Here is a 101,233-nt window from a genome sequence, read left to right on the forward strand (position 1 = left end):
AATGCCAACTGTTATCTTTTTTTAAAGCTCACAGCAAATGCATGAACACTGGGGAGGCCACATGCACATCATCAAAGCAGAAGACATAGATTTGCAAAAACAAAAACAAAAAAAGAACCCTTGCATGTGGTAATTTATACTGTATGCACAGATATAAAAGTAGAATGAATTTTATTTAAATACAATAACTACATCCCATAAGTGGGAAAGAATTTTAGCAGATGACATAAGAAGATATTGTCCAGGTACTAACTGTAGGTGGGCAACTTCAAGGTCTCTGATCTGGCTCTCTCAACCCTTCTGTTTATTTTAAACTCAGACCTGGATTGGGCAGCCAGGTGGACATAAGACTACCATCTTTAATCAAGGACACATTTACGATAAAATGAATTATAAAGCTAAACTGACTTCCTGTGAGTTTCCCCACCATCACTACCACTACCACACCAAGATGAGTTCCAAAGTTTAATTATTGCATTTCTTGCTTTGTTCTTTGTTTGTCCCACCCACACTTCACCCCACAACAGGAATGTTCACAGCAAGGTCTTTAGAATAGTGAGCATTGCCTGATAGATTTGGCTCATCATAACTTACACCTAGACAGGCCCCTGGAGGACTGGAAAAAGAAAGGAATGTGCCAGAAAGCCTGATGAATTGCACTAGAAAGGAAGCAAAAGTACTGTACTTTGCTGTTCAAGTCACATGTAGGTCTGACATAGAACAGCTGGCCATATGACAAGTTGGAAAGAAAGAGTAGATGTGGCAATGACAGATCGTAGGGAGTGAGAAGGTGGGACCTTTTTGTTGCATCAGAATACTTAAACTGGAGAGAGAAAGTGTTCAGTTAACACTGCAAATCTTGGCTCTTTACTACAGGAAATAGAAAGCACCACACTTCATCACAACTTCTCACTGGGAACAGAGCCAACCTGTTAACTATGCAGGGTTTTATTACATGGTGCAACAGTTGTGAAGTGTGGAGAGTAGGTGGAGAAAATGCTTAATATGCTAAAGCAGACCCATACCAAGTTGACATGCCAAGTCAAATGGTGTTCATGTTAGTTGCAACTTATGGTCAGCTGGGGGCTGGAACTGCAAAAACAAGGATATTGCCAAGTTTCTAGCAAGTCTCTGTGTTCTGGTTTGTGGTGTAGGTATGTGCTTTCAAGATGCCTGTCAATGTATGGGGACCTCATGAATTCCATAGGTTTTTCTTAGGCAAGGAATACCCAAAGCTGGTTTTACCAATTCCTTCCTCTGAAATATAGTCCTCAGCACCTAGTATTCATTGGCAATCTCCAGGTATTAGCCAGGGCTGACCCTGCTTAGCTTCTAAAATCAAACAGGATCTAGTACCTTTAGTATATATAGGTTTTTAAGGGATCCTAACTTTTACATGGCCTAAAAGAAATAAAATAAAGGATAAAGGAATTGTCATCTAAAATATCAGGATTAAGAGAAAAAACATTGATCCATCAGTGTTGGAAATATTAGTAAAATCGGTAGTAGTTCTAGTCTCATATGGCAGGTTATATATATATGCTAAAGTTTAAAAATCCAGAGGAATCAATGTTTATAGTTTCCTCACCTTCATCACCCCTAGAAATATAATTACACTTTCACAGAGGTTTTCATAGAAAATGTTAGTGAGTCAGAAGAAGATGGCAAAATACCATCAAGCATAGCACCTGTAGTGCAGTGGGCCTTGGTATCCACTGGGGTTTGTTTCCCCATAGATAACAAAATCTATGGATGCTCAAGTCCCATTAAATACAATGGCATGGTAAAATGGTATCTCTTATATACTGTAAAATGGCAAAATCAAGGTTTGCTTTGGGAATTTTTTTTAAGAGTATTTTCAACCATGGTTGAATTCGTGGTATGGAGGGCTGACCATATCAAGAAAATAGCTACATCCTAAAGCTCTGCTCAGATACAGCCAGCCCTTTAAGTCTGCTAAGCAACTATTTAGGAAATGCTCCAACACAGAGCTGTGTATGAAGAACTGCTTCCCATCAACACCCATTGATTTCCACAGACACCAGATATCCTTTGATGGGTTTCTCCCAACAGTCCTAGCCATCATATAAAATGGTGAGAGATGTTGGGAAATGCGGTGTGACAGTATCTGAAGAGCCACACTTTATACACTTGTTTTATAAATATCATCATGACCATACATGCATCTAAGAGCCTCAGGGGGAATAAACAGCTACTGGTCTATACCACACAAATTTAACCATATCAGCTCCAATTGGCTCAATATCTGGAGTCAAAATAAAAATGTTTATCTTACATATGTTGAATATTTTCACGCCAATACCTTGATCAGTTGAAGGGAAAGATGTTGCTTACATGCTGACAATTTGTTTAAAATAGGTGAGATTTTAAAATACTACATTAAAGAAAAAAAACTAACGTTCATTTCACTGACACAAATTGCTTCTGCTTTACAGCCTACTCTGCATGAAACATGTTATCATCCAGGAGGCTGAACTGCCCATCATGAGCATAAATGGCGAGAGTCCTCAGTACAGATTAGACCCCAATTCCCATTATCCCTTACTACTAGCTAGTGTTGCTGCGAACTCCAGTGCAACAACATCCCACAGCCCTGATACAGATTGAGCAAATGTGGAAAAATAGGTTACACATCATATTCAGTTCAAACTGGATAAAAAACAGCACCTGGCCACAAGCCAGGTAGCAATGTGACCTGGTTTCAGTGAAATGTGCTTATTGGCCATAATCAGAGCAACCATATGTTAAAAGAGAACAGCTTGAAAAAATGACATGCAAGGTGAGTGAAATGCTGAAAGGCTGATAGAAATAATCTTTAACCAACTATGTATCTCTAACATTAGGTGCTCAAGCTTTTTATGCAGGATGTGGGGAAAAACTTAACTTGTGTGGAGATCACTACTCCTTGGTAGCTCATCTGAAGGAAACTACTGGAAGAAATACTGCAAGATGTGGGGGCAGGGATGTAAGAGATACACACAGAATATTCAGAAAAAGCTGAATACCTCTTTTCTGTTTTTACCAGCATTTTCTATTTTACTGCACAAGATACAAATGATCAGGGGCTGGTTATTTAAAGAATAACTAAACCCATTCTGTCAACATCATAAAAAATATCTTACACCTGAACAATAAATCAGTATGCAAAGAGATCTTGTAGTACCTTAATGACTGTGTGAAAGGAGCTGCAGCATAAGCTTTGTATACTTGGTCTACTTCCTCAAATGCAACAACTTATTTCGCATGGATAGTTTCAAAGATGTTATAAGATCTTTGACATATTCAAGACTAACACAGCTATGTCTCTGAATTCTGAACAACAGATAACAGTAAATATTCGGGGGGGTTTTCTGCATTGCCCTATGTAATGATCATAGGCTACTGATACTGAGCTGTCTTTAGTAATAATAATATTCATAGAGAAACATGATTCCAGAGTTTGCAGAATTCACACAGTGCATTTAAATGTTTCAGACATCACAAGACTCTAGTTTAACTTTTATTAAGATGAAATTCTACATTAAAAATTTTCCAGAACACAAAAACAAACACAAATTCTGAAAGTCATTTAACAATGTATTTCTCAGTCATAAATTACAACTGCTATTACATCTGATAATCCTCTTCCCTTCGCTACAAATGGAACAATATAGCTTTCATCTGTACATAAGACCATTTTGTTGAATTACAAGAATATGTAGTGCAATTTGCACAAAAGTAGAAGCCTTGGACCCATTTTTATTTTTTCAAAATAAATATCAAGTGACTAGGATTTAGAATCAATCAGAAGATAATGTAGATTTATGGAAGTTCATGCAAGCACCAGAAGTTTAGTAGTTACAGCTCTTCCTTGTAATATCCAAGTTTTGCCAATGACATCTCCTTCCTCAGCTGCATTACTTCCCAAAACATTTGATCCACTGCACAAAAGAAAAACATACAAAAATAACATGATTTTTTTAAAAAAAACTCTCAACGACATATATGTATTTAAAAATATCCTTTCCCTTTCACAAGGTACAAAAATTACTAATTTCCACATAGAGGTGATATCATCTAGACATTCGAGAAAGTACCGTTGGCTATTTGTAATTTAAACATGTCAGAGAATATCTATTGTGCATCCAGAACAGAAACATTCTTTACTTTGAATGTTTAGATATTTAAAATGGTGTGTTTGAAAATAATGCACCCATTGGCAGCAGTCAAAAGGAATTTGTTCTGATGCAAATGGCTAATGCATTTTGCATTAGGAAAACATTAACTATTGGCCTCTTACATTTCCTTTGCATGCCAGTTAGCTTTTTGGTGATGGTGGTTGTTTTGGCCAACATAACACCGCATTCTAAAGACTAATTTTTACTACTAATTTATTGCTTGGTGGCAGAGGGGAAAAAATTAACTGATGATTCAACTCCATTAGATGATCTACAGCAGGAGTGGGCAACTGCAATGGGACTAGAGGTCAAATCATTGTTCCCGCAGTGGGAGCCACCATCCAATTTTTCGGCCACAGATTGACTGGAAATTGTAACATTAATTCTGACTGTGACTTCCCAATTTGCTCAACCAATTTTGGGACTCAGTGGCTGCGGGGAAATGGTAACAGTTACTATTTTGTCTTGGGGCAGTGCAGCGTTTGTCTTCTGGAGGCCAATTTTTCACCTGGAAAAATGATGTGGAGCTCTGGGAGGTCAGGAGGGACATGGTAGGCATAAAAAGGGATTTGGACCCACTATGTCCCCATCTTGTTTATAGTAAAAATAATTGTTTTTATGTGCTACTGTCCTGCTTTAAAAGTGATCCCTCCCAATTTCACACCATGGCTATAAAACACAATTTATTGAATTTTTCATTCAACTTTACAGAAGAAACTAAAATAATGTAATAACTGTGCATTCACCTCTGAAGGATTTATTACTTTAAAATCAACAAAATGTATTTATTTTTAGTGACTAAAGGTTAAAAACTACAAGTCTGTCCTCTGCATCATTTAGCTTTGTCTAGGACAACATGCTTGCATACTCTAAAGTTAGATTTCACTTCATATTAAAGTTTTAACAGTCCTTCAGAAGAAGGGTTTTTACACTGAAAAATAAGATTAGACAGTTTCTGAAATCGAAATGTAACAATGAAAGAACCTAGAAGGCCATGAAGCCTAAGCACAGGCAGCAACAAAGCTAAGTTCACACTACCAGAATGGCACAAAAAGAGAGTAGCTACATTACATATCATTCATTAATGTTCTTATAATTTAAAATTGAACTGAAATATGTTGCCCAGTGCAGTCTCTAGAATTTTTTTTAAATGTCAGAGAAAAGTGTGTTGAAGGGCTGGGGTTATATCTCAAGTCACCTTTGTAGATATAGAAAAGTATTATACAGTTGGGGGAAAGGGATAGTTTTAACAATTAAAGCCAGCATTCAACTTCCTTGTATAAAAGTTGAGTGCTGGCTTTAATTATTAAAACTATCTCTTTTCTCCAACTGTATGATACTTTTCCACATCCACAAAGGTGACTTGAGATATAATCCCAGCCTTTCAACTCTTTATATACATTAACTTCCATCAGCCAAAGTTGTCTTGATATAGTGATCAGGGACAATGAGATCTATAGCACATCCTCTGGAGAGGCATGAGTTCCCTTGCACTGCTGGAAAACACTACTGCCCCAAAATGTTTGTTTATATAAATGAAGAATCTGTTATGAAAGTGTTATCAATAAGCAGGCAGCCATTTCTAGTCAGGAATGTCTCATCTATCAACAGAACCTGAACTTTCTTGCATTAATGTCAATACATTCAATATTTATTTGTACTAGACACAAGTCTTCACTTACCATCTTGCTGCTTCACAAGCCCCTGCTGAATATACCGAATGTATGTGAAAAAGTTACATACAGATGTGATCTGCACAAAAAGAGAGAAGCGTAAGAATTACAATTGAACATATTTGATTCAATGCACTACTCACTTCCATGAAACATGAGATGTACAAAAGCACTGGGAAGCCTAATACTTACCCTGTATCTACAGAAGGGAGAAATATAGTAATAGTTGCTCGAGTCTCCCAACTTGATTCTATGCTTGCATGTTTTACTTTGTCCACTGAGAGCACATTTCCTGAATTAACAGAACAGTTTGAAAAAGTATTTCAGAATTTAATGTACAGGAAAACTGAAGTACAGTTACTTACAACTGGACCAAAAAAAAAAAAATGTTCTCATTTCACACAAAAGGGGATGCCCACCACTATGGCCAATGTTAAAAGGGATAATACAATTTCATGGAAGGGATTTAGGCTACCTTTCATTACTAGAGAGTGTGATGGCCATATATTGGTCCACTGCATCATATTTCTTCCATATTCATTGGCCTCAGATGGACTGAGTATAACATATCGACAACAGAGGTAAGAATACCCAATAGTGCTTTTAATTGAAAGTGAATGATTAGAAATATGTTTTGCCTTTCAAATTTTAAATACCTAATTAGTTTTCACATGTACAGACTGTAATAATTCTTTTCTGGCCTTATTAAAAAAAACTAATGTCATAATTACACGCATGTTTATAAAAGTACAGTTTATATTAAGAAATTCAATTTATATATTATGTTAAGAAAATATATTAAGAAATTACAATTATCTTTCACTGCACTACAATATTGATATAATTATCAGCTCAGATCAAACTGGAACTATTTTTAAGTAAGTTATTTCTCACATTTATATGCCATTCTTCCTTAAAGGAATTAAGGACAGTTTACAAGTCTATGCCTTGGGCAACACAAATGTGTCACACATCATCCATGTCCAACTGCTATCAAATCAGCTGCCATTGGATCCACCATGCCTGGATTAAGAAATTACCCCTGTGTCTTTGCTACAAAACAAACAAGGCTTTGCTAGAGGGAAAGGATTCCTACTGAACATCTTGTGAGGCACCTATGGGGTTTCTAGCTTGGAGCAAGCCTTTACACCTATTACTTGATAGACAGTTAGGAATTAATCCACTATTTTCAAATGTAGTTATATGTCAGTTGAATGACAGAACGCCTCCAGTGTAAACATACTTTGGTCCTCCACATTCAACTGCAGAAGCTTTCACAAATCGAACAGGTTGTAGGCCAACAGGTTCAATGCTTAAGGTATTGTTTTCCACAGCTTCCAGGACAGCAGATGCCAACTGAAAACAAAAGAAAGAGTAGCTGCTTCAATTCTAACCACAGTTAAGGCTTTCCACAACTATTTGTTTGTTTGTTTGTTTTATATGCTGCCTTTCTGCCAAATTGGACACAAGGCAGCTCAAAAAATGCTTAAAAACAATAAAATGTACAATTTTAAAGTACAATTAAAATAACACATTCATATAATAAGTCAAAAATGTAAAATTCCTGAAAATACTGGGTTAAAAATATAAAATCATAAAACTATAAGATTACCAAATATACCTAGAAATGTGTGCATACACACACACACACACACACACAAACCTATGCACCCACATAAACTCAGGTCTACCTCCTCTGGAGGGTAAAAACAGACTTACTAGACAGGATCTGAGATAAGACAACTGGTGTCATGTGGTGCTGAAGAATATATCCTTGTAAGATTCAAATTCCGCCATAAACTCAAAAGAGTTTTCTGTCATTATCCTAGTTTCTCTCTCCCTTCCCCTGTTCATTTCACTGGCATATTAAGTCTTGATTTATTTTATAGCATAGTTTTAAAAGAATGTCTGACATGAGCTATTGAGCAGTTAATAAAGTGGAAAACGAGACACACATAATGAAAGAAGACATGCTAATTCAAAAGGATCTCAAAGAGAATGCCTTTCGTCTACTCAAAATCCTTAGTATACACATATTACCAGGGGCACACAGATACACACTTGAAGAAACTGAGTTACAAGATTACAGTGTCCAGACAATAATCAAGTCCAGACTCAAAATCTGTCATTTTTATGAGAAGCTCATAAAAATGGAAGCTAGACTGAAAATGGGCAGATGAAGAAAGGCAGGTGAGCAGATATTTGCTTAAAAAACCAATCAGGAATGAGCTACAAATGAGTCAGGTAACAGCTGAATCCACAGTAACAATACACTTGGAAGGCACATTCTTTTTAAAAGAGACTTACACAGTCTATGAATTAATTATAAGCAGCAGGAAAGAGAGGACTTTCTGGTATATGAAGAGGGGTTGGCAACATCCTAGATACAATGCAATGACAAGGCAGACACCACCACCCCGTGTTCATCAAATTACCACTTTATTCTAGGATTTACGTGTCTGACCTAATTTACTGATTTGTGCCTGTACACAAAGCATATGAGCAGCTGATTACAGGAACAGGGTGGTTCTTGCTATCCCATGGCTACGTCTTATGATTCTCCGATAACGCAAGAACTGAGGCAACATGGAAGAAGATAGGATCATATGAGACCAGTCACAGTGGATCAGGTGAGAAAGATATTAGAACAATTCTTCTGTGTGACTCTACCCTTCCCCAAACACTCCTGGCCATCGCATCTACTTGAGATGACAGCTGTAGTGATGAGGCCAGCAGTACTTCCAAACTGCAAACTTTGTCCTTTAGGGGAAGTGTGACCCCATCCAGGATAGTTTGGAACCTCACCTCAGGACATGAGGTAGTCATGGTGAGCTGGCCCTCCCTGGTGCAATGATAATCAATTTATATAACAATATGCAATTTCAAAACGTTACCTCACTTTTGGAGAAGGTTAAACATGGAAAGATATCTTCCTGATAGATTTTATCTAGGAAAGGGCATTTCCGGTCCATAGTGGGATCGTCCTTCCAGGATCTGAATTCATTATATAGGGCTAAGTCAGCCTAACAGTTAAACAAAACAAAACAATTGAATAGGCTATGCAGGAGTTGAATATATTATAATCACTATTCATGGCATCTTGGATGGAGCATTTTCATAATTTTTAATTGACAATACAGCCAGAGTTCACAAGTGCTTCACCCTTTGCTGATTTACATATACTTAAAAAATCCTTCCAAGAGTTATTTAACTCTGCTACATTGTGCCTTAGCTTCAAGGCACCATGCTGTAGAGACTATATTGTTCTATTGTACAATCACAGGCTAAGATATTAATTGTTTGCCAACTTCCGCCCTTTTGTCTCCTAATCACAGCACAGACTGTGCAACCAATTTCCAAAAATAAAGTGGAGGTATTTTTACTTTAATTATTTTCTTTGTGCATGCAGAGGGAAACAATTGGGAACTCACACCAGGATTTAATTTCTCAAAGTTTCTAATGACAGGAAACATTTTGGTTCACATGTTTCATGCCAAGCGGGAAAGGAGGGAGGAAGGCAGCAACTAAACCAGTGTCAGCTCCCAAAGATATACAGTAATACATTATAAATTTACTTCATACTTTTCTTAAACATCACAAATATCTTTCCTTCTAGTGCTTACATGGCCAAATCTGCAACACATGCACACTGTACAAACACACACAAGTACGTTGTTCTCCCCTACTCCCCTACATCAAGGATGGGGAAAGGATGACTCACATTCAGCCCCCAGGGCCGTTTTTGTGGCCCACATAGGTTAAAAAAATGTTCCAAAATGTCCTTTTTTCTTTTTCTTTACAATCAAATCCCCCCTCCCTTTCTATCTCTCCTTCAGAACTAAGTTTGTCCACCTTAATTTGACAATACTTTTCTTCAATTTAATTACATTAATTCATTGTTATTCTACATTTTTCTATGAGTATTTATATTCTTTTAATTTGACTGCAGGTTTCATTTCTTTCTTTTTCTGTTGCATACATGTAGCATCCATATATTCCTAAAATCCTATCTATATATATTTGCAATGTCTATTCTCCACTCTTCATTATCTTTTAACCTTGTCTTTAAATTCCTTTTTCCCATTCGTTCTCCTTTATCTTTTCATTAACCTGTAAGACCTATAATTGCTAATTCACCCTCATTTTCTCTCCATTATCTTATCACATCTTTCCATTCCCTTTTATAGTTATTTAAGAATTAATATGTCAGCTTATCTATTTCATCGTGTCATATATTTTTAATAGACATTCTTTAGTTGTAGGTGTGTTTTTTGCTTTCCATTTCTGGACAAAAGTTGTTCTTCTTGTCCATATCATGTATAGTATTAATTTTGCATTCCCTCCAGCTTGTTTTTTTAAATCATATTTAATAAATATATATGTACACAACTGATTATTGTAAATAGATAACATAACATCCTTTTCTCTTTTTTTGTCACCAAAAAGTATTTTTTTAAAAATCCTTAATTCTATACTGCACTAGAAGGGAATACATGGGTGAGCATTTGTCCCATGTTTTCGAGCACCCAGGCCATTTTAATCCCAGAGGAGGCCTTTCTAAAGAAGAACAAGAGGTAGTAGTAGTGTGAAAAGGAAGCGATTTCCAAATAACTCCCTGCTGTTAAAACAAAACAAAAAAGATCCTCTCCTCACCCTAACATTGCCCAGAGAGTCTGAAACAAAGCAAAAATGCCCCACACACCACTGAGAGATTATTTGGGAGCATTTTGCATTGGGGAGGGGAAAGTTGGCCTATGTCCCAGGCCTTGTGGACTTCATGCAACCCACAGCTTGCATTTTGCCAATCCCTGTACTAAAGTAAAGAAAGGAAAGTTATTTCTACAAATCTGACCTTAGGATTATTCAACTGGATAACGCAAACAAAGGTGTAAAAACCACTAGAATGAGCAGAAAAGTCTATGATGAGACACTTTTAGACAAAATTTGTATGTATTTGAAGAAAAGTTTATTTGGCCACTTCTTCAACTGAGAGAATAGCTATTTGAAGGAGAAACACACCCACATACACTACATGTTACTGTCTTATAACAGCTTCTCAGTAAGAAAGTTTTAATGAGTTCTTTACAGTTTTAATGCACACCTATAATGCCTAGAGTTTTTATTCAACCCCTTAAATACCTCTTTGCAGTCTTTTACAATTGGTTGCATCACTGCAAGATCCTGGTTGTTGACACCCATTGCACTGCTTGTACTCTTATTCCTTGTGTGACCTTTTTTGAATGGTGTTTTCCCACCAGACTGAAGCTCTTTTGTTGGCGAGGTTGGTGAAGTGGATAGTACCAATGTTTTCAGAGCTGCTACTTCAGCTTGAAGAACATCAATCTAAATAAACATATTAAAAAATAAATAAACCAGACTCGCAGCCTACACAGAATGTATAGGGAAGAATGTAGACATTTTTACTGCAATTCCTTTTTTAGGAAGAACATTTCTTATTATATTGCCACTGAAATTATAGTGGATGGTGTGAGGAATCAATAGAGTGATAAACTTCAGAATTCACAGCAAACATGACTCAAAGCATCAAAGACATGCAACCCAAGAGACCCATGATTTCTCTACACTTGTAGCAAGTGAGAGGCAAGGGTACTGATTTAGATCTCCATATCCTCATTAACAATATTTTGAGTGTGTTCACATATGACCCAACAGGAAAAAAATATAGGCATTTGGAGTTTCTTACATAAAATCTCAGTGAACAAATAGCTCCAAGGACTGGGGAACCATCACATAATCTTTATTAAAAGCTATAATGTATGGCATTATGTAGATAAGCCAATGACAGGGAACTACACCCTTTTCTGTCATTCCTGCCATTGGCTGCCTTCAAACAATTCCACTTCTGTATTCAATAAGAGCTGGTGCAAAACTCATTTGCACTCTCAAAAGTTTCCTCTGCTGCTTCCTTAAAAATTTTTGCAGTGTAAGATGAGGGAAATAATGCACCTAGTCATCACTGTTTTGGTTACAAAAAGCAACCCTCCTTTCAGAATTATAAAGTAAATTCCACTGAGCATTGTGGGGAAAGTGTCAAGTTGTCTACAATTTTCTGAGGGAACACCACTATAACCAACTCACTATCACTGCAGAGATTCCAAGCTACAGCAATCAAAGCTTTTATAAAAGACTGAATCAATGATAAAACAGACAAATTTGTGGTACACCTTAACCTTAGATCACCTGTAAGAACATACAGTAACATCCCACAATACAATAAATCTGAAGACAGCTCTGCTAGATCAGATTCAAAGCCTATCAATCCAGTATTCTGTTCCCAGAGTAGTCAACAAGATGTCTATGGAAATCCCACAAGCAAGAAATACTTCACTCATATTTCTTGGAAACTGCTATTGAGAAGCATATTGCTTCCTACTCTGGAAGTGATATATAATAGCCATAGATAGTCTTATCTTCCGATGGGGTGGTTCCACCACCAACTTTCTTTAAGTGAAGCTCACCAAAAGAGCTGGTGAAATTCTCAGAGGTGAAATTGCAAAACAACATTCCGGTTTTCTAACCATTAACCAGATATTATGAAGAGCCTCAGTTACAGACCAGTGATCCAATGAAAGTTTACAAAGAACAAGGTCATCACCTCTTCTCATCATTCCTTTCCTAGATGCAAGCATGCTTCCCTAATCTATTCAGTAACCCCTGTCCCATGCGAAAAACCAGTAAGTTAATATCTAGAACAAAACCAGCATTCCATATTCTTTAGAAGCTTCCCAGTTGTCACCTACAACCATCCAAACTGTCCCCTTTCCTCAGCAAAGAAATGTCACTTGTAAATAATAAAATTTGCAAATGTCAAAGCCACAAATGTGAAGGGACAACTGTATTCTGTAGTATTCTAGTATTATGGACTACAAAAGGCGTGTACTCTCCCCAGTTTATCATTAAAGTTCAAAAACTAATTCTAGTGTTAGGGGACAAGGAACATTTTAGCTAACACTGAAAGTCTGATTCAGAATAGATTAAGGAAGCCAACAGAACAGATCCAATGAACTGGACAGTGTGAATGTAGCCTTTGCCAAAAGCACATCTGCCAGAATCTATGCATATCACTGAACAAACATGCACATATGCTACAAAAATGGCAATCTTTAATTCACAACAAAATTCTTAAGAGCCAGGTACAGTGGTATTCAACATGATTTTGTTTCTGAAAATGAAAATTGAGGAAATGATGAAATGTGTTTTAACAAATGACTCTTTCCCTTCAGAACACTTTCCTAACTGTTTTTCAAAACTTCCTGAGGAGTTTGCACTTAAGGAGGGTTGTTTCCCAATAAATGCAAAGAGGGGGAGAGGAAGAGAGCATCAGTTAGCATGTTGCAAAATGTACCCAAAACATACACATGATTAACAGATAGCCAGAACTCACTTTTCCTTGTGCTTCTTTCAGTTGTTTTTCTGCTGCTGCTTGCTTTATGTTAGCTTCTCTTACCATTTTATGTGCTTCCTGTAAGAACAAATGCTCATGTGGTATAAATGCTTCACACAGGCTACACCCTGTTTAAAGATATTAACATGCAAAAATATTTGCCCACCTTTACAAACAATATACGGGCAAAAAAAATTTTTGCAGCGGTTTTATCAAAATTCAGTGGCAGCTAGTGGTTCCCATATGAGTAAGGTTTTGAATCCACTCTGGGTTTTACACTTAAATTTAAAGGTGCTATCCAAGGTACTGGTCCTGTTTGGGGTTGTAGTTCAGCACCATGGACAAGCCCTGAAAAATGTGAACTGAAACCCAGAGCACATTTACCACCCCACAGACATGGAAGTCATCTCTAGCAAACTTACAAATTACTTCTACACTGCTTTTTAAAGTCTTTGGTACCCTGCCAGGAGAGTTGTCCATGCCTTTAAGATAAACAAAGCACTGAATGGAATGATAGTCATGTTTCTGAGGTACAAGCAATCACATTGTAGTGTGGTTGCCACATGAAAGGACACAATGAAACTGCCACTCCAAAAGGGAAGTCAGCCTAAGGAGCAAAACTTGGGCAATTCCACCAGTATCTTCACAAACCTTTGCAGTCTGTGCATGCACGCATACATTCTCATGTGGGTGAATCACCCCAACATACTCAGGCAGTAATTTCCTTTTTATTATTAAAATTTTTCAAGAATAAGTTGCTTCCCAAACTTTTCCATTTTGAAGTCAACACTTGAGTACTTCATGAAACAGCCACCCCAGCCCAGAAGTATGTTACAACAAAGTCTTCAAACCAACCTCAAACAAACTAGCTGTAAGTTCTTCCAGTTCCTGTCCAAGTTGGTCACGCACTTTAGAAAGCCTTTCACATTCTTCATCTTTGAGTTTCAGCTCCTATGGAAAATTTAGCATTCATGTTGACACTCAAAATTTAAATCTAGTGGAAAAGCGAGCAAACTGGACACAATGGGCAGCTATGCATATGTGCCTGCCTTGTCAGATGCTAAGTGGACAACAGAAGAGATCAGACAATTTCTTTTTTAAATGAAAATGAGCAAGGAGAGCAAAGGATCTGGTAACCCTGCACTGCTCTTCTTCTCTTAAAGTTGTTTTCTCCCCACCTAGCTCTAGAAACAGGGAGAGTTAGAAGAGAAACTGTCTCAGTGCCTTAGATACAGCAAGGTAGGATAGGGGAGGTTATAGCCCCCATCAGCCATGTGCTCCATTTCACAGAAAGGGGGGGGGGGAGCTCATCAGATTTTTTATGTCAGGGATATAGACCACATGGCCTTCCAGATGTTGTACACAGCTACTCCTATCAGCCCTCACAAGCAGAGACAACACTGAAGGATTATGAGAAATACAGTCCACCATCTGGTGAGCCACCACTCCCCATTCCTGCTTTATGTGAATGGTGCAGACACATGAATAAATATATACATGGCTACCCCATCCGATTATGTTTAGTATACTAAATACAGCTCACCAGAGTCTTTAATTTGACTGATGCATTGTCATTAGCTCCAGCTTGGCCAAATGCACCTCTACCCTTTGACTGCCCCCACCCATATTCCAGATGGGAAGCACTGACTAGCAATGGGTGACTCATTGCAATGATCCAATAATTATAGGAATATTTACTACACAGATTAAATGCCACAACAACACCCATTTATGCTACTGCCATACCTCAGACATGCATGGTGCCCTGAAGTGGAAAGACAACAGAAAACAAAGAAAATCCTAGATACAATGGCAGATAAGAACATAGGAAGTTGACCAATCCAGTCCATTGATCTATTTAAGTCCCTAGCATCAACACTGATGGCAAGTGGCTCTCCAGGAATTGCAGTCATTTCCCTTGCCCACAATATTTAAATTGTGTTGAAGAAAAAGAAAAGGTTTAGGGCCAAAATCTGTAGAATGAGAAAAGAATAATAGTAATAATAATAATAATAATAAAATTTATTTATATACCGCCCAATCACTGGGAATCCAAGTGGTTAAGAGAAGGCAAGATGTTGATTGGGCTACAATCACAGGGTGCTGTATTTTCAACAGGATGCTGTATTGCTCATAGGCTAATGTACAGTTGTAAAAATTGTTATTGTTGAGTTGGTTGCACTGATTTAAATACAAGTGTAGTAGCTGTGATCCCTGTGAGTGGGCAGATAAGTTCTTCACAACATCATGGCTGAACATTGACATCCAGCAGCATAAGAAAGGTTATGTTCAGCAGACCCTGCTAAATGGCTTACACTTTAGTCTAGTAGTTTAGATAGACAGAAGTGGCCAGGAACAAACTGGAAGAGTAAACCATCCTGTCAACAATTTGCTTATACTGCTCTCATATCTGTTAGGACAAACCACACCTGCACAATTGAGTTTCCTTTGTTTGGTTTTGCCTTTTATAACTCTGGAATCCAGCTTCCAATTGTCTCAGCCAAAGGAAACCACAGGAATCTGCAATGTCAGCCTAAGATGGTAGACATTATTTAGGAACCTGATTTTACCACTTGCTGAGTGGAGATGCTGGAATCCATCAATTAAAAGAATATGAGGCTTTCCTCTGCTGTAGACAATCTGCTGCATCAATTTACCACCAATAAAGTTTAGCTTATAGCAGTGACATGTATCAATTTTCAATATCAAAAAAATTATTGGGCTGACCTGAAATTCCAATCTTGAAATATACTTCAGAATAATAAATTATCAATAATTGTCTGCCTGTTTAAGTAATACTATTGTCTCATATAGAAACTGTAAGAATGACATGTTGATAGCCCAATCTAAAAATTACTTCTTCATTTTATATTCCATCTTTCTCTTCTGTGGTGCAAGAACAGACTACAAATTAAGAGCCAGAAGCTAGTTGGCTATACGCAGTATGTGAATGCATACATAGAGTATGTGAAAGTGTTAACCAAAATTCCATTAACCAGTGCTAAAGATCTGTGTCAACAAAGGCATGACAAATACACAGCACTAGAGGGCAGCCAACATGTAGAAGAAAAGTAAAACAAGGACCTCAGGTTCACAGAACAGAAAGGTGACGTTTCTATAAGGTGAAAAAGATACATCCAGAGCAAGGAAAGCAACAACACAAAAACAACACTGCTTAGAATTTCTATAACATCTCAGAAGGATTACAAAGACCTCTACAGATATTGCAATTCAGCAAAACTGCAATATAGAAAAGATTTAATTTTGAAATCAATCAGAACTGAGAAGCCAGTGCCAAGACCACTACTTCTGCATAGCCTCATTTACAGGAACAGGGTAACTCTGGGGTAAGCAGCTTCAAGCTACTAATGAGAATAATCTTGATTTAACAGCAACACTGTTGTGGCAAAAAGAAAAAAAAATAGAAGGGTTGTTTCTTCTCTTTCACGTATGTCTGTAAGATCTCAATGTCTGTAGACTGTGTGCAACATTTTTATAGGCTGATTATATGTGATCTAAAAGGGAGAGAAAAATCCAAGAAATGCTATGCAAGACTCACATTGATATTCAGGTGCTTTTCTAAACAAAAATCAGTTAATTTAACTGGATGCTATAGACACAAGACTACAGTATAGGAGAAACTTTACATCAAAGTACAAAGCACTATTTTTGCATCTCTGAAAAGAAAGAGATGGCCATATACTGAATAGGTATTTAAAATCACCACCACCAAGAAACAAGGAGAGGGGAACTTAACAGCAACTTCTTTAAAAACTGTTATAAAAAGTCAACTTTGCCAAATGCCCATTTGTAATATAACAGCAAAAGAGATTATGTTCACAATGACGTGGATACTCTGTGTTAGACGTATGCACTATGAAGAGAAATAAATAAATAAATCTTGTATAAATCAGGTGAACTGGCAAATATTCACAGTTGATATTACTTCAGCTGTATATCAGAAGGCAGAATAGAATAATAAAGTCCCATTTTAAGCACATTAATAACTATATTCATAACCTATTGTCCCATCCATTATGTTCACCAATGTTTTTCCTCTGAAGTTTCAAGTTGATTTTCATAGTCACCAAGACCTGGCCACTCTCATTCATTCCATTAGTGACTTCTAGATTCAAGTATTAGACTAATGATGTTGTATGCCTTCAAGCCATTTTCAAGTTATGGCAACACTAAGGTGAACCTATCACAAGTTTTCCTTTGCAAGATTTGTTCAGAGGGGGTTTGCCTTTATCTTTCACTTAGGCACAGAAAGTGTAAATTGCCCAAGGTCACCCAATGGGTTTCCATGGCTGAGCAGAGATTCAGTCCCTTGTTTCCAGAGTTGTAGTCCAGTGATCAAACCTACACCATGCTGGCTGTTATGTATTAGACCAGATTAGTTGAATAGACTTCCAGATTAGACTATTACAACTTCCTTAGAAGGTTATTAAGAAACATCAGTTAGTTCAAAAATCTGCCTCTTGATTTTATGGGAACAAGAGAGCAAATGATTTAAGCCAAAAGTATCTCAGAAAATATTTCCCGTATGCTTTAATCATGTGCTTTAAAATTTGGATAAAGCCATACTGAGGTGCATGATACATTATGCTTGGAGCCAAACCTTTTTTCATAGTTGTCCCTATGTTACAAATTTCCCTTTCTTCCTTTTGAAGGAAGAGAAACACATTCACATGCAGCAGCTTTAAAGAGCTTTTTAAACAGCTTCCAAAGGCTAAGACTTGAAGATCTATCTCCTTCTAATTTTAATCTTTCCTACTGAATGGAAGGTCTAGTTCTGCTGATTTTATTTTTTGTAGATGTTTTTGTTGGTCTGCAGCAGGCAAAGACCTTTTTGTTTACACAGGCCTTTGGCTGTACACTAGCCACTGCAGAGGGTCTTTCAATGCTGTACTTTCTCTTCACTATTATGTTTTAATTAATTTTAAAATTGTTATAAATTAATGTTTTTGACTCTTTATTATTAAAATTGTACTTTACAGTATTTTAACTCTATTTTTCTTTATCCTAAACTATAAAATGTGCTGAGTCTCTCAATGGGAAACAAGAGGATATAAATTTTAAAAATAATTTTTAAAAATATAATTTTTTTTAAAAGCATAGTACCAAAATTGTTAAGGAACCGAATAAAGAAGTCCAGAAGTTTGCTTAGGTGTAATAATATTTTGTTATTCTTTAAAATAAAAGATATGCAGGGAGGGGAGAATACTGAATTCTTTCCACAGTGCCAAGCTCTGAATTTACACAGAACATAAGATATGTAATACTTATTAAGCTTACCCTTTGAGCTTTAGCAAGCTCCTCCTTCAATCTCTCATAGCCCTTCTCTCTCACCTCCAATACAGATGGGCTTCGCAAGCGCGACAGACTATCTGTGCTCAGCCCCAAAATATCGTCACTTCCTTCAGAAGAGTCTCTTACTGTTGCGCCTTGCAAAAATTCTCTTTCCGCACTGCTGCACTCCTTTCTAGAACTATCATGTTTGCATGCCCCACTCTGGGGTCCTGAGGTAGAACAAGGTACAGTTTCTGTAACATTGATGCTGAAAGAGAAGAGCATATATCATATACTGAGCAAAAAAATTCCAAAAGCTATAGACAATTATATACAAAGTTTTAGAAGGCCAAGATACACAAAGATGTCATGACAGTGTTTTATTTAATCATTGAATAAAATATCCTAACAACCAACCTGATACCTGGTGTTTCGGCACAATTGAAATGCCTGGGAGATGAATATACTGGTTGTGTAGGAAGATCAGCAACATCCAGGGCAGTTGGCTGAACAGGCGTGGAACACACAGCTGAGGGGTGAAGGCGGTAGATGACTGTAGGTGAGGTACTTTGTTCAGAAGCGTTAGATTCATATACTCCTAGGAGATCTGGAGTAGTTGGTGATGCTAGATTCACTTCATGAAAACCTTCCAGGGTGTCATTGGCCATAATAGAAGATTCATTATCTGAAGTTCTAGCATGAGAAGAAAAGAAAAAATGCAGGTAGCACAGATGTATACATTCAATGGGACAGGCTTATATTAGAATACTAAGATCACAGATTGTATTCAACAATAATTTCTACTTATATTTATAGGAGAATAATACCAAATATTTAGATAAGCACATGATACAACACTGTCACTCTACAGGTCTATACAACTTCAGTTCAAGGTTGTCTTCTAGTGGTGGAAACTGTCCACATGTCTGGAACAGGACTGATTTAAGCTGTCAATGAGGGAGGAATTTAAATCATGCCCCCATCCCCAGATATTTCATATATTTCCTAAGCAAAGATGCACAGTAATTGGTTAGGACAACCACTGAATTTTTCATTTGTGGAAGATTTTAGAAATAAATATAAGAAACACAGCTGTCTTGCCTTCTTTTCAAATTAATTGCTTCCTACTTCACTTTTATTCTTCTCCTACACTATTGCTGAATCTGCACTGCAGAAATAATGCAGTTTGACACTGGTTCAGGGATTTCTGGGATTTATAGTTTTCTAAGCTATTTAGCTTTATCTGTCAGTATCACAACAAACTACAGGATTCCACAGGCTAGAGCCATGACAGTTAAAGTGATGTCAAACTGCATTATACATGCAGTGCAGATTCAGCCATATCGAATTATTCCCATCTAAAAATACAAAACGTTTTACAACCCAGACTCTGCTCAATACAGCCCATGCCACTTTTCTGTTTAGACCAGTCTTCTTCAGCCTAGTGCCCGCCAGATGTTTTAGACTACAACGAGCTGAGTCTCCCTTATCCCGAATTCCAAACTCCAAAATATTCCAATATCCAAAACTGCCACATGAGTGGCTAAGATAGTGACATCTTTGCTTTCTGATGGTTCCGTGTACACAAACTTTGTTTCATGCTATTGTTTAAAATATTGTGTATAAAATTATTTTCATGCTGTGTGCTTAAAGTGCATATGGAATATAAATTAATTTAATGTTTAGACTCTGGTCCCATCTCCAAGATCTCATTATGTGTATGCAAATAGTGTGAACTCCAAAACATCTCTGGTCCCAAGCATTTTGGATAAGGGTGACTAAACTTGTACTTCCAGTCCAACCCTAGAAGCAGTTGGGGAAACACCATTGGTGGGAGCCACTGCTCCCATGAGAGAATTATGCTTTCTGCTTTACTTCCCCCATGACTGATGAGTGCGAGAAAGTAGGCAGGGCACACTGGGGATCTGCAGGCCATACAAAGAATAGTCATGGATTGTGGGCTATCCAGGTGCACCCTAAATACATGCAAAATACAATCATCCCTTCCAATTCATGAAAGATCCGTTCTGGACCCCCACAAATTGGAAAACTGCAAATATTGGAACCCCGTTGATTTAATGGCCACGTGCTCCTGTGCATGGCACCACACATGTGCCATTTTGTCCCCCCTGGCTTCCCACCCACAGACATTCAAAACCACGAAGAGGAAGTCAGCAAATCCAGAGGGACGACTATACATTTTTCCCAGTCATGGAGGAGGTATCAGAGTTTTCCTGTTTCATACAAGTATCTTCGTAACGGGTCATTCATGTTCATAGTTGAGTATAAAGTAAACTGGAACAAGCACCAACAGACAGATGTAGTCATTAAAAGATTCTGCATTTCTATTTGATTTGTCTAATAGAGAAATAGTATAAAACAGAGTAAGTTAAGTAAGAGTTTGAGTAAGAAATATTTCCCTCACGAAGTAGTAACATAGTGTGCCGTTCATGCACCACAAGCCTTTTTTATATCTTCATCATCAGTTACAACAGATTAATACAGCTACCCTCCTGAAAATGTGATACTAGCTGAGACTGCTAGAATTTGCAGTCCTACAATGTCTGGTGGGCTGCATGATTTCCATCCTGATTTCACCCAATGAGATAAGTAAAAAATACATTTGAGGCACTTCATTTTCCCCCCAGCAGAATATACTGTGACTTATTTATGCCATCTGTTATCCCCACTCATATTACACGCTGAGTGTAGCGCAGCGCAGAGTAAATTACTACTGTAACTACTGTGTTCAAGCTTTGACTGTCAAAAGGAATAAACCTCAAAATCACTGACTCACAGAGAGTAATTTTCTACGTCGGGTGGCTTCCAAATGCTCTTACGAGTACCCATCAGTGCCATGAGACACAATAATGAGTCTGTGCAGTTAAAAAGGACCTCCTGGTAGTCCTGCTAGTTTTCTATAAGTAACATTTGCACACACACACACTCTCCCTTTTGAAAAGTACACCCAAGCCTGATTCAGTGTTTACTTTGTAATGAACAAATATCCATAAGTCATTTTAAAGTCATACTTGTCCAGTTGTTCTTCACAGTGCAAATTCCACTTCTGTACTATACAACAGGTATTCCTTAGCTATGAAAGCCTCTGATAAAGAACCTCCCTCTTACTAGGGGCCCATTCCCACTATGGTTTAAACCAGATTGTGTCAAATCAGGATCCAGTTTAAACCACCAATTCGGAAAGGGGGCCATGGTTTTCCACTATGTAACTCGCGTCAAAAAGACGCCAGGTTTGTCCACTCCTTTTTGGGCTGAATCGATTTATTTGAGAATAAATCAATTCAGCGTAGTAGGAACCCAGAGTGGATTCGAATCTGCCCTGGCAGCACGTCTCCACCCCAGCCAAGCCTCCCTCCATCCTTTCTCCCTCCCTCCCTCCCTCCATTGGCCTGCCTGCCTGGCTGCTGGTGCCTTTGCGAGGCCCAGCAGTGGAGGCAGCTGTAAGGGCTCGGTGCTGATCTTCTCCTCCGGTCATCCTCCTCCTCCTCCTCTTCCGTCTTATCCCGGTCGGATCGCTGCCCAGCCTCCTTCCCCTTCTCCGCCCTGGCAGGCCTACCTTAGAAGGAGGCTGGGACGGAAGGGGAGAGGCAGGCCAGGAGGGTGGAGGACACCTTCTATGCCACCCATCATGGCGTGTATGCCTCCGCCCTCCAAGCCCTGACAGCCGCTGACACCACTGGGCCCCCGTGAAGGAGGAGAGAGGCAGGCCAGGAGGACAGAAGTATGAACGCTGTGGCAGGTGGTGGAGAAGGCATCCTCTGTCATCGCGGCCTGCCTCTCTTCTTCCACTCCAGCCTCCTTCTAAGGTAGGCCTACTGGGGCGGAGAAGGGGAAGGAGGCCAGGCAGTGGAGAAGGATCTGTCTGGGATCAGATGGAGGAGGACCAGAGGAGAGGGCCAGCACCAAGCCCTGACAGCCACTGCCGGCAGACCCTGCAAAGCCACCAGCAGGCAGGCAAGTGGGCAGGCAGGCAGGCAGGCTGGTGGAGGGAAGGAGGAAAAGAGAAAGGAGGAGAGAAAGAAGGAAAGAAGGAGGGGAGGGAGGGAGGGGATATGGCTGGAAGGAAGGAGTGAGCCATGGCCAAAGAGGCCAGACTGTCAGGGAGGCATGCCGATTCCTGAACCGAATCCTGAAACAGGCACAATCATAGTGGGAACTACTGTGTTTGCTGAACCTGTTTCAGGAATCAGTTCAGGAATCTGATCTAAAGGTAAGTGGGAAGGCCCCCAAAGTCCTTTTACAAGATTCCAGCCTCAACTTTTCTTGTCTTCTATAACTAGCTCCAAGTATTTTTTTGCAACATTAGAAGGATGATAAAGGAGGGCTGGAGAAAGACAGATGTTCAGTGTTGAATTGCAGCAGTGTATCTGCCATAAGCAATGCAATAAAGCTTGACCTAGAGTTTTTCTACTCTAGGTGACTTTAAGTGTTGGTTTACATACAACAGGCAAGGTGAATATCTGCCTTCAGAATCACTTGCTGATAGAATGTGCAAAGAAGAAAACAGAAAGAAAAGAGGAAAACAGATTACTGTATATACTCAAGTATAAGTCTAGACATTTTAGTCAAAAAGTTGACCCAAAAAACCTGGGTCAACTTATCCATGGGTCAATGTAAGTACTGTACTTTAACATATATATAATATACTGTATATATGGAGCCATCCCCTTTCTCTGAATAGAATGGTAAAAGGTGAGAGCTTAGTCCATCCTGGGAGCACCAAAAAGAAACATGGATCCCCTCTACTCTTTCATCCATCCAGCCCAAGAACAGTTATGCCTGCCAGAATTTTCTAAGTTCTTTGGCATCATTTTCCTTTGCATCATCCTTTACATCCTTTGTTACATGCCCCTAAATTTTACCCTCAACTTATCCACAGGGCATATCAAAATCTATAATTTTGACCCCAAAACCTGCCCTCAACTAATGCATGAGGTCAACTTGTAGTCGAGTATATATGGTAACTTGCCTCACCAGCTGCCTTGACATGTTGATAAAACATGGACCTACGGCTTTGACCGCCAAAATGGAAATCAGAAGTGGAAGCTGGTAAAAGAACAAAAAACCATCCCAAGATGCATTTTTAGAATAAACTTTCAAGTGGTCTCTAGAAGAGTGAACATGTTTTTATTTATCTGACCTGGTTGTTTCATCCCTCCATGGGGATATTGTCCGAAAATAAAGTTTGCAGAAACATGCTGAACCACTGTTCCTTTCTGCTTCTCTGCCCCAGCATGGCCACATGCAGCTCAGGAGTTCCAACTTTATCCAGATCTGAAAAACTGTGGTTAATTTTAACTATCACATGAAAATGAGTACAATGGTACCTCTACATTCGCTAGAATTGGGGTTGAAGGACCCCCATGAATGTGGAAAAACCACAAATAAAAAAACACTATTATTTTTACCTAAGAAAATAGCAAATAGCAAGTACATCTCTGTACCACTTATCAGTGCACTTAAGCACTCCCTAAACAGATTACAATGTTTAAGTTAACTGCCCCAACAAGATGGGTATTCATTTTAGTGACCTTGGAAGGATTCCAGGCTGAGTCAACCCTGGAACCCCTGGCTGGGATTGAACTCACAACCTTGTGGCTTATGAGTGAGTGAGTGGCTGCAGTACCAGCATTTAACCACTATGCCACCAGGGCTCTAGGCATTTCTAGGTCCTCCAGTGCAACTCTATGGTCAACGTCTGCCAGATATTGATCATAGAATCATGCTGGAGCACTTACAAATGCCTAAAGAAGTGTTTTCTTTAGGCATTTCTAGATTTTCCAGCACAAGTCTAAGGTCAAAATCTGGCAAAGTTGCACTGGAGGACCTAGAAATTTCTAGAGAGAAAATATTAACGAAAACCACAAATAATCAAATCCACAAAAGTCAAAGCCGCAAATGTGGAGGGGCAACTGCATAAACCTCCTGTGTAAAGACACCCTACAAGGAAGTTCAATATTTAAACAGGCATTAAAAAGTGACAGTTTCCCCACAAGATTGCTTTGAACTGCTAAAGGCTAAAGTAAACTTAAAGAAAGGAGCCCCAAATACAAAGAGTTTAGGACTCATTTCTGTATAATGTTAGGTAAGTCTGTATAATCTTATAATGCTGTTAACTAGCATTACAGATTTTATCTTGGTAGGCACTGTCAAGCACACTTTGATCTAAAGGTACCAAATAAAGCATGCAAGGAGCGAGCCAATCTACACTTTCAGAACACATTCATGATACAACCCTTTTCTTAAAACTTTGCCACCTGAGAATACAATAGTAAGGAAACACAGAGAAATACATACTTGAAAGTTTTCCCTATATAACAAATTCAATGTGCACAGGAGAGCAATCAAGTCATGCTAGATTAGAACTCTTCTCAAAACAGATTACAATATACAGTCCCACATCCACATTCTAACTAATGGCATTTAGGAAGGCTTATGTTTTCAAAATTAAATTTTAAAATCTAGTAAAGGATTACAATCACATCTCCCTGTTCTGCTTAATGTACATAGATTAGAATATTTATGTCAGTAACAACTAGAGCTTGGAAATAACACATTACAAGTAATAATGCTGCCTGTAACACATTACTATTTGGAGTAACGAAGACCTAAGTGTTTTTGGTCACATCGTTATTTGGAGAGTATAATTCCCAAGTGATCTTGGGGCCAATCTTTTGGAGTTGATGGTGCTTCTGCCTTCAGAACTGGTATCAGCATCTGGTATTAATGGGTAATTGTCATGGCTCAATGCTATTCACTCCAGGAATTTGTAGTATGTTGTGCCACTACAGCTCTATACCTAAATGTCTCACAAAATTACAGTTCCCAGAATTCCATAGCATTGAGCCAGGGCAGGTAAAGCAGTGTCCAACTGGATTTTTTCTGCAGTATCGATGCAAAATCTGGAGCACTAAACCAGAACTGTACAGAGTTAATTGCCATTCTGGCTCCCCAATAGGCTTCTGCAGCAGCATCACTCTGGACTTTTGTGGGAAATTAAATGGCAGTACCCATCATTGGTGGTTGGGCACTGCTACTGTATGCCACCTTTCTCAGGCTTTAACAACATTGAAGAGGACCCACCAAGAAGGCACTCTTTCCAAAATCCTTTCAGATTTGGGAGTTTGGGGGATCCTATGTCCAGGCAATGTTGGCCATCAACAGATTCATAACAGTTTCTCTCATGTCCACCCACCCACACATTAAAATACTTCAAAATTCCCTTTTTATTTTAGTAGCAGTGCTCGGTTAAGGGTTAACTCTGACATGGCTTGTTTACCAGAGGGATTAATTCCCTGGTAAATACACTGCAAGCTCACAGTATGTACTGACAAAAAACACAAGTGATTCCCCAGCAGACCTTTGTGATTTAGGGCTATTTTGGTATTCTAAAATTCATAGATATTGGGAAAACCATATGCCAACTATACAACAGTTACGGATATGAGAACATAACTCTCAGAGCAACCCTAAACACAATAATTCCTGAATAAAGGACATTTTACATATTCCAAGAGAGCAAAATAAGAGATCATATTATTATTATTTTTAAAACGTTGCTGGCAAAAGAATGTGGGTTAAATCTCTTTGGAAAGTCCCCTTTTATTTTAATGGGCATGATTGGTACTTCGGGAAGCTTGCCAGATTTCTCAGATTTTCATCATTACAGCTCTTTTCCAATTAGCCCAGATCCCTTCATTAACAGTAGCAGCTGGCATAAAAAGCTGCCTAAAGAACTCCCTTGTTCCTTGCACTATTTCTTTTTTAATGTTAGCCTATGTTCAGTTGCTAAGTTCAGGAACAACAAACGTTCAATGAATTACTACACACTTAAGAAATACTATAACGGAAAGAAGAGTTTCCATTCTTAAAATGCAAGCATGCTCTAAGCGTAAGCAAACCTACATTACAAGAAAATGCCTGTTTATCATCATCCCATGTCATGCCCATTAGATAATGAGATGCCCTCAAATCTTGCTTGTAATTCTTAAAGTGCATGCCTACCAAATGTAACTTTAGAGAATGGTATTAATACTTCTACATAACAGTCTTTTCACTACGACACAGAACTGCAAGCTGAAACAATATGTGTGATTTAGGTAAAAGAAGATTAAGAAACAGCTTAAGGAACAAGAGTTGGACTATTTCTGGGGGAAAACAAGTTTCAACTGCTAATTTTCTATGGAGTTGCTGCTTTAAAACAAGAACCCTACTGCTTTGCCAAAAAAGCTGAATAGAGATGTTATCTCACTTTTTCTTTAACATTTCAAATATAATTTTCACTACAATACTTCAACTGTATTTATTGCTCTCTAGTAGAACAGACACGTCACTTTTCCAAAAAAACAAAGCTCTATTTGTTTTATACTTTTGAGCAAATGATTTTCCAAGAATGTTCTGTTTCCAGGTAACCCTGTGCTTTCAAACCAAGCAGTTATTTCATAGATGAATAAAAGACCCTCCACTTTTGTACCAGCCATAAATAAAAAATGAAGAATTATTACATCCTTTTTGGAAGTGTCACAGATCATAGGAAAAAGCATACTTTTGTGAACCCAAGTTTCCAAGTGTAGTTGCAGCAACTCCAGGTAGTATGACATTTCAAGTAGCAAGCAATTGAGAATTAAGCCTAACTGATATCCTGCACAACTTCTACCAGTCAAAAGTGAGAATATTGAGCTAGACTGACCCCAGGCAGTTTTAGATATATAGCGCAGAGGACCAAATACATGATTTATGTCAAATTGTCGTGAACATCTACCAACCTATTGTGCACCTATTTGACTTAACTGATGATTGACTGTAGGTCTATAACTGATCAAATACTGGGCAGAATGAAGACTGCAGTCAGAAGAAGAATAGCATTCGGAAGGACAACTATGAAAGAACTGGACAAGATCCAAAAGTGTAAAGATGTAACTCTGAACATTAAAGTGGGGACTGTTCAGGCCACTGTATTCCCCATCACCATGTATGGATATAAGAGCTGAACAGTGAAGAAAGCCAATAGGGAAAAAATTCAATTCATCTGGGATGTGGGGCTGGAGAACCTTTAGCCTTCTCTGTCAGAGCTCTGGTGCCACAATAAACTACAATTCCCAGGACTCCTTATCACTGAGCCAGGACAATTCAAGTGGTCTCAAACTGGATTATTCCTGAAGTGTGTTTTGCAACTTAGTCCAATCAGAATACAGTGTTAAGGGACTTCCGGGTTGGGACGGTGGCAATGGCGGATCGCCTTTAGGAGACTCCCAAAGGCGAGATCTCCGCGCGGGGCTTCCCCCTAAATCCGACGTTCGAAAACTCAAAAATCCACAAGAAAAATAGGGGGACTCCCCATCCTTTGAAAAGGAGGGGTTACCTGGCTCACGGAGAGCTCTTGAAACCCCCCCAGACCGGCGGTGCGGAGACGGAGACGGAGGTACCCGTCTTGCCGCGGCGAGGGGAAGGAGAAGGAGACAGAGCCGAAAGGAACCGCGCGGATGGAAGCCGTGTAAAGCGACCGGCGAAAAACCACCACCAACTTTATAACAGACCGAGTAAGCTAACAAATAAATAAACAAACAAAAAATCCTTGCATCCAGGGGTAAACCAAACCAAAGCCTAACAGAATAAGCTACTAAAACAAAGTATACTGTATCTGGAGAACTAAGTACTCTAAGAATCAAGAGTGGTGAAGTGCAGAGAAGGAAACAAGTTGCAACAATATTAACTAAACGAAACTTAATAACAAGAACTCTTTCCTACACCTTATATAAGCAGTTAAAGTAAAGAGAGGAGAGCAAACATATTCTCTGGAAAGGGAAGAAACAGTATAATTGGTTTTCCCTCTCTAAAATACATATATATATATATACATATATACATATATATATATATTTACAAAAAATAACAAAGCCTAAAACTATTAGTTTCAAAAGAAGGACAGTGAGAGAGAGTGGGAAAAAAAAAAAAAAAAGGGAGGGGGAGAAGAGAAGCTCAACTCTGATTAAATAATACCAAATGAAGTCAAGAAAATGAAATAAAGAAATTCCTGCCTACTGTGTTTTAAAATCCAAGTGGGAAAGCTGACACTTATTGATAGTTATATTTAAACTGTAATACTTATTCGGGACAGATTTTTGGATTTACATGTGAATATAGGCCAGAAAACTTAACATAAAGCATTATAAGAATTCACAAGCTGGGCCATTGCTGTGGACATTTCAGTCTTAAAGATAAGAAAAAGCAACTAGCCAAAACAATACTGAACTCAAGGTCACCTAAAATAAATAAAAGTCTTGATTCAGAAACTGGGATCACAGCGACATCTAGTGGAAAAGAAGTACATTTAAAAATAGATTTTGTTAACTGGGCAAACTAGGACATCTGGTGGTAAGAAGGTGCTAATTCAATAAGGGAAAATATTACAAAAATAATATTAGAAAGACAAGAAAGAAGTATATGTGAATAAAACAATACTTCAAAGAGACAAAATAACAATAAAATAGTGTTTGTGTTGAAACTATTCCAGAGGAAAAAACAAGAATAAATAATATAATAAGATAAAGCAAAACGCAAAGAAGGGAAGATGGCAATGTCACTTAGAAAGTTTACCACCTCACAGACCAGTATTCAGAATAGAAGACCTTCATTGGAACTTAACACTAAACAAACTGAACAATCGACAATCCTGGAGGAAATTAAAAAATTGGGCCTGGAGATGCAAAACATGAGACAGGAAATGAGGGATATGAAGATTGATTTAAAACGAGAATTTAAGACAGAGATCAAGGGTCTAAAACAATCTATTGAAAAAGTGACAAAGGACTTAAAGACAACTGATACCAAGGTGGAGATATTGGAAGTTAGAACAAAGGAGTTGGAAGACAAAACACTACAACTGTCATTAGAACAAGAAAAAGAAAAAGACTTAAAAGCTATTGCTGATTTGAAAACTAGAGAACGCTGTCTTAAGATCAGAGGCCTAAGAGAATTACAAAACGAAAATCTTTATGAATACATAGTTCCAATTTTGGCTGATTTTGTGGGGATCCCATGTACGGACTTAATTAAAGACGTGGACAAGATATTCAGGATTAATTCAAGGACCGCGAGAGAAAGAAACTTACCAAGAGACATTTCAATTTATTTTATAAGGACAAGAACTAAAGAATTGATTTTGGAAAAAAGCTACGAAAAAAGACTTGTTGTAGATAAAGAGGAACTGATGATTTTGAAAGATATCCCCGCTAGAATATTGAGAAGGAGAGCGGACTACAAATTACTAACAGCATCTCTTAAGAGACATAACATCCCCTACAGATGGGAAATACCTGAAGGGGTATCATTCACTTACAAGAAAAAGAGGCTGAGAATTAATACAATGAGCAAAGCTAGAGAATTTTTAAGAGTTTTGAAAAAGAATCAAGCACCGGAAGAAACGGACATCCTGAGCCAACACTCAGAAGAAGAAGAAGAAAAAGACAATCTAAAAGATCAGAAGGACAATTCAGGAACACCTGAGGAGAGTGAAGAGGAAGGAGAAGTACCAAACGAGACTTAAGATAAGTATTATAGATAAACGGATTCCTGGAGGGATAAAATGAATTTTAAAATATTATCATGGAACATCAAGGGATTGAACCTTTCTAAAAAGCGTAAAAAATCCTTTCAATTCCTAAAAAAGAAAAATTGGGATATAATATGCCTCCAGGAATCTCATATCAGAAAATCTGAAACACATCTGTTGAAAAATAGGAGCTTGGGAAAAGAATACGTTTCGGCTAATGAATCAAAGAAAAAGGGGGTGGTAATGTACGTAAAATCAAATATACCATCTGTAGAAATTATAAACGACAATGAAGGCAATTATGTTGGAATAGAAGTGATAGTAGATAACCAAAAAATACTGATAATTGGAGTTTATGGCCCATTGAATAAAAAAAATGAATTTTACCAAAAACTCATGAACGAAATATTAGATTTAAACTATGAAGATATTATTATGATGGGGGATTGGAACGGAGTTATGAACCCAATTTTAGATAGAAAATCCAAAAAAATAATAAAAAATGTTCAAGGTAAACTCCCCAATAAATTTAATAAATTGATTGAAAATCTAGGTTTAATCGAGGCATGGAGATATAAATATGGTGATAAAAAAGAATTCACATTTTACTCACACAGACATAATTCATTCTCTAGACTGGATATGTTTTTTATAACTAAAAATTGGGTGAAAAACATTGAAAGTATTGAAACTTTGGCGAGAATTATGTCTGATCATAATCCAATAGTGATGGAAATCAAAACTAGAGGGAGAACCTTTTCATGGAGACTAGACGATAATCTATTAAAAAAATCCGATACGTTGGAACTAGCTAGAAAAACCCTAGAAAATTACTTTAGAGATAACTCTGGAAAAGGAACGGAAGAAGACATTGTTTGGGAAGCAGGTAAATCGGTCATGAGGGGTTTTTTTATACAGGAACATTCATGGAAAAGGAAGAAAAGGAACCAAAAAATTAATAAAATCAGTGCAGAAATTAAAAAGAAAGAGGAAGATCTCAAAGATAACCCAGATGACAGAGAAATAGAGAATGAAATTAAAATACTTCAGAATCAAATATCAATGTGTTTAATTGAGGAAGTGGAAAAAAAAATGAAATTCACGAAACAATATTATTTTGAAAATGCAAATAAATCGGGTAGATGGTTAGCATATAGATTAAAAAAAGAAAAGGAGAAAAATTATATAACAAAAATTAAACTAGGCGATGAAGAGGTGACCGATCAAGGAAAAATTATGGATACATTCCACAATTATTACAAAAAATTATACGATGAACAGAACATAGATATACAACGAATTAGTACATATCTAGACAATATATCTTTACCATTAATAACAGAACAACAAATTGAAAACTTGGAAAAACCTATAACTAAAGAGGAAATCTATCAAGTGATAAAAGATTTAAAAACAGGGAAAGCTCCAGGCCCCGATGGCTTTACAACATTATACTATAAAAAATTAGCAGATCAATTAATTACCCCCTTTCAGAAGATGTTAAATAATATCTCAGTTAATAAATTCCCAAACACCTGGAAAGAAGCCAATATTACTTTAATTCTAAAACCTGGAAAAGACCCACAAGAAATTAAAAATTACAGACCAATTTCTTTATTAAACACTGATTACAAAATTTTTACGGCCATTTTAGCAAATAGATTAAAGCAAGTTATTAAAGATTGGATTGGAGAGGAGCAAAATGGGTTCCTGCCCCAAAGATATTTGAAGAAAAATACAAGAACTATGGTAGATATTATCGAACTATTTAAAGACAAAAAAGACAGAGAATTGGCTATTATTTTAATTGACATGGAAAAAGCATTTGACAAAGTCAATTGGAATATAATTTTTGAAATTCTAAAAAAGGTAGGAATCCAGAATAAATTTTTGAATTGGATAAAGGCAATTTATAAAGAACAAGAAGCTTACTTGATCATAAATAGAGAAAAAACCAAAGTTGTAAAAATCAAACAAGGCACAAGACAGGGATGTCCCCTATCTCCTTTACTATTTATTATGGTTATGGAAATATTAATTAGAAAATTAGATCAGAATAAGGAAATCAAAGGTGTCAATAACAAAGGGATTGAGTTTAAATCATCGGCCTTTGCAGATGATCTAGCTATCTTCTTAGAAAATCCTGCAACAAGCATTAGGCCTCTAATAAACGAATTAAAAGAATTTGAAATGATATCTGGACTCAAAATAAATAAAAGTAAGACTAATATATTGACGAAGAATTTAAACAAGACTGTAGAAAAAGAGATGGTGGAAATTTCTGGTTATAATGTAACAAAAAAAGTTAGATATCTGGGAATAGAAATTACCACAAACAATATAGATCTATTTAAAAATAATTATTCAAAACTTTGGAAACAAATAAAAAAAGATATTGATAATTGGAAATCATTAAAACTTTCATTATTAGGAAGAATAGCATGCATAAAAATGAATATTCTACCAAAAATATTATTCCTATTCCAAACAATACCGATTATAATAAAAGAAAAATCAATCCAGAATTGGCAGAGGGATTTGACGAAATTTATTTGGTTAGGGAAAAAACCCAGAGTTAGAATGAAAACTCTTCAAGATGCCAGGGAAAGAGGAGGTTTGGCGGTCCCTGACTTAAAAGTCTATTACCAAGCTGCTTGTCTAACATGGGTGAAAAATTGGCTAGAATTAAAAGAACGAAAATTATTAAAATTGGAAGGAGACAATTTGAGTTTTGGTTGGCACGCCTATTTGTATTACAACAAAGCAGAAATTGATAGAGAATTTAACAACCACTGTATCAGAAAACCATTGTTATGGATCTGGAAAAAAGTCAGAAAGAAACTTGGCGAGAAAATCACAATGGATACTTCACCACAAGAAGCGTTTCTCTGGAGGGAAAAAGGGGTAGTAGAAAACTGGCTAAAATATAGGGATTTATTAACAAAAGAATCAAATAATTATAGATTTAAAACGGATGAAGAATTACATAATCAAAAGTATAAAGTACATTGGTATTTAAGACTACAATTAAAAGAAAAATTTAAAGCGGATACAAAAAACAATTCAATAATTATAGAAGACTCGGAATTTGAAAACATTTTAAAATCTAAAAATAAAGGGCTGTTATCAAGGATATATAAATTTTTATTGAAGATTGAATTAGAAAAGGAAATAATCAAAAGTAATATGATAATATGGGCACAAAATATAGGACATAATATTGATTTGGAACAATGGGAGTTTACCTGGAACAGAAGATTAAAATATACAAGAAGTCAAAACTTAAAAGAAAACTACTACAAGATGTTCTATAGATGGTATATAACACCGGAAAAACTGGCCAAAATATATGGATTGAATAGCAGCTGCTGGAAATGTCAAAAGGATAAAGGCACTTTTTTTCATAGTTGGTGGACCTGTTCCAAAATTAAAAAATATTGGCAGTTAATCCACAAAACAATCTGCAATATATTGAAAATAAACCTGAAATTTGTTCCTGAACTATACCTGTTAAACATTTTGGAAAAAACAGTAGAAAAAAAACATGGTAAAATAATCTTTTATTTGATTACTGCAGCAAGAATCATATTGACACGCAATTGGAAAGATCAAGATATACCAACTTTAGAAGAATGGATTGTTAAAATCTTTGAATTAGCGGAGATGGACAAACTAACAAGACTACTTAACGATGAAGATATAGAAAGATTCTATGAGGACTGGAAAGAAGTGATGATCTTTTTACAACAAGGAAGAAAAGAACTTTTTATAGAAGGATTTAAAGAATAACTTGAAATTGATATAGATTAAGATATAATAACAATGGTACAACTATTTGGAATTTAAAGATGTATATATTAATATTGGACAAGATAGCTAAGATAATAAAAACTGAACTTAGAGTACTTTAGACATAGACTTTGTAGATAAAGTAGCAAAATGATGAAATAGAACTATGAAGATTTAGGATTACAAAAGAAATTATTAATCACGATACTCAAATGCAGGGATTGGAAGGATTGTCTTAGATATGTGTAGTTTAATTATGTAATGTTTTAAATGTTAGGAATGAATGAAAGAGATGTGATAGAAGGGTGTCTTTTCTTTTTTTTTTTTTTTTTTTTTTTTTTTTTCTTTCTTTTCTTTTTTCTCTTTTTTCTAGGTTAATGGGTATTTTGTGTGGTGTTTTTGTTATATATGTTATGGGATGTCAAATGTAGTGTTAATTGTTTTAATGTTATAATCTTCAATAAAATTTCTTTAAAATAGAATACAGTGTTAAGAAGAACTACTGCTGGCAAATAAATATGACCACAGTGTGTTTTCAAAACAAGCCTGGCAACCAAAAGTGGGGAGGCAATGCGAAGCAGTGGTTCAAAGAGAATGCACATGACACTGGCTTTCTCAGGGAGCTAACAGCAATACTACATAATTCTTCCACTGTGCTAAGTTGGCAGGCAACTTGAAGGCACACTGTGACTTATGACGACCCCATGAATTTCATAAAGTTTTCTTAAGCAAGGAATGCCCAGAAGTGGTTTTGCCAGTTCCTGTCTCTGGCACCTGGTTTTCATCAGCAGTCTGCCATCCAAGTACTAACCAGGGCTGACACTGCCTTGCTTCCAAGATGAGACAGGATCTGGTGCCTTTAGGGTACTGAACTAGGCAAAATAAACTGGCATATGTGCGCCTCTAGCAACCTGCGCAGAGTGTCTCATAACTGCTGAATGGGAAGAACTCAAGTGGGAGGTAGGCAAAGACAACATGAGGGCTTCCTCCAGCTGGATCTCTCCCCTCTTCTCCCTTGTCCCCATCTAGTGCCAAATGCCTTCCGTGGAAGACTCAAGAGACAGGGAGGATAACACCAGGCACCTGCTCCTGTTTCCAAGGGAGTGTCCTCTTTCCTGACAGGGCAACCTACCACAAGCTGTGTCATGGGAAAGAGCCTAAAAACCTGGTATATCATATTATCATTTTACATCTATTTCCATTTTAGAAATCTCAGAGCAGTTTACAGTAAAAACAACTGATAAAGGTAAGAAAACAAGAAAACAACACATTAAATACAATTCATTCACAATCATGGATAAGTGTCCCAACAAGGTTTATTGTGATTTTATTTTGAAAATTTTGGTTAACTGTTGTTGTTGTTTTTAAATCTAAATATAGTTTAACTGAGGGAGTCAGCATGGCATAATAGTTTGAGTGTTGGACTCTGGGAGACCAGGGTTCAAATCCCTGCTCAGCCATGGGATGAGCGGATGACTACCCGGTGGATAACCATGGGCAAGCCACATTATTTCAGACTCAAACAAAGGTAATGTCTGACTCATTCTGAACAAATCTTGCCTCTCCATGATAAAAAAAATCTTACGCTTAGGATCCCCATAAACTGGGAATGACTTGAAGGCACACAACAACAACAACAACGACAACAAGGTTAACATAAGCTTCCTTGGAAGAATTCATATCCTAACCACTATATGTAAATATAATAAACATTATATGCATAATAAATATATTAATAAAGGATACATTGTTTTAAACTATTTTACACCTATTTGTAGGATCCCTAAGAATTTTCTTGCGTACAGAATCATAATAGTTTGTCTTTAGTGAAAAGGTTCCACCAAATGCTACCCCTTTGCACAAGATTAAGTATCAGCTGCAAGTCAGACACACATTAGTTATTTATTAAAAGAATAATGACTGGGATAAATTATTTATCCCTCTTTATTCTCAAGGTAATGTTAATCTAGCGTAACAGAAATCTACTGCTACTAACAGGAAAATAAAGATGCACACACAAAAAAAGGTTTGATGTGGTCACACACAGAATACATAAAACATAGAGATGATCCGTCAGAACTAAAAAGAAAAAAGGGGGAGGCAGATATTATGCATTAGTTTTTGCATACCCAATCTCTCTGCTTCATGTATAATAGATTACTCTTGTGAGGTAAATGCATGCATTATCAATCGTCCTTCTAAATTAGAGGTAATTTTCCAAGGACTATATAAAAATGCTTCCTCTTCCAGATATTTTTTTCATTATCCCAGAATGTATTTATATGAACAGCAAGAAAAACATGGCACAAAGAGTTAAGAATTAGCACCACTTCTACACAACTCTCTCGTCAGGATTTTAAAATAGTTTCGAAGAAACACATGCTTCGTTCATCCATACATTTTCCTTAATCCAAAAATAATCTCAAATTCAAATACTATTAATTTTAATCTATGGTTGTTCCCAATTACAAATTACTAACCCACTATCAGAAGTAAGTCTATTGCAGACAAGTTCTTTTGGACATTTTGGTGAACACATTAATTTTAAAAACATGCGGAGCTGGCAACAGCACAGGGAATGACAAAAAGGAAATTAAGGGGACAAGAGACATCATGCCTTATACCATGCAAAACTGTCTTATTTAGATCAGTACTTTCAAACACTGTTTCAAACTAACCATGAAAGCCAATACTCTGTAGCGCTTTGAGCACTGGACTACAACTCTGAAGACCAGAGTTCAAATCCCCTCACCCATGAAAACCCACTGGTGACCTTGATCCAAAACACACTGCAGAAATAATCCAGTTTGAGACCACTTTAAATGCCCTGGCTCAGTGCTAGGGAATCCTGGGAATTGTACTTTATTGTGGTATCAGAGCTCCCTAAGGCTAAATATCTCACAAAACTACAATCCCCATGATTCCCTAGCACTGAGCCAAGGCAGTTAAAGCAGTCTCAAACTGAACTATTTCTTTAGTGTGTTTTGGACCCTTCTGCAAGTTATACTCTTTCAGCCTCTGAGGAAGGCAAAGGAAAAGCCCTCTCTGAACAAATCTTGCCAAGAAAACCCCATGATAGGCTTTAAGGTCATCATAAGCCAGAAAAGACTTGAAGGCACACAACAACTTTCAAACAGTCCGTGTTTGAATTACAAACCCAAAGTGTTTACTTTTCAGAACAAAGCTCTCTCTTCTTACCCAAACTATAATGTTCACCTCACCTAATGAATTTTCCTTGTGAAATTTAAATTCATTTAACTTTTGTTTCCTCACAAACAACTGTCCCTACCGGTGTGCAAAAATAATCCTACTTCTCAGTGAGGAATCTGAATTCAAAACACCAATATGTGTGCTAAATAAATCAGTTCAGTTTATAGGTACAGTCAGGCTTTCGAATCTATGATCCAGGGTTTCAAGCATCCAGTTTGAAAATATTTTTAAAATACTATATATTAATTCCCAAAAGCAAACCTTAATTTTGCCATTTTGTATTGGTGGACACCATTTAACTATGCCATTGTATTTAATGAGACTTGCGCATCCACAGATTGTGGTATCCATGGTCCTGGAACCAAACCCGAGCGGATATCAAGGGCCCACTGTATTTATTTCTATGGTCCAAAACACACTGCAGAAATAATTCAGTTTGAGACCACTTTAACTGCCCTGGCATAATGCTAGGATATTCTGGGAACTGTAGTTTTGTGAGACATTTAGCTTTCTCTGTCAGAGAGCTCTGGTGTCAGAATAAACTACAATTCGCAGGATCCCCTAGCACTGAGCCAGGAAACTAAAGTGGTCACAAACTGAATTATTTCTGCAGTATATTTTGGACTTATGGTCTCTTTGGCTTTCAGCTGATGGCTGGAGAGCCAAGAGGCGACAAAGGAAAACTGGCAGGGGGAGGGGAGAACACAAAATAGCTAACTTGCAAAATGAGGAATGCAAGGAATGCAAGCTGTATGAATTTGGAGAATACAGTAGACTCTGGGAGGCCAGACATTATTAAGGGCGCCACAGGTTATAAGGATTTCTAGGCCTGTTTACAGGCATTAGAGGTCCTATGTGCATACTGGCTTCTTGGTAAACAAAACAAAGATTTCATAGAGATACTGTTACTAGTCTGTAGTACTGTATTTTAAAAAACCAAATACAGTGAGCTCTTGGGATCAGCTGGGGTTTGGTTCCAGGACCCTGTGGATACCAAAATCCATAGATGCTCAAGTCCCATTAAATACAATAGTATAATAAAATGATGTCCCTTATATAAAATGGCAAAATCAAAAAAAATATACATTTTTGGAATGTATATATCTTGAAGCCATGGATGCTTGAGTCCATGGATAAAAAAATCTTACTGAGATGACTGTAGTCCCATGTTGTTGTTGGGTTGGCTGACTATGCTGTTGCTGCTGACTGTAGTCTCATATTGTTGTTGTTGTTGTTGTTGGGTGCCTTCAAGTCATTTCGATTTATGGCGACCTTAATGGAGCTTTCTTTGCAAGTTTCCTCATAGAGGGTTTGCCACTGCCATTCTCTTAAGCAGAGAGAGTGTGACTTGCCCAAACTCAAAAATCCCAAATAGCCCCATGCAGCACACTAACCACTTCAGTACATCTAGGTGGAACTCTTGCTGTATAAGATGTAATGCCCTCAGACAACTGAGCCTCTGTTACTGGATTCCAGCAGCCGCAACAAAAGCAAAGCAGCTTGAAGTGTCAAAAAGCTTTAATAATAAAACAAAAAAGAACATTTTTTTAGTGACAACCCACTCCTTCAATAGCAGATCATAACTGCCTGTGGAATATAGGATTGCCTAGAAAGACAGATACACAAACATATCATACTAGCCAGCCATTAAAACTGGCTGCATCTGCACTGCAGAAATAATCCAGTTTGACCCCATTTTAATACACAAGGCTCAATGCTATGAAATTCTGGGATTCGTAGTCTCTTGTGACACCAGTGGACTGCAAAAATAATCTGGTTTGACACCACTTCAATGGTTAAGGCTCCACTTCAATGGTGTGGCACCAGAGCAGAGCATCATGGACCATAAGGAAGCCCCCCCAAGATTGTTTTGCAATTGTCAGAGAGAGCTCTGGTGCCACAGGAAATTATAAATCCCAGAATTCCACAGCACTGAACCCTGGCTGTTAAAGCAGTGTGAAACCATATTACTTCTCTAGTGTGGATACAGCCCCTGACGCCACTATATCCCTCTCTGCCACATTACACCTCATCGGTGTAAAGTGTATTTTTATTATTGCTACATTGAAATTATTGTGTTGTCTGTGTAAGGAAGGAGGGGATAGTGGGATGTTGTTATTTTAAGGCACGTTTTTAATTTTGAATTGTTTAATTGTATTTTAAGGGGTGGGTGGGAAATTGGGGTTGGGAATTGTATGTTTTAACGGTTGTGCTACACAGAGGTGTGATATAAATATATTTTATTATGATGATGATGATCATTATTATCATCATCCTGTTTTTGGGGTGCATCTTATCAACAAACCCAAACATCCAGAGCAGGAAAACTGGGTCACTTCCGAAGGTCAAGGTGACGCATAATCCAGATTGAAAGAGGTGTCACTCCTGATGTGGATCAGAAACATAAACAGGGGGGAAAGGGGCAGGAGGGGATTGGGAAGGAGCAGAGAGGGAAAGGTCTCCTTGGGAAGGCAGAGGAGGCTGTTTAGACTAGGCAGAGTGGGAATCTAGATTAAAAAGGGGTGCAGGGAAAGTGGGGGGCTCCTTAAAACATATATTTGGGGTGCTCTGGAGAGGGGCAGGTGCAAACAGGGATCCAAAGGGAGCCCCCAGGCAGCCAAGACTATGGAGTTGGGGGTCAGAAGTGGAGGGAGACCTGTAAGGGAAGAGGGAGGCTTACCTGCCCAGCCCAGAGAGAAGGTTCCCTATCTGGGGAAGAAGGGTGGCCACGACTGAGGCACTGCTGCTGCTGCTGCTGCCTTTGCTGGCGCTTCTCTTCCTCTAGTCTCTAGCTCCCAAATAGCAAGGCAGAGCGGCTGGGCCCGACTACGCATGCGCACCAGGCCCACAGCGGCCTCTGGCCCAGTAGAGCTACTCTCTCAAGTCTATTAGGCGCCGCCTCTCTCTGAGCTGCTGTGTGTCTCTCAACTGTGCAAATAAACCCGTTTCCACACCGCTTTAACTGCCATGGGCTCCATGCTGTGGCATTCTAGGGGCTGTAGTTTGTTTCTCTGGCAGAGAAGGCTTTAAACGGTCTCACAAGACGACAGTTATTACTCAGATTTCCATAACACTTGAGTCAAAGGTCCAAAGCACACTGCAGAAATTATCCAGTTTGAGACCGCTTTAACTACCCTGGCTCAGTGCTCAGTACTGGGAATTGTAGTTTATTGTGGTACTGGGGTTCTCTGACAGAGAAGGCTAAATTGTTTCACAAAACTACAGTTCCCAGAATTCCATAGCAGGGGTCAAATGGCAATTAAAGGTCCAAAACACAATGCAGAAATAATCCAGTTTGAGATTTTAACTGCCGTGGCTCAGTGCTAAGGAATCCTGGGAACTGTAGTTTATTGTGGCACCAGAGCTCTCTTTGACAGAGAAGGCTGAATTGTCTCACAAAACTACAGTTCCCAGACTTCCATAGCATGGAGTCTAATAGCAATTAAAGGTCCAAAACACACTGCAGAAATGATCCAGTTTGAGACTGCGTTAACTACCCAGGCTCAGTGCTCAGTGGAATTGTAGTGTATTGTGGTACTGGAGTTCTCTGACAGAGAAGGCTAAATTGCCTCACAAAACTACAGTTCCCAGAATTCCATAGCATGGAGTTATAACAGTTAAAACTAACAGTTTCAAACTAAGAGTGAAAACCAATATTGTGCAGTGGTTTGAGCACTGGACTACACCTCTGAAGACCAGGGTTCAAATCCCCGGTCACCCATGGAAACCCACTAGTGACCTTGGGAATTGTAGTTTGTTGGGGCACCTGAGCTCTCTGACAGAGAAGGGCTAAATGTCTCATAAAACTACAATTCCCAGAATTCTATTTCTTTGAGCCAGGGCACTTAGGTCCAAAACACGCTGCAGAAATAATTCAGTTTTAGATCTTTTTAACTGCTTTGGCTCGGTGCTAGGGAATCCTGGGGATTGTAGTTTATTGTGGCACTAGAGCTCTCTGACAGAGGTTAAATGTCTCCATAAAACTACAGTTCCCAGAATTCCCTAGCATTGAATCAGGGCAGTCAAAGTAGTGACAAGCAGAGTTGTTTCTGCAGTGTGGTATTGAGACAGATTATTTCAGTATATCTACCAAGATTACTGCACTACACTCTTATATTGTGCCACTATTCCACTTTTGCTGCTCTGGCTGCCTCCTGATGCATTCTGGGTCTTGTAGTTCAGTGAGGCCTCAGAGCTCTCTGGCTGAGAATTCTAAATGCCCCTCCCTCAACTGCAAATCCCAGAATACAACAGGAGGCAGCCAGAGTAGCAAAACTGTGACAGCAGCACTATAAGAGCGTAGTGTGGTAATCTCCTATGCCTACATTGTAAAAATAATGCAGTTTGACACTAGTTTAACTGCCCTGATTCCTTCCTACAGAATCCTGGGGTTTGTAGTTTTGTGTGAGGCACCAGCACTCTTTGGCAGAGAAGGCTAAGAGCCTTGTGAAGCTACATATTCCTGGATTCCATATTATGGAGCTACAGCACTTAAAGTGGTGTCAAAATGCATTATTTCTAAATAAAATAATAAATAAAACTTTTATTTCTATCCCGCTTTTTGTACAAACAATCAAAGAGGCTTACAATGTTAAAAGAATACACCATATATACAAAATATCCCCCCTTAAAAAGAATTAAACAGTTTAAGGTTAAAATTACAGTGGTAGCAGTTCTACCCTGCAGAAAAGATGCAGTTTCACACCACTTCTAACTGCTATGGCGCCATTCTGTAGAATCCTGGGGTTTGTAGTTTTGGGAGGCACCAGGATACTTTGGCAAGGAAGGCTAAAGACCTTGTGAAACTACAAATCCCAGGATTCCATAGGATGGAGCTACAAAGTCATGTCAAACTGCATTCTTTCTTGTTTAGAGAAATAATGCAGTTTGACAACACTTTAAACTGCCGTAGCTCCATCCTACAGAATCCTGGAGTTTGTCATTTTGGGGAGCACCTGTACTCCTTAGCAGAGAAGCCTAAAGTCCTTGTGAAATTACAAATCCCAGGATACCATAATATGGAGCTACAGCACAAAAAGTGTTGTCAAACTGCCTTACAGAGTAGAAATGATGCACTTTGACACCTCTTTAACTTCCATGGTTCCATCCTACAGAATCCTGGGATTTGTAGTTTTGTGGGGTACCAGCACATTTATGTAATTTTGCATGAAGTGTTTGCTCAAACTAAGGACTATAAATTGGTATCAAACTGGATTATTTCTGCAGTGTGGATGCAGCCCCAGTCCTGCTTGACTGGGGTAAATGTCCACCAGACCGTACAGGACAGATTATATGGGCGGAGGTGATCCTGGAGGTAGCCAGGACCCAAAACATGTAGAGCTTTAAAGGTAATAACCAACACTTTGTACCTGGGCCATAAGCTAATTGGCAGTTCTAGTGCTTTAGTAAAAGTATTTTGGCTAAAATAATTTGAGAGGAAGCTTTACGTTACCATTCTGGTTGAAAGGGAGAAATGGCTGTCTAAACTTAGGAGGGGGTAATTTATGCCCCTCCAGATGTTGGACTGCAGCACCCATGATCACACTGGCTATGCTAGCAGGACGGATGGGCATTAAACATAGAAATCTGGGAAGGTGTCTTACATTTGAATCAGATTAATAGTCCATCTAGCCCAGTGGTTCCCAAATTTGATCCTCCAGGTCTTTTGGATTTCAGATCCCATAAACTCTAGCCAGCTTGGCCAACAGTCAGGAGTTATGGGACCTGAAGTCCAAAACATCTGGCGGACCAAAGTTTAGGAATCACTGATCTAGCCCAATGGTATCAATTGTGACGGATAACAGCTCTCTGGGGCTTTAGTCAGGATTATTTTGTAGCCTTACTTGGGGCCTTTTCACACTACACAATTATTATTATTATTAATATCCCGCCTCTCTGTGCAACACAACCAGGGCAGCTTGTAGTGATACAATTCTGTTTTAATTACCATGCCTACATCCTATGGAATACTGGGATTGGCAGGTTAGGGATGTGTATTTACAATTCAAACTACATACCATGGGATTCTATAAAATACAGCCATGGCCATTAAAGTGGAATCATAGTGCTATAATTATGTAGTATGGAAGGGACACTGCAAACCCTGGTTAGTATTCCTCACCTAGGCTTGATCCTGCTCAGCTTCTAAAATCAGATGAGGTACCAGCTGGAATGGTGGTCCAGCAATATCTGGAGAACATCAAATCGCCAGCCACTGGCATAGAGTGTATAGATATACCCAGATCCTCAGATTGGCATATCATTTACAGTGGACCCTTGTTATACGCTGGGGTTTGGTTCCAAGATCCCCCATGGATAACAAAATCTGTGTATGCTCAAGTCCCATTAAATATAATGACATAGCAAAATGGTGTCCCTTATAAAAAATGGAAAAGCAAGGTTTGATATTTGAAATGTATACTTTTTTGGAACATTTTCAAACCATGAATGCTTGAATCCGTGTATAAAAAATCCATGTATAAGAAGGGCTGACTGTACTTATGTTTATTATCTTCCAAGATTTTGTGCTTGGCTGTTGAGGAATTTGCAGCAGTTGCTCAGATGCCCACATTTTTCCTAGTCTGCCAAGTGATCATTATGCTCCTGAAGAAAATGTCCACAGCTCCAATCCAGTTTACAACTAGGTGATACTATTATACTCACAGATACTTCATACCCATCTAAAACTAAACTATTAGTGTTTGCTGCTTCTGTTGTTTCCTGATTCTCTCTGCTTAATGTGATCCTTACTCTAAGTGCTGTTTTTTTTGGGTGGGGGGAATTTAAAGGGAGGTGTAGAGGAAAGCAGAACTCTGCAGGGAAATCTTGCAATATCAAGTGGATCCTTGTTTGCTCAAGGTTTGCTTCTAAAATCCCCCGTGGATAACAAAATCCGTGGATGCTCAAGTCGCATTAAATATAATGACATAGCAAAATGGTGTCCCTTATGAAAATGGAAAATCAAGGTTTGATATTTGAAATTTATACTTTTTTAACATTTTCAAACTTTGGATGCTTGAATCCATGTATAAAAAAATCCATGTATAAGAAGGGCCGACTGTACTAAAAAATACAGCTTGGATTTATTCCCAGACACACAGGTTTTTACTCCAGCAAACCTGTGCACAAATCACACACACACACACAGGTTTGGGGAGGGCTGTCCAAGTTCAAAAATTGTTAGTGGTGGATATTGTCAAAAGAGCCTCTTTTACCCTGTCTTTGGCTGGACTCATAGGCCTGTTACAGACAGCCAAAATAAAGCTGCTTCGAGTCACAGTGGAGGTATGGTGTTTCAATGATGCATGCATCCTAAGAGTCCAGAAGTTGCACCAAAGCCACGCTCCAGCCCTAAGGACTGGAGTGTGGCTTTGGTGTGGCTTCTGGACTCTTAGGACGTATGCATCATTGAAACACCATACCTCCACTGTGACTCGAAGCAGCTTTATTTTGGCTGTCTGTAACAGGCCATAGATTGAACCTGGATGCACACTTTTGCTGAGCTTGGAAAGGATTTTGACTACCAGAATCCCCATCCAATCCTCTTCCCTCCCTCTTCACATTTGTGAGTGATAATGAGTAGGGATGAGAAGTCTAAATATCTCCTTCCTATCTCAACTATGTGTTGATTTTTATAGTTTTTTGTGGGTTTTTCAGGCTTCATGGCCCGTGTTCTAGAAGAATTTATTCCTGATGTTTCACCTGCATCTGTGGCTGGCATCTTCAGAGAATGGTGGCATGGAGGTGTGTGGGGTATGTATATGTGTGTGTGTTAATTTATTTTTTAAAATGTGTTTTTAATGTGTCTTGATGCCCACATGCATATACAGATGCAGGATGAAAGCTGCTCATCTCCTCTGTGAGAAGTGTCCTTTGCTCTAGTTGCTGCTGTACCATTCCAAGCAGAGTCCTGTTGGCAAAGTTGCTCTGAATTTATTTATCTATTTATTTAGAATCTAAAACCAACTCTCTCATCCCCCAATAAAACCAAGCCTGTCAGATCTTAAAAGGCCTGTTTAAATGAAGTCATGATTCAAACTGAAGTCAAGCAAAGGTGAAGGGGGAGCCCAATTTATCCCCTTATTGTTGATTTCATGGCTGGGCTCAGCTGAGGGCAAGGCACTGGGTAAAGCACTCCCATGCCAGTAGTGAAAGAGATAGGCAGCTTTATTCCCCCAAGGTGTATGGAACTAATGGATATCTTCCAGATAGGCTGGACTACAACTCCCAGCATCCCACCCATTATATACTATATTGTCTAGATATGAGAGTTTCAATCCAATGTATCTCAAAGTTGCTCAAGAAAAGCTGCTGTACGGATTGATTATCTTTTCCAGAGAGAAAGTAGGAAAGGTTGTATTTTTTATGAGTATTAGTGATCCATTTTCTCTTGCCTGAATTGCACATGCTTTTGAAGTGCAGAAAAGGTCCCAATCAAATCAAGGTTGATAATTCCTTTCTCAGGCACTTACAAAACCAGAAAAGTTTTCAAAACTTTGAAAACAAAAAACAGGCAGATGGCAAAACCCAAACAGGAAAGTGCCAATGTGAATTATTTCCAGGATTCTGCCTTCAGACCAAAGGGGGTCCCTTTCTCTAGATAACAAGTGGAGTGATAATTATAGATTAGAAAAGAGCCTGATCAGCAGCTGCTGCTTGCGTTTGTTCCCTGTTGCAACCGACAGCACTAGAGAACTTGGCAAAAACAGGCTTCCAGAAGTGGAAAGATACGTTAGTCCCTGTGCTTGTCAGTCCAGTCCGGAGAGGCTCCAGCAAGCAATGAAAGCCTTGCTTAGTAGGTTGCTGAAGGGGAAGAGGCAAAGAAAGTGACCTGAGAGTGCTCTTTCACTTAGGGAACACAGAAAAAGGGCCCAACTCATCATTCCTGTGCCTTCAGTGGCCAAAACAGATCAATAGCAGGTTAGTGTTTTTGTAAAGATTATATATCCAGTCTCTCTACTTTGGAGTAAATTAGGATCTGGTTTCTTAAAACAATATTTATAATGTATACAGTCTGTTTTAATGCAGTATAAAGTTTAATAAAATTATAACAGCAAAGCTGTATTGTATAATATCTGTCATATTCAGGTCTGTCTATCCTTCAGCATTGAACAGCAAAGTTGTATTCATTTAACAGCCAAATTAAATACATATTTAACAGCAAAGTTGTACCGGTGAATATCATATTTGAGTTTGTCTGTGCTTGGGTTGCATTGGTGCCCTTCTATTACTTTTCATTTGCTTGTAATACTAAGGCGATCAGCAATAGGTTTAAGACTTCTCCACATGCCTCAGTACACACAGCAGTTTATGTATAATGGACTAACTTTTGCATTGAAAGATTGGTTGTAAAGGCATAAGGTAGACAGTTAACATTCATGACTAGGAATGCAAATTCTCTACTACTCACAAATCTCAATGGCACCATCAGAGTAGAGCCAACATGGTGTAGTAGTTTCAGCATTAAACCAGGATTCAGATTTCTGTTCACCCATGGAAATTCACTGCATGATCTTGGGTGAGTCACACTCTCTTGGCCTTACTCAAGAAGACCCCTGTTTCAGAGCAAGGAGATCCTGAAATGTAGTAGGGCTGTATTAACATGGAGTGAAGTGAGTGAAGCAAGAAGCATAGTTCCATAATTGGAAAGCTGGCATAATAACTCCATTACATTCAGAGTAAAAAATTATCAATGAGCATCACGTGTGAGTCTTAGCCAGCTTTGAGAAATATTGTGTGACTATTTCATCTGAGCTGGCTTTTGGTTTGTGTCTGTGTGGTCAGGGCTCAGAGGAAGAATGATGGGTTGTTTACATACATGTGGCATGATAAATGATCTTAATAATTATTTTAAAGTAGGCTTTTAGGACCCAGTTTCAAAATTAATTTTGCTTGAATTAGAATAAATATAAATAATTAAATTAGAATAAATAATAAATAGAATAAATAAGCAGTCCAGTTCCAAATGTCTTGCTATTTTTAATATGGCTAGGAGTCCAAAGTGTGATCCTGGCACTCATTATATGTGACTAAATGCTACAGATGTTAGTAGAACATATGCATAAAAAACAAAGCAAGCTTTGCGAAGCATGATTGTGTAGTGGCTTTTGTATATCATCCAGTGAAGAATGCCATTAAAACCAAGGCTAATGAATTTCCTAACACCTGATCTCAATCAGTTAAATGAGTTCTCTGGAAATCTTACAGCCACTTCACTAATAGAAATTTTGTCTTAGTTCGGGAATGCCTAACTTTACTCTTGAGGATTCTACTTAGCCACTGGAAGTCACTTTATGAAAACCCAGCATGAGTTCAGAAGGTGAATGGTTTTTAACTTTTTTCTAAGTGCATTGAAGCTGCATTGCTAATAGCTTGTTAGATTGCCTTCACTGGCAATTGAGTAAGGCAATAAGCATTCTGTCTATCAACAGAATTGCTACACAAGTGCAGGAGCTGCTATCTGTTGCAAAATTCATCATCAACTTCCAATTTCTATCTCCTCCAGCTCTGGAGGTCATCTTGGGAAAACATCAGTTATGCTTTCTGAAATCATACCAGTTGTTGAAGTTATAAATGCTGTAAATGCACTAAGACTGTTCACAGTGGAAATTGTAATCATTTATGTTTAAAGCAATATTCTGTGTAAAATGTGACTAATGTCCTGTTTTGTTTTGGCATCCCACTTTTCCAGAAGCAAGCAACAGAGATGACGGTTACATACTCCAGCAAAGTTGCAAATGCTACTTTCTTTGGGTTCCACAGACTACTTCTCAAATGGAAAGGAAGCATCTACAAACTGCTTTACAGAGAATTTTTTCTCTTTGCTAGCCTTTATACAGCGATAAGTGTATTGTATCGGTACATATTTTTCACTTTGTGAAAACACCCTTGTCTCTGTAGTGGTTTTGAGCAATTACTGATTTTGGGATCTGCAACAAAATATTGATGTTCAGAATACTGCCATTTCAGGATGCTAGCTAGCCCTGCCCTTTTATAGAGGACTCCATACAATTCTTCTCCCCATCCCAATTTTCTATTTGTTTCCCCTAAACAGGTGTTTCTATAGCTGCTGAGCAAGTTTCGCCATTAGTGAAGAACTGTTTTCCTATTTGTTTTACTTTTGTAAAATCTGGCATTGCCCAAAGTAGTTTATGCCTCCCACTTGTGTGTCAATGTGCTGTTTTGTCCACATAAGGATTTACACAGAGAATGAATTTGTAATGATATACATTCACATATGGCACAACTATAAGGACTTAAGAATAGCCCTACTGGACCAAACCAAAGCCGCACCTACTCCAGCATTCAGCTCATATAATAGCTAACCAGTTTCCTATAGAAGCCCATCAGCAAATGCAATACATCTCATGCTTCCCAAAAACTGATATACAAAGCCACCATACCTCTGATTCTGGGGTTGATTTATAGTAGCCATTGCAGCCATATTAGTCTGACAAGTAATCATTGGTGGCCCTAACCTGTATGAGTTTATCTTATCCACTTTTGAAGCCAATTAAATTGTCTGTTATCAGTATATCATCTAACAGTGAATTCCACAGTTTACATACTGTCTGAAGAAGTGCTGTCCCAAATCTCCCACCGTTTGGCTTCAATAGATGAATTCAGATCTATTATCAAAAAAGAAGGGGGAAAGTTAACCCCATCAACTTTCTCCATATCATGCACAGTTTCAAACATTTCTGTTGTGTCTCTCCTTACTTCCTCTCTAATGGCCACACTGCAGAATTAATGCAGTTAGACACCGCTTTTACTGTCATGGCGCCATCCTGTGAAATCCTGGGGTTTTTGTTTGTTGTGGCACAGAAGTTCTCTGACAGAGAAGGCCAAGTATTTCATAAACCTACACATCCCAGAGTTCCATAGCATTGAACCATGGCATTTGAAATGGTGCCAAACTGCATTAATTCTGTAGCATTAATTCAGATGCAGCCTAAGAAAGTCTTGTACACAAATTCTAGTGATGTTAATGGGAACTGTGCATCATTGCTGGTCCTTTGCATTTTGTTTCATTGAGGAAACAGATTGTTTTGCCATTACCACCCAGGCTACCTCCTCTACGTTGATGAGCCAGAAAATGAGAAGAATTAAGTACTGTGTCTCTGATACTTAACATTAAATGGTTTGTAAAAGGCACCTCTATATCCTTTATGGAAACTAATCGTCAAGAATTTCTGTTCCCACTGTTGCTACAAGAGGAATCTGAGATGGCTCTAAAAGGTTTATCTCACAAGAGTTAAAGTGTTTGCCTTTTTTGCAATTGGTCACACAATTCACTAGAGTTTGCTCTCAGTCTAATGTTTTAGTGTGTAAGCTGCCCCGGTTGTGCTACACAGAGAGGCAGGATACAAATAAAATTTATTATTATTATTATACATACACCATTTGCAGTTATCAAAACTTCCTGTATAATTAACCTGTAGAATCCATTGTCTATTTATTTTCCCACCTTTCTTCCAAGATGGAACCCTACTTCATGGCTACCTTGTCCCATAAATTATTTAACTGGATATCTCTTTTGGATAAAGTGTGTTACTAACTTTATATGGCTACTGTGTTATTATAGAAATAAAGGAGCTTATCAAATGAACTTTAAAACTGGCTCAAGCATCCTGGGCTGCAGCCGGGACACGGGATGGAGGCGGGGATTATCACATGCTAAATTGCCACCTAATTACTGCCTGCCATCAGCCCGGGTCCAAGCCAGGTCCCAGCCGCACTCCACCAGAACTTTTTTGAGCTGGAAAGCTTCTGACTTCTAAAAGGTGTGGGCAGGAGCACAGCTGGGACCCGGCTTGGACCCGGGCTGATGGCAGGCGGCAATTAGGCAGCGATTTAGCATGTGATAATCCCTGCCTCCATCCCACGTCCCAAACGCAACCCGAGATGCTTGAAACAGTTTTATCATCTGATAAGCCTCATAGTTGTAATGTATTAAGTGGTGGTGGTCTTTTGTCTGGCTAATGGATCATAACTGCACATTCAAGCTCAAACCACCTCAATATGTGTAGCATACAGTAGGTACAGAGATAATTCATATTGTTGCTGGGAAAACCTATTCTCCCACCCCTCACTGTTGTGGGTTTTCTAACCTCAGAAGGAATAGAGACCTAAATTCAAATGTTAGTCCCAACTTGAAATCAGTGGAAACTTAGTTTTGTTGTTGCTGTGTTCCTTCAAGTGATTTCTAACTTATGGTGACCCTAAGGCAAAGGGTTTTGTTTATTTGTTTGCTTGCTTTTGGCGAAAATGATTCAGAGGAGGTTTGCCATTGCCTTCCTCTAAGGTTGGAAGAGTGTGACTTCCCCAAGACAATCCAGTGGATTTCCATGGCTGAATGGGGATTTGAACCTTGATCTCCAGAATTGAAGTCCAACTCTCAAACCACTACACCACTCTGGGTCCTAGCCAACACTTATTTGTGTTCCATTGATGCAACAGATCTGCTCTAGTTGAGATTTAGGCCAGAAGTGTCTGACTTGTGTAGCAGATGGTGTCATTGTCCCTGCTAATCAAAAAGTCCCAGTGAATCCTGGCTACATCATTTAATATATTGAATAATGTCTTTCTAACTGCCAAGAAATGCCAGGTCCTGTCCTGGCAAAAAACCACCTCTGAATATTTCTTGCCGAAGAAAACCCTGTGAAATTCATGGGGTCATCATAAGTCAAGAGGCAACTTGAAGGCACATACACGCACAATGCATGTTGCTAAATGTTTAGAATGCCAGTCATAGGCTGCATGTGCACTGCAGAAATAATACAGTTTGACACAGCTTTAACTGCCATGGCTCAATGTTATGGAATTTTGAGATGTGTAGTGTGTTGTGACACCAGAGCTCCCTGGCATAGAAGGCTAAATGACTCACACAAAACAACAATTCTCAGAATTCCATAACTTTGAGCCATAGCAGATAAAGTGATGTCAAACCAGGTTATTTCTGCACTGTGGATGCAACCTTGTTGGGTTAGTGGTAGCTTTTGCCATAATTGCAAAACCATCTTGAGAACTTCCTTGTGGTCCAGAATGCTGAATACTTCTGCTTGCACACATCCTGTCTTCAATGCTTATCATAATTATTAAAATTAATTTTAATAATACTTTTATTATTCTTTCCTGCAGATTTTTCCTTACAGGAAGCCAAAAACGTTACTTTGAAAAACTGTCAATTTACTGTGACAAATATGCAGAGCAGATCCCAGTGACTTTTGTACTTGGTAAGCATGTATTCCATAATTATCTGATATGTAATCTGACTTTGCTGGGACCTCACAATCTCTTGGAAAGAGAAGTGGACAGAAAGATAGACTGAGGTCAGAGTCCATTCTAGTTGAAAACAAGGACAGTAGGTTCTGATGTCAGCGGAGCAGTGAATCCATTCCAATTTTAGTGTTAACTTTAAAATAACTATCCAAAATGCTGTGTTAAATGCCTCTTTTCATGTTCATATTGAAACCTGGAGTGAAATCAACACCCTGCTGGTATCTAAGCCACACGTCTTTGCAGGTTGAAGGATTCTGTAGCTGTTGTACAAAAAGCTATGATTGAAAGCTCTGTTAATAGAGCTCTTGGTCAAAGGTTAGAAAAGTAGCCACAGGGGCCTGGGGATTCTGGGTACTGTAGTTCAAAAAATGACCATTTCCTAGCTCTGATCTTTTGTTGTTGTTCTTGTTGTGTGCCGTCAGGTCCTTTCTGACTTATGACAGCCCTAAGGCAAACCTATCATGGGGGTTTCTTGGCAAATTTCTTCAGAGGGGATTTGCCATTTCCATCCTCAGATGAGAGAGTGTGACTTGCCCAAGGTCACCCAGTGGGTTTACATAGCCAAGCCAGGATCCAGAACTGTAGTCCAACACTCAAACCACTATGCCATGCTGGCTCTGCTCTTGGTGTGCTGTAATAATAGCAACAACATAGAGATCCCCACCCCACCGCCACTAAGAAATTAAAGTAGCAAAAGCAAAAACCTTGGGGAAACCTTGGTGTGGATTTTTGTCTGCAGGTGCATGGGCTCTGAGCAAAGTTCTCATACTTAAAAATCGATTCCAATGCTGAAAATATGCTTGAAGGATACCTTAATTTTGTATATCCATGTGCTCACTTCCCACCTGAATTAGGAAGTGAAGTGCACTCTCTCCTACCATGCTGGGTGTCACCTCATGCAAGGGGGCCTGATGGGGGTAAGGGTGGCAGTGGACAAAAGGGCAAGCTGGCCATCCAGACTTTGCCATGGCATATGCCCCCTGTCATCCAACCTTGGGATTTCTATCTAGGAGGAAGCCTGGAGCCAGAGCAGCTGTCAAGGGTGCATGTGCACCTGTCCTGCCCTGAAGAGGGAGGGGATCCAACCAGGTGTCACCCCTCTTCTGAGTGTTTACACACCCCACATCCCCACAATGACAGTACTGCCAGTGCACTCCATAAACCCTGCACACCCCCAGTGATGCCACTGGGAGGGGAAAAAAATTCCCAAAAAATAACCTTAAAAGCCAGGCAGCCACACCATCCATCCAACCACACTATCATAACTGTTTGTCACACACATTGTTGGGTGAAGACGTCAGTGCCCTGCTCATCAGTCCTTTGGTTGATGCAGCTGTGTGGCTTTTAAGGAGAATTTTAGGGGATCCAATTGGAAGATGGGTCATGGCTATGTCGTCTTAGCTACTTCACCCATACAGCATCTTGGCCTTTGTTTCAGATTCACTACTTCTGGATGTCTTAAAGTACCTGGATACTTGGATACCTTTAAAAACATCTCTGTGATATTGTTCTTATATTTTGTTCTGGATGGAATGGAAATACTGTGAGCCAATCATGCTGACACTGATTCTATGGCTGTAAAGGAAAAAAGCTCAGCATTCTCTAATGGCGCCATAAAAATAAGCACACAGCAATTTTCCATACTCTCAGGTTGGCATTGTAGTGCAGAACTTGGAACACAATACCCTTTTCTCCAATATACAGGCTCAGCGTAGGGGACAGACTGTGCATAGTGATGGCTGCCAACTTGGGTGGCTTTAAAGGTGGATTAGACAAAGGATAAAGCTCTCAGTGGCTACTCATCATAGTAGTTACATGTTACTTTCAGTGTCAGAAGCAGTTTACCAGTTGCTGTGGAATACAACTGGGGAGTGCAGTTGTATTCATATCCTGCTTGTAGCTTTCCCAGAGGTACCTAATTGGGCTGTGGGAATCAGAATGCTAGACTAGATAGACCTTGGGTCTGTTCTAGAAGGATTCTTCTTATATTCTTCTGATTGCCTACATCCTACTGTAATCCCCAGTCATTGAGGACTATAAAGTACTGTGTGCATGGCTAAACTGAATCTTTTCCCCAGAGCAAGGACTGGTTGCCATGAAATCGCACACCAGTCCCAAGACTGAATTTGAACAAATTTCTTGTTAGATCTGTTTGCACACCATGCATTCTGCTCATACATCAAATGTACATATGGATTTACACTTCACACTAATCCATTTTTCCACCTGAGGAACTTTTTTTTCTACTTGGAAACTCAATGAGAGGATAACAGCACCTTTTGCACTTTTGGTACAACACCAGTTTAATGATGCTGCTTTCCGTTTTTGCCTTCCCACGTTCTTCTGATTCTTGAACACTTCTTCTGTCTTGAGATTGGTAGCAGCTGGATAATATTTAACACATTTTAAGTATCCCTTCTCACAAGTGCAGTGTGTTTTTCTTAAAAAAACAACAACAGAAGACTGCACAGTTGTGTTAGCGCACTCCAAAGCTGTAACATCACAGTTGTGTAAGCCACTCCAAAGCAATAACTGCATAGGTGCGTCTTCTGAGAGGTGGTCCCAAGGTTCTGGATCTCCTTTCTAGGGATGCTGGAATGGCACCTTCATTGCTGTCTTTCCATCTGCAGTCCAAGACATTTCTTATTGTGTCAGGTTTCTAAAAGCTTTTTTTAAAAAAAGAAACAGACATGATCATTTTTAACTGTACTGGTTTTAAAACTGGTGTTTTTTTTTTTTTGAATTTTCAGTGTTATTGATAGTTTAACTCCATTTTAATGTACTGTATTATATTGTATTTATTTTCCTTTTAATGCCAGTTTTGGGGGAAAAGGAGGGGAAGAGGAGGTAGTGGCAATCACAGTTGTAGTGAGAGGATGAGGACAATTGAAGTGTTAACACTGGTTTGTCAATATTTACATAATTCCTCTTTAAACAATCCTGTTCAAGATTTGACTTCACTACAGAACTACAAGTACAGAGTGCTAGACAACATAGGCGTGTTTTTGTACATCTAAATGTTAGTAAATTTAAGTAAGCAGAATATTTGAAGATCTAAATATATGTAATATGTTTAGCCAGAAATGAGAATCAGGATTTTTCAAAATCTGCAGGGTTCTATGTTACTTTGGTGGTGAACCGTTGGTGGAACCAATTTGTCAATCTTCCATGGCCAGACAGAATTATGTTATTGATCTCCAGTACCATCCAGGGAAGAGATGAATATGGTCGCTTGCTCAGGAGAACACTAATGCGCTATGTGAATTTAACATCCGTCCTCATCTTTCGTTCGGTGAGCACAGCCGTCTATAAAAGATTTCCAACCATGGACCATGTGGTAGAAGGAGGTATTGTCTGTTTCTATTCTTCTCCATCTCGGCTCCAACCTAAGGGGCAATAATTCCACAATCTTCAGTGAATCCTTAATATATATCAATATGGCCATGAACGTTGTCAGAGAGAAAAGCAGCACTAAGTTCTTAATTCTCAGAGTTATCCCCCACAAAAGAAATATGTACTTAGGGCAGAGGATCACTGACTGCAGGATCACTATCATAGCATAAGTGTTACTGAATTTTCTAAGCAGATGCAAAGCCACCATTATAGTTTAACAGGAATCTTTGCAAAATCCCTTGCTGTACCCCACAGAGAATTTCCCCATATGTCCATCCTTGAAGCAAAGGCCCAGTACTGCATGAACCAGTTCTTCTCAGAGTCCTTAGAATCACATTTAGTGGAAAGGAGTTTCAAGAAACTAGCAGGGCTGAAGTCCCAGTTGAAATATCTTAGGTAGGAAAGCAGCAAGTGTTGGGTTGCATTTTAATTTGAAAAATGACTTGTAAACAAAGGGTTGTGTGCCTCCCCGCTGTCCTGCTGCAATCAAATTCACAACCTCATAGAATCTGGATTTTTTAAAAGAAAAAAATAGTGTTTAGCCCTTAGTTGTGACTAATTTGTTGCTTTCAGTGAAACTAGCATGTCTATGCATATGTAACTCCCACTATGTTCAATGAGAGTTACTCCCAGGTAGGTTCATATAGGATTGCACACTTATGTGCTACTGAGTTCTTCTTGAATGAGGTTGTTAATATGTGTGTTGAAGTGCTGGAATACTTTCAATCATGCATGTCCGGCCAGAAAAACTCTAATAAAAAGTTGACATCTTTTAAGAACAGCGGTCACAGAGAGAGCACCAGCCATCTATTGTTATGCAGTCACCTATCCTGGATGGTATGCATGTTATGTGATTTGTTATGGAATGAATGTGACTAGTGTTGTACTTGGCCTTTCTAGAAATTACATAAGATGGCATTGCAATAGGCAGCTCTTCCCAGCTTGTCTTGGCTGTGGCAGAAGGAAGCTGTAACTACAACATCATCTGGAAGAAATCCTGTTAAGAAAGGCATAAATTAAGGGCCCGAACAGACAGGACAAAATAAAAATGCTTTGCATCATTTTGGAGATATGCTGTTTAATGATGCATGCGCCCTAAGAGGCCGGAAGCCATGCCAAAGCCACACAGCTTTGGCGCAGTTTCTGGACTCTTAAGATGTGTGCATCATTTAAACAGCATACCTCCAAAGTGACCAAAGCAGCTTTATTTTGGCCTGTCTGTTTGGGCCTAAGAAAGCTGGAAAAATAAAACTGATAAGGAAAAGAAGCAATATTCACCATGTATATTTCAGTGGTTAAAAATAAATGTTTACAGTTTCACTGGTAAGTGCTCACTGTTTTACTTACCAGCTTTAATTCACAGAAGTTTACCAAAGTTTAACTATTTGGAGAGGTGTACAGTATACATTTAATATACGTGTATGCTGCACAGTACATAACTTATTTTCACAAATAAGTTGTTATCCTGAGAGTATTTAAAACTACTTTTTATCATTACTTATTACATTGTTTGTGCATTGTACATTGGTTTATTCACTATTTTATGCTTGGCATTTCATTATTGGCTTTTAAAAATACTAGAGTAGATACGAGAATGGCATAAAAGTTTGAAGGAAATCCTATCAAAATGCTTTTAAAAAGTAATTAGAAAAACTTACTTGTTGGATCTTCTTATAAAGAGGAACTGGAGCTCTCATTCCTTATGTTACTTTTGAAATATAACATCATTGCAAACAAAAGTAACTAATTACATGTAACTACTTTAATTGTAGTTCAGTTTCTTCCAAGCTCTGGTAGACCCAAAACAGAACAAGATGATCTGAGCACCTGCTTCAGATCATGTACTCTCGGAAGAAATTGGACATCAGAAGCCAGCTGTATTTCTTTATGAACAGGTTTTATGACATCAGAGGAAAGGAGAATATTTGATGATCTTAAGTCTCCACATCTTAAATACTGGGTCCCCTTTGTCTGGTTTGGAAATTTGGCAGCAAAAGCACGGCAAGACGGAAGGATCAGAGACAGTATAGACTTACAGTCACTGATGAATGTAAGTAAACAAAAGCAGCAGAAAATCAGGATGTGTTTCTTAAACCTGTCTGTTCAATATACACCATATTCGAGACTTTCTTTCTTTCTTTCATCTTATGATTTTCCCAAATTTTGTGCTGTGTTTTAGTATTCCTATAACTTCCAAAGCTTGTTGCTAAACCAAATAACATGCTGGACCAAATAACATCTTCCATATTTTCCCAGCCCCATTGCTTCAGATTTTGAATTCCTTGTTTTTATTTAAAGTTTCCTATTTCAAGGCTAGCCCCAAGCCTTAGAGATGATGGGCAAGTACCCTTTGGTGAACCCTATTCTACACATGCTATGGTTGACTGACATATGATGATCCCATGAATGCGAGACTTCCATGAGTCCTAGTAATCAACAGCTGCCTTGGATCCTGTATAAGAAGAAAGTCAGGATATAAATTAAATAAACAATTATCTCTGTTGTTCTGAGGCTGCTAATCAGCTATTGCAACAGTTGATTTGTGATGTGCCTTAGATCCTGTACAAGGATAAAGGAAAGATAAAAATTAATAAATTAACAAACAGCAGTCAGAAAATCCATCACATCCCTACCTGCCAAGCCCCACTGTACCCTATAATTGTAAAATATTGCCATTCTTTTCTGTGACATATTTTCTTTGTTTTTGCATTTCCTATTTAGGAGATGAATCGGTATCGATCTTGGTGTAGCCTGCTCTTTGGTTATGACTGGGTTGGAATTCCATTAGTGTACACACAGGTACTATACCATATCTAAAGTATGAGATGCATTTGGGGGAAGGGAATCGTGGGAGGTGAAATTTTAAAATTTTAATGCATAGACATTGAAAAGTTTGCACCTCCCTCTATTGTAGTGTTTTATAAATATTATAAATGTGATTTCTTCAACAAGATTATCTCCAGGTATATGGGTATGATGCTCCCTAAATAAATGCTCATGTTGCTGGGACTCTAAGAATTGTAGCTCAGCATATCTGGAAGGCAATAGGTTGACAAAGCATTGGGGAAGATTTGGACAATAACTCATCTGAGGTCAAATTGTAGCCATACACCTTTGGGGCAGGCTGCTATCTACCATAATACATTTGTATCAGTCATTATCAGATATGTTTGTATTGAAAAGGCCATCAATATTTAAGAAATTCCTTTGTACCTCTAGGAAACATAAAGAATATAATAGCCAAGATCCTACATGTGCTTACGTAATGTAAATCTATACTCGTAGTTACACAGTGGTTCCATTGTATCACTTTTCTGCTAAATACCAGAAGTGTCTATCTAATTGTTTATCTGCCTAAATGCCTGCTTGTTGTCCCTTTTCATAATGAGAAATGCACAGTGGCTGTTTGGGCAATCACAGTGAATAAAGTGAAGTCATTGAGGAATCATTATACATCATCCAAGAAAACACAATTGCATGACTGGAATCCTGTTGGTTAGTCCCAAACAGAGTAAAACTCTATTTTACTCCCTCCCCGACTTTGTCGACATCTGAGCATCTAGCATCACATCATGCAGAAATAAGGCAAAAATTAACCAGCAGAATAGGAAAACAATTGAGCAGTTCTTTAAAGGGACCGCTAGCGGGAAATTTGAATCACTAGATTTAGAGCCAGCAACTTCACACACACCAAACGCGAGCACAAGCGGAGAAAGATGGCGGTTTGCCACCAAGCTAGACCTGTGGGATGGCATGGGATGGGCATGTTTCACCCCTCTGCCCACCCTCTGCCCATTACCCCTCCCTCCTGGATCCCTATTAAAGCCCAGTGCTTTTGAAAAGACACAGAAAATGCCTCGGTATTGAAAGCAACAGGTTAAGGTGGATTTGTGCTGCCCCCCCCCACCCAGAATTTGGGTCAGGAAAAACCAGCAGAAGTGTGAACAGCCCCCTTTTAAACTGGTTTGCAAACCAGTTTATAACGTAGTGTGAACAAGGGCTAAGATGCCACAGCCATGTTATTGTAGAAAATGCAAACATACCAATTTGCAGACAGTCATTTTTACACAGGTCTTCAAAAGTACCATGATGCTGCTATAGCCCCAGCGTCTTGTCCTCTGCACACCATAGCCCTATCTCCCTACCCTATACCCTTTTTGGGATACCTTTCAGTCTTTTTTTTTTAAATCAATTGTGTAGTCACAGCAATTGGTTAAGAAAAGAAAAGCAGCCTGCTTGGCAAAAGTGAGGGAGAGGAGCATAATCACTCCCACTCACACCATGTAGCTGCTTGCATATCAGAACTGCAGCAGGAAGAACATACCACAGATGAATCAATAGTGGGAAAGCAGTGTGATTAGAAAGCATTGCTGATTTTGCCTATCAGTGAAAGGAGTGCTCCAGGAATGACTGGAGGATGAAATGGCTACAGAACATACATAATAAGGCATGGCTACAGACACTACTATCCTGATGTAATACTACTTTGGTGGCCTTGTGTAATAAAGGCCAAAGACCTCCAGAAAACCCCTAAATTCCTGTAGATGTCTGTTGCTATGCACCCAGCTATGAGAAGATAGTTGGATGCTTGGCTGCTGCTCCCCTCACTTTCCACCAACAAGGAAATGGCCAGGTTCTGGAGGTTGCAGCTGAGAAAAAGTGGGTTGCAGGGGATTGGACAGCAGGCTATTGTAGCTACTTCTTGTAGCTGCATCTCCAAATGCAACATTGTGACCCACATGTATATGACATCAACAGGATTCCAGTCACAGTCTTTTGGATACAGGTGTACTTGCTTGTTATATATTAATTATTATATTATTAGGATACCATTAATGTATAATAAGAGCAGTACTCAACCTTTGGCTTTCCATATATTTTGGACCTCATATCCCAGAATCCATGGGCATGCTAACTTGGATTTCTGCGGCTGACATCCTAAACATTTGGAAGGCCAAAAGTGGAGAGTGACTGAAACATAATATTAGAAGAGTACTACTATTGTATTAATAATACCTACATTATAGTATTGTTAAGATTACAAGATAAAATAACAGTATCAATACTATTCATCTTAATGGGATTTTAACTCATTTTAGGTTGTCACTCTTGCTGTCTATACTTTCTTCTTCACATGCCTGATCGGACGTCAGTTTCTGGACCCTGAGCAAGGCTATCAAGGTCATGATTTGGATCTTTACATTCCTATCTTCACATTGTTACAGTTTTTCTTCTATGCAGGATGGCTAAAGGTAAACTGCCTTGTGGTTTTAAATGGGTTTGGAATGCCCTTGAAATTTTATTCAGATTTGGTGACTGGGCTCTTCCCAAGTCAATGGAAGTAAAGGGGTCCTTTATTCAAAGTTATGTTACATTTGTTGTGAAGTTACACAAACAATTAGTCTACTCCAAATATCTCATTATGCACTTTTGAAAAAAGAGTTGGCAGTTAATCAGTAGCACTTCTGTATCAAATGTACAACTTGTTTTAGGAGATAAACCTTAGATGGTGCAAAGGAGCACTATACTACTTCTGCATTGACCATGTTTCTTACACCTTCACACTGATGAAAATGTGCATACCAAAAGATTTGGCATTTGCAATTACAGTGTTAGCAGTATTTTGGGGTCACACTGCTTGCAAGTTCTAGAGCCTCTGTACAATGTCCTTTCTGTTATCAGGAAAGTAAATGTGTTCAACAACTTATAGCCTAACTTTGCAAACAGCCATCTATCAACAAAGCCCTTTTCCCCAGTTCTATATATAGCTTATTACCATTACTGAAAATATTACTTTGCTGCTTATACTCCAACTGTCTTTGTGTGTATGTGTAAAGGAACCTGTAAGCTTTGAACTTCACATAACATTTCATCAGGTAGACTGGAAAAGGAATGTGTATGTTCTATTATGTGCCTTTCCAGCCTATGCTTGAACCACTTCACATGTTACAGTGCTCTTGTAGTCACTGAAAATATTAACAAAGATGATAACATTGGTAAAACGAGCATTTATTTTATTTATTTAAAATATTTCTAGGCCCCTGTTTCTAAAGTCATAAAAGCATAGGATTCAGCACCACCATAATCAAATAATAGATATAAAACATGGTGAAAAAAAGAAATAAAGCAAAGAACAGCTTATGAAAGTATAAATAATTTGTTTAATCAGGACTGAATTAAACACTTTCCCCCCTCATCCCACCTCACACTGGTCTGGGGAAGTACCAAGATAGTTTACTCCTGAGGCAAAGCAGAAATGGAAGGGTCCTCTCACCCATGTCATGATGCACCGTACCCAAAACCAGCCATGATATTTTGACACATAACAAGCACCTCCCCCCCTTCCAATCAATAAAAACACAAAGAGAAAAAGAGAAATTATTAATAGTATTCTGCCTTTTTAATAGCAAGTAAAATATGATACCTGAGGCACCTACATGTTCTGCATAATGTCACAGTGACACAGGCTGTTCTGTCTGCCTGACTGTTTCTCCCAGTGCACAGCAATGGCTGAAGAGCTGCCAAGTGCAGCTCTGTTTCCCCTTCCACAGATTGGCTGTGGGGATGCCCCTGGGCTTCTTTCAGCTGCTCTTGAGCACATAAGAAAGAAGGAGTAGCCTTCACCCACAACATAAGTGTACTCCTATCTCCTTTCATGCTCAGGAGGGCCAGAACAAGTCTGGGTGCACTTTCATTGCCAAGCAGTAGCCAGGTGGGAAATGGTGTTATGACCACCAGAATGAAGTACTTGGATATCTTTTCCCTCAAAGTCTGAAAAAATTCATATACAGGCATAATACACAGTCATAATGTGTATGTCACCAACCAGATGCTAGCCCAGTTGTGTAAAGATACTGTGCAACTAGAGGCCACCAGGAATGGGTGGCATTGATGAGGAGTTATTTTTTTATTCAATTTGTATTTCTTAAGAAAAGGACCACATTCCAGAATGTCAAGGGGTTTTGTGATGTTGCCATAACCATTTTGTTCATGCTCATGGCCAAACAAATCCATCTGACACCTAACAAATGTTAAAGGAAATTACTTAATACTACAAGCAAATCATGGCTTCCCCTCTGCTATCGCACAAATTACAAATGCAAGTTACACAATCCACTAAATGCTTTCTAATGAATATTGATTTACAACTGATGAATTTACAGAGTCCCATTAAACTCTGTAATCCACTATAAATACTGTATTAATACTCGTATATAAGTACCTTACTGATTCTTTACTTTCTGATGCATCTGAATTGTTAATTAAAAGGGGAAATAATTTAAGACTGCAGATATGTAGTCTCAGCCCTGGTTAGTACTTGGATGGGAAACTGCCAGGGAATACCCAGGTTCTGTAGGCTATATTTCAGAGGAAGGAACTGGCAAACCAACTCTGAGTGTTCCTTGCCTAAGAAAAACCTATAAAATTCATGGGGTCGCCAAAAGTTGACATCTGATTTGAAGGTGCATGCATGCACACACACACACAACCCCAAAATTGTATCATGTGATATAGGAAGAAGTAGTTATCCCCCGTAAGGTTCTTCATGATGCTCAAAGATGACATAGATGGAGGAGTCTATTGATATCAGTTCCAAAATATATCCAAATCAATTGTCAGAAGACTTTACAAGATTGAATGGTTGTGAATCAGGTGTGAACTAAATTACTAATGACCAATATGGGTAATTGTGGTGGTGGGGGGCATCAGTAGATGCTAGAACAGGAGAGACTTATAATCAGGAGAATCTATCCCAAGTGCCCATATAACTCAAAACAGTGATCCAGAGAACTGTCACAAATACATAGGAGTGACATATGGGAGAAGTCAGGACTTTCTGTTTGTATTGCAATGGTTGTCACTAGTTAAAGATAAGGTGCTGTCTAAAAGTTACACTTCTCCATTTCTATGAAAAAGCAAATTCCTCCATAGCGCACTAGCTAAACATTCAAACATTCTTCAAGGCAAGTCCATATACAGTGGGCCCTTGGTATCCACTGGTGTTTGGTTCCAGGACACCCCCCCACCCCCAATCAATACCAAAATCCGTGGATATTCAAGAGCCATTAAATACAGTGGAGAGTAAAATGATGTTTGGGGATTTTTGAAATTAATGTTTTTTGAATATTTTCAAGACATGGATGCTTGAATCTATGGATATGGAAGGCCAACTGTATAACTAATTGCTGTAGTCCACCCTTAAAATTATAAAGGTAGGCTATGCATCAGGCCTAAGAAAATACAAAATAACCTTTTCAAAGCCATCATGCAGCTATTAAATGTGTCCATGATGCTGACAAGGATTCTAGCACCCATCTGCCTGTGGCAGGGGTCCTACTCACTACAGTGATAGCATATGCATTGTAAGCTGCATGAAATATACAGTGTGGGATTATGATTAGAGCCAGAAGGCTGAGAAGAAAATCCTGTTGTTCCATATTGGCTGTTTATAACACAGAATATAAAATTGATATCTATCTATATCTCTATCTCTATCTCTATCTCTATCTCTATCTATCTATCTATCTATCTATATAATTTTTAATGCCACAGACCAAACCAAGTTCACCATTTGTTGTTGTTGTTGTTGTGTGTCTTCAAATCACTTTAGGCCTATGACAACTCTAAGGTGAAACCATAATAATAATAATAATAATAATAATTTTTATTTATATGTCCCACCTCTTCCAAGGATCGAAGCGGGATTACATAATTAAAATAATACAATGCAATTGAACTGTCAATAAAATACTAATATTGTAGTATTAGTATTTATACATCCCTATTAGTTCCTTAAAATCTCCAAACATCAATTCATATACCATCATACTTAGAGAGGGGGGGTCTTAATCATCATCTCTATACCAAATCCGATGGGAAAGCCCACAGAAGAGATCCGTCTTTAGTGCCTTCATGGCATTTTCTTGGTGAGATTTGTTCAGAGGGGGTTTGCCTTTCCTGATGCTGAGAGAGTGTGACTTGCCCAAGGACACATAGTGGGTTTCCATGGCTTAGTGGAAATTCAAACCCTTTTCTCCAGAGTTCAGTGCTCAAACCACTATACCATATTGACTCTCAAGTTCACCATTAGCACTTCCCAAATTCACTAAAAATTAAAATTAAAGAGGAGTTCTTCAGATCTCCCTGTTAAAAATCCCTCAGCAGCATGTGCCAGTGATACTTGCAACTACTGGGTAAAATGATCACAAAACAGACCTCATCATAATTAAATGAGAAGTATACAGTCACCAAAAGAGTTGGAATAAGTCAATTTCTTGGATTACATGTCTCAGAAACCTCCAGCCATGATGAATAGTGGCTATGATTTGCTAGATGTTTTGACAGTTGTAATCCCAAAAAGTAATTTACCCCAAATCCAGAAAACCTAAACTGAATGTTCTTCACACACACACACACACACCAGTGCAGTTAAAATATTCAGAGAGAGAGAGAGAGAGATTTTAGTCTGTTGTGGCATAAAAAGTAGTATCTTTGAGACTGACTGGACGCATTCCGTGCATCTGATGAAGTGACGTGTGTCCACAAAAGCATTTGCTGGAAATGTCTTCTTCCCAAAGGTGCTGCTGGATTCCTTTAGGTCTTTTCATACAGTTAAAATAGCTGTTATAGAGCTGTCATCTTGGTACAACTGCATGAAAAGGGAGGAAAGTTTGATTCCTTTCTCTTGCTGCATAGAGGAACTTAAATTATTAAAGTATATCTTTTCCTCCATAAGCAAAGTGGCTGTTGAAGCCGGTTCTTTCCTATTGTTGCTCAGCTGCCAGTCATATGGGTTATACATAGGACAATGGTCAACTCACATGAGACTCTTTTAATCCGAGTCTCTGTTGTCCTGGATTAGTTTATAATCCATTTAGATGTCGCATCCAGGAGTCCCCAAAATAGCACTTAATTGTCCTGTGTTGCATTACTTTCCAGACCACATGAGATCACATGCCATGTGCTCCTGGCAAGATCAGCCTTTCTTCCTGCCAGTGCAATGTTTCCTCTATAGTCACTCTTGTAGATATTCTTCATTCATTGACGGTTTTTCCCTGCTCTGTGCTCGCTTACTCAGAAATATCTGTCTCACTGTCTGGTGCAACAAATTTTGGTGTCCTATTTTTGTGGTGTCAAGACTTACATAATAGTCCATGAAATCACAAATTCATCTTTAAACCAGTTTCTTGCTGGGTTTGACTAGTCCAGATCTGTTTTTAAACTCTGTTACCAATGAGGTAGCCTTGAGCAGTTACTGCTTCTCAAGTTAAAATTAGATGTGAAGGGGAATATGTATTATGTATAATTAACCTGTTTTCTTCCCGCAGTGGGATTTCCACCAAAATATATATCTCAGCCATCAGATTTGCAAATTAAACCATGTTTACCTTCTAATGATCATCCATAAAACAAAGCACACAAAATGCAAGATACATAGGTGAGAAAAATCATAGGCTACAGCAAACAGATGTCTTTCACTACTTGCAGAGCACCACTAGAGGGGAAAAAAAACTTCACAATAAAAAATCTCACAATAAACATAGCATCTAGTTTGAGTCTAAGCCTAATATCACTGTGTAGGTGCTTCCAAAGAAAAGCTTCTATTGCTACAAATCAGAAGTTATTCCATCTTTGCCTCTTTGATTTTTTTTTTCTTGTAAGATGGAAGGAGCAGTGGAAGAACAGAGAAAATTACAGTCAGAAGATGGCATTCCCTGTAAATTCAGTGAATGAGACAGGGCAATTGCACAATAACAGCTTCATATAGAAGCACTCTTGTATTATGGATATAGAAGACATTTTTCATTTTTTAACTACATGCACAGGGTGTTGATTGCATGAGGAGGGGTAGTTTAACCCTCCTTCATCCAGCTGTGATTCTGAATACTGCTGTCCCTATGCTGTACAAGCTTGGCAAACACTTGGAAGTAATTAGTTAAAAGTAACATAACAAAGGTATATCTCATAAGTAATGCAACAAGTGGGAACAAACTTATCCTTAATACCTGGAGTGACAAATAATGTTTTCTGGTCATTCTTTAAACATTACTTTTCAAGGGCGTTCTTAGGATATTTTTCATTTATTTTTTTCTTCAAGTTTTATACCAATTTCTTATATAATTATTTCATTCTACTACTGTTGTTGTTTCAAAAAAGTAACGATTGGCACAATAAGTTGCCAAGCAAACCCTATCCTGCAAAGGGAATGGCAACAAAAATGGTATGTGTTCTTTTTAATGAACTACATTATTTGGTTTAAAATATATTTCCAAGCACTTTCCTTAGATTATTACACGGTTAACTGATGGGAACTTTCCTCACTATTGCAGTGTGTGTGTGTGTGTGTGTGTGTGTGTGTGTGTGTGTGTGTGGTGCGGTGATTTTCAGGATATCAGTTGGAAAAAGAAGGATTAAACTTCCCCAACTTCAGAACTGATGGGTTCCCAATGCTTATTGGGAAGCGTGAAGAGTACACATCATCATTTAGCAAAAGCCTTATCTTTTCCAGACACCATTAGCATTAGTACAAATCTGCAGTTTCAATATCTTTCTATATCATTCCATTAGGCGGTATCAAGATCTTTGTATTATCTGCTCACTAGGCAGTATCAAGATCTTTATCTCCCTGGTAGCAAGCAGTAATAACTATTTATTTACAGTACAATGCCCAATTCTAACTGCAGGTTGCTGAGCAGCTTATCAACCCATTTGGGGAAGATGATGATGACTTTGAAACAAATTGGTGCATTGATAGGAATCTGCAGGTAAGGCTAATAAATAAGCTTCCAATTATTACTTTCTTTTGTAATGCAGTTTTGCAATACAGGGATGTTCCATTCCCTTTCCACTTCTCAGAGATTAACAGAAAAAATTTATAGATGCCACCAGAGTATCCAACACCCTGCTGAAAGCCATCTGGCAGGATCAATATTCACCATTCTGCCAACCTCTTTTCCTCCCTTTCCAAGCAAAGACCAACTCCAGGGCTAGTCTACACTTTGACCCAAGTTGGGCCATGACCAAGGACTGAGAAGGGCTCAGAGTTTGCAGAATCAGAGCTTCCTCTTCTCTGTCTTCATCACACACCCACATCTTCCCCTTTAGCTCAATACTGATGCCAGTTTCTCTGGGATCTAAACCTTCTCTGAGAAGATCCTTTTCATTATATGTACAGTAACAAGGATTCTTGTATTAATATATATTAATATATGTAGCGTGTCATGAAGCCATTGTCTTTAATACCTCTGCTAATGGATTGGAATTTGTGAGACTTTCCTCTTTCCAGCGAGGCTGGGCACCATATGAAGCAGATCCATCTCTGAAGAAGCCAGCCACAGATTCTGGCGAAACATCAGGAAGAAACTCTTCTAGAACATGGCCACATAGCCCGAAAAACCCACAAAACACCATGACAAATAGCTGGGAAGCTATCTGTTCAAAGTATTAGAACTAGTGTCCATTATTAGAAACTGGACAATGGACATGTTACCCTGGCAATATCCAAGTGTCAAGATAAAGGTATTATTGCTAGATCTGCCAAGTCAGGAGCGTTTCAGCACCTGAGATTTTAGGGCCAGACCATGAGCCCTTGGTAATTCCATTCACTATTATACACAAGCAACAGTCACAGTTGCTCAGACTATGCCATTCAAATAAAAAAAACTAAAAAGTTTAACAAATGAGGAAATATTACTCTAACTGGAGTAATATTCAAGCTCTGCTTTGAATGGCAAAAAACAAACTTTAACAACGAGCAGCAAGCTTACACTTAAATCATCATCAAGGATACAGCACAGTGTTTTTTATGTATATACAGTTGCTCAATTGTTGATCATTGAGACTCAATATTGTCAATACAAATGTATATGTTTTGTGAATGAGACACGTCCCTGTTGCAGTTATTCCAATCAATTATATATAGTATTTGTTGTTTCCCTCTTTCTTTGATGAAAAAACAAACTTTGCCTAGCTGTATTTTTGCTAGTTGCAATCTGCAATTCTAGGTGTGTGATCAGTGAGCTTGGAGAAGTTACTTTTTTGACTACCACTCCCAGTATCCATCGGCTGTGAGATTCTGTGGTAGTCCAAAATGTGGCAGTGTATTATCTGCCCCCTTGGGTGGAACATCTTCTAGAGTGGTAGTATCAGGTGCTCAGCCCCCCCCCCCCCTTTATCCTAGCCTACATTGGCAAAGGCAGTGGGTGTTTCATCACAGAGCTTGCCTTATCTGACTGTAGACTGGTCCTGTTCTAAAGATCCTAAAAGTATATCTTGGGTATACCCCTTGAACAGCAGGTACAAACTACTTCTGAAATTCCCAGAAGATGTTTAAAATAAGATGCAAGCAATTGCAGCAAATTATATATTCATAAAATATGCCAGTTTAATTGTGCAGTTCTTTGGATTATGGTTTAAGAGTATTATGCTTCAGACAGCATTATAAGTGTTTTAATTCATGATCATTATCCTAGGTCTCACTTCTGGCTGTTGATGAAATGCACATGAATTTACCACGAATGAAAAAAGATATTTACTGGGATGATTCATCAGCTCGCCCACCATATACATTAGCAGCAGCAGATTCCTGCATTCCGTCTTTCCTTGGATCAACCATTGAAATGGGGTATGTAGCTCTACAGTACCTTATCATAGTTTTCTATTGTCAAAACGGTTCCTCAGTGGTTGCCCATTAACAGTTACTACTTGAACTAGGATTAAAGTTTTAAGTGTCACTGATTCTGGAGAGGATATAGCAAGTGACAATGAAGCGATCAGACTGCTTGATCAGACACAATGTCTCTCTGATCTAGCATGCTGTTTCCCATAGTGTCCAGTTAGATGTCCCATATAAGAAGCTACCATACAAAATTATAAGCAGTACATTAGGTTCAAAACACACTGCAGAAATAATCCAGTTTGAGATAGCTTTAACTGCCCTCGCTCAATGCTAGGAAATTCTGGCAACTGTAGTTTGTGAGACATTTTGCCTTCTCTGTCACAGAGTTCTGGTGCCAAAATAAACAGCAGTTCCCAGGATTCCCTTGCATTGAGTCTGGGCAGTTAAAGCTATCTCAAACTGGATTATTTCTGTAGTGTGTTTTAGTTCAACAGCATCCCTTTCCTCATGTTTCCTGGCAATTAGTATTAAGGGTATGGATGTAAATCTTTGCATACTTCATTCTCCCACATAAAAATGAATAATTTCAAATGTTTTCTTCTTGCTGGGCAGTTTTTGCTCATATTTTCACATTTGGGACATTTTTTGCCAAAAAAAAAATATTTGGACCAAAAAGGGGGTCAATATTTTATTTACACTGATTTTTGCCCCTTATTTTACCCCCAAATGGGTAAGTGTTGTGGTAAATCACATTTTCAGGCAGTTTTTCCACCTAAAAATTTTTTTCCCCACCTGGCTGGAGATGACATGAAGTCAGAGAGTTGGTGAATTTTGTTTTCATTCAGAATGTGATACAGAGCCAGCCAAACAATTTAAGGAGGAAGTTATATGGAAAAAGACAAGTACTTAGAAAGAGTATTTGGACAGAGAGGAGAGGGGAAGAAGTAGAGAGGGCTACGGTACTATTGTTAACATTCCTGAGATTAATAAAAAAGGGGGGCAGGAAAATGTGAGAAGACTTTGAGGTGTTGCTGGTGAGTAAAAATGTGGGGAGCAGGGAGGTCCCAAGGACATGTTTTTGGCAAATAGGGATGGATCCAAGCAGTGCTTGTTAAACAGAATTATAATTATAATTCTGTTTAGAATTACATTGGCTCTCCTGTGGATTGCCCTGCCCAATATCAACCAATGACATTGTGTGCCCACAGGTGCGCACACATCACCATCCATTGACTAATATGGGCTTGAGCTTCCATTTTGCTTGCCATCCATGGAGGGGGAGCAGAATCAAACCCCCCACTATACTTATAAACCTTCCAGAAAGATCCTATCTTCTTTTTTTCTGCAAAAGTTATTTTGGGCTGTGAGGGTTTTTCCCCCCAAACCACCCTCTTGACCATGGCTGGTGCCATTTTTGGAATACATAACAATACACACAAGTAGAACCTAGTTTGCCATTGGTATATATAAGTGTTTCCATGTTTTCTCTTGCAGCCTGGCAGACAGCCAGTTCCTGTATGGAGAAAACTGGCACCGGGATTGTGACAAACCCAGAAGGCAGCATTCAGTGTTGAGAAAAGTGAAGCGATTTCTGAGTGTCCGTGAAGAGTCCCCAGTCCCAACCAAGAGCTACCAAAGACAGTCCAGTGAAAATTCAGTTTTTTTCCCATCTCATGAAATGCACCACATTGGCAATCTGTTAGAAATGCACTCTAGAGGGAGACATTTTGCCTCCAATGAAAGAAACAACCATGAAGCACCTGATAAGAGTATGAAGGGACCCAGCAGTATCGATCTAGGGATTATAAGAGAAACCAGCAAGAATGATACTCTAGAGACAGGTTGCCAGTCCACTGTGCATGACAGCATAACCAAAATGGATCCTGTGGCCTCCAAAAAGAGTGCTGTTGAATCTGAGGACAAAGAAGCCAGAACAGATTTGGAAACAAACAGCACTACTCTCATCCAGACAGAAAAAGATTTTGGCAGTCAACGTGCATCAGAGAGTGACTCTGAGATACTCATGCTGACTCCCAATGAACCACAGAACTGTCCTGCACATCCGCTGACATTTCCTACAAAGGCAGAACCACCACACATGGAATCCAGGCTACAGGACTCATCCACGAAGAACCAAGGGGGAAAGGACCCATATTCACCTCGAAGTACATCTGAAAGTTCTACAGACAGTCAGTTATGGAGATTCCCAAATGTTCCTACTCAGCATGCAGGGCCCACCACAGAAACAGCTCTTCTTCCAGAATCTTCTAAAACATCTTCTGGGAAAAGTAACCTGAGCATCCCAAGCACACCTACCTCTGCTTCTGCTTCTCTAAATACATTTGACATAAGCTATTTATTGGAACAGGTAGATGCTAATGAAACTGATATCCTTCATATAGTTGAGATCAGCAATGGGAAAAATAAATGAGAGATGAAAGAGCACCAGCATCCTTTGCTCTTGACTCCTACAGCCAACAGAATATTTATTTTAGTTTATTAGTTTTAACTCTTCACCTCAGAACAAAGGTGTGCAAGCTACACTAGGGCTGCATCTGCACTGCAGAAATAAAGCAGTTTGACACCAGTTTAACTACCATGTCTCAATGGTATGGGATTAAAGGATTTGTAGTTTTGTGAGGTATTTAGTCTTCTCTGTCAGAGAGCTCTGGTGCCACAACAAACTACATATCCCAGGATTCTGTAGGATGGCACCATGACAGTTGAAGTAGTGTCAAACTGTATTAATTCTGCAGTGTGGCAGCAGTCTAGGACCTTGCCGACCAAATGCTCTGAATGCCTTTATTTTGGTAAAACAGTTCAGAAAGGTTTAAACCTACCTTGACAGAATTTTTCTGAGCAGGTGTCAGTCCAAGTTGAACCAGTAAACATATGATGCAGATAGGGAGAAGAATGTGTGTTAGGCTGACCACATTCAAGAAACTGAGGCTGGCATCATGTTGGTTGGACCTAACTAGAATAGATCCACTCACTCAAGTGCTGAATGTTGAGTCTACACATAGGTAAATCCACTGATGCAATGGGTCTTCTCTAGCTAGGACTAACAACAGAATTTAGCCCTGACGGTCTTTTAACAATTATTTTAATCCCCATTGTGACATTGTGATTGAAGCAGGCACACTTATGAAACTTCTTTCTCCAGGTTCTCCATCCAGCCTATGGCCCTCTTTTCTACTCCATCACCCCCTGGAATACACCAATCAATCTTAATTTAAAAACCCACCAGTGCCAATGAAAGTTTTTTTTAATAAGCCTAACTGTAGCAAAAATCATCTCTTCTTACTGGTAACTGGGATTGAAATAAACTTCACACTGGCTGGCAAGCAACAGAAAGCAAATTTGAACAAAGTTAAAAAGGACAGTCCCAAAGATCAGTTCCTTGAATAAGTTTAATCCACTTGCACATTTGGATCCAGAACTGGTTCTAAAAACATAAGATGAGAAAATCAAATTTTATAGTATCATTTGGAGTCATGATGGCTCTGAGCATACAATACCTTTGCAAAATACATTTTTGAGTGGTGCAGTATTCAGAATTGGGGGTGATGCCATCCTGTGTAGGTTTCTTCAAAAATAAATCTGAGAATTATTCTTCTGTATGTGGGCATTGAATTAAAGTCATGAGTGCCCCACCCATCTGCAAGGCACCACAAAGAGTTGTTCTAATTTAGACACACCAGGAGTCCCACCTAATTATTATGCATATCTTGTCATTCTGTTTCTAAAACCAGGTTTGGCCCACTACTGAAGGAAGCTCCCTTCACTTGTTTGCCAGAAAATTTAGGTACCATACAGAACATTGAGTGAGCCAGCATGGTATAGGAGTTTGAACACTGGACTACGACTTTGGAAATCAGGGTTTGATTGTGGAAATCCATTGAATGGCCTTGGGCGAATCATACTCTCTCAGTCCCAGAAATCCATAGGATCACCATAAGTTGGAAACAACTTGAAGACACACAATCACAACCAACATTGGTTTCCATAAGCATTGTCTTACTTCTAAAGTGTATGTAGTGTCTGAAAGAGTGTGTCACGCCTGACAGAAAGCAAGCAAGACAGGTAGAGAAGAGCTAGGCAAACCCTGGTTAAGTGTCCACTTCCACTAATTAGCTACCAGACTTAACACAACCTTCGATTCATAGAGAAAAATCCCTCAAGAGACTAACATATCAGCTCAGAAGTAGATCCATTGACTTCAGTGGCAATTATTCCCACCAAGGGGTGGAAAATGTGGTCTTCAAAGGTTTCTAGACTATATCTTCCACCACCCCTTACCACTGACTATGGTGGTTGGGGCTGATGGGAGCTGCAGTCCAGCAGCAAATGAAGAACATCCTTACCTTTGGAATGTAGGACTATAATTATGGCTGTTGTCCTTTACACATATACTTTCCAGTAGACATTCATAGGATTAGACCACCTGGCTTAACTCTTACGTATTTCATTGAGGGGTTTTATGGTGATGGTCCTTGCTGAACACTCATTTAATTGATTGAATAAAAAATGTATACTTAATGTATAAAGGCACTCCAGTGGGAATTTGTTACAAAAGCTGACCTTCCAGTGAGAATCCACTACAGGAGTTCTTCACTTTCTTCCCTCTCAACCCATCTAGAATTACTTTCATGAACTGCATACAGGACAGGATTATTAACGTTATGCCAGTTTCTATCAATGAGCTTTTACACCCTCTGAAACTTCTTTGTTGTATGAGCAGCAGGTTTTGCAAACCCAACTCTATCATTCCCACGATCAAAGATACAATAAAATGCAGACATAAATACATCTCCCAGAATCCACAGAGGCTTGCTGCGGCTGCCGAGGTCCATAGCCTGAAAACCACTCAGACACAAATCATCTTCTCTGCTAGATTCCTGTCACAGAAAGAAAGAAAAAAACCCACATTTTATTGAGTGATGTATTTCCATGAGTGCTGGTTCTAATAGAAATGTACGTTGTGTGAGCAATTTGGCCTCTGTCAAACAAATATGCCTGACCCTTTCAAAAAGATTTTCATATACTTTTTTCTAAAAGGTATGAACTTCTCCCAAGGAGGCCAGTGGTATGGAAATGTGATAATGACCGATCACCTACTTCAAGCTAGAATTCAATTCTATGTCTTTTCCCCACTGCAGCAGCCTTAGCTGCTGCTGTTTACAGGTGAGGAGGCGAAGGAGGAAAGATGCAATTCGGACAAGAAAAAAGCAACTGACCTCTGCTCAGAAGAGGAAAGAAATAAGGGGGGCATTCACATAGGGAATGCACCCCTCCTCCTTTTCCTTCCCCTCAGAGCTCAGCCCTACTGCCTCTGCCATCATCTGGTGTGCTCCTCCCATTTAACCTCCCCTCCCCTGGTAAACAGCAGGGGCTTATGACCTATCCAAAACCTCAAAGAAAAGTTTTTTTGTGGAGCCCAAAGTCCTAGAAAGAACCCCCTGTGCCCTAGCCAAAAAGATACACACATATATGTGTACTTTGCTAACAGAATGTCACCCAATGTGTTCTCTCTGCTATAAGGACTGTATCCCCCCCCCCCCAGTTCAGCTGTACTTGGTTCATTTGATGGGGTAGAACAGGGATAGAGTTGCACATGCAGATGCACATCAGAATCCGTAGGAAATCCGAAATCACACTGCATGGATATGCATCTCAATGTGGATGCTATCCATCCAAGTGCCTTAGTTCCAATGGGGTCTTGTAAGGTAGTAGATGTGGTCTCGAATGAGGTCAACAGCCTTTCAGTCTCTTGCGGATAATTCAGCTCTTCATTAAGCCATTTCACCATGAGCATGGCCTCCAACAATGTCTCCTCCCTCTGGATCCTTGATCCTCATCTCTCTCATTCCATGCCTGACATCCTGGCCATCTGTCATCACATCTGTGCTTCCTTCTAGTCCTTGACTACCTGTGCCCATGTTCAAAGCTAGGGCAAAGCTGGCAAATTTGCATTTAGAAAATCCTCTAAATGTATTTTTTCATCCACATCATTCTCCAGTTAGCCATTCATAATCATGTCAGTTGAAAAGGATAAGGGTGGAATTGTTGCTGCAAAGGGCTGGTGGGCAATGAAACTATCAGTGCTGAGCAAGAAGACAGGGAGCACTACATAGTTGCCTGGAGAACTGAAACATGTTCTGTCTTTTTTCACCTTCTACAAACGGGAAAATGGAAGGGCATCATTTGTCTTGGCTAACATCATGGGTACAAATCTGAGTAACTGTAATGCTCTGATTTCATTGTGTTTGCTATAATATCCCCATGTTGCTGAGATCACTTAGCAAAGAACAAAAGGGGAGCATGAAGAAGAAGCATATTGGGACTGCAACCTGTAGTGGGATTAGGGGAGGTTCTTGGGGGCTTTTCATACTCATGAAAATCGTTTTCTGTATTGAAACTCCAAAGTGTGAAAATCTGACATAGCACTAGTGTCTTTTGAGTTGTTCAGCAAATGAAACCCCTGAGAACAAAGATACATACCTTGATTATGTATTGCTCCGCAGTTAGTGTAAAATCTCGCTCTCCAATAGAAAAAGTTACTGGGGGAAGACTGGATAATCTTCTGCAATCTACAAGAAACTGTAATGTAAATCCATTTATTAATTGAATTGAAGTCTGTTGTTTTTTCTCCTATTTATATCCATCTGTGAAATGCCATATTAGCCTTGTATATCTAGAAACCTCACAAACAGAGCATCATGGTGATGGAAATGCTATTTGTCCTCTTTCTATCTCTAGTAACCAGAGGCATATTGCCTCTGATAATTATTGGCCCATTTTTGAACATTATCACTAACAGCCAGTAAGAGATTTCATGTGAGGTAACACTACACACACTCCTATAAGCCTCTGAACAGATACCACAACTTGTAGACGAGTCCCAGCAATTTGGGGTACATTCACACTATGAAATTATAGCACTATTATTCCACTTTAAGTGCCATGGTTTCATCCAATGGAATCCTGCAGTTTGCAATTTAGGACATTTAAATTCTCAGCCAAAGAGCTCTAGTGCCTCACCAGATTACCTGCCCCAGGATTCTATAGGATGGGACCACGGCACTTAAAGTGGAAAAATAATGCCATAACTTTGAAGTGTGAATGGGTCCTTGGTATCTTTCAGATATTTTGAACTACAACCCCTGTTATCCCAGGCCATCAATGACACTATCTGGAGCTGATAGAAGCTGTAGTCCAGTACATGTGAAGGATCCTGCAACAAATGCAACAATACAATATTTTCTAGTAGGACTCAGTCTCGGCCTTCCCCAGCCTCCTGAGTAGCACAGGGTCAAATGCAAAGCCCATTGTACCAAACTGGAAATGCAAAGGAAGAAAATGGCTGCTCTATCTATCTGATTATCAGAGTCTAGAGATGCTGATACAAAACTGAACAGGCAATAGATAACAGGAAACACAGGTATAACTCCAATTGCTTGTCCCATCTAGAGTAGACTAGATAATTAGTAGAATTTCTATAAGTGTCAGCTTACCATTCAGCATTTAAATCTATGGATTTAGTGGAGACACTAGACATTACTTTATTTCAGTTCTAGCCACACTAGAAATTACGTTTTAGTTTAAGCCAATCAATACAGCCAATCAATATAGGTGATTAAATGAAGGGTCACATATCACTGTTGATAACCAATAAATAATGGAATAGAGGGTGGTTAAATTTAATAGGTGCAAGCTTAAGTTTATTTTATTTTTCTTCAAATAGCTGAGCATGGAAGAGACAGTGCAGATCAAAATTTAATCCAGCCCTGACACTTACTCAAATACTTATTTATGATGTTTTTTATCATAATGATTTTACTCAATGACTATGGGTACAGGGATTTTGAAGGCTTTTGATTAATTTTAAATTGTTGTGTTGTTTAAAGCTTTTATCTTTTATTGTTTTAATTTAAAATTTTAAAATGTTTACATTTATTTTATTGTATGCCACCCAAGATCTTATGACTAAGACAAGATGCGAATATAATGAACACATTGTTTGAATAATAACCCAGTCTTAAATATTTCAATGGAATGCACATCCAGATCAGTAGGGTTACAGCCCCACAATATGTCACAAGGGGGCAGTGTCCCCCAATCAAAAACCATATGCACTCAAAAAGAGGTGTTTAATTATGAATTATGAAATCTGCTTGGTCAAATAATTAATTAATAATTAACAACGTTAATTAACAAATAATTAACAACATCCTGGACATTAAAGCCCAGTTTAAGCATTCTCAAAGCTAGGTTGCTACTAGATGAAACCACCATTCAAAACTATGAGCTCTTGCAGGAACCTAACTCTCAGATACATATACAGAAACCTAAGAAACTGGGTTGGTCCAGATTATTCCATAGCCCAGATAGAAGACAAGAAATATATATGACCAAAGTCTTATGGAATGATAAATCCTATATATTTATTAATACCTAATAGTCATAAGACAGCCAGAGTATTGTAATGGTTTGATTGCTGGACTACAACTCTGGAGACCAGGGTTTAAATCCTCACTCAGCCATAGAAACCCACTGGCTGACCTTGGGCAAGTCACATACTCTCAGCCTCATAGGATGGCAAATATAAACCACCTCTGAACAAATCTTGTAAAAAAGAAACATGATAGGTTTGTCATAGGCTCACCATAAGTGGAAAACATATTGAAGGCACACAACAATAACAATATTTATATAAAAGGAAATGTGGTGTACAAGTTTGAGTGTTGGAAGTCTTTCATTCTATACAGTTATAATGCTACAATTCCATTTCAACTGTCATGGCAACATTTTATGGAATCCTGAGATTTGTAGTTTAGGGAAGAGTATTTCACATTCTCAGCTAGAGAATTCTAGTGCTCACTGAACTACAAGTCCAAGGATTACACAGGAGGCAATTAAAGTTAACACAAGTTATACATAAGACACAACTTGAACATGAGTCAACAATGCGATGTGGCAGCTAACAAGGCCAATGTGATTCTAGGCTGCATCAATAGAAGTATAATGTCTAGATCAAGGGAAGTAATAGTGCCACTATATTCTGCTCGGGTCAGGCCCCACCTGGAATATTGTGTCCAGTTCTGGGTGCCACAATTCAAAAAGAACATTGAGAAACTGGAGCATGTCCAAAGGAGGGCGACTAAAATGGTGAAGGGTCTCGAAACCATGCCCTATGAGGAAAGACTTAGGGAGCTGGGGATGTTTAGCCTGGAGAAGAGAAGGTTAAGAGCCCTGCTGAAATATCTGAAGGGGTGTCATGTTGAGGAGGGAACAAGCGGAACCATGGATGCAAACTGCAGGAAAAGAGATTTCCCCCTCAACATTAGGAGGAACTTCCTGACAGTAAGGGCTGTTCGACAGTGGAACAAACTCCTTCAGAGTGCAGTGGAGTCTCCTTCCTTAGAGGTCTTTAAACAGAGGCCGGATGGCCATCTGTCAGAGATGCTTTGATTTAAATTTTCTGCATGGCAGGGGGTTGGACTGGATAGCCCTTGCGGTCTCTTCCAACTCTACGATTGTATGATTCTACTTGTGTACTGTAAAAGGCCTCTAGGACTCCAGGAGACCAGGGCTGCATCTGCACTGCAGAAATAATGCAGTTTGGCACTATTTTAATTGCCAGGGCTTAATGATACAGAATCCTGGGATTTGTAGTTTGTTGTGACACCAGAGCAGAACAGGCTAAATACCTCACAAAACTACAAATCCCAAAATACTATAGTACTATAGTACAGAGGATGAGAGGACCAAGCTTACCCAGTGGGTTTCTGTGCCTGAGTGGGTATTTAAACCCTGGTCTCCAATGAGACCAACTGAGTCCAATGCTCAAGCCAGTGATGTATCTAGTACATTTGACAGCTGGTGTGGATGATTTTTAATACTTTCCTCATGAACCAGCAGCTGCTGGCGGGACTAGGCTGTTCCTACCACCCCACAGTGTTTCTGGGTCTGCCAGTGTTGCTGGACTCTTTTTCAAACAGGCCTTTGTAATTCGGCTGGGTTTTCTAAAGGAGAATGTTTTATTATTATTTTAATTCATCTGTTGTTGGTTGTATTTTAAATCTTTTTATATTTCAATTGTATTTATTTTTTATTTCAGTTTTGTTGTTGTTAGAAGCATTGAGTGCCATAGGGGACAAAAAGGTGGGACATAAATGTTTAAATAAGTAAAGATTGACAATATCCAGTCAACACCTCTTGTTTGTTTTTTCTCAGTGCACCAACATCATGCAGTTATGTTTACCTCTCCAGTTCGAGTCGGGACGGCTCCAATACTTTCTTGCAGTCTTATAATTTGTGGAATTGGGCCAGTAATGAGAGAAGTACCTGAATCAACAATGGCTTCACAGCCAGAATGACATGATGTGATATGTCCTTGGATTTTCACACTGTGTTTATTGTAGAAGGCCAAGGATGGGAGGAGACAGTGGAAGAGAGAGAGAAAACAAAAAGTACAGATGTCAAGATTAATATTCTTGAAACAAATTGCATGGGGAATATACTGATTGTGGAAGTAAATAAAAGAATAAATAACACATTTTTTAAAGCATTCAATGTGGATTTGTTGTTGTTGTTGTTATCCACCCTCAAGTCGATCTCGACCCATGGTGATCCTGTAGATGAGACATCTCCAAGACTCCCTATGCGCTACTGCTCTGCTCAGGTCCTGCAAATTCATACGCATGACCTCCTTAATAGATCCCATTCATCTAGCATGTGGTTTTCCTCTCTTTCTGCTTCCCTCCACCTTTCCTAGCATTATTGTTTTTTTCCAGTGAGTCATGCCTTCTCATGATGTGGCCAAAGTACAACAGCCTCAGTCTAGTCATCTTGTCTTCCACAGATATTTCTGGTTTGATCTGCTCTAGGGCCCATTTCTTTGCCTTCTTGGCTGTCCATGGTAACCTCAGCACTCTTCTCCAGCACCACATCTCAAATGAATTAATTCTCTTCCTATCCGCTTTCTTAACTGCCCAGCTCTCACATCCATACATGGTAATGGGGAATACAATGGCTTGTCTGATTCTAACTTTTGTGCTCAGTTGTATGTCTTTACATTTTAGGATATTTTCTAGTTCTCTCATAGCTACCCCCACACACACACACGTTCTTAGTCTTTTAATGATTTCTTGACTGCAACCCCTGTTCTGATCAATATTTGATCCCAGGTATGAAAATTCTTTTACTATTTCTATTTCCTTATTGTCTAGGTTGAATCTGTGTAAATTTTCTGTGGTCATTATTTTTGTTTTCTTTATGTTCAACCATAAGCTTGTTCAGTATTTTCACTATGGATACAAACCTTTTTAAAGGGGGGTCTGGGAAAGGTTAAATGGACCTCTGCACTACACAGGTATCAGTTCTTGTTTTGCACACTTTCCTTGGCACATTTACTCATAAATAACCCCCACTGGCTCCAAAGGGATTTACTTTCAGATAAGTATAAGTCAGAATAATGTATGTGTGTGTATGCTTGCAGAACAATTGGCTGGGCAAGGGATCATTCTTATGCAGCTTCTGAGAAAGTAGAACCACAATTTATACTACCATAATATCCCAATAGGGTTCTGGCCAATATAAATATGGCATGATGAAAACCATATAAAACCAATGCATTGAAAGCTGCTTTAAAATGTTTCCATCTCAGAGCCTTGATCCATCTCCCCCCCCCCTCCCCTACACATCACAAGGCCATATCAAGGCCAGTCCTCACTCTTGTGTCTGATGACAGTATTTATACATCAATAATGGCTGACATATTTGGAGATCAGGAGATATTTTCTTTTCTACTTTCCCTCCCCAAGGTTTTATCTTAAATGAACTTACCTGTTAATATGAATTTGCCAGTAACTCTTCTCAGTGACAGGAACCCAATGAATGGAGCCTGTAAAGAGGGAATGGTCTATGCCCCCCAAAATCAATTCACCCCCATTCTCAATGTCATCGCCTCTAAAAAAAAAGATGAAATACATTGACTTGTGAGAAGCAGAAGATCCAATTCACCTGTGACATGAAATTTAATAGTTTCAGTTCTGTCATGTCAGCTATTTATGTTTGTCTGAGATCTTCAGAAGTTCTAGTCTTTAAAAAAGAGAAACTATCCCCCTGAACCTAAAAAGAGAGAAACTATCCCCATGAACCTATGGATTTGTTGTTGTTGTTATCCACCCTCGGGAGGAGATTAGAATAAATCTAATCTCCTATGGCAGATTAGCATAAAATTTAGGTTGGGTACCAGGGTCATCAAGTCTAAAATCAACTTATCCTGGTAGACTCTTAATTCCGATAATTACTTACTTTTAGCCATAGTAGCTACAACTTCAGGAAGTTGACATCCAAAACATCTCAACTGCCATACATTGCCCATACCTGCTTAAGATGGTTAAGGAAGCTGTGTCACTGAGCCAAAAATTAATTAATTAGAAAGTATACCAGATTGGATAGACACTCCTGTTATCCCATGATCAAATAAACTGGCAGCATCCTAGTTGTCCCAGTACTAGAACCCCAGTTGAGACTACTTTGAAATGGTGAGGAGATGGTAGGAAGGACGGCTTCGTTACAATGGTGACAGAGACACAGCCACCTTGCCCAGAACCTCAACACTTTCATGTGTATAAGTATGTGGGCCTGGCATGATATTGATTCAATACCTGACTTGTCATAAGCTCTCCAGTAGCTCCAGTAGCTCAGAAAGTATACAGAGTGTGGAGTTGAATGTATGATTCTGTGAAATTTAAACCATCACTAACCCAGTCATACTTGGAGCCAAACCAGGGGACCATCCATGGAGGAAGTCTGGTAGGTACTTCCCACTTGCCACAAACCTTTGAAAATTTTCCCTTCTTTTCTCTTTTCTACAGAGAAGGAGTGACATATAGTGTTCAGTCATAAAGAAGTTTCTAATCCTAAAAAGTCCAAGATTTAATCTCCTGTATCTTCAAGTTGAGCTGGGAATGGATTCTGTCTGAAACCCCAGACAGGTACTGCCAGCCAGTAGAGTCAGTGGCTTCCAAACTTGAGTTCCCAGATGTTTTTGGCCTACAGATTCCATCACCACTCTTCACAGGGCCATTTCTAGGGCTTATGCGAGTTGTAGCATAACAACATCCGGTCCCAAGGTTGGGAACCACTGGCGAAAACAATCCTGAGCTACATAAACCAATAGCATGGCTCAGTGTCAGGCAGCTTCTTAGGTATTCATCCTTTTGTTTGGATGTGAGCTGGATTCTCTATTGAATTGAAAGAGAACGAAGTACAGGTTGAGTCTCTCTTATATAAAATGCTTGGGACCAGAAGTGTTTTGGATTTTGGGTTGATTAATTGATTGATTTTGGATTTTGGAATACCTGTATTTGTGTCTATGTACAGAATGATATTTTGGAAATTGACCCATGTCTAAGCATGAAATTCAGTTATGTTTTATATACATTTTGTACACATAGCTTGATGGTAATTTATACAATATTCTAAATAATTTTGTGCATGAAACAAAGTTTGGGGACATGGAACCATCAGAAACCAAAAGTGTCAGTAATTCAGCCACCCATGAAAAATGTTTTGGTTTTTGGAGTATTTCAGATTTCCAAATTCCAGATAAGCGAGACTCGCCCTGTATGTATGCAGAGAGCAATGGCCACATTCAGTTTTTATATGGGACCACTTCCCCAGAAATCTTCCTGTGCTGTCATCCCACATATTTACACTTTAAAATACTGACCTCTTCAAGAAGAAGGAAAAGACAGGTTCCTCTACCAAATGCTGCTTTATTATATTGTCAAATACTGGACGTGCATTTGTCACTGACAAGGATGGATATCCCAAGCCCAGCACCCCATCAAAGTGTGCAAGAGCAAAGGTCATGCCCGGCTCAAAGACAGACTCTCCAAACTCTTGGTCCTCAATGGTAATGTTACTTATCTGTTCATTGATTTGTCAAAGAGAAAAAAAATATATGAAATGTGTACACACTATAGTTAACTTCAGGGCAATTCAAATTTATATTCATTTAATTCTATTTTAATGAATCAATTTTGTGTTTTTAATTATACTGTTTTTTAATATTGTAAGCTGCTCTGAGTCCCGGTTTTGGGGAAAGGGTGGGATATAAATAAATATAATAATGATGGTGATGATGTTTATCGTATTGCTGTTTAAATGACACACACATCTTAAGAGGCCAGAAGCTGCACTAAAGCTGCGCTCCAGTCCTTAGGACTGGAGTGTGGCTTTGGCGTGGCTTCCAGCCATTACATGCATCATTTAAACAGCATACCTCCAAAGTGACCTGAAGCAGCATTATTTTCAGCTGTCTGTTCGGGCCCTTAGTTATCATAAAAGAAAAGTCCAAATAACTCCAGGAAGCTCTCACAAACACTTCAGAACCTTATTGATTACCACATACATATACTGATATAAAATTAATGAAATGCAGAATACTTGAAGGGAAAAGCAATTTGGGTCAATCTACACATTCATGGGAAATTTCCTTCCACATTTGGATTTACTTAACAACCCAACTTGCCCAGTTAGTTCCATGTTTGTCTTCCAGTGACCAACTGCACAACAAAGCACACTGAGGTCCTTATCACACCATGTATGTTATGCCAAGTTGCACCATTCAAAAACTGCTTCAGCTGTACTTGTAATGATAGCTGATTGTTGGCACCGTGTGTATCACAACCATGTTACATGTGTACTGTAATAGGATGATTTGCACTGCTTTTTCATCTGCACTAATACCATTATCACCAACCCATTTTCCCCTTCTTGTGCTTTGTGACTGGTTTGTTTCTCTCAATCTCCCTCCCTCCTTCCCTCCCTCCCTCCCTCCCTCCCTCTCTCTCTCTCTCTCTCTCTCTCTCTGTGTTTAAAATATAGCCTGTTATGGCACCATGTTATTATAGCACAATCACCCCTGCCAAATTTCTCACTGAGATAAGTGTCATGGGAAGGGAAACAGACCAAACCATCTTGTGAAAAATAAAAGTGCTTGTCATACTAGTCGGTTGTTTCAGTTTGTCCTGTTCAAATATACTATATTCACTAACCATCATAACTCTATTACAGCATGATTACATGGCACTATTACACTATTGTTGCTGTTGTGTGCCTTCGCAACCCTTATGGTATTTTTTGGGGCTGAGAGTGTATGACTTGCCCAAGGTCACCCAATGGGTTTCCACAGCTGAGCAGGGAATCTAACTAATCTCCAGAATCCTAGTCCCATGCTCAAACCATTACATCACATTGGCTATCACGACACTGTTATCTTTAAAAAGTAAAAATAATTTTTTAAAAGGAACACTGTGGTAGTAACACTGTGGTGTGTGGTACCACAAGAAAGCAGTAGAGAAACCTTTGGAAAGCATCCCCATGCAGTAAAGGCATCTGAATAGTGACTTTCAAAGGTTAATAGGTCAAAACTGCAGATTTACTGCACTATAAAAGCAAATTATTTATATATTTTAAAATAGGGAAAAATCTAAAAAGAGTTTCAAGAGCATAGACCACAGAAACCACAGCTATTCTCTTGGGAAATCTTGTGCTTTCCACCCAAGCCTAGGAAGCAGTCTGAAGTTTTCCTGCTGAATATTTCCTTGGGAATCCTTAAGGGAGGTACAACCAGACCACATGAACAGCCACACTCACAAACCGATCATTCTCAGAATGAAGTGGAATGAGACTCCCACAATCAAGCTGGAAATGGGCTCAAAATTGTAACTATGGCTACACCCACAATGCAGAAACAATCTGGTTTGACACCACTTTAACTGTCATGGCTCAATGCTATGGAATTCTAGGAATGGTAGTTTGTTATGGCATCAGAACTCTGCAGATACAGCCTATATCAGCAAGTTTGAGCCTACATGGTTTCTTACCTGTACTTTGTCTTTGGCAACAACACCCATGAGTCTCCCAGTGCCATATTGCAAAAAAAACGGCTGCCCTCCATGTGCGTAAGACTGGGACAAAAATGACTTGAATTTTTGATGCAACCCTGTAAAAGCAAAGCCCATTACTGGTTTTTCACAATTTAAGATTAACTTTTACGTTTTTCTTCACCAAAATGAAGAAATTAAATAATGCATAGTCCAGGTCATCACTGAGTGGCAAACCAGAGAGTGCTGAGCAGTACTGACATACTCTGAGGGAAGAGATTTTTGTGCCATCTGGCCTGTTCTGCTGCCCTAAAGGGGTGTTGTTTCATCTCCAGTCCTGAAGTGCCAGTCTGCTCAGAGAAACAGGATGCTGTTTATGCCTCTGGCAGTAGAATGGCTTTGGCTGGCCAAGGGCAGAGCTAATGTTCAGATCGCGATTTCAAGCAACTGAATGGATTATCCATACATTTTGTTTTGCAACACAATTATGCGAATAATCTTACACATTCCCAATTTGTTGTTCACACTAATTTTTATTGCAATCACATCTATGTGCATCTCAACAAGTTCTGATGCGCTCACATGTCAGTACTGTGAATAAAGATGAAGTCGAAGATGCAAATGTATTTGCAACACATTGAAGATATGCAGAATTATATCCTGTGTTATCCTGGGTCTATCCGTATCTGTTATTCACACAGCCAACAGTGCAAATTTTTCAGGAAAACTCAGGGGGAAAACCTGAAATTAATTATCCTGGGTTTTGTGGGGGTTTTGGCAGCCTCCCCCTCAAAAAATAGGGTGTGGTTTGCTTGGGTGGTCCTGTGGTTTAAAGGGCATTTTTTTCCTCATTCAATTTATTTTTTCTTATAGAGTCATTGTGCAAAAATTACATTTTGATGGTCCACCACAGCACAAGAACCCTTTAAAAATTAAGAAAAATTATGAAAAGGACAAGAAGAAACAGATACTTTTTTATTCTGATATGTCTTTGACTTTAAAATAAACATTCAGTGATGGGAATAACATGTTGCTGCTCGTGTTAAGAATTGCCCTGAAAAAATGCTCAGGACAACAGAAATGTTGTTTGGATATTTTGGATTTATTCAAATTGCATAATTATAGCATTTTGGTACCAATTTAACTATCACGGTTTCATCCTATGGAATCTCCTAAGAATTTTTTGCTCTGTTGCAATACTCTGACTTACAGTAGAGAATTCCAAGTGCCTCACCAAACTACACATTTCAGAATTCCATAGGATTTGGCCATGGCTGCTAAATTGGTATCCAAATGATTTAACTGTGTAGTATGGATACATGTTTTTAAAAGCAGAAGCAAGAATTGCAGAAATGAAATATTGCAATCATTTGATACATTTGTCCCATCTGGAGGAGCCCAGAGAGGGACAGAGAAACCCACCACTCCTGGCTCTTCGAGTTTGTGCTTGCAAAGCCCTAAAGTACAGAATTTGACAGGGTCAAGGTGGTGTCTACTTCAGTAATGAAACATCAGCGGTTCTCAAGCTTTTTGTCCTGATGAACCCCCTTTACATCTACATTTTTTTACCCTTACGGCCCCCCTTTACATCTACATGCCTCAACTGATGTAGTGTATGAATAAAAATATTTTCTTTGGTATTCTCATTCACACATTCATGTATATTACTATTTTAACATCTTACGTATAAGGAAATAGCTCTCCTCCTCCCTGAGGGAGAGGCTACAAGCATCTTCCTTGCCTTTCTCTCCCCCCCCCCCCTCCCACTCCCATCTCCAGGACAGAAAAGATTTGAAAAAAGGAAAATGAAGAGGGATCTCCCTAGTGGGGTCCCACCCAACAGTTTGAGAACCACTAGTATAACTGTTTCTTACCACAGGCTTCACTGATGCAATAAGCTGAAGGGACCCAAAAATCAGCAGAGCCAGTATCAAACACCACTGTGAATTTCTGAGGTGGAGTGCCAATGCTCAGCTCTCCATAATATTGTGCCTGTGGGAGAGAGGAGAAGAAACAACCCATCAGTTCCATATTCATTCCTCACCCAGTTCATTAGTCTGAAGTATATCTTTGAAAAGCTCCCAGCCAAAGCAATCTAAACAACTGGTGAAGGCAACCTTTAGCTCCAGAGCCACCAAGACTTTCCAACCAACTTACAAAAGCTTCCATATCTGGCCCCAATCCCACCCTCACTGCCAACCCTAAGCCCCCATTCCTGTGAAGGGACTCACTCCATGCTGTTGGCCTTCACTCCCTAGATACCGTAAGACCTTCTCTCCACCTCCCCAATACAGAACTTTAAAATGTTACTTTTTGGTCAACAGTTCCCAGAATCTGGCTAGGAGGTTTTGGAAGTTAGGACCCAAAGAGTAACTTCTCCAAGGTCTGGTCCCCTACGCTTGTTTTAGAGGGATTGAATCCAGCTTTAGGATAGCTCTCGATCCATCCCAACTGTCACTGCTTTGACCTCTAAGGAAGAGAATAACAGCCAGCTTCTGCTTAATCTCCTCTCCCACTGTCATTGCCTTTTCTTTGTGGACCATTTGCAATCTGGAGGCAGGAAACTGTCAGATTAACAATTGTAAACCACTGATGTAAAGACCCTGATGGTGCTGTATAAATGATGACAACAACAACACCTTAGCCCTTTCCAGAATGAACTTTCACCAAAGGTTGTTTTGCTGATCATCAAAACGGAAGCACCAAAGAGATTATCCCTTTTGGGAAAACAGTTTTGGAGGGATGAACAAAGATAAAAACTGCTCTAGTGATTTAAGAGACAGGGAAGAGGGAAGCAACACTAGTCATTTGATTGACTGATTAGTTACAGTTCTATCCCACCTTTCCTTCAATGATCCCAAGATGTTGTACCTGATCTCCTCCTTCCTGCTCTATTTTCATAGCACCTTTACTTAGTAGATCAAGCTGAGAGACTGTTAAGTTTATCGCATGGGGCTTCAACGCGTCCCAATTCGGTTCCAGAGGGCGCCATTTCTGGGGATGCTTTGAATTGGGACGCGATGGGAACGCGCGGCGGCGGCGGCGGCGGCCCCCCGTGCGATAAAGTCGCATTTTGGGCCCCATCCGGTGCCCATCGCGTTCCGTGCACGCCCCTGCGCGCCCCCGTTAGAACGCGCTGGGGAACGGTTGAAGCCCCATGTGATAAACTTATGTGACTAGACCAAGGTCACTCAGTGAATTTCATGGCTCACTGGGAGCTTCAATGTCAATCTCCAAAGTCCTTGATCAACACTGTAACCACTACACCACACTGGCTTTCTAGTTTACAGTTTTGAAAAGACTGCTTGTCTATTTTGTACATCTTGGCCAGCTGACAAAGCTGTTCAGTTGTTGCCCACTGATATGAAACTGTGTTTGGGAAAGAGCCAGAGGGTACTAGGAACAACCACTGTAACAGTAGTGAGATGGGGGAGAAGTATTTTTAGGAATTGTGATTTAGGAATTTCAAGTTTCATGCTCTTTTCCTATCAATCCTATGGAGGTCCCACCCAGGTAATGAAAAATTAATGAGCTATGAGCTGCATAATTCAATTAATAAAGACAGTGGGTTAGAAACTATGGCCAAGATCTTATGCTTCACCAACATACTTACAGAAGGATGATACTCCTTGTGCATTTTCAAAAATGTACTGATGCTGGCACAAAATCTCATTGTGCTAGTGCAGGGGTGGGAATTGTATGGCCCTCCAGATTTTGTTGGGTTGCAACTCCCAACATTCCTCACCATTGGCTATGCTACCAAGGGCTGCTGGGAGCTGCAGCTGAACTGCTAGAGAGCTGTAAAATTCCCATCTCCAAACTAATATATGTCACAAAGAAGATTCTGACCTAAAAAGCACTAATAAATTTTAAACTCTGCAAGGAGTAATTGGGTTGTGTTATTTTTGAAAAACAACTATCCAAGTTCTAGTTCCTACAGGATTCAGAAGAACTCATTACAGTCATACATACAATTTGTATTGTTTTAAACCTGTTCTTAGCTTCCTTGAGTCAGGAGAAAAGTCAGATATAATAACAATCATCATCACCCATCATCATTAGTCATTGTTATAAATGTACATGATATTAGGGTTGTCAGATTTCAGGGCACTGCCTGGAGTCCCTGGTTTTTCTGGATCACCTCCAGGCAAAGATTCAAATTCTCCATTTTTAATCAGGTCAGCCCCAGCCCAGACAAGAAACACAGATACATGCATATCTCCAGTACAGTTTCCAACCATAAAAATATGTCTGTGTGTACGTTTGAATGAAAAGCTGTAAGCAACCAACATTTCTGCTACAAATGTACAGTATAACAAGTCCTGGCCTCGTAATATCACCAGAAGCTGTCCCTTTGTCTTCTGTTTTGCCTGGGAATCTCAGGGCCAGGGATGATCCACACTTGGCAACCATATTTGAGATCCATTACATTCATCTACAAATATGTTTCAGTAAGTCATGTTTACTAAGCTGACATAATACTGAAGCTGAACAAACTGGGCCTGAATTGCGCAGATGTCCTGTCATTTTGTAAGTACTGTATCTCGAATCCAGAAGGTACCATGAGAGAACTGGTACACCAATAAAGTCTGACTTCCAAGGTTTATCAGTCTTCCCACCTCCATATCAGCCAATATGAAGTAGAAGAGCTGTGTCTCACATTCTATTTTTAGGGGGAAAACATTTCTGGCATCTGCTGCAGATTGTAACGTGATCTGAAGTGCCACAAACATGATCCGTTTGTTTTACTACACATGTGTGGTTGATATTTGTAATTTATTTAATTAGAAATGAATGTTTCATATGTTTTATTGACTCGTCCAAAGTCAATACAAAAGGTCTCAGATTACAGAGGTGACTGTATTTATGTTATTTATGTTGAAAGTGATGCTCTTGGAAAGGGAAGAAACCACATTTTGAAGCTACTGTAGACAGAACAACAAAGTACTGTGGTATCTCAAAAGCAAATTTATTGTGCCATAAATGTTTGATACTATGCTGGCTGGGGACCAGGGATGTAGCCATGGGGGGGGGGGGGGGGAGAGAGTCTATCGCCAAATAAAAATGATTTTTCCTTTGTTCCCCAAATTTCTAGCACTGCTGAAATTGAAACATTGAGAACTGCAGGGTGTCCAGATGTCATAACTGCAAAGGAAGACAATGCACCACAAAATGTTGGACATTCAAGAAAAATATATTTTTAAAAAATCAAAATAAATATAAATATAAATTCATCCCATATGGTTTATTTACAGCTATATTACATATACTGTGTTTTATTATGTACTTGTCTGCATTTTTCTGATGAACTTATCATCATTAAAAATGCCCTGTTGGCTTGCAGTATACTTACAGAACTCTGAGAAAGACAAATGCTTAAAAACTGTACTTTATTAGCAATAAATCTTTGGCTGAATCTACATTTAAATTATTCTTTTCATTTGTCCTTTGGGTTGAAATTAAGGAAGAAACACTTCCAACAGTTGCATTCTGTCCTGGAGCAATCCATTGCTTAACACATTTGCTGTCTTTCTCCCCAGCCTGAGCTCTGGGGGCAAGTGTTATCTGCTGCTGATCCTGGGGGAAAAATAACGTCAGAAAGATCCATCCTATCTCCCTATTTGCAGTGAGGACAAAGTGCCAAGTAGGCAAATTTTTCAAAGGGAAACAGCAAACATGTTGTTACTCAGTGGCCTTTTTCATCATGCTCAGAATGGAGGATTTCTTTTTTAATTCCTCCTGGACAGAAGATTGAAATGTAGGACATGCCCTGGAAAAGGAGGATGTTTGGTCATCTTGGGTCTGGAGCAATTCTGCACCCCTGACATAGAGGAAGCCAAAGATTCATGCCCCAGTCCTGAGGCCTTCTCACATTACATAGTAAATATCACTAGGATTCCATGGCAGCATCAGATGAAATTATGAAATTTGAAGTTTAAGGGATTTAAAGTTCTACTTATTTTAATTAGTACCATCATGGAAGTAAAAAGCTAGGTGTTCCTGACACACTGTGTACATTTTAAACCCCACTTCATCCAGGGAATAATTTGTTAAGTTAATATTTTCAGCACAAATCTTGTCTACTTTTGCTTTTGGTAAGTTCAGGACTACTAGCAGTATTATAAAAATTAAAGGTGCTCACCCAGCAATATTATTTTTTAAAAAAAATGTTTTGGGGATGGGTGGGAATCTGTATACTCTTCCCCCCTCCCCCCGCTTGCCTCGTTCTGTTATGAAAGTACATACTCACATTCATGTAATCATAAAGTCTTTCTCTTGCAGATCCTGCAGACAAAAAGATATCTGAAGGGAAGCAATGCTGGTACTTCTGAGCAAAAACATCCGACAGGTGATCTCTCCAGAACTGATCCAGTTCTCCTCTTTCCCGAAGTGTTCTTCTGATAGAGTTAAATCGAGCTAGAGGGATCCTAAGTGAGTAATATCAGTACATATTTTGTGTGGCATACAGTGGGATACCAATTTCCGGGGGTTGCCCTATTTTTCCTGCTTTGCATATTACTTGCCCAGAGTTTTGAGGTGGGGAATGCTGTTGGCCTATGGATTTTCTTCTTCTGGCCTACACAAGTCCTAAGACATACCATTCTTAAAATCACAATCCAGGAAGCTAGTGGTCTCTGATCACTACAGACTAGTGCACAAGGCAAACAGTCCAGAAGGAATTATAATCTGGGAACTGCCCATGACCCATTGCAGAGAGGAAGACTTAGGAAAGGGTTGACAGCTGGATAGTCCTGACTCAGATGCATTTCCACTGCAACCATGTGCCACTTCCTCCTTCAATAGGCTTTCCCGGTTTTGGGCGGGTCTGCACAGTCCCGTCCCGGGTTGGCCCCGCCCCCCGGGATTTCCCCCGCCCCCGGCCTTTGTTGCAAAGTCTGCAACAGCAGTGGCGGGGGAAAGAGAGAGAGGCCTCTGTAGGCCTCTCCTTTGGCGGGGGGGCTTCCCTCCCCTCTTTGGCTCCGCTGGAGCTGAGGGAGGGAAAGAAGCCTCGCCTGCCGAGGCCAGACTTCTTTCCCCGCCTGAACTCCGCTGGCAAAAACGGAGCCCAGGCGGGGGGAAAAAAAGCCTCCCTGAGGGGAGGATTCCTTCTCCGCCTGGGCTCTGTCCTTGGTGAGAACGGAGCCCAAGTGGAGAAGGAATCCTCCCCTCAGCGAGGATTCTTTTCCCCCTGGGCTCCGTTGGCAAAAATGGAGCCCAAGGGGAAAAGAAAGCCTCCCTGGGGGCGGATTCCTTCTCCGCCTGGGCTGCTTCCAACGGAGCCCAGGCGGAGGAGGAATCCTCCCCTCAGAGAGGATCCTTTTCCCCCTGGGCTCCGTTGGCAAAAACGGAGCCCAGGGGGAAAAGAAAGCCTCCCTGGGGGCAGATTCCTTCTCCACTTGGGCTCCGTCCTTACTGAGAACGGAGCCCAGGCGGAGAAGGAATCCTCCCCTCAGCGAGGCTCTTTTTCAAATGCAGGACCCCCCCAAAAAAGGTCCTACATTTGAAAATTTTGTCCTACATTTGTCCCAGTTTGGAGGTCCGGACTAATGGCAACCCTGTCCTTCAACCCCACATGCATCCGAGGAAGTAGACTCAAGTCTAGGAAAGCTAGTGCTACCACCTATCAAGTCTCAAAGGTGCTGTTAGATCCCTTTCTATGCTGATTTTCTAGACTAGCAAGGCTATGTCTTTTCAATTCAGTACAACCCCATGTAGTAGCTGATGTTTTACTTGCTGCATAACTATTCTCGCCACACTTTGGGGTTGAAGGAGTCTCATTGAAGGACCCAACAAATACAGAAGCTCTCTCAGTGTTGACTTCACTTGGTGTTCACTGTTCCAGACTGTAAAGGGAACTATCCTATTGATATTTCAAAGAAAAACAAAAATCAGTCTGATATTTTTAAAATGACCATAAGATTAAGCTGCCATATTTTAATGGAATTAGCCTAATCAGAAGAAGATTTTATTAAGGAGTTTACTGTATGACACAGGCCTCGTTTTATTCTTTGGTTTTAAAAGACTCTTAAAAACTTGTTTCATTAACTTATTGCAACCTACTTTGGAGTTTTATTTTATAGACTGGCTTCTGATTTCTAGACTTTAGCTGCATCTGCACTGCAGAATTAATGCCATTTGATACCACTTTAACTGCCATGGCTCAATGCTATAGAATTATGGGATCTATAGTTTGTAGTGGCACCACAGCTCTTTGACAGTGAAGGATAAATATCTCACAAAACTACATATCCCTGAATTTCATGACACTGAGCCATAGCAGTTAAAGAGGTATCAAAGTACATTATTTCTGCAGTGCAGATACGGACAATATTTCATTTTTCCTTGAGTCTCAAAGTTGGACAAGAAAACTAATAGTCAGACAATACAGACTAAAGGAGGAAGTGCTCAGAATACATTGGTTATAAAAGGGCTGATATCCTACTGTCTCCAGTAGTGTTGCCTGAGATTTCCAGAAAATGCTGCCAGTCAGAATAGACAGCACTGGGCTACACTGTCAAATACTCTTAGCTAGTATCAATGCACATCCTATGAACTGGAATTAATGGGACTTGTGAATATGGTCTTATGGAAATCCGATTCACTTCAGTATGACTTATGTGAAAAGTCTTCTTGGTGGATTTTGCCCACAGTTTAAAGTCTGGTGGTATACCTTTTCTACAACAAATAGGAAATCTTTTTCAGCATCATGCAAACATCAAGAGCTTCTATAAATAACTTTCTGAAATAATAAACAAGGCTCTTTTATACAGAAAAGTAGTTGACATTGCTAAGAACACTGCAAAGTATTTGAAATTCTTCTTACCTTACCAGAGCTGTGATTAATGGAATATAAATCAGAGCAGCCAATAAAGCCTTCATGGCTTTGGGTGATTGGGAATGAAAATGAGGCTGATTGTTCTTAACGATCTCACCTTTTTTATATACTTCACGGGGACACAGACAGCTGTTCATGAGGTCAATCAATGCCTGGAGGTCAGTAACTTGGCAGGACATTTGTAATGTACTATAGAAGCAACCACTGATTTGGGTAAACACTGGAATCTGCTGGATGGGCAGAGGACAGATTGGGATTTAATGTTAGATTGCTGGATGATTTGGAGTAAATCAACAAGAGGTTCTGACTCAAATTCTTCTAATGGCAATAGCAATAGCAAGTGCATTTCTATACATTTATCAGTGCATTTAAGCACTCTCTAAGCAGTTTACAATGTGTAAGTTAATTGTCCCCAACAAGTGGGGGTACTCATTTTAGCAACCTGTGGAAGGATCCCAGGCTGAGTGGACTTTGGAGCCATGCCTGGGATTGAACTCACAACCTTGTGGCTGTGAATGGCTGTATTACCAGTGTTTAATCACTGCACTACCAGGGCTCCTTAATATTGACAAACACATCCTGCCCTCCTTATGTCAAGCTGCTTGAAGCCTTGATCTATAGCAAGGGAGGGAATTTTGCAGATGTTGTTGGCCTGCAACTCCCAAAAGCCCTTGCCAGCATAGGCAATGGTGAGGAATGCTGAGCCCAGGAGTCCAGGAAATTCTTAGAGGGCCACATAATTCTCTACCCTGACCATAGGAACTTACATGTAGATTTGTACTTGTATATATACAGGTCATGCCAGAGTAACAGCTCAAGTGATGCACCATGTAACTGGTTCAGTCCCCAAGCCACCATTTTGCTTTCTTCTCCAGTCAGTTGACCTCTAATGTCTAATAGTATAGTTTCTTTAAATGTTCTTATCTTAAAGAGCTTCACACTAAATGGGAGTATTTCGTATCGTTTGCAAGGAGAAACACATTGATTTAAATCTGAAATCAATGTGTCTACCTTAGATTTCCACTATTCCCAAATGAATTCCTTCTTCAGGCAGAAGCAGCAACTGCAAACATCCTCCTTGCTTTTCTCTTCCCCTCCAGGACAAAAAATGTTTGAGAAAAGGAAGAAGAGGAGTCTCACGCCCCCCCCCTGCCCCCGGGTCCTACCCTACTGTTTGAAAATCATTGCTGTATCCTATACAGAGATTGGCAGTAGCAAGTTAAATTAATGTACAGTGGTGCCTCGGGTTACGAAATTAATTCATTCCGCTGTCAATTTCGTAACCCGAAAGGCTTTCGCAAGCCGAATCCCCATAGGCGCTAATGGGGAAAAGCCGCGATTTGGTGTGAAATCGCGCAGAAAAGCACCAAAAGTTTTTTCGTAACCCGAAAAAACTTTCTTAACCCGGAAAATTTTTTTTAAATTATTTTTTTTCGTATCCTGAAAATTTCGTAACCTGGGTATTTCGTATCCCGAGGTACCACTGTAGTTACCTGCAATAAATTACTTTTGGGAGATAACAGTGGTGTCACAGTTCCCATTGAAAGGTTAAGGGACACAGAAAATAATTTTATCTTCCCATGCAAGTGTGGGATAGCAGTTAGAGTGCCAGCATGGAGAGAGCTGGGTTCGGATCCCCATTAAGCCTGAGAATCACTGCATGACCTCAAGCCAGTCAAGAAGTCTCAGCCTCTTCTACCTCACAGGACTGTTTGGAGAATCAGATGCAGGAACTGCTGTAAGGGTGCCTTGAGCTCTCTGTATTAAAAGAGGAATGTCAATAACACAAGTGAAAAGAAATCAGTTATGGTTCGAATGCCTTTGATTTCTTTCTCTGCTCAAAGAAGGGATGGTGCAAGATTTACATTCTAATGCAAGTCATTTGAACAAAATAGATCATCTTCATTTCGGCTGTGTTTAGACAATGGTCTCTTGATGGCTCTGGCTATCTTTTAGCTCAACCATCCAAAGACAATTTTTCATCCTAGCTGAAGCAAGCAACACACATTGTTAAAGCAGTCAGCCCACTGATGCAGTTTGTATTTTTCCATATGAATTAGGGCTCTTTCTCTGCAAGGAGAAAATTTATCTTATTCTGCAAGGAGGAAATTTTATCATCTTCTGAGAAGCAGGGTGGTCTTTATCATCTGGCCTCTTTTCTCCATTTCCTCCCTTTAGGTAAAGTGAGACAGCTATCACAGGTTCAGATATTGGGGAGACCGCAGTGAGATGCTGGAGGACATAGTTATGGATGCTATACAATCTGCTCTGCATCACCTTAACTATCTTGCTGTCCTAAAATGTAGCAATAGATGTTGTTGTCAGTGTTGATTCAGCTTTCACTCTGACTTCTTGGGGAGAGGACTTGTGCCATTTTAACTTTTTCCTGGAGCAGAAAAAATGTCTTGGGTCTGCTCCTTAAGGTCCCCCAAAAGCCTGTATTCTGGGATGGCATCTCAATGTCCTGACATCATTGAGCTTACTGAATGGATACTTCGATGCAACTCCTATTTGACACAGGTCTAGCATTAATATCCCCTAGTGTACTTACAAAGTCTATGGGGTGGAACCGGGGGAGTAGATGGTGTGAGTGGGGCAAGGTTTAGTGGTAAGAGAAAGAAGAGGCCCCATATTTTTAATTTTTTTAATATAATCATTTTTAATTGTAAAATTTTTTTAAAAATTAAAATTCTTTTACAATTTTCTTTAAAAAAAACAACACATCAAATGTTCATTTTAACCACATGAAACAAGGTACATGTAAATAAATGTAGGCTGTGTGTATGATATTGTAATTTAAAGGTGTAATTTTAATTTTACTAGCTGTTTATGTCACAACTATTGCCATAACATTCAGTAGTATGGGAATTAGGATTTATGAGTAACATTAGTGCAAAAAAGCATTATTAAGGATTCTGCATGGTGTGGTATGGGAGGAGATTAATGGGGGGGGGGGTGACACTATGAATTATCATGCCAAGTGACTCTAACCATAATGACGCCACTGAGTGGACAACAATGCAAGATAATATTTTTGATGTGGTCCTTCAGCCCACCAGTGGCTGGTGAGGGATCAGACAATACATTACACTCAGATGTCTTCCATCTACCATAGGGTAGCCTGAGGAAAGAGCACTGTGAAAGGAGGTAATGGATACTTTCTTTTACAGTGGCCCCTAAAATTTACACTTGCATTAACCCCCTTGATAGGTCACTAAAAGGATTGTGTCCTTTAGCTTTGGCAACAGAAGCACAAGGTGCTGCAACCTAAGGTCAAAGTGATCTATGTTGATAAGATAAGGTTAATGCCTAAACTCTGAGCCAGCCTTTAATCCAAAAATATATTTAGGCAAGTCCTTATTTTTTTTTTTAATTTTAACAAGGGGTACATTTGAAGAAATATAGAAGAGTTCTATATCCATGAAACACCTATACCCTAAATGGAAAAAAAAAAACAAATTCTGGTTGCAGAACATGTTTACTGTGCCATAGAATTTGAATTTATCAGTTCAGTGCCAAATTAAATGTCACTTGATTTTGTATTTTTAAAAAATCCTCTGCTTTTGTGTACTTTTTTTCACCTTCCTCCCAAAAGCAGACAATGCCACCATCCACATTCTGAATCAGAATTCTTGGGCAGAGGGAGCATTGAGTTTTCTAAAGTATGTAGCTGTAGACCAAATGTGTAAGTAGAAGGCTAAAAGGTGAAAGGTGTAGAAAACAGAACGTAGAAAGAGAGCAGATATATGCTGTGCATTGAAGACATGACACTGGGATGAAATTTTATTATATGTGAACATATAGAAGCTCTAAACAGAAGCTTTTAAGGCATTCAAGGATTATAGTAAAAAATTGAAAAACCCCATTGGTTTGACAGCACAAATCTGATGAGGCAGAGGGATCTGTATTTTTAATCATCTACTCTGTTTTTATTATATTTTTAATCTTGTACTGGAGATTATGTTTTAGTTATGTTTTAGGTGGTTTTTAACTGTTTTAAGCATGTTTTTCAAATAATATTCTTATTTAATCCTTTTTTAAAATTTTGTAAACTAATACTTTTTAATCTTTTTTAAATTATCATTAATGACCGTGAATCCCAGTTTGGAAGAAAAGGTGGGATATAAATAAATAAATAACCCAGGTAACTTTCAACACTGAACAAAGGCAGATTGATAAATGAGCTCTCTCCATATGATAGGACTATTTCAGCAAGCTTGTTTTCTGCTGCTCCAGAGAACAGGACACGGAACAATGGATGCAAACTGCAGGAAAAGAGATTTCCCCCTCAACATTAGGAGGAACTTCCTGACAGTAAGGGCTGTTCGACAGTGGAACAAACTCCCTCGGAGTATAGTGGAGTCTCCTTCTCTGGAGGTCTTTAAACAGAGGCTGGATGGCCATCTACTGGGGATGCTTTGACTGAGAGTTCCTGCATGGCAGGGGGTTGGACTGGATGGTATGATTCTATGATTCTAATGGCCTGGAAATACTACCACCGATATGGAATATACACAAGGAGCAAAGCATACTGTATGTTCAGTTTCTTCCTGTCTCCTTTGTTTCTCCTCTCCAACCCCAGTTTGTGGTGTTTGATGGTCCCCGTGTATAATTTTAAAATCTGCTTATCCCACTCCAAAAGACACCCCTAGAATCATAGAGTTGGAAGAGACCGCAAGGGCCATCCAGTCCAACTCCCTGCCATGCAGGGTGGAGTGGTTAATTCTTCTTAGTTGTTTTTAGATCTGGAAAAAAAATTCACTCTGCCAGAGCTGAATTTGCAGGAAGAAAATAGCATATAGACAAAAGGTTACATTCCCCCCCTCCATTCTGTGATTATGATCTAGATTGTGGTCCCCAAAGTCCATTTCACTTCAAGAGAGAGAAAGCTTGATTCAAAGAGAGAGATCCCCAAGCATGTGGTTCAAATACACATTTAAAGTACACTTTGCAGAACTGGGCAAATAACTTTTTTGTACTACAGGGCCCACCCTCTCTGGAGGATTGTGGGAGTTGTAGCACCAAAAGAACTTTCCCCAAATTAGCAAACATTTTAATTCACAGGTACAAGAAATAACCTTGAAAGGTTAAGGCTGAATCTGGTGCATGCCCATAGCAATAAATAAGCATTTGATTATTTGTTGTTCTTGTTGTTGTTGTGGTCTGCCTTCACATTTTTTTTTCTGGCTTATGGTGACCCTAAAATGAACCTATTATGGGGTTTTCTTGGCAAGTTTCTTCAGTGGAAGGAGGTTGCCATTGCCATCCTCAGGCTGAGAGTGTGCTTTGCCCAAGGTCACCTAGTGGGTTTACATGGCTGACCCAGGATTTCAACCCTGATCTCCAGAATCATAGTTGAACGCACAAACTACTATGCCACGTTGGTGCATTTGAGTATGCCTCGCCTAACAAAGCCCTGTAAAACTCATAGTGTCGCTGTAAATTACAGGTGGCTTGAAGACTCATACACACAAAGTAGATGGCAACATACTTGACAAGTATGTAGATAACCCATTAAAAAGCAGAACTCAAAATTACCAGAATATGACCATAGCCCAAATCACAGGGGACATGGGAAGAATATTTTAGAAAATATTCCAGATTAAGCAGTGTACCATTTTACAACTTTGCTGTGGTCATTTAGTCCTTCGAGTATGTGAAAGCTATCGTGAAGCAATGCTGGTATTTCTCATCAGCAGACACTCATTCACTTATCAGAAACATTTCAGGGCTCTTGAGAGTCACAATTGTTGCTATGTAGACTATTTAGTGGAAAGGAGGAAATGCCAGCAGAATGCCACACAGGATAAGGACAAGCAACTTCCCAACCTGCAAGGTTGATTCATCTAGCAGCAGCAACCAATGTGACTTTGAAAAAGTTTTGAGTATGGGCAATACTTTCACTGCCATAATTTCCTTTTTGCCTTCTGACAGCTGCCAGAAATACATCTTGGGGGACCTTGAAGAGATGCCAATTGATAAGATGGTGGATCTGAGCGGCAGGCAAATGAGACGGTTTCCTTTGTGTGTTTGCTCTTTCAGAGAGCTGGTCAAGCTGTACCTCAGTGACAACAAACTGAATCACCTGCCTCCTGAGCTGGAGCAGCTGCAGAACCTCCAGATCCTGGCACTGGATTTCAACAATTTCCATACACTCCCCTCAGTGGTGTGCACCCTGAAGCAGCTCTCTATCCTTTATCTGGGAAACAACAAACTGGGAGACTTGCCTCCTGAGCTATGCCAGCTGCAGAACCTCAAGACACTGTGGATTGAGTCTAACCGCTTGTACCATTTCCCCAGTGTGGTGTGTCAGCTGAAGTTCCTCAAGACCCTGCATGTTGGATCCAATGCCCTGCGTTCCCTTCCTGGGCAGCTTCGGCACCTGAAAGAATTGCGCACCATTTGGCTCTCAGGGAACCAGTTGGCCAGTTTCCCACCAGTGCTTCTTCACATGCCCTTTCTGGAAGTGATTGATGTGGATTGCAATGCCATCCAAGATTTCCCTAATCTCATGCACCTCAGCAGTTTGAAGTTGGTGATCTATGACCACAACCCCTGTAGAAATGCCCCCAAGGTGGCAAAAGGGGTGCATCGGGTTGGGAGGTGGTCTGAGGAGAGTCCTGAGCCTAGGAAGCGATCCGGTCTGGAAAGAAACAAAGGAGCTGAGGATATCAATTCCCTTCTCCCTCCTCCCCCTCGCTCTCTCAAACGGTCCAGCTAAAGAGTGGCAGAAGATTCCTTGGGTACCGAAGATCACAGAACTGGTAGTGTGTTACTGAGTCTCTCTCAGTCAGGCTGTGCAGCTCCAAAGACTATGCCTTTAGAACGGGTGGGTGGTTTTTGCTCTTTTGGGCTACATCTTGCACAAAAGTAGCACATGTATGATTTCACTAGTATGTATACATGCTGTTTTGTCAGGAATTAAAGCAACTGTATAAACTTTAAAGCATACAACAGTCAATTAGCAGGGATAATTTGTTTAGATACTTCTTTAGAGGAGTACCTCTAAAGACTCCAGTGCAAGAGCAAAATAAGGTTAACAGGTGGGGGAAGTCCATAAAGAATGCAAATGAGCTTGAAGCTCCACTGTCATGTTTTCTGTCAAATAAAATCTGAAGCAGCACTAGAAGAGACAGCCACTGTATACACTGTTGGCTCTCCCATCAAACTGTAGTTTCACTAAGTCTTTGAGAAACTACTCTAGCAGTGCTACGAGATCTCTCTACATACTGATTTCAGACTAACACAGCTATATCTTTGAATTCTACCAGTATAGACACAAATATAGATGTGCTGCCACTTAACTCCTCAGTTTATCACCTTTGAACCAAAAGGGTATTTTTGTCAGGAGGAATATAAAGCTGTTGGTTGTAATCACAAGAAATCTTACTAGAAAAGTACCATGTATTTGCAATCAGCTCTATGTGCAAGCTTCAACTGACCTGTGTTTTCCAGGCAGTACTAGAAGGCACTAGTTCTGCAGCTGAATTTGGTTATCTATTAGCTTCTAAGCCTAATCCAAGATACTGGTTTTAAGATTTAGTGTTCCACACTTTGGCATGCTCCTATTTGAAGGCTCCTTCTCCCCCACCTACCCACTTCTTTGGTGCCAAGCCATCGGTTAAGGTCTACCATTCAGATACTGTTTGCAGTTTCACTTATATGTTGAGATGGCAACCATGACCTACATTTTCAATAATGGCTAACATTTTATTTTTGAAATGCTACCTCTGAATGTAGAAAGCCACTTTATACCAAGATAAATAATACATCCAGTTCAGTAAGCTACATTCTCATGGATAGAAGCTCTGAAAGTTTTCAGCCAAAACTCTTCCCCAGCCACATCTGGCAGGGACTGAGCCTAGAATCCTACCTATGCTCCTATTGCAAAGCTATTCTTGCACTGCCAAACACTTTACATTTGTAGCTAATTTGATACTGTGTAAGTGTATACATACACATGTAACAGTTTTTATGGTTTCATTTTTTTTATTGTGGACCACTTTTGTTGTCATGCCCTTGAAAACGCATAATAATAATGAGGCAAATTATTATATGTAGCTGCTATTCAACATCACAAGGATA

At 39.3% G+C, this 101,233-nt stretch overlaps 5 protein-coding genes across 9 annotated transcripts; 3 read left to right on the forward strand and 2 right to left on the reverse strand.

Annotated features, from left to right (window-relative positions):
- Positions 1 to 3,509: 3,509 nt before the first annotated feature.
- Positions 3,510 to 40,176, reverse strand: RAB3IP (RAB3A interacting protein). Of its 4 annotated transcripts, XM_089524132.1 has the most exons (12): positions 39,800 to 39,815; positions 38,514 to 38,635; positions 18,966 to 19,241; positions 18,555 to 18,816; positions 14,112 to 14,207; positions 13,257 to 13,334; positions 10,991 to 11,194; positions 8,746 to 8,874; positions 7,095 to 7,207; positions 6,044 to 6,143; positions 5,861 to 5,930; positions 3,510 to 3,941 (listed from the first exon to the last, which is right to left on the reverse strand). In XM_089524132.1, the coding sequence occupies exons 3-12, from the start codon at positions 19,214 to 19,216 to the stop codon at positions 3,859 to 3,861; spliced, it is 1,386 nt and encodes a 461-aa protein (XP_089380258.1). In that variant the 5' UTR covers positions 19,217 to 19,241; positions 38,514 to 38,635; positions 39,800 to 39,815; the 3' UTR covers positions 3,510 to 3,858. The 4 variants fall into 4 exon arrangements, 3 of the variants coding, with proteins under 3 accessions (XP_089380258.1, XP_089380257.1, XP_089380260.1); XM_089524131.1 differs by lacking the exon at positions 38,514 to 38,635 and having other exon boundaries at positions 39,800 to 40,176; XM_089524134.1 differs by lacking the exons at positions 18,555 to 18,816; positions 18,966 to 19,241; positions 38,514 to 38,635; positions 39,800 to 39,815 and adding an exon at positions 15,003 to 15,224.
- LOC149312183 (uncharacterized) lies at positions 29,142 to 30,114 on the forward strand. The gene has a single exon (XM_089524129.1). The coding sequence runs from the start codon at positions 29,146 to 29,148 to the stop codon at positions 30,112 to 30,114; it is 969 nt and encodes a 322-aa protein (XP_089380255.1). The 5' UTR covers positions 29,142 to 29,145.
- A 3,553-nt stretch (positions 40,177 to 43,729) lies between the features above and the next one.
- BEST3 (bestrophin 3) lies at positions 43,730 to 70,852 on the forward strand. Of its 2 annotated transcripts, XM_089524135.1 has the most exons (11): positions 43,730 to 43,763; positions 44,776 to 44,871; positions 47,810 to 47,976; positions 51,259 to 51,353; positions 54,513 to 54,746; positions 56,688 to 56,842; positions 57,514 to 57,591; positions 59,892 to 60,044; positions 66,477 to 66,557; positions 68,265 to 68,416; positions 69,905 to 70,852. In XM_089524135.1, the coding sequence occupies exons 2-11, from the start codon at positions 44,812 to 44,814 to the stop codon at positions 70,839 to 70,841; spliced, it is 2,112 nt and encodes a 703-aa protein (XP_089380261.1). In that variant the 5' UTR covers positions 43,730 to 43,763; positions 44,776 to 44,811; the 3' UTR covers positions 70,842 to 70,852. The 2 variants fall into 2 exon arrangements, with proteins under 2 accessions (XP_089380261.1, XP_089380262.1); XM_089524136.1 differs by lacking the exons at positions 43,730 to 43,763; positions 44,776 to 44,871 and adding an exon at positions 45,878 to 46,038.
- Positions 70,853 to 73,116: 2,264 nt separating this feature from the next.
- Positions 73,117 to 93,192, reverse strand: LOC149312185 (cathepsin E-A-like). Its single transcript, XM_089527178.1, has 9 exons — positions 93,137 to 93,192; positions 90,563 to 90,740; positions 86,187 to 86,304; positions 84,313 to 84,431; positions 82,152 to 82,351; positions 80,258 to 80,380; positions 78,675 to 78,819; positions 74,912 to 75,010; positions 73,117 to 73,308 (listed from the first exon to the last, which is right to left on the reverse strand). Exons 1-9 carry the CDS (start codon positions 93,190 to 93,192, stop codon positions 73,117 to 73,119), a joined length of 1,230 nt encoding a protein of 409 aa, XP_089383304.1.
- Positions 93,193 to 99,035: 5,843 nt separating this feature from the next.
- LRRC10 (leucine rich repeat containing 10) lies at positions 99,036 to 99,869 on the forward strand. Its single transcript, XM_089527179.1, has one exon. The coding sequence runs from the start codon at positions 99,036 to 99,038 to the stop codon at positions 99,867 to 99,869; it is 834 nt and encodes a 277-aa protein (XP_089383305.1).
- The last annotated feature ends 1,364 nt before the right edge of the window (positions 99,870 to 101,233 follow it).

The sequence above is a fragment of the Sceloporus occidentalis genome, unplaced genomic scaffold (assembly GCF_023333645.1).
Source record: "Sceloporus occidentalis isolate IW3139 unplaced genomic scaffold, rSceOcc1.0.p SCAF_5, whole genome shotgun sequence".
NCBI lineage: Eukaryota > Metazoa > Chordata > Lepidosauria > Squamata > Phrynosomatidae > Sceloporus > Sceloporus occidentalis.

Excerpts from the sequence above, each read along its gene's own strand:
- LOC149312183 (XM_089524129.1), top strand. The coding sequence starts at position 29,146 with ATGTCACTTAGAAAGTTTACCACCTCACAGACCAGTATTCAGAATAGA.
- LRRC10 (XM_089527179.1), top strand. The coding sequence starts at position 99,036 with ATGGGCAATACTTTCACTGCCATAATTTCCTTTTTGCCTTCTGACAGC.
- RAB3IP (XM_089524131.1), bottom strand. The coding sequence starts at position 19,216 with ATGGCCAATGACACCCTGGAAGGTTTTCATGAAGTGAATCTAGCATCA. Across the intron at positions 14,208-18,554 it reads AGCTTGCTAAAGCTCAAAGG|GAGCTGAAACTCAAAGATGA; the intron begins GTAAGCTTAATA and ends AATTTTCCATAG. Across the intron at positions 6,144-7,094 it reads GTTGAATGTGGAGGACCAAA|GAAATGTGCTCTCAGTGGAC; the intron begins GTATGTTTACAC and ends CTGTTAATTCAG.
- BEST3 (XM_089524135.1), top strand. The coding sequence starts at position 44,812 with ATGTTTCACCTGCATCTGTGGCTGGCATCTTCAGAGAATGGTGGCATG. Across the intron at positions 47,977-51,258 it reads GCGATAAGTGTATTGTATCG|ATTTTTCCTTACAGGAAGCC; the intron begins GTACATATTTTT and ends TCTTTCCTGCAG. Across the intron at positions 54,747-56,687 it reads GGACCATGTGGTAGAAGGAG|GTTTTATGACATCAGAGGAA; the intron begins GTATTGTCTGTT and ends CTTTATGAACAG.
- LOC149312185 (XM_089527178.1), bottom strand. The coding sequence starts at position 93,192 with ATGAAGGCTTTATTGGCTGCTCTGATTTATATTCCATTAATCACAGCT. Across the intron at positions 80,381-82,151 it reads TTTTCCTTCTTCTTGAAGAG|AGGCGATGACATTGAGAATG; the intron begins GTCAGTATTTTA and ends CTTTTTTTTTAG. Across the intron at positions 73,309-74,911 it reads CGGAGCAATACATAATCAAG|GAATCTAGCAGAGAAGATGA; the intron begins GTATGTATCTTT and ends TTTCTGTGACAG.